General features: G+C 45.3%; 1 protein-coding gene across 1 annotated transcript; it reads left to right on the top strand.

Annotated features, from left to right (window-relative positions):
• The first annotated feature begins 46,115 nt into the window (after positions 1-46,115).
• Positions 46,116-132,414, top strand: CAMLG (calcium modulating ligand). Its single transcript, XM_040344769.1, has 4 exons — positions 46,116-46,511; positions 96,446-96,831; positions 129,227-129,292; positions 131,160-132,414. Exons 1-4 carry the CDS (start codon positions 46,319-46,321, stop codon positions 131,349-131,351), a joined length of 837 nt encoding a protein of 278 aa, XP_040200703.1. The 5' UTR covers positions 46,116-46,318; the 3' UTR covers positions 131,352-132,414.
• Positions 132,415-144,179: the final 11,765 nt, after the last annotated feature.

Genomic DNA, 144,179 nt, shown 5'->3' with positions numbered 1-144,179 from the left:
GGACACCTAACAGGTAAGTATCCCCTCTCTCTCGCTTCACCTTCTATCGCTGGCAATGATGCACCGACTGCAATTCTAACCGGGTAGTGCACGTTTAATCTGAACACCAACACGTCTGGAACATCCACCAACAAAGGTTTCAGACCAAGAAAATCTTCCCTGTACCCTGGTGTTATCACTTTCACCAGCCCCCAGCCTTCTGAATGAATTCCTAACAGTAGCCCACAAACACATTCAGGACATGACATTCCTGGCTCATGTGATGAAAAGATGAGACCTCAGAATCCTGTCACAGGATCTCCGCACCACTCACTTGTGCAACTCTGATACCCTGGCTGACGCCTTCCCCGGTACACTTTGCATCAACCCCGAGAGAAGTTTAACCACGGTTCAGTCAGTTATCATATCTGTGACTCTATTTCCTTTCTGCCTGTCTCATCAACTCATCAGAAGCCAGCACATATAACAAACCAACAAGATATGTGACAACCGCAGTGAAATACAGGATTATTAGGTCCTCACGGGATCCCCACGCAACTATGCGTTTTCCTGACGCCCCCTCCTGGTCATCCGTGCTTCACAGCACAATTATTTATTCCCCCAGGAGGAGTTTGACCACGTCAATTATTCTCATCCGTGACTATATAATCAATCCCCTTATTCCCAACAGCCGTCACAAGATCAACAAAACAAAACAGAAAACAAAATATACAGGCTGCAGATACCAGTTATGCAGGTTCTTATAAATGACTTTCAGGCAAGCTATGTTACCTGCCTTTGCTGATCGAGGGAAGCCGACATGGGAACAAGAACTAACCAACCATGGGACAGGAAAAACAGTAGACAATATTAAGTGTCTTACCGTTCACATGGAGGTGATCAGTCTCTGTGTCCTGTCTGCGTTGGTCCGTCCCGGTTCCCTCTCGATCGGCTGGCCCTTCCAATCAGGAAACCCGAAAATCCCGGACGAGCCCCCAAATGTTCTGGACCGGACCAAACTGTCCGGCTTTTGGTATCTGCTTCCTGACCAAATCTGATAAGGAGTTGGTTGTGTGCGCACACATTCAAAGTACAAAACTCACTGACAGAAACTTCAGTGTGAAATTACTTCCTCTTTTTATTTCATGCTCTTGACTTATATATGGCTGTGAAAACGAATATTCAAACATGAATATGTAATATTAATCTTGTGACGTTCTGATTTGTAAGCTTTTAACTATTTCATGTCAGGATGGTGCGAGGGGTGAAGCAACAATGAGCTATTTATACATCTAGTTCATCTGATTCAAGCAATATTGTCTTCTTCCAGACATTCGGTAGATGTGACTTGTTGGTACTGTGCTGACAGTCTGGCTTTTTTGCGGTTTCCTGAAGGGACTTTTCTTCAATCTAATTCTAGCTCGGTTGCAGACCGATGATTTCCCGTTTTTTGCAGAACATGATACATATCTGATAGTACATATATGAGCAAGGGGTTGTATATAGTAATCATGATTATGTATAATTATTCCTATAGCAATCAATAACATATATGCATATAAGATATATAGGATATATATAAGATATAGAGCACGTGTTTGCGCATTGAAATAGGCATTTCATTATCTTACTTTGACCATTTTTATCATATGCACTACAAAATAACAATTCCAAATACTCCCTGAGGGAATAGAATTATCTATTCGTTTGTTAAAAATCAATTTAAATCTAATTCTATGTTGAGGCCCTGTGGCTGCAAAGACCTCAGCCGATACAGCCACTGGGTCTCATTCTGGGAAATTGCCCTTTTGAGATCAGCGCCTCTCCAATGACAAACGACCTTATCTATCCCATAAAAGGTCAACTTCCTAGGGTCCTTATCATGAAACTGTACAAAGTGTCCTGATACACTATGGTTGGGGAAGCCTTTGATAATATTGGCCACATGCTCGTTTATCCTAACCCTCAATTCTTTTGTAGTTCGTCCCACGTACTGGAGGAAACAAGGACATTCCAGCACGTAGGTGACATACTTGGAGTAACACGTAATAAGGGGTTTGATGGTAAACTCTTGTTGGGTCATGTTGGTTTTAAATTTGCTAATTTGTGTCTAGTTGTAGTATTGCAAGACCTACAACAAGTGCAATAGTGGAACCCTGACCCATCCAAAAATGTTAAAGTTTTTCCCGGAGGGTTCGGCACATTGGGTGCAATCATGTTCCTCAGTCCCAGAGCCCTCCTATACATCAATCTGGGTTTCCCACTTAAAACTGTTGCTAAGTCTGCATCCTTAAGTAGGATGGGCCAGAATTTTTTGAAGGTTTTCTCCAGACTTTTAAATTGTCTATGAAATCCTGAGAGGAACGCCAAGTCCCCTATATGGGGAGATTTCTTTGTAGAAACCAAAAGGGACTCCCTACTCATATTGGAAACCTAATTTTCTTGTTTTAATTAACGTTTGTTGGGAATAGCCTTTTTCAATAAACCTCTCGGTTAAGATGGCAGCCTGGGTATCAAAATTGGTTATGTTATCACAATTACGCCGAATGCGCATATATTGCCCTTTTAGTATTGCCCCCAACCACTGTGGATGGTGGCAACTTGTTATAGGCATGAATGCATTCCTATCCGTTGTTTTGAAGTAGGTCTTCGTGCCAACGCGGTTATCATTCTTAACCAGGGTAAGATCAAGATAGTTAATGGAAACCAAGCTAATACAAAAAAACTCCCACTGGTAGCGCTACACCATAGAAACGGTAATCCACAGTGTTCTGTGTGATTAAAAAGTTTCACAAAAACAACACACCCGTGCAGCTGTCAACCACTAAGGAGACATGGGCAAAAGGCAAAAGAACAAAAAATACAGCGCACAGGGGTTTAGTGAATGTCACTTTATAGTCTTAAAATTCTTGTAAAAAACACATATGCATGAATAATTGAAATAGCCGTAAATAGCACACAGCAAAATAGAACATTTAAAATCTAGTAAAAATAGTCCACAATACATAAGCAGAAGTTCATGTGGTGATGGTAGAGTGGAAACACACACGCTTCGGGGAAGATGTTGAAAATGTGATCCAAATGGTGTGCATACGCTAGTATGCAGAGGTGATACGATACCTCAATAACAGCAGCCGCTTGTACGCCTCTATGCAGGGAGATGGAATCCGTCAGTGGAGAGATGACAACCACGCTGGTAGCAGATGTTGGCGCTGTTTACATATAGGGAGGATACTGCCGTTTAGACCACACTGGCTCAGGGGCTGATGGAAAAGAAGTTCCTTCCTCGCAATGGCAATGGAAACCAAGCTAAACTCTGCTGTAAATCTAAGCCCATATTGGTTGGTATTCAACCCCTGTAAAAAGGATTCTAATGATGACTGTGACCCCCTCCCACAACAGGATGACGTCATCGATATATCTTTTGTAATAGGCCAGGGACATGTTATCTTTGTATATAGTTTCACCTTCCCACTTATTGAGTAGCAGATTGGCTACACTGGGAGCATAACGCGCCCCCATGGCCCCACCCTTCACTATATTATTATAAAACTTTCCCTGGGCCCAGAAATAATTATTACCCATAGCCTGCTTGAGTCCTTCTACCAAAAAAATGATTTGGGCCTTATGTAGCTTGGATTCCTCTGTAAGTGCCATAGTGACTGCTACAATAGCATCCTCCTTAATATTTGTATAAAGCGACTCGATGTCAAATGGAGGATAGGGATTTGATGAGCTCTCTACTATCTTTTAAATAGGATCCACCCTGTATAACCAGGGGTTGGAAATAAATATCAAGATATTCCCCCACTCAGTGACAGTGACCCATTCCCACTAATAATGGGTCGGCCTGGGGGTTACTTTTATTCTTATGAATCTTGGGAACTATATATAGGACCGGGGTGCGTGGTACTCGTGGTACAAGATATTGGTATCTCCTTGGTATCTAATATGAGTTTAGCAGCCCCACCATTAACCTCCCTGGTGGTATGATTATGTCTGGAATTTTCTACCAAAATCGGTACAATTTTCTGATTGAAAATTTGGCGTTTTATATTGTAGGCCTGTAATTCTTAGGAATAACTCGCTTAAATCTGTCCAAACAAGAGTCTAGTAGACATCCCGGGTATGATAAAGTTTGAAACACAAAATTATAAATTATAATATAATAAATAACTATAAATAATTATAACAAATAATAATGTAATTATAATTAAAATTATTCAATAATGTAATCAAATCAAAAACACTGAAATTTGCTCAGTTGCAGAAATGTCACTGTCATTATTTTTATTGTTTGATGACAAATTTCCCCACAAATCGCTATCACGCAATTCTGCAAGTGATTCTAATTTATTATCACTGTTTTTTAGCTGGTCTAAAAGCACTTTTGACATAAAGGGACACTTTTTGGTTGCTATGGACAATCTACAGTTTTCAGGCAGAAAGAACAGTTTTTATTATATATAAGTGCATGCAGAACACTGGGCAGACCACTAGGGACAAAGGGGATGTCATAGCCGTCTTTACCGCAGGGCAAAAAGGGGCAGCTGCCCAGGGCCCTGTAAATCTTTAGAAGAAAAGGGACCCCACAATCAGGATAGTGTCAGTATTTGTAAGTCACCACATCCCTAAAGTTATGGAAAAAACATGGAATACCTCCTCAAGGGTGGGACTTTATAAGTGACACAAACACATGAATCAGTAGAAAAGTATATAACAAATGTATTTAAATAGTTCAAATCGGGACATCATTCAGTGTCCTAACAAGGATAAAAGGCCACGTGCAAGTGGTGTACAGATCCTATTATATAAAACAATTGAACAGACATGAGACAGAAAATAGGCCAATCCGACAGCCGTTTCGGTATCTGTGATCCTTCTTCAAGGGGTATTATGGACAATACATGTCTATTGGAAAGGAGATATATACATATATTACATAGAAAAAATTCAACTTAAACAATATTTACAACTCAAGTGACTGAAATTATTACAAATTGAGAGGGGGACAAGAAAAAGGACAGCCATGCAACTGTGTCATTTAACAAAGCAGATATATGTTACTTACAAGCAATAAGATCTGTAGATAGTATCCTGTCTCAGTATGGAAATGCGCCAAAAAAGAGAAAGCTGTATAAGGAGACCAGTGTCTCAGTGTTCACAAGGAGGATATACATATGTAGCCTACCAAAAAGGTCCACGCCTAGGGAAAAGGAGAGAAAAAAAAACGGAGGGGAAAGGGGGAAGAAACAATGTGTATCATTATTTCTTGTATTCAAAGGGCTGAATGAGCGTGCACATTTGCAGAAAAAGGGGTAATACAGCCCCATAAAGCTGGTAATCCAAAAATGAAGAGCAACTTACCAGATGGAAATCCGCATAAGGAAAAATATGCATGTGCCAAAAAGGAAACCAATTGTCCATCCACAAGGAGTAAAACTACCCAGCTGTTGCTATGATTAAGGAAGAGTGGATTGCTGGGTGGTAGCAGGCAGTAATCACTATAAAAAAGAGTTTGAAAAATATATATGTATAAAATGCATGGTTTGTATGGTGAAATGTGCATAGAAGCACAACACTAAAGACAAACAATGAGCCAAATATCAATGAAGAGTGATCATACCTGCATGTGGAAAGTCTCCATAAGTCCAGCAGACGCCATGACAGTCAGAGAAATCAGCATCTGCAATGGGCTTAAATAAAGCCTGTTAGTGACATAGGCGTAATGGCGCAATTGCGGCAATGACGCACATAACAGCGTCAACGTGATGACGCAATCACGACAGATGGGCGTGGAGCCCGCAAATGGACGCAAATACATCAGTCAGTGCGGTGACTACATATGCAACATTGGTGGTTGTCCAGATCCAAAAAAAAATTAAAGGGAGGAGAAACCACTTTAATAAGTGATATTGCCAGTGCAAGTCCAACCTTAAAGGTACTTCAGAGAGTATACACTCCGAATTTAGATGACAATGCCATCAATACGGACAAAACAAAAAAAAAAAAAGGGGGGGGAAGGGGGATGGAGAGGGCCTTTCGCACAGGGTATGCCGGATACCGCCCAAAATGGGTGACAGCCGGCATAGAGTGTGCGCTGACGCATGAAAGCCGAATCAACAGCATTGACAGGGGGCAGACCATAGGTGCGCATGAGGTACCCCCTACATGCGTCAGGTGGAGGCCAACAGATACCCAAGTTGTGAAACACTATACAACAAATGAGTATACAAAAATGGGCGTACATAGCTGAGCACGGATAGTCAAAAGATCAGACATGTCTATTCCTCCCATCCCCCGGAGGAGAAACCCTCAAGAAAAGGGCGATAACTAACTATTTCATTAAGACCTGGTTTTCTGGTGGCATCTATCATGGCTATCCATCTTGTCTCCCTCTGCAACAAAGTCCTGTTCCAGTCACCCCCTCTACTGTTGGGGTGTATTCTATCCAAAATAAGGAATTTGATTTTAGGGATTATCCCACCATGGGCATCTCGGATGTGGCGCCCCAGGGGGAGGTCCGGGTCTGCCTTACGCATACACGTAATGTGTCTGGAAGCACGTTTAAAGAAAGGTTGTTTCGTTTTTCCGATGTAAAACGCCCCGCAGTGGCATAAAAGTAAATATACCACTCCAGGTGTTTTGCAGTTCGCAAAGTGGGTAGGTCTGAAAGGTTTTCCATCAGGTAATAGAATATTGTCTCCAATATTCATGTATTGACACAAATTGCACCCTCCGCATCGGAAAGTGCCGGGTCTCTTGCATGGATCCGTGCGAAATTCACCTACGTACTCACTCTGGGTAAGACTGTCTTTAAGTGACTTGGTTTTATGGTAAGTAATCAAGGGTCTTGGTGGTACGTGGGGGGCTAGTGATGGATCTACACTTAACAGGTGCCAATATTTAGAGATAATCCTACCCACATGTTTGCTCTGCCTATTAAACCTTGTGATGATTCGAAGGGCATTTGAATTTACATCGGTCGGTGAATATTTCTAGGCGTAAATCAGCGTACACGCCCCTGGCGGCCAGCGTAAATATGCAGTTAAGATCCGACGGCGTAACAGACTTACGCCGGTCGGATCTAATAGAAATCTTTGCGTAACTGATTCTAAGAATCAGGCGCATAGATACGACCGCCCAGACTCAGAGATACTTTGAGAATCTGAGCCAATGTATCTAATGCATTAATGTCTAAAACATTATGCCATTTCAACGCTTTTTATTTTTGAGGCCATTAAATTGCCTGAATTTGCCACATTTAGGCCCCGTACAGACGACCGGATCTGTCCGCTGAGATGTATCCGCAGACTTTTTTCAGCGGATAGGAAGAATTTTCTGCTGGTCCGCTGGCTTGTACACACCAGCGGACCAAAATCCCCTCGGACCAGAACGTGGGCACGTTAACCACGTACGACATCACTATAAAGGGAAAGACCAAAGTCAACAGCGCCGCCCTCTGTTCCGCTTTTGCTAGTTCCGTGTTACCGCGTGTTAGCGAAGGTTTGGTTAGAGCCGATTCGCGCTTTTCAGTCTCTGCGCTTTAACAGGTCGTATTCTCGGGTTCAGTGCGTGTGCTTGCGGGATCGTAGTTGGCAATCAGGTACAGGCTTTCAGGTCGTTTCTGCTTTGGCAGTGGCATCCTGTCCGCTCATATTTGTTTGTCGCGCGTTCTTTGCAGGTAGTGCTGGATTTGGGAGTGCTTTCTGTTGGAGTGTGTTCTTGACTGACCAGCCGGCCGGTTTGAAGCCATGATGGAGCAGCAGCGTCGATTTTCGCGAATTGGTGCTGGTTATGGGATTGCTTCTGGATTTGCTCATCGATCCAGTAGTTTGGCCAGGAATAGGGGGAGGAGGAGTTCTTGGGCCAAGAATTGGTTGCGCCAGCGTGACCAGTTCTCTCATATGCCTCTGCTTATGGAAATCCAGGAGAATAATCCTAATGACTATAGGAATTATCTCCGTATGACGGACCCCGTTTTCCACCGTCTGCTGGATCTTCTGTCCCCCTATATCACGAGGCAGGACACTGTGATGCGCCAAGCCATCACGGCCGAGCAGAGGCTTATTGCCACGTTGCGGTACCTGGCAACTGGGAGGAGCCTGCAGGACCTCAAGTTCTCGACAGGCATCTCTCCCCAGGCGCTTGGGGTCATCATACCGGAGACGTGTTCTGCCATCATCAAAGTTCTGCAGGAGGAGTATCTTAAGGTAAGTTGCCTCATTTTAACATCACAATGTGTCTTAAAAAAATGTGTGCTAAAGTATAATATCTTATTTTTTTTCCCTAATAACCATGAGATTGTAATATGCTGTGTGTTGAATGTTCCCTTTTCTCCCCATGCATGTTGCTAACCTTTCCATGTTATTTTTTTGGCCTACGTGCATATTTTGACCTTACCCACCATAAACCTGTCCAGCATGCTATCCTAGGGCCAAACCCACCTAGCCATTTTTATTTATAATTTTTGGCTACTCCATTGTAGTTCTGCCCCCCCTCCCCACCGAAAAATGTTTATTGCCCTATCAGAGGGGTGTGGAGTCTGATAATTAAGTGGGCCTATATTTTTTTTCATAAATACTCACTCCACAATGATTGTAGGAAATGTGAATACTGTTGATGTTGCACAATGATGGTTTTTGTATTGTGTTAGCAATGTTTATGTGCCAAAGTACTAATTATTGTTATTTTGTTTGTCCCCACAGCTTCCCTCCACGCCACAGGAATGGCAGACTATGGCTTCCCAATTTGCCCAGCGGTGTGATTTTCCGAACTGCGGTGGAGCAATAGATGGGAAACACGTCCGCATAGTGCCGCCACCCCATTCGGGGTCGTAAAGGTTTTCATAGTATCGTGTTGATGGTGGTGGTGTCGGCACACTACGAATTTTTGTTTGTGGACGTGGGGAAGAACGGCCGGCTGTCTGATGGGGGAGTTTTCGCGCGGACAGAATTCTACAGGCGTCTACAAACTGGTGGTCTGGAACTGCCATCGAATGAAGACAATGTGGAAGGACTTCCGTTTTTTTTTTTAGCGGACGAAGCTTTCGGGCTTGGACCTCACCTCATGCGGCCTTTTCCCGAGAGGACCCTCACCTCAGAGAGGAGGGTGTTCAATTTTCGGTTGGCCAGGGCTCGGAGGGTAGTCGAGAATGCCTTTGGGATACTCGCCAACCGGTTTCGCCTGTTCCTGACAGCGATACACCTGGCGGAATATAAATTGAATACCGTTATTTTTGCCTGCTGCATTTTGCACAACTTTTTACGCAGGCACTCCCAGGCGTACCTACCCAACATCGGTTCTGAGGCAGGACTACCCTCAGATACCCTTCCTGGGCTGGACACTGGTCGCGCTGGCTTGGCCACCCAATCTGCTCGTGAGGTACGCGACAAATATGTTGAGTTCTTCATGGGTCGGGGGGCCATTGCTATGCCAGATCATATTTCTTTCTAATTCGGCCCCCAAAAGAAATAAATATTCACATACATAATAAATAATTTGACCATTGGACTTTATACAGTTGTTTGTCATTATTGCTTTTTCTCTTTGTATCTGTCTTCCTGGTTCTCCAAATAACTAGTGCACTTCTTTTTTTTTTTTTTTCCTTTTTTTTATTCCACCTCAGACTCAACCACAGCAAGAGACTTGCTCATGATTTTATTCATAATTCCGTCTCCACTTTTGGTTTTGCATCATTTGTGGTGTTTAAAATGTTATTTTATTTTATATATTTTTACTTTTTTTTTCATTATTATTAGTTATTTTATATAGTCTCTTTTGATTAAATGAATATAAACCTTACCCACCCTCTTCCTCCCCCCTTCCCTGATGGTTTGTCTTTTTCCTTTTCTTTTCCCTTATTTTTTCTTCCTTTCCTCCCTTTTCCCTCCTTAATCTTCTTCCTCAGCCACTGTCTGCAGTGATTTTCTCCAGATATTGCTCCATTAATTTAAACTCTTTCCATGGCTTCCATCTCTTTTTATATATATTAAGTTGGCCCTCATCACAACTACATAGATATTCCAGATTATTATAATTTTCCACCCTTTCAAACCATTCTTTTATATCTGGTTTTCTAATACTTAACCAGTTTTTTGGTATCAGTCCCTTTGCGGCATTTATCAATGGTGGGATTAATGTTTTCTTATAGCTACTGTTTGACTCTTTTGATTCATGGAACAAGCAAGCTTGTTCTTTTTCCCAGTTATCACTTCAATATACTCCAGAATTTCCTGCCAATATTCCTTTATCCTTGGACAGTCCCACCATATGTGTGTAGTTGTTCCTATCTGTCCACATTCTCTCCAACACATTGGCGTTTTATCTTTACTGAATTTATACATAATTTCAGGAGTCCTATGCCATCTCGCGATACATTTATAGTTCATTTCGATTGTGGTTATATCAGTTGCGATGTTATGTACGGATGCTATTATTCTTTCTACTTGTTTGTCTTCAAACTTCCTGTTTATTTCTTTTTCCCATTTTCCTATGAAGTATGGATTTCCTTGTGAATCTAGTTCTGTCAAGATTTGGTATACTTTTGATATCACATGCCGTATTGGGGTTTTTATGCAGCATAGTTTTTCCAAGGCTGTTAACTTTTTTTCCTCTCTTATAGGCGAGGGTATTGACTTTACCAGATGTTTTAGTTATATATTCCCATTCGCTAATATCCCATATATTCTTTTCCTTTATCTCTCGGAAAGTTTTTATTTTTCCTTGCTCCATGATGTCCTTTATTTGTGCTGCTCCCATTTTAGTCCCTTTCCCAGGGATAAAAAAATTAGTTTCCGTGAGTTAAATTAAAGGTGAATTATAAGTCCATTTATTCTGTCTATAAATTAAATCCCAAACTTTGAACACATTTTTTGTTATTCCATGTGTGTCTTCATCCAACACTCTATATTTTCGTGGTACCCATAAATTTTTGTGCAGTGTCGTTTTACTTATACTATTTTCCATTCGGATCCATTTTTTTACCTTTCTCTTTGTCTTTGTTCCCCCATTCTACCATGCGTGCAATAATCGTGGCTTTATAATATCTATTTATATCCAGTGCTGCTAATCCTCCGTGTTTTTTTTCTCTTGTTATTGTTGCAAAATTGACTCTCGGCTTTTTATTTTTCCATATATATTTTATCAACATTGTTTTAAAGGATCTCAAAAAAACTCAGCGGAATTTCTATGGGTAACATAGTTTTATTTCATTTAAGAGGGGAACATAGTATCCAAATATAGGCCCGCTATCGTAGATGTCAATTTGATCCCCAAGTAGGTCAACTCTCCTTTTACCCATGTGAATGGGTACTGCTTTTGTAACCAAAGTTCTTCTTTCTTCTCGACCCCTATGTTTAAAATTTCTGTTTTTATAGGATTTATTTTGAAGTTCGAAAGTTCTCCGTACTTTTTTATTTCTTTAGCTACATTTGGCAAGGTCACTCTTGGATTAGTTATATACATTAGGATATCATCGGCGTAGGCCGATATCTTATGTTCTTCTTCGCCTATTCTCGCCCCTTCTATATTTAGTTTTTTTTGCAAAGTAGCCAAAAAGGGTTCCAACGTTAATACATATAGAAGTGGCGAGAGCGGGCACCCTTGTCTAGTCCCATTAAACATTTCAAAAGGTACTGACATATTACCATTGACCTTAACCATTGCCATTGGTCTACTGTATAGATTTTGAATCCAATGTCTAATCTTGGGTCCCAGTCCCAGATGTTGCAGTGTACCCATCATAAACCCCCAGTCCACTCTGTCGAATGCTTTCTCAGCATCTATTGACAAGAGTAGGACTGGGGGTTTTCCATTTTTATTTTTCTGCAATAGTAGTATGGTTTTTAAACTATTGTCTCTCCCTTCTCTTCCGGGTATAAATCCCGTCTGATCCGGGTTGACTAGATCTGGCATTAAGTTCTTTAAACGGGTGGCCAAGACTTTAGCATATAGCTTCGTGTCAGCATTAAGGAGTGCTATAGGCCTATAGCTAGAACACAAAGTCTTGTCTTTTCCGGGTTTTGGTATTATAGTGATATGGGCCATTAAAGATTTGCGTCTTATTTCTTCTACTTCCCCTATTTTGTTAAAATAATCACATAGTCTCGGAATCAGTTGGCTCTGGAATTTTTTGTAATATTTAATGGTGAACCCGTCTGGTCCAGGGCTTTTCCCTGTAGGTGTTTCTTTCAATGCTCTTATAATTTCCTCCTGGGTGATTGCTGCATCCAAAGCTGTCAAGTATTCTTCATGTATTTTTGGCAATTTCGTCTTCTTTAGATATTCTTGTATTTTTTCTTTTCTCTTCTCCTGATGTATATCTTCATTTTTAATTGCATATAACGCACTGTAGTATGTTTGGAATGCCGTAGCGATTGTCTGCTGTCTTATTCACCATTTCTCCTCTTCCATTCTTTATCTTCTCTATATAATTTATTGACTTTTTACGTCCTAACATTTTTGCAAGATATTTTCCAGGCTTGTTTCCTCCTTTGTATCTATCTTTTTTGAGTCTATTGAACTCCTTTCTTGTTTCCTGTTCCATGAGATCTTTCAATAGTTCCCTTTTTAATATCAGAGCTCGTTGGATTTCTTTTTCCACATTTCTTTTATGTCTATATTCCAGATCGTAGATTTCTTTTAAGATTTTTTGCATATTAGTTTCTCTTTCTTTCTTTTTTCTAGTGCCAAGGGCAATCAATTGGCCCCTAATAACGGCCTTATGTGCTTCCCAAATTGTTGCCGAGCTTACTTCCGATGTGTCATTGGCCTGGAAATATTGGTCGATTTCCTTTATTATATTCTCTACTTCTTGGTCTTCTATTATGTCTTCATTTATTCTCCAGGCTCCTCTCCCCCGCGACTCCCTTTTTAATTTTATTTTCATTGTCACTGGAGCATGGTCTGATATTGTAGCTATTTCTATTGTTGTTTCCATCACTACATCCAGGGCTCTATGTTCGATCAATATATAATCAAGTCTGGAGTACATTTCATGTACCGTTGAATGGTATGTAAAGTCCTTTACACTAGGATGTTGAATCCTCCAGACATCTACTAGTTGGTGTTCAAATAATTTTCTTTTTATTCTTCTTAGTATTTTTTTTTCCTTATTGACAGTCCCGGAGGTGGAGTCTAGTTTGCTATCCAAGTTTAAATCTCCAGCCAAAATTAAGTAGCCTTTCTTAAATTCACTCAGTTCCTTTAAGATTCCTAGAAAATATTTTTTCGGATGTTTGTTGGGACAGTAAATATTTGCCAAGGTATATCTTGTGCCTGATATGGTTCCTCTCAGGAACAGGAATCTGCCGTCAGGGTCCACCTTTCTATCTTCTATCAAAAAGCCAACATTATTTCCAAAGCCAATCGCCACCCCTTTTGCCCTTTTTGTAGGGGAATCTCCATAATACCATGTGGGAATCTTCTTGGAATATAATTTAATATTAACGTCCAATGCTAGATGGGTTTCTTGCAGAAATATTATTTCTGCGCCCATTCTTTCTATTTCCCGTAGTACCATATGCCGCTTCTGTGGTGAGTTTAACCCTCTAACATTGTACGTTATAAATTTTGTCAGATCCATTCTGCTTTTTTCTTTTCTTCCCCTCTTCCAACCCTCTCTTTATACAGGGATGGAGAGGTCCCGGGCCCCGTTATGCACCAGGGGTCTCTCCCTCCCCTCATCTCTGAAGACAGCAACCTAAGCAGAAATTCTTTTCCCTTTTTTCTTTTCTGGACAAACCATTCAGTCCCTCCCCCCATCTCCCCCCTCCCATCCCCCCTATCCTGCCCTCCTTCCCTCTTCCCCTTCAGATGTTTCAGATGTTTTAGACCCATGGTCTGTAAGCAGGTGTCTATGGCCATTCCTGGCCTCCCTGCTATCCTACTCCGAGGTGGTGTACTGCCTGGCACTATTGCCTGCCCCCTTTGTAAATGGGGAGCTAGCTCTGGAGCCCTTCCAAGAGCTCATGCCCCTTACCTCCCCCTTTCCTCCCTTCTTCCCTTCCTCTCTCTCCTTCTTTAACGTCAACTTCCTCGACCTCCCATCTCACTCCAGAGCTCCGCCCCAGAGAAAAAGAGAGAGATAAAGAGAAAAAAAGAACCCCCCCCCAAAACCCCCATTTGCTATCCCATGTACTATTCTCATATCTATTTCTTCTTTATGTCTTTTTACTGGGTATCAGGTGCCATTCTTCCTCTTCTTGTGTTTCCTCTTCTTGTCTAATATTTCTTCCTTTTAAAGCCTCTGGGACTGGGATTCCCAGTTTTTCACAAAAGTCCTGTGTTTCCTCTACGAACCTAAGTCTTACTGTATGTCCATTTTTCCTGCCAATCAGGCACGCAGGAAACCCCCAATTATATTGGATCTCATGTTCTTGTAGCGTTTTTAGTAGGGGTTTTAGCATCCACCTTCTCCTTAGTGTGTCTTGTGATAGGTCCGGAAAAATTTGTAGTGGCTTTTCCCTATATTTTATTGAGGGCTTTCCCCTCATGTTTCTCCATATTTGATTTTTTTCCTCCAATTTCTCGAATCTTACAATTATATCTCTTGGACTTTCTGCTGGGATGCCAATAGGTCTCCTTATTCTATAGACTCCTTCGATCTTTACAGTATTTGCTTCTTGGCTTCCCAGTAATGGATTAAATATTTCCCCCATGATTTCTATCAAATCTTCCTTCTGAGGGTTTTCCGGGAGTCCTCTTATTCGCAAATTCTTTCTCTTGTTCTTATTTTCCTGATCTTCCATCCTATAGGCCTGTTCCCGCTGATCTGTTCTTATAGATCTTATCTCTCCTTTTAACTTTTTTATTGTTGTTGTATGGGAGTCCACTTTATTTTCCACCTTTTCCACTCTATTAAGTAGATGTCCCACGTCATTGTGGATTATTGCTATTTCTTTTTTCAGAGAAGATTCTATGTTCTTTAAAGACCTCTCCAGAGTTGCAAACATATTTTCCATATCGCATTTCGTTGGAAGCTGTTCCTTTCTAAACTGTTCCTCCTCCCCTTCATTCCTTGTCTCCTCTCCTATTTCAACCTCTATTTCATCGTGCAAGTCTGTATGTATGCTTATTTCTAAAACTGTTTTATTTTGGGCCTTCTCTTTCTTATCTTTTACTTCAGTTTACCACCCCTTAGTATTCTGTTTTTCTTTAGCCTGGTTATTTCTGCTTAATCCTAATGTTACATATTTAGTCATAGGTCCAGGACTCAGGCTTGAGCGGGGTGACTTTGCTACCGCCCCTCCTCTCCCAGTTCTTCCCCTCATGCTGCCTATCATCTCCCCAAAAAAAAAGGGGGGGGGGGGACTGCAGAGGGTGTGCAAAAAAAAAAAAAAGGGGGGGAAGGGAAAGGGAGATATATCCCTAATCCCCTTTTCTGCTAATCTCCCCTATTATAGAACAGTTCTCTTTTGCTCTAGTGTTTTTATTTTTCCTTTCTTTTTTTCTCCGTCCCTCTTCTGTTTCCTCCTTGCTCTTTAGAGACCACAGTAGATTCTCAATGCCGCTCAAAATACAGTACTCGCCCAATTTACAGGGCGCTTCAGGTTTCCAATCGCCAATTCGCCATTTCCATACAGTCTCTATACAGTCTCTATATCTCTATATCTTGAACTACTGCTCTTAATTTGATTCAGTTCGCTTCAGTTATATTCCACAGCACTGATGCAACTTTGAAGGTGCAGAAAAAAAAAACAGGGTTTTGGGCCAGCTTACTGGGGGAGGAACTCACCACTCTCTCCCTTCTCCCATCTCCCCTTACCTGGTTCGCTGATCTTCTACTTCAGAATGTAATGTGGATATGTTGTTTACCATTTCATGGCTCCAGTCCAGGAAGAAAAAAAAACAAGTTACTTATGACCCACTTATTTGACCATCAGTCTCCAGTCTCTGTGTGTATATCTCATAAATCTCTTATGACAGTCCGTGACCATTTACAAGTTGTACTTGAATTCAAAAAATTCCAATCATTTCAGTTTGGTTAGGTCAGTTAATTCAATAGCCAAAAAAGAACCAAAAAAAAATAAAAAAAGGAAGAGAAACACCACTGTGTTGTTATTTCCCAGATACCGTACAGTACTATATAATTCTGTATTTGACTGTTTAAACTGTGACAGTTTATAATAAGCTTTAGGTGACTTAGATATGCTCCTTAGATTCGGGGAAGAAATGGAAGGGATTGCTTTATCATAGAGTAACTTTTCAAAAAACTTCATAAACAGGTCTGACCCGCTCCCCTCTACTTCTTATCCCCCTTATATTAATACCGCAAGCTGGGTCTGGATATCGGCTTCAGATTCGGCTATCCCTGGTGACTATGGTAATATTGCACACTGGCTCCAGACGTTAATTTCAGCTGTTTCCACAGCTTCACAGAGCCTTCTCAGTGCCTTCTCAATGGGCTCGGGTGCTTTCGGGGATCCTCAGCCTCAGCCTCGGCCACGTTCGGAACACACTTGTCACAGCATTCCACCGCCCCCTCACCTTACCTCTCCGAGCCTCTCTCTGGACCTCTCAGCTGTTCTCGGCCGTTTCTCGTCTGTCTCCGGCTATCTCCGGCAATCTCCGCTCATCTCCGGCTATCTCCGGCTGTCTCACAGTGATCGCAGCGGCTCGGCTTTTTTTTTTTCCGGGGATCTCCGGCGGTCCTCGGCGGCTCCCCGCTTACGGCTTCTCCGACTTCTACGCCTCCCCACCGCTGCCCTCCGGACCTCTCCGCACGCGGATACCAGCGGACACCAGCCACGTACCTCCCCTCTCCGCAGACACCGTAGTCTCCACACGCCAACAGAAGTGCTCCAGGTGCACCAGGACCAGCAAGAACGGCAAACCCAAGGCACTAAGGTACTAAGACATAGACATAAGCAGGTACACATAGGCAGGAAACGGGGGGTTTGGACCACAAGCTCATGGCATGCTCCTACACAGCGCCATTACCAGACTCCTCCCTCTGGCAGCAGTTTTCTTGCTGCACTAGTGCACTTCTAGTGCCAAATTTAGTTTTCAGGTTTTAGTAAATAACCACAATTGCACATTATTCACTCATCTACAAACTGGGTATTGAGCATAGAAAGAATAAAGCCACTCATTTTTCAGATTTTTCAGTATCAATTTCGTTTTGCTGCTTCATTATCCTCAAATTTTCGTTTTTTTGGATCTAAACATGCCTTTTTTTTTTTTTTTAAAGAATGTAGTATTTTTTTTTGTGTAAAAAACATTTTTTGTTTTTTTTTTGTCAAAAACAATGTAGTATATTTTTTTTATAAAAAACAATGTAGTTTTAGATTTTTTTTTTCACATTTTTTTGGGTTTTATTTTTTAAAAATTTTTTTTTTTTACTATATATTTTTAACAAAATATATATCTTTTATTTCAATATTTATTTGTTAAGAAATATATATATTATTTTTAAAAAATGTGATATTTGTTAAAAATATAATATTTTTTTTACTAGATATTTTTTAACAAAATATATATCTTTTTCTACGATATTTTTTTGTAAAGAAATATAAATATATATATTTTTTTAATTAAAATTTTTAGCTTTTTTGATCTGTCTTTTTTTTTTTGGTTGTTGATTTTAACCAATTTTTTTTTTACAAATGATAAAATGTAAAAACAATTCAACTTACAAATTTGTAACTTTTCTCTATTCACAACAACAGTCATGATGTGATTTCACACCGGAACACGCCAAAATTTGAAGATGCACACATTCAGTGTAATTCGCCAAATGTCAGTTCTTCAACATAGAAACACAGACAAATGGTCACATGTGCTATCTGCCATCATGGGTGATCAATGTCTGTGTTTTGTGGGAGCAAACCCTTCCTCTCAACTACTTGAGAATCGAGGAGGGGGTTGTACCCACAAAGCACAGATAATCGATTTTCTGTGATGGCAGATAGCACATGTTGCCACAGTGTGTGTGCATCTTCAAATTTTGGCGTATTGTTGAAAAAAACGTAAAAAATGGTTGGGGGGGGGGGCGGGATGATGGGCGGGGGAGGGGGGGGGTTCAGTCTTTGACACAGCCCATCATGTCGATTATATTTTTAAAATTCTGTTCAATGACCAACATCCTTTGCCGCATATTGTCCATCTCTGTGCGGCACTCCATAATCTGCTGGATTATTATTTGTGCACTTGCACGAGAAAAATGTGGAACCCCATCTTCATCCCCTAAAAAAAAAAATTAAATAAAATTTTGCAGGCCTATCTACATCTGTTTTGCCCTATAAAGCTGGGGTGACACTGACCTGATGGTCTGCTCATTTCCACCTCAACATCTTCTCCATCTTCGATAACTCCTCCTTCTTCCACCACTTCACCCTTATCTTCAACAAATCCTCCTTCATCTACCATAACTGCTTCTTCTTCATCCAGAAATCCACCTTCTTCCATAAATCCGACTTCTGCTTCCTCAACTTCCCCTTCATCTTCCATAACTCCTACTTCCAAAATGGCTTCTTCCTCCTCTCTTCCTTCCTCCTCTCTTCCTTCCTCCTCTCCTTCCACATCCTCCTCCATATGCCGAGATGGGCGATTTTTGGCGTGTCTGGCCCTCCCTGCCTCCTCCAAATGCTGTCGTCTTCTTTCCCCTAAATAACACAAAACAAAAGGTATACTCATCAGCACACAGATATTGGAGAGCAGAAATCGCACACATTGCTTAGAAGAGGCTTTAATTTAGTATCTTTTTTTGTCTTCTTCCACCAAACCTACATTTTTAGATGACTTCTAGGCCAAGCTCTGATCCTGCCCCTTTTTAGCGAAGTGACACACATGGATGTCCCCCCTAAACTTTATTTCTCGGAGACCCTACAAATTGTTGAAATTTTTTTGGGGAGACACAGGTGCTCTGGATTCCAAATGGGAAAACAGCTTCTTATTATCACGGTTGAGAATGAATCCTGTTTGCCTTTCACATTCTATTAATTTAATTTGTCAGAAATAGCTTTTCCACAATGTTTGCAAACAATGTTTTTGGCCAGAGAGCCATGTCCAGGTGTGTTGTTCCTGGACCAACATCGGATTTCTGAGAAACGATGTGATGTTAACGATGTTTACTATTAACGATCGTTGCAAAAGATAGGTATTTTCTTTAAACACATACAATTTCAACATGTGTTCAAAAGTTCAACCAGGCCAAGGAGGCAGATGTAGAAATATACATGTCAACAAATTAATGAAGAAAATTGACCCCCCCCAAAAATAAAGGACTTACTTTTCTTGATAAGTTTCTTGATCTTCTTCAACTGATGTGGCTCCCGCAGTTTCAAGTCGGACCAACGTTTCCGGAGCCGTTCTTTGGACCTGGTGACACCAAACATCTCCTTCATTCTCCTTGCCACCTTGTCCATAATTTTGGCCTTTCTGCGGTTAGGGGTCTTGTATGGCCCATATTCCCCGTCGTAGTCCTTCCTCCGCAGTATGTCAACTAACTGCACCATTTCTTCAAAAGCCATATTAGTGGCCTTATAGCGTTTGGGCCTGGATCGGGACGTTACTGCCTCTGTCCCTTCACTTGCGGCCTGAGAGCTTCGTGCACGCTCGTGTGACATCGCCATTTTTCCTTTCCACAGTGATTAGGGGCGTGGAAAATAGGAAATGTTCCGTCATGGGCGGTGACGAGGGTGGCGTTTTATGCATACGCGGAGTGTATAGAATGAATACGATGTGATAACGTAGGTTACGCAGAGATTATTCGAGCGTTTTAGAGAAGCTACAGAGTTAACGCCATATCCTTACGTTTTACATTGATTAGGGGCATGGCAAAGGTGACGAGGGCGGCGTTTCATGCATACGCGGAGTGTATAAAAGGAAAACAACGTGATTACGTAGGTTACTCAGAGATTATTCGAGCGTGCTAAGCGAGGAGCTAGAGAGACGAAGGTAAGAAATTACAACATGGGTTCAGCAGAGGCCTAGAAACTTGAGAGCCATGGGATGGGGGTTTTGTCTGTTGTTTGCACCCTTTTAATGCTATTTATGTATCTTGTGGACGAAAATGGTATTTTGTTCTCCAAATGCTTGGACACATCACAAAATCTAGATGTGAAGAATGCTCTACCTGTTTAAATTTTTTGGCTGGTGTATTCTGATCATGCAAGTATTGTTCTGTGTTGGTTGGACAGAGCTAATTAGGAAGTGTCAGCAATGCTGAGGGACATGCTATCTACACATGAAATAGTGCCTTGATGATTGCTCTAATTATTAATAATTGTGGATGTTTCTAGATCACACGTATTTTGAAAAATGGAACCAATGGGTCTGCATGTAAAATCAGTTTTTGGTACAACAATGGGGCAGAGCTGGCCAGCATTTTAGCAACAGGAGACACTGTGTTTGTATAGTAGCTCAAAAATGTTTGGGCACATATTCTGACAATGTAAATGCTGAGCCTTTTTTAAATCTTTTTTTATTATTTTTTGTTATTCTTAATCTAGACTAAAATTTTGAACAAAAAATCAAAAGGATGGACCAAATAGTGGGACCAGACAACATCATTAGGCTCATCCATAAATACCGGGAATTGACCATACTCTGGGATTCGAAGGACCCTTCGTACTACAAAAAAAAAAACGAACGGCAGCACTTGCTCAGATAGCAACATATATGAAGACTTGGATTCCTGGCTGCACAGGCAACATGGTCAAGGATAAAATCGCCAACCTCAGGAGCGTATAAAAAAAAAAAAATATAAACAACAACAAGAAAAAAGATCAGGATCAGCAGCAAGTGAGTCAACGGAGCCCAGTCTGTGGTACTACAAGGAGCTCCAGTTTTTGGATGATCAAATGGAGGGCCGGGAATCACATTCAAGTCTTCCTTCCAGCCTTCCTTCCAGCCTTCCTTGCAGCAGAACTTCCACGGATCCCCACACCCCTGCAGAGCCCGATGAGGGGCTGGCTGACATGGACCCAGATATGCGAGTCTACACTTCTGAGGTAGAGTAGTTTCCAACATATTTCTGGGCTGGTAATTGTTTGTTTATTGAGTTGATATTGTAATCCAAAAAATAGATTTGAAAAGAAAACACAAGTCATGGGCATAAAAATAGGGGTCAGGGATGCCAAGTGCAGGGGTCAGAAGGAGAGTCTGTTCAAGTTAAAGGAATAAAAAACAAACCAGTCTAGAGCATGAAAATGTGTGTGATTTGATTGTGCTAAATATTTCAACATGTCCCTTTTTTTGACACAGGAAGAACAGACCAGCCAGGAGGTGGCAGCTCCTGATGATGAGGTCCATGTCAGCCAGGCGGAAGGGGTCAGTGGCAGCCAGGAGGAGGCTGGGCCCAGTGGAGGTCAGCATGTCCCCAGGCCCAGGCTCAGCACCATGAGCCAAGTCCCTCCCCTCCAGATGAGGGAACCAGGCCCAAGGAGGCACAGGAGGCAAGTGGAGGACGAAAGCCTGGCAATGATCCGGGAGGCTAGTGCCTTAATGAGGGCCCCCCTCAACCCCACTGAGGCATACAGCGCCTACATCGCCAACAAAATAAGCCAAGTGGGGGAGGACCAAAGAAGGATGGCCAAGGACATGATCAATCAGGTCCTTTGGTGGATGCACCGGGGCATGCTGACCAATGGCACTGAGATCAGTGACCCGGCCCATCCTGCCCAACACCTGTGACCTCCTCCTGCTACCACATCATCCCCACCTGCAAGGGTCCGTGGACGGGTCCGTGCAAGTTCCGCTGCAAGGCAGCCTGGAAGGAAGGTTTCAAGGAAGAGGACAAGGTGATTCCCGGCCTTCCAGATGATTCGCCCAAAAAAATGGAAAATTGTATCATACTTACCAGTAATTTTTCTTTCCTGGTGCCTATCCATGGCAGCATACTTGTGATAGAAAATAAAGAGGGGGGATCCGCGCTTAGGAGTGAATGATATTAAGCTGCTGCCTCCCTGACGGGCCTCAAAGAGACCTGGAAATAGCAAAAAAATGGGTTAAGGGATGGTGGCGCTGCTTATGCTTATTAATAAATGTCCACAAGATGTCCTATGTGATGTGAAATATTTGTAGGGGAGCTTCAGTTGCTAGGAGAGACCAATAGAGATGGGTCTCCTAAGCCTACACACTGTTGCGTCCAAGTGTGCAGGTGCTACCCCCTATTATTGCTTGTGATAAACACTGGTGACCCAATATTGTATTGGTTCTTCCAGTGAAAATGATATATATATATCCAGAAAGTGAGAGGACAGCTAATGAGTTGGGTTTCTGATCTAATGATATCCTGTGTAGCCTTTTCTTATTCAGATGATTGCATCAGAAAGTGTTGCAAAATAACTATGGTGAATACAATGTATAACCCCAAAGTGGTAGTGTGTACAGTGAGTGCACAAATCCAAACAATGAATGCAAAATTCTGTAGGGTCCAAAATTAATGTAGTTAAAAGAAAAAATAGTTAAAATGTATAATTGCTAAGGGATTTTTGAGTGTCTTCCAGGACACTGTGCAAGCAAGTGATGATTCAGAGTCTATTGCCCTTTAAATTTGCAAAAGAAAAAAGTGTTTTCAAAAAAATTTATATAAATAAATAAATACAAGTTGGTAGTGCGTAATCCAGGACACTGTGCAAGCTAGGAGTGAGCTGTGTCCTCCGGGCCTCTGTGTAGGTCAGCCCTGGCCAAAAACGTTTTAAAAAATATGTGTTAAAAAATAAGAAACAACAGAAGTGATTTCAACCAACAGAAAAACCTTGCCAGGTTATGATCCAAAATATGTGCAAAACAGCAAATGATTAATATAAATGTGTGCCGTCCCTTGGCATAACTCAAAGAAAAAATGTGATATTAAATGGTGGAGACCTCAATTAGAGTGAAAAAAACAGCATGAATATACCAATGATCATATACAAAATAAAATGGAGCGTCCAGGCTGGAACATGTAGTTATCAGAAATAAACTGGAAACCCTCACAGGGTGTAACCAATTATTTGCTCCAAGTTCTCTTGATTAACCACGGTCTCAGGGACCAATCAAAGGTTCAGTATGGAAACAATGTAGCACTGGTGGCAGAGTGCATACAAAAGGAAAAACAAAATAGTGACTTCGAGTGATGTTTCTTCCTGATGGATTTTATCGTGACTTTTGTGCTCCCCCTGCTGGGTCCCCACTCACCAGATGTTGGCACCCCTAGGGGCAAAAGGCAATGGGTGGTGGTACCTCGATTGATGTTGCTGTGCTGGATTTTATTTCAAATCAACAGGAGATATCTTTCTCACCTCTCCAGAGGGGGGAGGGAAGGAAATCCAATCAGCTTCCAGATGTCCAGTGGGTAACAATCAAAAAAGAAAAAAAGGAATCCACATAGTGTGACACTGTGTTTGTAAGAGAAAAGACCGACCGTCTTTATTTAAAAAATATATATATCTGCTATTAGAAGTTGTGAGACAATCCCACTATTAGTCCCAAACACACATGGGAAGAATATATATATATTTACAGGGAATGATACTATTTGTTTAAAATTAGTTTCCAGGAAACGATTAATAAAAAGGATCGTTTAAGGAGAAAAAAAAAATATAATGAATAAAATAAAATTGGGCCACTAAGGCGCAGATAGCCCTACTAGCCGTCTGTGCTCACGAGCTGATTGACGGTGCCTGTGCCTCACGATACCGCCGTGCTGTCAGCAAAGGACGTTCGTGGCTTCCCGTCCAGGCAGGAGGACAGCGCTAGAGTCAGCTGAGAGGGTGTGCGTGCGTACGTGCGTGCTTGCGTCTGGGTCACCTGACGCGTTTCGTCGTATGACGTTCTCAAAGGCGATTCAAGCATCAGACGTACGCTACTAGTTTTTATACATGGCATCGAACGTGTCCCGCCTGCAATCAAGTGTGAGATAGTTTATTAATGGCTATACGATTACTTCCAACCTGTAAGCCTCCCTCCTATTAACCCTTGGTTAAATCCAATTGTAATGAGGGGATTGACACAGCCGGCGCCAAGGATAAAAATTGCTCTCTGTATTATAACAGTGTTACAAAGGCAAACAATTAGATTGATACTAACACAATAATTAGATATATAAGGTATATATCCTATGTAGCAAATAACCATTCAAGTACAAACATATATATGTGTATACATGGGATCAAAAATTAGTTTGTTTAAAGAAAAAGGGAACTTTAAAAATAGAAATAAATGAATGTAAAAGTAATATAATTTCCCTGGACATAGGGGTTTCAAAATTGGTAAGGGGATGATACCCAACTAAAAAACATGTAAAAAGTAATCCCAATCAGGTAATGTCCCAAGAGTCAGCGTCAGAACTCCTGACCCCAATTCCATGAAAATCCAATACTATGGAAAATTGTCTGTAAAGGGGGCCATGTTGTGTTTGTGATGCATTCCCCTATGTATATGGTGGACCAGCCCTGTGGGCAAAACGTCATTTTTCCGCGGGGGAGAGGTGCCCCTGTTCGGTATTATGTTGCCATATCTAGGCAATCCACCGTATGAGAGTGATGTGTAAATTTTCCTGCCTACATTATTTATAAGGTGGGGGAAATCCCCAATCAAGACATTTCCCCCACCTTATAAATAATGTAGGCAGGAAAATTTACACATCACTCTCATACGGTGGATTGCCTAGATATGGCAACATAATACCGAACAGGGGCACCTCTCCCCCGCGGAAAAATGACGTTTTGCCCACAGGGCTGGTCCACCATATACATAGGGGAATGCATCACAAACACAACATGGCCCCCTTTACAGACAATTTTCCATAGTATTGGATTTTCATGGAATTGGGGTCAGGAGTTCTGACGCTGACTCTTGGGACATTACCTGATTGGGATTACTTTTTACATGTTTTTTAGTTGGGTATCATCCCCTTACCAATTTTGAAACCCCTATGTCCAGGGAAATTATATTACTTTTACATACATTTATTTCTATTTTTAAAGTTCCCTTTTTCTTTAAACAAACTAATTTTTGATCCCATGTACACACATATATATGTTTGTACTTGAATGGTTATTTGCTACATAGGATATATACCTTATATATCTAATTATTGTGTTAGTATCAATCTAATTGTTTGCCTTTGTAACACTGTTATAATACAGAGAGCAATTTTTATCCTTGGCGCCGGCTGTGTCAATCCCCTCATTACAATTGGATTTAACCAAGGGTTAATAGGAGGGAGGCTTACAGGTTGGAAGTAATCGTATAGCCATTAATAAACTATCTCACACTTGATTGCAGGCGGGACACGTTCGATGCCATGTATAAAAACTAGTAGCGTACGTCTGATGCTTGAATCGCCTTTGAGAACGTCATACGACGAAACGCGTCAGGTGACCCAGACGCAAGCACGCACGTACGCACGCACGCCCTCTCAGCTGACTCTAGCGCTGTCCTCCGAGCCGCGATCTGCCTGGACGGGAAGCCACGAACGTCCTTTGCTGACTGCACGGCGGTATCGTGAGGCACAGGCACCGTCAATCAGCTCGTGAGCACAGACGGCTAGTAGGGCTATCTGCGCCTTAGTGGCCCAATTTTATTTTATTCATTATATTTTTTTTTCTCCTTAAACGATCCTTTTTATTAATCGTTTCCTGGAAACTAATTTTAAACAAATAGTATCATTCCCTGTAAATATATATATTCTTCCCATGTGTGTTTGGGACTAATAGTGGGATTGTCTCACAACTTCTAATAGCAGATATATATATTTTTTAAATAAAGACGGTCAGTCTTTTCTCTTACAAACACAGTGTCACACTATGTGGATTCCTTTTTTTCTTTTTTGATTGTTACCCACTGGACATCTGGAAGCTGATTGGATTTCCTTCCCTCCCCCCTCTGGAGAGGTGAGAAAGATATCTCCTGTTGATTTGAAATAAAATCCAGCACAGCGAATCAATCAAGGTACCACCACCCATTGCCTTTTGCCCCTAGGGGTGCCAACATCTGGTGAGTGGGGACCCAGCAGGGGGAGCACAAAAGTCACGATAAAATCCATCAGGAAGAAACATCACTCGAAGTCACTATTTTGTTTTTCCTTTTGTATGCACTCTGCCACCAGTGCTACATTGTTTCCATACTGAACCTTTGATTGGTCCCTGAGACCGTGGTTAATCAAGAGAACTTGGAGCAAATAATTGGTTACACCCTGTGAGGGTTTCCAGTTTATTTCTGATAACTACATGTTCCAGCCTGGACGCTCCATTTTATTTTGTATATGATCATTGGTATATTCATGCTGTTTTTTTCACTCTAATTGAGGTCTCCACTATTTAATATCACATTTTTTCTTTGAGTTATGCCATGGGACGGCACACATTTATAATAATCATTTGCTGTTTTGCACATATTTTGGATCATAACCTGGCAAGGTTTTTCTGTTGGTTAAAATCACTTCTGTTGTTTCTTATTTTTTAACACATATTTTTTAACACGTTTTTTGGCCAGGGCTGACCTACACAGAGGCCCGGAGGACACAGCTCACTCCTAGCTTGCACAGTGTCCTGGATTACGCACTACCAACTTGTATTTATTTATATAAATTTTTTTGAAAACACTTTTTTCTTTTGCAAATTTAAAGGGCAATAGACTCTGAATCATCACTTGCTTGCACAGTGTCCTGGAAGACACTCAAATATCCCTTAGCAATTATAAATTTTAACTATTTTTTCTTTTAACTACATTAATTTTGGACCCTACAGAATTTTGCATTCATAGTTTGGATTTGTGCACTCACTGTACACACTACCACTTTGGGGTTATACATTGTATTCACCATAGTTATTTTGCAACACTTTCTGATGCAATCATCTGAATAAGAAAAGGCTACACAGGATATCATTAGATCAGAAACCCAACTCATTAGCTGTCCTCTCACTTTCTGGATATATATATATCATTTTCACTGGAAGAACCAATACAATATTGGGTCACCAGTGTTTATCACAAGCAATAATAGGGGGTAGCACCTGCACACTTGGACGCAACAGTGTGTAGGCTTAGGAGACCCATCTCTATTGGTCTCTCCTAGCAACTGAAGCTCCTCTACAAATATTTCACATCACATAGGACATCTTGTGGACATTTATTAATAAGCATAAGCAGCGCCACCATCCCTATACTTGTGATAGAGCTCCGCCTCGACTCCTCCTTCAGGACTAGTGAATAGAATAAATTAAAGGCATAGTCCCTCCCCCAACATTCTCCGTAATATAGAATACCGAGGGTGGGAGCGTATGGTGCCATGGATAGGCACCAGGAAAGGAAAATTACTGGTAAGTATGATACAATTTTCCATTTTCCTGGTGCCTCCATGGCAGCATACTTGTGATAAATAACTAGCTGACATGGGTGGGATAATGCTTAACAATAAATGTTTAATTAGAAGAGGACATAGCAGCCTGAACTGCCCTTCTTCCAAACTCAACAGTCGTGAGAGCTCCTGGACCAATATGGTAGTGTCTGAGGAACGTATGGTGAGAAGACCAGGTGGCGGCCCTGCACACCGTCTTCAACAAAACATTAGCCCTTGCTGCCCAGGAAGCTGAGACTGCCCTTGTAGAATTAGCATTTACTCAGGATGAAGAATATTCTTTACCCTGTAAGCCTTCTGGAATAACTTTATAACCCAAGATGCCAGAGTTCTGATGGAAGCTTCTTTGCCCCTGTATTTACTGAACGGTACAATGAAAAAAGTCTCTTTAGAGTTTCTGAAGGGGTCGTGGCTGCTAGGTAGGCCCTGAGCACTCTGGATACATCCAGCTCACGACAAGACTCTGAACCTGTGTCTGTAAACACTGGTAGTGCCCAGGTTCCAACAGGTGGCTTGGAGTAGCGACCTTAGGTGTGAACCCTCGAAGGGGCGAAGTTCCACCCTGTCTGGGAAGAAGGAGATGTGGCCGTCACCTATCCCTAAGGTGTGAAGTTCCGAGAGCCTTCTGCCAGATGTAATGGCTAGCAGGAAAGCCGTCTTTAGTGTCAGGTTCTATCTTGCTACTTGTTCCACTGGAGCAAAGGGATGGTCAGATAGAATTTCAAGGACCAGGGACAATCCCACTTAGGAAATGATTGTCTGACAGGTGTCGACGAATCCTCAATACTCCTCTGAGGAAAGTGACTACCAAGAGATCCTCCGCCCATCTCTTACTTGTTGCGGCAGAGATTGCTGCTACCTGCACTTTGAGGGAGCTCAGACCAAGCCCCAGATCAAGTCCTGTCTGAATGAAACCTAGAATATTGGACGTAGAGGGAAGGATTGGATCAAATCCATTTCCGGTAGCAAATGACAAGAACTTGTCCCAGATTTTTGATTATATGGCATTAGTTGCCAGCTTTCTGGCTTTTAGAAGGGTTGTTATGACTCCTGGGGAACACCCTAGGGACTCGAACCTTCGCCTCTCAACCTCCAGATTCGAAGATTCAAATTCTGAGGGTTTGGATGAACTAGACTGCCCTGCGACAGAAGTTGAGGGAAAGGAGGGATCCTGATTGGAGCGCTCACACTGAGGAACCAGGGTCTCTTCAGCCAATACGGAAGTATTGCCACCACCTGGACTGACTCCCTGAGGAGCCTCAGGAGGAATTTGAATATTAATGGCCTGGGAGGAAAGGCATATGCTGTGGTGAACCTTCAGGGGCATGACAGGGCATCCACTGCCTCGGCTTGTGGATGCTGCATTCGAAAGAAGAATCTGTCCAGCTTGGTATTCTTTGGGGAGACGAACAGGTCTACCTGAGGGGGATCCCATATGCTGGCAATCTGATGGAAGACGAGGGGGTGGAGAGCCCATTCGTTGTTGTCCAGGAAGTTTCTGGGCAACGTGTCTGCTTCAGTGTTCAACCTGCCCGGCAGATACTGTACATTGCTCTGGGGTCCAGGAGGTTCTTCTATGCCCAGAGCGTGATCAGCATCACCTCCTTGAGGAACGACCTGCTGCGAGTGCCTCCTTGCTTCTGCAGATAAGCGACAGCTGCCATGTTGTCTAGATGTAGAAGTATTCTCTGGCCTCTGATTTGGGACGCCAAAGTTAGTGCTAAGAAGGCTGCCCTCATCTCCAAGATGTTGGATACCACTCCCTGGGTAGAACATGACCATCTACCCTGTATTCTGGTTTCCCCGGAATGGGCTCCCCAGCCCTGTCCGCTTGCATCGGACATAATTGTGATCCAAGGATGGGGGACCAGGTGACAAGGTTTGGAGAGGTTTTCTGGAACTGTCCACCAGTGAAGACTCCTGTGCATTACTCCCGTCAGCAGTATCGTCTGGGATAGTCGTTGTTTCTTCCACTGCGCCAAGAAACCTGTCTGGAACTACCTCAAGGGTACCATGGGTATACAAGAAGACACTGTGCAAATGAGGCTCAGGCATTGTGAAGCTGTCAGATACGGGCTCGGGATGACCTTGATCATTCTCTGGGTGACAATCCTTGCCTTTGGCGGTGGTAATGACACTGTCCCCTCCTGAGTGTTGAACATTGCACCCAGGTAGATTATCTGCTGTGTGGGTGCTAGTTGACTCCTTTCGGAATTTATTAGCCACCCTAGCTCTTTTAGGGACTGTAGAAGAATTTCCCGGTGACATACCAACTGATCCGGATTGCTTGCTAAGAGGAGGATGTCGTCCAAGTAGTGGAATATCCTCAAGCCCCTCTCCCGCAGGGGAACCAAAGCGGATATTAGTATCTTGGTGAACACCCTGGGAGAGGTGCACAGACCGAAAGGCAGGGCTTGAAACTGTAGGTGGGTCCATCCCACTGCAAATCTCAGACATTTTTGAAATGCAGGTAGAATTAGAACGTGTAGGTACGCATCCTGCAGAAATCATCCAATCTGATGGCTGGACTGCCTGAATAATCCTCTGCAGGGACTCCATTTTGAAGCTTTTGGGGCAGATATACCGGCTGAGCCTCTGAAGGTCTGTCAGTAGACGCCTGCGAAGCGCTCTGCCAAGGGAACCAGAACAGCCGCCCCCTGAAGCTGGAGTGACGTTAGGAAGTTTTACAGAGCTTGAGCCTTTGGCGGAGAGGATGGAATCTCTGTTCCTTTGAAAGAATCCCGAGGTGGGGGATGAGAGAAATTCCAAAGGTGCCCCCATTGAATTGTTGACAGAACCCAGGGGTCCTGACAGCATGTGGCCCAGACTGGGACGAAGAACTTTAGCATGGCTCCCACCGGGAGTGCCTGGGCTACTCTGGCGTCAAAAAGACTGCTTCTGCTCCTGTGGAGCTGGAAAGATCCTTCATCTTCCTGTTCAAAAAGAATGTCTGAGTACCTTTCCAAGGTCTTTTGTTGTCTCTGGGCTGTCTTGACTGCCTAAAATCTATTGGATTTGTCTGGCGGAACCTAGAGGACCCACCTCTGAATCTTCACATCCTTCTGTCCTGGGGAAGCATACCGGACTTCCCTACTGACAGCCTGGAGATAGCTTTATCCGTTTTGTCTCTGAATAGTGCTTTCCCACTGAATGGGATTTTGCACCAATTTTGTTTGGAGAATAAGTCAGCCAGCCAATCTTTCAGCCAGAAGACCCTCTTCACCATTACTGAATGCAACATGGATCTTGCAGAGCATCTGATTGTGTAAATGGCCGCCACCCTGACAAAGTCTGCTGACAATCTAAGCTCTTCCAAGGCTTTAATTATATCCTCCTTGGGGACATCCTGACGCAAAGCCGCCTCAATATTATATTCCATGATCTTATGGCATTTGATACCGATGTGAGGGCGATAGCTGGCTTACACACTGCTCCCGCGGCTAATAGCTCCTCTTCAGCTCCAGGTTGGTTCGCCTGTCTAGAGGGTCTTTGAAGGAAGCGGAATCCTCCATTGGTAAAGCACGCTTTTTTTTTTTTTTTTTTACGAGTCGCACCACCGATGCGTCTACCACTGGCATGGATTTTAGTGACTGCCTTCCCGACTCTGTTAAGGGGTATAGTTTATTGAACCAGCCCCATGAAAGTTTTCTATCAGTTTTTGACCATTCATTCTGAATGACCTGACTAATGTCGCCCCTCAACGAGAAGAGAACCTGCCTCCCTTTGAGGATGGGAAGTAACTCGTAGACTCTTGGGGAGGCTTTTCTGCGTCTTTTCAGGTGATTGCAGTTTTGACTGCCTGGAAGAACAGCTTTACCAAGGAGAGACTGAAGCCAGAAGGTTGACTCCTCTACAGGTGGAGTCTACAGGTGGTGAATCTCTAGCTGGTCAGCCTGACAGTGGCAGAGGTGTACTGACTGCTGCAGGCCCAGGGAGATTAGGTTCTGTATCCTGAACCATCTGCTGAAGTGGTTGAGCGGGGACCAAAGTCACAAGCTCGGAGAAGGAGTCCTTCATTGTTCACTTGAGCAGGTCTACAGCGTGCTGATTTTCTAGCTCGCAGCTGGACTCATAGTCCATAAAACAGTCCTTACAGACCACTCTGTCTGGTAGTGGTGTGGCCCCACCTGTCCAGCATTTCTTCTTTGTATGGGTCCTAGGAGAGGGGGAAGGATCTTGTCCTCTGGATCTTGATCTCTCTGATCTATGACGTGAAGAATGGGACTTGGGACCGGTGGCGTGAAGAATGAGACCTGCGGTCTGAGCTGTCGTCATCACGGTGTCTTGAAGATTTTCTGGACCTCTTGGAGTGGGCAGGGCCACGGTGTAAGGAACTCACATTAGACCAGTGAGCGCACTTTTTTTTTTTTTTTTAGTACTCACATATAGTTGGTCACATACCTAATAGGAGTGCGAGGATCTTTGTTGCAAGATAAATGACTAATTGCGGAGTTAGGCAGAAGGATCAGCTGCGGAAATTTAGTAAGAAAGGGAAAAAAAACTATGGAGTTTTTTGACACTTTTTTTTTTTTTTTTAATAACATACATTTATTTTTTATTTTATTTTTTTTATCACCATTTTTTTGAGAATAAAAACAAAAAGGTACCTACCACAGAGCAGCTTCAGTGAAACCTAGCAGGGCACAGCTGAGGAGACTCTGACAGCTAACCCTGAATCTGAACTTAACTAGGCTCAGGTGGATGGGCTAATAATCCCATAAACCACCATTGCAAAGTGACTCTGGAAGAAAAGGGCAAATCTGGCCCTTCTTCCAGAATCCAAGATGGCCGCAGTGATGTCGAGTGATATACAAAACAAAACAAAAACTGTAGCCCACCGCTGATTTCGGGGGAAACAATCAACAACTGCAAGCCTGTCAGGATAAAAGGCACCTGCCCCGTCAAACTGACCGGACTTAAAGGGAGCATCACAAAATAAAACAACAAGCACACTTTTTTTTTTTTTTTTTTTAAGGAGACCTAACAGGCAAGTTAAAGGAAGGAAGGGATGGGAGAGGGGAGAGACAAAAAACAATATATGCCTAAAAATAAAATGGAAACCACCAGCCTGGAAAGATGTGAGCTGATCCTTTTGCGACTCCACTGCATTCATCATGGATGCAATAGCAGACTGCGTTCCTGTGAGGAAACTCTGCGAAAAGACCCCAACAGATCCACAGAGGGGTTCCCAGTCGTATTAGCGCTAAGAGCGGCCCAAGAACAGGGACTGCGCACAGGAACTCTTCACCATCACAAGAAGGTATGAGGAAAGAAAGGAGAATGTTGGGGGAGGGACTATGCCTTTAATTTATTCTATTCACTAGTCCTGAAGGAGGAGTCGAGGCGGAGCTCTATCACAAGTATGCTGCCATGGAGGCACCAGGAAAAAGGGTTTTTTTTGGACTATCACAGCTTGGGCTCCATTGGCTCACTTGCTGCTGCTCCTGTTTTTTTGTTTTGTGTTTTTTTATATAATGTTCGGTATGTGCTCCTGAAGGTTTCCCATTTTCTCCTTGACCATGTTGCCTGTGCAGTCTGGAACACAAGTCTGCATGTATGTTACTATCTGATCAAGTGCTGCCGTTCTAGTTAATGTAAAATTTTTGTTTTGCCTAAATAAATTGTCTTTTGCTTTATGTAAAAACATTGTCTATTGTGTTTTAATACTGTGGTGATTAGGCATCAAACATTTTAAAAAATACTATGTGTCATTTACAAAGGACACAAACTCCTTGGGGGGGGGGGGGGACATTTGGTGTACCAACTTGGTAAACCATAAAACAAAAAAAGGAAAAACCCCCGCACAAAAACAATGTTGACATAACTTGCCAAAAAAAAAAAAAAATGGGTAAAAAAAAACCAATGTTGACATAACTTGCCTAAAAAAAAAAAAAAAAATTATATAAGATCAACATTAACTAAAAAGAACATAACATAAATATATACCTGTGGAGGACCAAAAGAAAGTTACAACATCTGGCTAGATAGCATCAGCAAGAGAACAGGTTTATTCTAGCAAGAGAACGCAGAAAAAAAAAACGAGGCAATAAACGACACACTAGATATTTCAAATGACGAATGTGCCATGTCACAAACAAACGCGAGTTTTACCTGAACGAGCGCTCCCATCCCCTCATTTTGTCTGAGCATGCACAGGTTTTTTTTCCCCGGGTTTGGTGTACTAACCAGCGAATCTGTCCGGCGGACAGTTTCCAGCGGACAGATTTCTTAGCATGCTAAGAAATTTTTATCCGCTTGAAAATGGTCGGCTGGACAAATCTACGCAGAAAAATGTTCGCTAGGCCCTACACACGACCGGATCGATCTGCTGGAACTGATCCGCGAAAAAATCCCAACGGACAGATCCGGTCGTGTGTACGAGGCCTCAAGAGCACACTGTCACTGTAACTACACCAACTTTACAAATACACAAGTATTGAGCATTGAAATAAGAAGCCACACATTGTTTAGTAAAACATTTCTATTTTTCGTACATCACGGGACACAGAGCCTTTAATCATTACATAATGGGTTATATCCACCTTCAGGTGCTGGACACTGGTGTAATCAACTAGACAGGACGTTTCCTCCCTATATAACCCCTCCCATACTGGGAGCTCCTCCGTTTTTTTGCTAGTGTCTAAGGTGTTGGTCACGACTAAGGATGTGCTAAGAAGAAGCTCTACTAAAAAATCCCCCCGTTGGTCAAAGAGCTGCGCAATCAGATCCATCCAAAAACGCTTATTTTATATGCCTAAATGGATGGTACCCGGACCTCATGGAAGACTGAGTTTTTGCCTGTAATGTCTCTCCTTGGAGGACTGGGCTCTGGGATCCAGTACGTTCGCTATAAATTTTCTGGCAGAGTCTTTTACAAGGCCCAAGGAAGAGGTCTCCTTTAAGTAGGAACCCATACCCCTGAAGGTTGTGTTACGTACCTGGGTGTGAGCCTGATGCGTGGAGGGAGACCTCCCGTACAACCCTGGCTCGGAGACCACTGGAATGGAGACAGTGGTGGTAAGAGCACGGTGAGGTAAGGGTGCCTGTTCTGGTAGTTGCTGTTGGTGAGGCTGGAACCGCTGGGCAGGAAGCAGGTGATGCAGGTCAGCAAATGCAAATCAGCAGAGCGGCAGATGCAAATCAGCAGAGCAGCAGAAGCAGGTCAGCAGATGTAGATCAGCAGAGCAGGTGTTGCAGGTCAGCAGAGTAAGGCAGGCTGGGTCATACACTTCAGAGCAACAGCATAAACGGCAGGCAGGAGAGTAGTCGGAGTCCAGGCTGGGTCTAAGCAACGGGTAATCAGGCAGAGAACTGAGCAGGGTCAAACAAGCCAAAGTCAGGACTGGAGATATAAGCAAGGTAATGAGAAGCCGATTCATACACTGGAACAGAATGCTTCAAACAGGAATACAAGGGAACAGACGCAGATCAAGCTGCGAGGTGCAGCATCCCTACAGCGTCTTTTATAGGCTGCTGGGCGCCAAAGGTGCGTCTAACACGCGCGCAACGGCTGTATTGGTGCGTGCAAGGTCCGTGGTTGGCGCATGCGCGTTGGCGCGCGCAACAGCTGTATAGGTGCGTGCATGGTCCGTGGTTGGTGCATGCGCGTAGGCGCACGCCGAGGGAAGCGATCCGTACATCCCTGAGAGGTTGGCACAACATACCCGCCGTGATGGGTGAAGATTGGTACTGTCTGGTCTTCAGCAGTCCTGCGGCGGGATAAGGTAAGCTGGGAAAGATCCTAAGCAAATATCTTAAGGGCTTTTCCATTTGAGTAGGATGTCTTTCCTACATACACCACTGGAGAGAGTAAAGAGTTGATTTTCACTCGCCATGCTCCAAGAATAGTGTCAGCTCCTCCTCGGACAGCACACTTCTTCAGCTGCAAGCTCGGCCATGGCCATGGCCAGCAAGGAGGTACCTCTCACACTTGGCTCAGATGCCTGGAGCTCTCTCTGGACAGGGACACAGCGGCTTGTGGGGCACCTAAGCTTTGCTATGTGGCTGGATTCAGGCACTCCTGGACAGGTGCAGCCTTAGAATGATCTTGAGCAAATGGCTTAACCTGTGCGGCTGCCTCAGGTCTCTCATGCTAAAGCAGAGGTACAAACAATGCATATACTACTGTGCTAGTTTAGCGCTCTACCTAAAGTATGCAACTAATCAAACAGAGTAATGCTGAGTAGGTACTCAGCATTAATCTGTGTGATTAGTTGCATACTTTAGGTAGAGCGCTAAACTAGCACAGTAGTATATGCATTGTTTGTACCTCTGCTTTGGCATGAGAGACCTGAGGCAGCCGCACAGGTTAAGCCATTGGACCTGTCAGGCATTGCAGCCTCCCCCAACTCTGCAGCCACTCTGCACATGTCATTTTGGACACTTCTTTGCATTTGTTGGTCTATAAGAGAGGTTAACTGCTATAATTTACAGCCTCCTTTCAAAGAGCAGAAAGCTGGGTGTGTCCCTTCCCCTGCTCTGAATCCTCAAACAAGAGGATTAAAGTCCTGGGGCCAGATTCAGAAAGATGCGCGCATCTTTCTGCTGGCGTAACGTATCTCCGATATGTTACACCGCTGTAACTTTGGGCGCAAGTTCTGTATTCAGAAAGAACTTAAGCCCTTAGTTACGGCGGCGTAACGTATGTGTTGCAGCGTAAGGCCCCGTACACACGAGAGGATCGATCCGCTAAAAAAGATCCGCAGATCGGTTTCAGCGGATAGATCCGCTGGTGTGTACAATCCAGCGGATATTTATCCGCGGATATATTTCGGGCCGACCGATTTCCAGCGGATAAAAATTTCTTAGCATGCTAAGAAATCTATCCGCTGGAATCGGCTCCAGCGGATCGATCCGGTGGTCTGTACAGACTCACCGGATCGATCCGTCCGAACCCATCCCTCGCATGCGTCGTAATGATTCGACGCATGCGTGGAATTCCTTATATGACAGCGTCGCGCACGTCGCCGCGTCATCATCGCGGCGACGGCGCGACACGTCATCGCGATGGGAATTCGGCGCGGATTTCGATCCGATGGTGTGTACACTCCATCGGATCAAAATCCTCAGAGGATTTATCCGCGGAAACGGTCCGGAGGACAGTATCCACGGATAAATCCTATCGTGTGTACTAGGCATAAGGCCGCCTAATTTAAATGGGGATGTAGGGGGCCTGTTTTATTTAAATTGCAGTTGACCCCGCGTTTTTGACGTATTTTTTGAACGGCGCATGCGCCGTCCGTAAAATATCCCAGTGTGCATTGCTCCAAATTACGCCGCAAGGACGTATTGGATTCGACGTGAACGTAAATGACGTAAAGCCGTATTCGCAAACGACTTACGCAAACGACGTAAAAATGTCAAAACTCTGCGCGGGAACGACGGCCATACTTAACATTAGCTACGCCTCATATAGCAGGGGTAACTATACGCCGAAAAAAGCCGAACGTAAACGGCGTAAAAAAAAGCGCCGGCGGGACGTACGTTTCTGAATCGCCGTATCTACCTAATTAGCATATTCCTTGCGTAAACATACGGAAGCGCCACCTAGCGGCCAGCCTGAAATTGCAGCCTAAGATACGACGGTGTAAGACACTCTCTTTTCTGAATCTACCCCATCAGAGGACAGGGAACAGGTGCAAGCTGACGAGGCAGAGGTATCAGAAGCCCTTACAAGCTCTGAAGTTTCAGCTGCAAATCTTTTACAGCGATTCTTGCTGCATATAACTTCCCCTCAGCCCAGACGGCCAAAAGCCTCTGTCTCCTCCTGGGGGTTTAAAAAAAAAAATCCTATGGGTTGCTTGTACCTTCCCACTCCCTTACTGCAGCTGGTTGGGCACCTGCATAGGCTGTTTTCTCCTCCTAAAAATGTGGGGGTGCACAGTTGCTGGTGCGCATTGTTGCTAAAAAGCTAAATCGCATGTTTGCGGAGGGTAACTTCCTCTTTTACCAGCCTGCATGTTTTTGTGTTGATGGATTGACATGTCTTGCCTAAAAACGCATAAAGATGCTTGTTCGCACAAAGGTGCTTGGTCTCACAAAGTCCCTGGTACCTTAATCGTACATAATCGCACAAAGATGCATGTGGGTTAAAAACAAGAACATGTTTATGATTAATCAAATAAAGATACATGTTTTTTTAACTGGTATAGATATTCACAGTCACATGAGGAAGCTTGGGCACATTTAAGTGCTTAGTCACATAAAGATGTTTGACCGCATAAACATGCTTGGTCGCACAAGAGTCCTTGATTGCTCAAGGATACTTGATCACACAGAGAGGCTTGTTTGCACAGAAATGCCTAAAATCGCATAAAAAATGCTTGATTGCATAAAGATGCTGGATCCCACAGGGGCGCTTGATCACACAAGAGTCCTTAGTCACACAAGGGTTCTTGTCCGCACAGTAGTGTGTAAAATTCACATAAAAAATGCCGAATCGCATAAGGATGTGTAGCATTACCCCCAGTGGAGCTGCTGGATTTTTGGGCGGCATGTTACCTCATGGCTCCTCTGAAATTCCTAGGGGTGAATGATGCGTATTGCAAATGGTAGAAGTAAAGGAATGTCCAGACAGGTGCTCTTTGCTGTGCTCTTTATTACCCAGCCGGGTAAAAACAATAAACTTGTGGTGAGGAAAGTAAAGCTGAAGAAGATAGGAGAATAGCAGATTCAGGCGTAATGATAGAAAACAGTCCTGCTCCCAAAACGTAACACTTCTTTACACCACTCCCGCCGGAGTGGGTTTAGTGTACCCTGACAGACCTCTCTCACTGACCTGACAGCCGGAGTATCACTCGGACAATTGTAGGAATAAGTCTCTGCCACAGACCCTCCTTGGTGAACTTAAACTTGGGAGAAAGTCTCTGCCACAGACCCTTCTCAATGAGCCCCAGGAAATACCTCTGCCACAGGTCCCCTCTGGGTTGGATTCTTGGAGATATGCCTCCTTAATTGAGTTACGTCTGGATCTCCTTCAACTTGTCGCCCAGGTAGCGACCGACAGGTGATCAATCCCTCGTTGTCCAGCTACCTTGATTCCCGGTGGTTTATCCAGGCCCTTCTGGACCGCCAGCCTCTCAATGGCGCTCCCCAGACCAACTCCCCATCGAACAGCAGCACAGCCTGGGATCTTCAAATTGGGAACCCAGTCACTCACTGCTCAGATGTTCCGGGTCAGCATGGCCCCGAAACCAGGAACACCGCACGGCACGCACGCCCTGGCCAGGCAGGCCACAACGCCGGGGCTCCGTGATGTGGCCACCCCAAAGGTGGGTGCCACACTGGACGAAGAACTCAGAGCCAATGGCGTCTGCCCCATAAATACCCCTCCCCAGCATGCACAGCGAGGACAAACCCCCATGATTGGCTGCTGGGAAAGAGCACCCAAACCTTGGTTTCCCTGCTGCCACCTGCAGCACCAGGGCTGGAAGAACACCCCAGCACAGCAGAATGGGACCACAGCACAGCCAAGCTGAGACAGAGACCACATTTTGCTACCAACAATCTGGACCAGAGTTTAACTACACTCTGATTTACCCTTAAATTTTACTAGCACCAGTACTGTAAGGTACATAGGCATTGCAGATGCATGATCGCCTAAAGTTGCATGTTCCTCTAGATTTTGTATGGTTGCATAATGACACTGGAGCATTGCGCTAGCAGGACGGTAAAAAAAAGTCCTGCTATCCACATCTTTGGAGCGGTGTGTTTACCGATCCTCCACCGCTGCTGCCCATTGAAATCAATAGGACAGCGCGGGTATACCGCTCGCAATGCGCTGCTTCAGCAGCGCATTGCGAGTGGTTTTAACCCTTTCTCGACCGTTAGCAGGGGTTAGAAGCAGCCCGCTAGCGCCCGAAATGCGACGCAAATCTGCCGACGCTATGGGCGGCTCAGTGTGAAAGGGGTCTTATTTGCTCAAGATCATTCTAAGGCTGCAGCATATCTTAACCACTTCCATACCAGGCACTTACGCCCCTTCCTGCCCAAGCCAATTTTCAGCTTTCAGCACTGTCGCACTTTGAATGACAATTGCGTGGTCATGCTACACTGTACCCAAATGAAATTTTTATCATTTTGTTCCCAGAAATAGAGCTTTCTTTTGGTGGCATTTGATCACCTCTGCGATTTTTATTTTGTGCGCAACAACTAAAAAAAGACCGACATTTTTGAAAAAAATTTAGTTTTTATTTTTTTCTGTTAATTTTTTTTGTAAAAAGGTAAGTTTTCTTCTTCAATTATGGGCACTGATATGGCGGCACTGATGGGCACCAATGAGGTGGCACTGATAAGGCGGCACTGATGGGCACCGATAGGCGGCACTAATGGGCACTGATAGGCGGCGCTGTATGCTGCACTTATGGGCACTCATAGGCGGCACTGATGGGCACTCATAGGCGGCACTGATGGGCACTCATAAGCGGCACTGGGCACTCTTTGGCGGCACTTATGGGTGGGCACTGGGCATAGATGGGCACTAAGAGGTGGCACTGATGGACACTGCATGGGTGGCACTTATGGACACTGAGGGGTGGCACTGATGGCATTGCTGGGCATCATTTCAGTCAGTGCCCATGTTGTCAGTCAGTGCCCATTTGTGGGCACTGATTGGCATCGATTGTGTTCAATTAATTTTTTTTATAGTTTTTTTTCCCTATTTTTGCTCTATTGAGTACCGGGGGGCACTCTCTGGTGGTCCAGTGTTGGCATCTGAGGGGGGGCTGCGCTGATAAACAATCAGCGCGAACCCCCCCCCCCTGTCAGGAGAGCTGCCGATCAGCTCTCCTCTACTTGCGATTTTTTTTTTATTATTCTGCACTGACTGTCTTTGAATTTGCCCCAGTACCTGTTCAAATCCAATCCAGGGACAGACTTGGTCTGGGGACAGTGTCCTCAATCCGGGGACTGTCCCCGGAAAATGGGGATGTCTGGTCACCCTAGCATATCTGCACTGATTCGGCCAATTGTGCATCTGGAAGAAGAGAAAAAAGTATTAAGGGAACGATGGTCAAGTGGCTGAGCCCTTACAAAGTGAATTATGGTCACGTTATTGGTCAAATTAGGCAAATACTTACCTAGCCAGTCGATATTGTTGCTTTTAACCTGCTTGCCCTTCAGACACCTACACACCTAAACTACTAGGAATGTACACACTGCAACTACTCTGTAATCTTGGCCCTGGTGCCTGGGTTTACAAAACTCTGGGACCTAGCAACACTGCCAGCTCCTTCCACCTCTTCCTTCTCCATGCTAATGTTAAAGGCACTACATACTTTGCTAATGTGTGGAGTGGGTGTTTGGTTTGGACATCTAAACACTTGACATGTATACACATTTGAAGCCAGATTCTACAAATACTTATTTGTGCAAACAAGAGGCTCTTCCACTTGTTGGTCTCTTCCGCCCTCTGTCTGACTTGCGTCAGGGGATGTGATGTCAAGTGGAGACTCTGTGCTGGGTTCAGCTCTCATATCCTAGTCCTCCAAATTCTGGAACTGACCACACTCACGTTCCTCTAAAAATTAAGAAACAATACACCATTCATTAAGCCACCCCAAGTCACATCTGTTTCTAGCATCCCCCCATAGAGGAAAGCGGCTCTCCTGACAGGTCGGTCCCTGCACAGTGTGCAGAGACAGACCTGTCATCTGCCGCAAAGCGGAGCCCGCACACGGATCCGCCCCATGTGAAAGGGCCCTTAAACTCTACTAGCCTCATGTAACATGTTCCCAGTTTCATATTGTGTTCTGAAGTATATACCCAGCCAAAAATGTCCACACTTTCTCACCCTCATTTCCTCAATTATGTCTGCAGTTTCTGACAGACCTCTCAAACATTACATATGTTTAAAATTTTGTGTGGCCCTTTGGCGATGTCAAGGGCCACATTTAAGGACCCCTTTAGCTCATAAGTTGACAATCACTGCTGTAGATACTCCCTTTCTGACCAGTCCCCTTGAGATGATGCCACTACTCTCCTGAGAGAACCCCACAATTGGAAAGCCAATAGGAAGCAGGCCCGGACTGGTCATAGGGCACACCAGGCGTTTGCCCAGTGGGCCGTGGCCCCTGGGCTGCATATTCTAGGAAAAGCGGTCTCTTGATGACTGGGCTGCACAGCGGGAGGCAAGCGGCAACCGCAGTCTGGGCTGGGCTAGTACAGGCCACCGCTAACTTCCAGCAATACGGGCATTCCTAAAGCAGGGCCAGTGCGAGCAAACTTACGAGGTGCAGAAGAGAAGGCTCCTGTGACTTGCAGAAAGCGCTTGCAGGGGACAGACACCTTAGGGGGCCTGCCGCGCTGGTGGTATAGCTGCACGCAAGGACAACATGCTACTGATTTTCATTGACTCCGTTTGCAGCTTCCTGTTCCCTTTAACCGGTTCCCGACCAGCTCATGCAGATATACTGCAGCAGAATGTCTCTCCTGGGCGAAATCCCATACATATATGGCTTTGCCCAGGAGAGCCACCATGAGGGCACACGAGCGCCACCTCTACACAGCGGGGAGCTCAATGCGTGTGGCCGGAGGGCGCGATCGCGTGCACGAGCGGCAGCATAAACACACAAATCCCTATGCTGTCAGAGGAGAGAAGCTCTGTCCTCTCTCCTAGTTAGTCCCACCTCCCCCCACAGTTAGAACACACATATAGGGAACACAGTTAACCCCTTGATCGTCCCTAGTGTTAACCCCCTCCCTGCCAGTGACATTTACATAGTAATCAATGCATATTTATAGCACTGATCGCTCTGTAAATGTCAATGGTCCCAAAAATGTGTCAAAAGTGTCCGACCTGTCTGCCGCAATGTCGCAATACTGCTAAAAATAGCAGATCACTGTTGTTACTAGTAAAACATGAAATAAAATAAAAACGCCATATAAATGCCATGAATCTTTCCCATAGTTTGTAGACGCTATAACATTTGTGCAAACCAATCAATATATGCTTATTGCAATTTAAAAAAAAAAAAATTGGGATATTTATTATAGCAAAAAGTAAAAGATAGTGGGCCGGATTCAGAAAGATGAGCGCATCTTTCTTCCGGCGTAACGTATCTCTGATACGTTACGCCCCTGTAACTTTGGGCGCAAGTTCTGTATTCAGAAAGAACTTGCGCCCTTAGTTACGGTGGCGTAACGTATGTGTTGCGGCGTAAGGCCGCCTAATTCAAATGGGGATGTTGGGGGCGTGTTGTATTTAAATTTTAATTGACCCCGCGTTCTACGTTTTTTTTGAACGGCGCATGCGCCGTCCGTAAAATATCCAAGTGTGCATTGCGCCAAAGTACGCCGCAAGGACGTATTGGATTCGACGTGTATGTAAATGACGTACAGCCATATTCGCAAACGACTTATGCTAACGTCGTAAAATTTCAAAACTCGGCGCGGGAACGACGGCCAAACTTAACATTAGCTACACCTCATATAGCAGAGGTAACTATACGCCGGAAAAAGCCGAACGTAAACAACGTAAAAAAATGCGCCGGGGGGACGTACGTTTCTGAATCGGCGTAAATACCTAATTTGCATATTCCTCGTGGAACTATACGGAAGCGCCACCTAGCGGCCAGCGTGAATATGCAACCTAAGATACGACGGTGTAAGACACTTACACCAGTCGGATCTTAGGGATATCTATGCGCAACTGATTCTTTGATTCAGGCGAATAGATACGACCGCCCGCACTCAGAGATACAACGGCGTATCAGGAGATACGCCGTCGTATCTCGTTTCTGAATCCGGCCCATTGTGTTTTTTTTTTTTAAATTGTCGTTCTTCTTTTGTTTAAAGTGCAAAAAAATAAAAACTGCAGAGGTGATCGAATACCACCAAAAGAAAGCTCTATTTGTGGGGAAAAAAAGGACATACATTTTGTTTGGGTACAACGTCGCACGACCGCACAAGTGTCGGCTAAAGCGACGCAGTGCTGTATCACAAAAAATGACTTTGAGCAACTTACAACGCGACTTAAAGCGGGAGTTCACCCCCAAATCAACTTTCTGACATTAGTTCCAGCATACTGCTAACATCTGCAGTATGCTGGTTTTTTTTTCCGCTACTTATCGTTTTATGAGCCCTTGTTATGCGGCTCCGAGCGGGGAATCCGCGTTTTCTAAGCGAAGAGGAGTTGATTGACGGGCTGTTAAAGCGTGTCACGGCTTCCGAAAAAACCCGAAATGACACTCGGGTGTTTACGGCGCCTGCCGTATAGAGCTGACTGCGCAGGTGCCGTAAACACCCAAGTGTCATTTCGGGTATTTTCAGAAGCCGTGACGCGCTTTAGCCGACCGTCAATCAACTCCTCTTCGCTTAGGAACGCCTATACCCGGAAGCGATCCCCACTCGGAGCCGGATAACAAGGGCTCATAAAACGATAAGTAGCGGGAAAAAAAAAACAGCATACTGCAGATGTTAGCAGTATGCTGGAACTAATGTCAGAAAGTTGATTTGGGGGTGAACTCCCGCTTTAAAGTTGCCTCCAGGACAGGTGACTTTGGCTGTGGCCAATCACAGAATCTTCAGCTCTGTGGGAGGGAGGGGTTTGCCTGGGTAAACTATTTTCTTTTCCTGTAAAGTTGCTTCAGTTAAGATGGAGATCTGACTTTGGAGGCAACTTCCATTGAAATCTATGGGTACAAGTTTCCTAGAAGTAGTACAGGAAACTTTTCTGAAGTCGGAGCAACTTCAGTAGTGTACATTAACAGGGCTCGAAATTTCAAGTCCTGAGCTACTAGCCAGGCCTCAAGAGTTACTCGCCACCAGTTGCCCTACCTAATTCATACACTGCCCTGCGCCTAATTGCACCCGTAAACATGCCCTCATAGATTATCTCATGGAATGACAATGTTTTATGCAGAATCAAGTTACAAAATTAAATATTACCAACAACAACTTTAACAAAATGGGACAGGGCACTGGGGGCAGACCAGAGAGACAGGGCACTGGGGGCAGACCAGAGGGACAGGGCACTAGAACTGGGTCTCTTCCCCATTCTCTTTCTGTCTCCTCTGCAACTCCCATCCATCCTCTCTCTCCCTCCCATTCATCTCATCATCAGGAGCCTGTGTGTGCAGCTCCACGCTTGCATGTCCCCACTTCCCCCTTTTATTCAGGCTGGCAGAGAGGAGAGGAGCTGCAGCACAGCGGGAGGGAGTACAATCCAGCGCTTAGATCCACACAACTGCACAGCCATTGACACCATAGCACAGCGCACACTGACAGCGCACAGCACACATTGAGACCAGTCTGTTCACAGTGCTCAGGCTAAACTGTTGGACACTTACATAGAGCACAAGGAGAAGAAAACTGCACAAACTAGAAGGCTGCCGCTCTCATGTCAGGGCAACTTTCAGTGAGCGTTGCACCGGAGTGGTAATTTTTGCAATCCTCCACCTCACTCATTACTTTCTGCTCTCCAGCTACATTAGTCCGGGCCCGGGGGAGGGGGGCAGGCTCAGAGAGGTCATACTGTTAGGTCCCATGGCTTAATGAGAATTTCTAAGGAGAGCACCTGTGTACTGCTCTGCCTGTGTGCGGCTCAACAGACTACTTTTCCCGAGAATGCACCTTTCCTCTTCGGCCGCCAATCTCATCGGGACTCTAAGTGTAGGCACAGATTGGAGGGAGATTGGTCATGCAGCCCTGTCATCTCGCCCCCAGCTTAAATCCACTCGCCAAATGCTAGTAGGCGAGTGGAAATTTTGAGGGCTGACATTAAGACAGCTCTCATTCACTTCAATGGAATTTCTTATGTCCAACGACTTGGGGCAACTTGAGGTCTGACAAGTCGGATCCCAAGTTGCTGTAGTGTGAACCGGCACCTACTCTCTGGGCCCCGGCTACTACTGGGTGGGGCGAGGAAGAAGGTCACTCCGCCAAGGAGATAAGCAGGCAGGCGGCTGGCCGGGACTTTAGCCAAGGCAGAAGAACATGCAAGTGGAGCTGAATGGGAATGCGCCTGAAACTGAAGAAATATTCCCTCCACTCCGACCAGCACATGATCATCAGAAAGGTGCACAGATATCTGAAAAAAAAAAATATACCCCACTAAGCTAGTAGGAGCGGGGGGGGGGCTGTAATTCAGAATCTTTTTTTAATTCTGCACTGACTGTCTTTGAAATTGCCCCAGCCCCTGTTCAAATCCAATCCAGGGATACACTTGGTCCGGGGACAGTGTCCTCAATCCAGGGACTGTCCCCGGAAACAGGGGATGTCTGGTCACCCTAGGTTAAAGCGGATCTCCACTCTAAAGTGGAGTCCCGCTGATCGGAACCCTCCCCCCCTCCGGTGTCACATTTGACACCTTTCAGGGGGGAGGGGGGTGCAGATACCTGTCTACAGACAGGTATCTGCACCCACTTCCGGCCCTACGATACGGGCAAAGGACGGGTTTTTTCCTTCCTTCCCGTCCGTCCCCCGTTGTATGCTGGGAACACTCGGCTCCCAGCACACAGCGGGAGCCAATCGGCGGGCGCAGCGCGACTCGCGCATGCGCCGTAGGGAACCGGGCAGTGAAGCCGGAGTGCTTCACTTCCTGGTTCCCTCACCGAGGATGGAGGGGGGAGCAGCAGGGTGACGAGCGATCGGCTCGTCATCTGCTGCCATCGCCGCTGGACTCCAGGACAGGTAAGTGTCCTTATATTAAAAGTCAGCAGCTGCAGTATTTGTAGCTGCTGGCTTTTAATATATTTTTCCCGTGGCACATCCGCTTTAATGACTCCCAGCATTATCTAGCACACTTCTGTAAGCAGAGTCTGTCAAGGACAAACCCCCTGGGAGGGTGCCATCACATTGGCCTAGCTTTTAGTACTAATGCACAGTATGACAGTCACACTTTGAGAGACTGGTTCAGTGAAGTTTAAGAGGAGTGGAGACACCGAATAGAGGGAAGAGCGATGTTTCATTACATATGACGCAGCTAATATTTTTCTCCGGTTCCCTTCCTATACGTAATTGCCAAGCACAAGGTGGAGGCGGCAGACGGGCGCGGATAGTGATGTCATCACAGTGAGCCGTCACCAAGCTGACAGAGAAGCTCATTGTGTAGAGATGATCACCCAGGGTGGAGAGGTGGTTTTAGGCACTAGTAACGATATGGAAGGTCCAGACAGAAGCGAAGACTCGGCTTCAGAGAAGATGTCAGTGTCCCAGCGAAGGGCGGAGATCCGGCGGAGGAAGCTGATGATTAACTCTGAGGAGAGGATGAACAGGATCATGGGCATACATAAGCCGGTCAGCAGTGGTGAGTGCCACATTAGAGCCAGCATGACATTTCCTAATTCTCTCTGTAGCAGCCTCTGACTTTGGCTATAATGACATCGATATCAGACAGGGTGCTCAGTGATGGCACCAGACTCGCCTTGTGGGTGGGCCAAGGGTTGACAGTGTGTCAGGGATGGACAGACAGAAGTATGACTGAGAAGCAGGCAAGCTTAATTCCTGGCTATTTCCCACGCCTAAGGAGCACCATGCACTGCCTGCCATACAAGTGAATGGCTGTATGCTATTGTAAATGCTGATGTTTGTGTTAAACTGCACATGCATGTCTTGACTTATTTTTAGAAACATTAACATTTGGAAAACACGTTGGGCGCTCATGTGTGGTTAAATGTTGATGCAACCCACCATATGTGTACTACATACAGCAGGGGTCTAAAACTCGTGGCCCTCCAGCTGTTTGGAAACTACAAGTCCCAAGGCTGACCGTTTCAAAAATAACTCCCACAGGCAGAGGCATGATGGGACTTCTAGTTGTGCAACAGCTGGAGGGCTGCTAGATTAAAACCCCTGACATACAGTCCTTCACCTGTATGGCAGGCTGCATGCAGCTCTTTCGCCCAGAAAATCCGCCTGGCATATATATAAAAAAGCCTTTTAAATTCTCCCTTGTATATGAACCCTCATTGTCACAGCAGTATTAGAGAATACATGTGCGTCTGAAGGCCTGTTGTCATTACTTGTGTCCTGCATCGAGTGCTGTTAAAATGGTATTAAACACAAAGCCAAAAATGTAATATATTGCAGCCTACCAATCATTAGATGTGGTGGCTGCATTGGCTTTCTTTTTTTTTCACCTAATGATCTTGGCTCCGGCATGCGACTTGTGCTTTGATTTTGAGGAGGAACTCCACGCCAAATTAAAAAAAAAAAAACGGCATGGGTTCCCCCTCCAAGAGCATACCAGGCCCTTGGGTCTGGTATGGATTTTAAGGGAAACCCCCCTACGACGGAAAATCAGACCCTTATCCAAGCACGCAGCCCGTCCGGTCAGGAAAGTGGGTGGGGACGAGCGATCGCCCCCCCCCCATCCCCTCCTGAACAGTACCAGGCCGCATTCCCACGGAATTACAGCGGGATAGAGTGTTGTGTCAACATCGGAAGAAGACGGAGAAGACCGGGCCACCACTAGTAAAAAAGCTAGCAGAAGATAGCAGAGGAGCCTAGCAGAAGGCACCGGAGAGTGGGAGAAGAGGCCGGAGAGAGCGGAGAAGACGAAAGAGACCCCCGAAGTCTGAAGAAGACCCCCGGAGCTGCCCAATAAATTACTTTAACCACTTGCCGACCACCGCACGCCTATTTATGTCCACAGAATGGCACGGGCAGGCAGATTGGCGTACAGGTACGTCCATTTGAATCTGCCTCCCAGCGCGCGCCTCGAGTGCGGCCGCAGGTCCGGCGATTGCCGTCGGCAAAAGCAGAACAGGGGAATGCCTTTGTAAACAAGGCATTCCCTTATTCTGCCTAGTGACACTGTCACTGATGACCATTCCCCCGTGATCGGGAATGGTCATCAGGGGGTGTGGCTACCTGTGACACGTCACTAACAGTAAGAATCACTTCGTAGGGAACACGTAACCCCTACAGCGCCAAGTAGTGGTTAACCCCTTCACTGCCAGTGTAATTTTTACAGTAATCGGTGCATTTTCATAGCACTGATCGCTGTAAAAATGAATGGTCCCAAAATAGTGTCCACCATAATGTCGCAGTCGCAATAAAAAATGCCGATCGCCACAATAACTAGTAAAAAAAATAAAATTATTACTAAAAAATGCCATTAAACTCTCTAAATTGCAGAAGCTATAACGTTTGCGCAAACTGATCAATAAACGCTTATTGCATTTTTTTTTTTTTTTACCAAAAATATGTAGAAGAATACGTATCGGCCTAAACTAAAAATAAAAATCGCAGAGGTGATCAAATGTCACCAAAAGAAAGCTCTATTTGTGGGGGAAAAAAAGGACGTCAATTTTGTTTGGTAGCCACGTTGCACGGCCGTGCAATTGTCAGTTAAAGCGACGCAGTGCCAATTCGCAAAAAATGGTCTGGTCTTTAACCAGCAAAATGGTTCGGGGCTTAAGCGGTCAAAGACCTGTCTAGTGTGTGTGTGTTTTTTTTTTTTTAATTGACAATTCATACCAAACACAGTGCCTGGTATTGGCGGGAATCCAAGTCGGATCCCCGTTCATTGAAGTCGGATGCGTTTCTGAGAACCTACCGAAAAACTAACTAATTAGACTAATTTTATTTATTGCTAGTTTGGACTGTTTTTATCTAATTTTATGAATTTCAGGGTCTTCGTTGAGCCCTCCAGGGGTGAGACTCCCAAGAGTGAAAATCCAGTAGGCCTCTCGTTTACAGAGCCTCTGGTTTCTCCTACCCCTGTCTAAATCTGCTCCAATAGATTAAATTCCAAATACCCTCATGCCAGATGGATCGCCTTGGTGTGCTTCTTGAAAATGCCTAGGGACTGGATATTTAACTCTGGTTTTAATGTCACACTTGTGCTCACCAATACGCACTCTCATGGGGCGAGACGTGCAACCTACATAGAGACGGCCGCAAGGTCAAATGATGCCATACACGACAAAGTCCGTCCCACAATTGATAAATTGCTTACACTGGTGGACCGTACCGTCAATACCAACTACTGACTTCTTTGTATACCACATAAATATGCAAGTGCCACAATTCTTGACACTGCATTTGACACGACAGCCATTTGACACGGACTTTGGATCCGACTTTGCCCTGCGACTTAAAGTCGGAGACACAGCCGACTTCAATGAACGGGGACCTGACTGATCAAGGACAAGGGCCTCTTCCTGGCCTTCGGTTGCGGTTCGGGGTCTGCGGGCAGAGGGCTTATCGTAAATCTGGGAACCCCCTTTAATAAGGAGGCCCCCAGATCCTGGCCCACCACCCTATGTGAATGGGTATGGGGTACAATGTACCCCTACCTATTCACTTGGGGGGGAAAAAAGTGTCAAGGAAAAAAAACACACTACACAAGTTTTTAACCACTTCCATACTGGGCACTTAAACACTCTCCTGACCAGACCAATTTTCAGCTTTCAGGGCTCTCACACTTTGAATGACAATTACTCAGTCATGCAACACTGTACCCAAATGATTTTTTTTGTCCTTTTTTTCCCACAAATAGAGCTTTCTTTTGGTGGTATTTGATCACCTCTGGGTTTTTTATTTTTTGCGCTATTAATGAAAAAAGACCGAAAATTTAGAAAAAAAATGTTTTTTTCTTAGTTTCTGTGATAAAATTTTGCAAAATATTAATTTTTCTTCATAAATTTTGGCCACAATTTATACTGCTACATGTCTTTGATAAAAATAACCCAAATTTTTTGGAAATTATTTGGTCTGTGTGAAAGTTTTAGAGTCTACAAGCTATAGTGCAAATCATAATAAATTATCACATCTGATCACACCTGATGTTTTGAAGGCCTATCTCATTTCTTGAGACCCTAACAAGCCAGGAAAGTACAAATAACCCCTTTTTGGAAAGTAGACATCCCAAGGTATTTAGTAAGAGGCATGGTGAGTTATTTGAAGTTGTAATTTTTTCCCAAAACACTTTGCAAAATTAAGATTTTTATTTTTTATTTAAAAAATTTCTCAAAAGTGTCATTGTAATAGCTTATTTCTCTCACATGGCATGTGCATACCACAAATGACACCCCAAAATACATTCTGCTACTCCTTCTGAGTAAAACGATACCCCATGTGTGAGACTTTTCCACTGCCTGGCCACATACCGATGCCCAACCTGCAGGGAGCGCCATCAGGGGTTTTAGGAGCATAAATTGCACATCTAACTAGTTGACAACCTATTACAATTTAGAAGGCCCTGGAACACCAGGACAATGGAATTACCCACAAAATGACCCCATTTTGGAAAGCTAACACCCCAACGTATAATCTATGAGGCATAATGAGTCTTTTGAACGGTTCATTTTTTTCCAGAATTTTTTGGAATATGTGGAAAAAAAAATGAAATCGCATATTTTTTACACAAAGTTGTCCATTGATAAGATATTTCCAACACGTAGCATTTACATAGCAAAAATGACACCCCAAAATACATTCTGCTACTCCTCCTGAGTAAAATGATACCCCATGTGTGAGACTTCTACACAGCCTGACCACATATAGAGATCCAACATGCAAGGAACACCGTGAGGTGTTCCAGAGACACATAGCATGCACATACCAAGAATTGCATCCCAAAATACATTATGCTGAGCAAAGTGTAAAAAACAAAAGATTACCTGTGGTAATAGTAGCGCAGTTCTACACATCAGGATAGCACTGGTCCAGGCAGCAGGCAGGGACTTGGTCAGCAACGTCCAGGCAGGGATACTGCAGGTGGTCAGTTCATGCAACAGGCAGAGGCATGATGGCATAGGTCCTACAGGCAGCAGGCAGAAGGAGGGCCTCGTTCAGGACAGAATGGGGACAGGGGTAGAGGCTTCTCCCACCCAAATCTCTTTGAAGCCTCCGGGCAACCAGACCCTAATCATCCAGAAAAACTTTTCTGGCGCCCCTCACATATGTGAGACCCCTGTGTTCCCACTAGTCCAGTAGCAGGGTACAAGATCAGTCCATGAGGCAGGCAAAAACATGGTCAAACAGTCCGAGGTCAGTTCCATATCAGGCAGAGGCAGTACAGAATCGTTAGGCAGAATCGTGGTCAAAAAACAAGCCGGGGTCATTTCCAGATCGGGCAGAGGTATTACAAAATCGTTAGGCAGAATCGTGGTCGAAAAACAACCCGGGGTCAGTTACAGGGCAGGCAGTGGCATAAGGGGTGTATAGGTGAGTAAAGGCAGGAACGGAGGATTAATAATTTAGTTTGGTATGGTAACGTCGAAAACACTCAGTTATACAGAGGCCGGGTTGGGAAGGACATTCGGCACAATAGTAAGCTGAGTCTCGTCTGACTCCATCACTGGAACACACCTTGCATCTTTTTTGAGCTCGTCGGCCTGATGCTGTGGGAGGGACCTTATCTGGGAAATGTCGTTCGCAGAGTCTACTTAGTACATCTAATCGAATGTTTTGGGGCAGGTCGTTCGGGAATATCAGGGAAGTGGTAATTTCCTCCTGGTAGCCAAGGAAGGGTAGGGAGTTTTGGGTGGATTTACGATAAATGATATAAGAATTGTAGACGGCCAATTGAAAAAAATAAATGGCTACTTTCTTGTACCAATGGTACGTGCGTCTTGTGGCCAGATATGGTTCCAACATTTGGTCGTTAAAATCGACCCCCCCCATGAATAAATTGTAGTCCCGGATACATGTTGGCTTTTGGATGGTGGTGCCACGCCTTCTGCGGGTTTCTATAAAGGAATCGTTGTGGATGGAGGACAGCATGTATACGTCTCTTCTGTCCCTCCACTTCACTGCTAGAACCTCCTTGTTGCGCAGACTCGCCGATTCCCCTTTCCTCAGCTTCTTATTTACAAGGCCTTGAGGAAAGCCTTTCCGGTTCTTTCTTGCCGTGCCACAAGCCGGGGTCTGCTTCCGATGAAGGTTGTGGAACAGGGGAAGAGACGTATAAAAATTATCCACGTACAGGTGGTATCCTTTATCCAGGAGGGGGGTGATAAGTTGCCAAACCACTTTTCCACTTGTTCCCAAGTAGTCTGGGCAATCGGGGGGATTCAGCTGGGTGTCCTTCCCTTCATAGACCAAGAAGGAATACAAGTACCCTGTGGCTCGTTCACATAGCTTGTAAACCTTCACCCCATAGCGGGCTCTTTTGCTTGGAATGAACTGCTTTATTTTCAGTCGGCCACAAAATTTTACGAGGGACTCGTCTACACAAATGTGTTGTTCCGGGGTATATATTTGGGGGAATAATTCAGAAAAATAATTTAATAAGGGGCGAATTTTGAAAAGCCTGTCAAAATTTGGGTGGTTTCGGGGAAGGCACTGGGTGTTGTCGTTGAAGTGGAGGAACCGCATTATCATGAAATATCGGGTTCTGGGCATTGTTGCCGAAAAGATTGGCATATGATAAATGGGGCGTTTGGACCAAAATGAATGCTTCTCATTTTTTGGGTTGAGTCCCATACAAAAGGTGAGGCCTAAAAAAATTCTGAACTCCTCCACTGTTAGGTCTCTCCAATGGAAGGGACGGGCATAGGACGATGTGGGATTGTTGGCGATAAACTGTTGGGCATATAAGTTGCACTGGGCCACAATGCTAGAAAGCAGTTCCTCAGTTTAAAAATAAATCAAAAAAATTAATTGGGGAAAAATTTTCTGTGTCCACCTGGACTCCTGGCTGGGCAGTAAAAGGGGGAATGTTGGCTTCTCCGGAATTTGAAGGAAGCCACAGGGGGTAATGAAGGGCATAGGGAAGGCTTGCATGGGTCCTTGGCCTTTGTTGCCGAGGTACTGCGGTACTGGTGGATGGCACTTCAGTATTTGTGGATTGCACTTCGGTGCTGGTGGATGGCGCTTCTGTATTTGGGGATGGCATGACGGTGCTGGTGGATGGCATGACGGTGCTGGTGGATGGCATGATGGTGCTGGTGGATGGCATGACGGTGCTGGTGGATGGCATGACGGTGCTGGTGGATGCCACTGCCTCCTCACCAGAACGCCTTCTTTTGGCGGGCTGACCATCTTCCCCCTCTGAGCCTGTCGCTGTTCCACTGCTGTAGACTGGTTCATAGACTACGTCCGAATCGGAATCCAGCTGGGAATCGGAAGACGAGAGCTCCCCGTTGCTCTCGTCAGTTGCAGCAATAATTGTATATGCCTGCTGGAGGGAGAAGAGGCGTTTTGACATTGTTGCTGGCGACAGGTGGGCACTGATCACTGGTGGGCACAGGTGGGCACTGGTGGTACAGGTGGTACTGGTGGGCACTGATGCGCACGGATGTGCACTGAGGCGGCAGGTGGGTACTGGTGGCACAGGTGGTACTGGTGGCACAGGTGGGCACTGAGGCAGCACTGATCACAGGTGGGCACTGATCACAGGTGGGCACTGATCACAGGTGGGCACTGATCACAGGTGGGCACTGATACGCACTGATGTGCACTGAGGCGGCAGTTGGGCACTGAGGCGGCAGTTGGGCACTGAGGCGGCAGTTGGGCACTGATCACAGGTGGGCACTGATCACAGGTGGGCACTGGTGGCACAGGTGGGCACTGATGTGCGCTGAGGCGGCACTGATCACAGGTGGCCAATGATCATAGGTGGGCACTGGTGGTACAGGTGGGCACTGATATGCACTGAGGCGGCAGTGATCACAGGTGTGCACAGGTGGGCACAGATGGCACAGGTGGGCACAGATGGCACAGGTGGGCACAGATGGCACAGGTGGGCACAGATTGCACAGATGGGCACTGGTGGCACTGGTAGCACTGGTGGCACTGATAGCACTGGTGGGACTGATTGAACACTGGGCAGTGATTTGTAAAACTTTGTAACGGTTTTCTTTCACTCACAGTATCTCTCTCTCCTCACACGCGCTGTCTGTGTGAGGAGGGAGAGACGGCAATGAGAGATGATCTCATATGTTTACATTTGAGATCATCCCTCATTGGCCGGAAAGATCGCGCTGTAAATAGCCGCTCTGATTGGCTATTTACCGCGATCTGTTATTGGCTGTGTCCAAGGGACACGGCCAGAACAGAAGTTCCCCGCCGCGCGCTCGGGAGCGCGGAAATGAGCTGCCGTCAATTGACGGCGGCTCAGAGAAGTAGAACCACCCCGCGGCCGTCAATAGTCGTACGGCCGTCGGGAAGTGGTTAAAGTCATGTGTTAGGCAGCTCTGGGGGTCTTCTTCCAACATCAGGGGTCTTCTTCCGACTCTCCGCTTTCTTCTCCCGCTCTCCGATGCCTTCTGCCGGGCTCCTCCGCTATCTTCTTCCAGCTCTTTTACTAGCGTTTGCCCGGCCTTCTCAAGCGTCGTTTTCCCTCTTCTTTTCTTCCGATGTTTACACAACGCTCTCTCCCACTGTAACGCTGTGTGCGCGGTGCACAACGATTTATATAGGCATGATGTCACGCGGTGACCCCTCCCTTCGTGCCCTGGGACTGTGACGTCATGAGGGGGCAGGGTCACCGGGTGACATCACCCGGTGGCCACGCACCATGCCTATATAAATCGTTGCACACGCGGCATTACAGCAGGAGAGAGCGTTGTGCCAACATCGGAAGAAAAGACGACGACGGAGAAGACCGGCGAACGCTAGTAAAAGAGCTGGAAGAAGATGGCGGAGGAGCCCGGCAGAAGGCACCGGAGAGCGGGAGAAGAGAGCGGAGAGTCGGAAAAAGACCCCCGGAGCTGCCTAATGACTTTAAAAACCTGTGTAATGTGTTTTTTTGTTCCCCCCAAGGTGAATGGGTAGGGGTACGATGTACCCTATACTCATTCACATAGGGTGGGGTGCCGGGATTTGTGGGCCCCCTTATTAAAGGGGGTTCCCCGATTCTGTTAAGCCCCCCCCCGCCTGCCGACCCAGCAACCAATGGTCAGGGTTGTCAGGAAGAGGCCCTTGTCCAAAGCACCCCCCCCCCCATGTTGAGGGCATGCAGCCTGGTACGGTTCAGGAGGGGGCGCTCTCTCGTCCCCACCCACTTTCCTGACTGGCCGGGCTGCATGTTCGGGTAAGGGTCTGGTATGTATTTTGGGGGTACCCCCACGCTGTTTTTTCGGCGTAGGGGTTCCCTTTTAAGGGCCTGGTATGCTCTTGGAGGGGAAACCCATGCCGGGTTTTTATTTAAAATTTGGCGTGAAGTTCCCCCCTCAAGATCAGCAGAGCACAAGTTGCATGCCAAAGTCGGATCATGCAAGACGGCGTTCCGACTTCAATGATATTCAATGGGCTAAAGAAAGATCAAAGTAGTACAGGCAGCATTTTCAAAGTCGGACCGACTTTGCGGAGTGGTGTCAGGACCAGAATGCAATGCGTTTCAATGCGAGCACAGTGAGGTGATAAGGATCCCTGCGCTTATCACCTCACTGCGCTCACGTTGAAACGCGTTGCATCCTGGTCCTGACGTCACTCCGCCTTACGTTGCGTTCCAGCCCTCCTCCTGGCAGATGTAGCGATACCCGGAAGTCATCCAATTTGGAAAGAAAACCGGCCCCGCTCAGCACAGCTATTGTCTACAGCTCTTGGGATCACTTATACTGGCGGAGACTGACTGTCGATTGGACTCTCGTATGCCCTCTTACAGTAACCATTAAGTGAGTGCTTTGATGCTTTTTAACATTAAAGTGATACAGTTTTAACTAAGTGGCGCCTGTCTTTCTGCTTTTCTGTTGACTCCAGTGTAAAAAGCCAGAGGACGTCTCCTCTCGCCGCCCGTAAGAACGATCAAGCAGCGGAACAGCTGCTATGATCATTCTTATGGTGTAGGGCAGGGGTCTCCAAACTGCAGCCCGAGGGCCAGATGTGGCCCTTTTGCTAGCCTTTATTCGGCCCTTGGTGCACTATTCCTCCCACTGACACCAACAATGGGGCTCTGTTTTCCACTGATACCAACGATGGGATACTATACCTCCTACTAATACCAATAATGGGGCACTACTCCTCCTACTGACCACCAACCCCAAAGCCATATTTATTCTCACTGATGCTGGGCTCGGCAAATTTTCTACCCCTGCTGGCCACAATCCGGCCCAACTAAAGTCTGAAGAACAGTAGACTGGCCCTTTGTTTGAAAAAGTTTGGAGACCCCTGGTGTAGGGAATAGCTGGCTGAAAAAGCCGATATTTGAATGATTGACACACAGCAAGGCTTGGGAGCGAGAATGCATGAGTGGGGTTGGGGGGAGCCAGGACCACAGGTGGAGTACCTGAAAAGAGGAGGATTGCAACCAGGGTCGATTTTTATTTAAATCAAGTCCATTTAAATCACAATTTAAATCGCTAATAAAATAGCTTGATTTAAATCATAATGTTTAAAGAGCAACTGTCGTCTCTGTCCCACAGCTGCCCCTCCTCTGACCCGCTATTGGCTCCTCGACACTCCCATTCACTTTAATAGGACGGATGGTGATGCGGCAGTGACACAACAAGGTGAGGAATGTGGCGGCAGCAGGTGAGTGGATGCCTGTTAACAGGCGCTGCCATGATGGATCTAAAATGACAGGTGCTCTTTAAATGTAAGGACTTTTTTGCTGCTAGTTAGAATGTTTAATATTTGCAAACAAAATTAAGGTTTCCTATTTAGAATAAGCTGTCAGGTTAGTAAAACGGCAATTTTAGAACTGAATCAATCATACAGTTTGTAGTGTACATAGATTTGCAAAACAATGTGATAAAGGAATATTCCTGAACTTTGATTTATCTCATGGTTACTGTGAAATTGTGTGAATGCATCAATGCAGTGTATGCTATCTCGGCTTGGATTCATTGAATGAGTTTACCAAAAATGTAAATATTGCAGAATATACACCCCCATGTTACATATCTAATCATGCTGAATAAACAAAATTATTAATGTATCTTAAACAGAAAACTATCTTTAGATCAGGGCTTGACAAATTTGCTTGAAATTTAGGAGCCAGCTAAAAAAAGTTAGGAGCCAGGACGCGCCCCGTCTCGCTGAGCTTGCGTGCAGAAGCAAACGCATACGTGAGTAGCGCCGGCGTATGAAAGTGATGTTAAAACCACACATGTGAGGTATCGCCGCGATTGGTAGAGCGAGAGCAATATTTCTAGCCCTAGATCTCCTCTGTAACTCAAAACATGCAACCTGTAGTTTGTCACCATTCCACGAGCGGACGCAATTTTGAAGCGTGACATGTTTGGTATTAATTTACTCGGCGTAACATTATCTTTCACAATATAAAAAATTGGGCCAACTTTACTGTTGTCTTATTTTTTTTAATTAAAAAACTGTAAAAAGTGCGCTTGTAAGACCGCTGGGCAAATACGGTGTGACAAAGTATTGCAACGACCGCCATTTCATTCTCTAGGGTGTTAGAATAAATAATATATATAATGTTTAAGTGGGCACGGAGACAGGATACCCCAGCTGTGCCGCCTCAGGTTGCTAATTCTAGTCACAAATGCGATCTGGTGCCCGGGGTTTGTCGAACCCTGCTTTAGATAGATTTTTACTCCAAAAGCATTTTATAAAAAAAAATCGAAATAATCAATTTTAAATCAAAATCAAAAAAATCGGATTTAACCGCTTTAAGGCCGGGCCTATTTTTCAAACTTGTTTTACAAGTTAAAATTATTATTTTCTCAAATCGCCTTTCAGGACAACCTTGGAGAGCGCAGCTCCGCCTCTTCTGTAGGAAACACCCACAGGCTTTAAATCCCTCCTCTTCCACCATGGCTTCAGTTATTGTGTTTCCTCCGCCATGGTGGAAGCATCAGGTTGGAGCCAGGGAGCTGCGTTTCTCTCCAAGGCTGGAGACAGGCTTTCCCTCAGTATTTTGTTTATGTGTGTTGTACCATCCCAGCTCCCCCACTGTACCTTTAAGGGGGGATGCTCCGGAGTCCTCTGGTCTCGCCTGCTCACGGGAGCTTTGGGATCCATAGGAGATGCGGCGTCTGGTGCCCGGGGTCCGCGGGTTTTGGCCCTGGTGGTCGGGCGGGTGCCGTTTCTTGTCAAGAAACACGTCCCGCATGTCGGTCCCGGTCTGGCGGATGACGTCACTCCGGCGACGCAGAGTTTCCTGTGGAGGCGTGGCGCCTGTGGCTCCTTGCGCCTGGAACGCAGGGACTAGAGGGCGGGTTCTCTGACCGGCGCTTCCGTTTCCGGCTCCTGTTGATGACGCGGAGCCCGGGAAATTTAAAAACCCCAGCAATTTCTCTACAGCTGTCTCTCTGCGATGGAGGAAAGAGTTACAGCGATGGCGGATGCAGGCGCCGTTGGCACCGGTCAGGCCCAGGTAAGAGGGGTACAATGGTGCCTTTATTCTGATCCTTATGGGCTTATTTTGTGTAATGTTGTTTCCTCCCTATGGGAGCCTGCTCTGCTCTGATGGAAGCTTGTGCTGGGCCATCTAGCAGTAATATTGGTGGTTGCTATGTTTTTTCTCTTAAAGGGGACATTTCACTCTGGTGGTGGTATCAGCACGGTGGTGGTTTCTTCTTGCTTAGCTAATAGAGCTTTGATTAAAATCAGTTTAATTTCTCGTTTCAGGAGAAAACTGCTAGTAAAACTAAACCAGTAAATCCACCAAGCCAAAGGAAATGTCCTTCCTGTAAAAATCCTCTGAGAGACTCTTGGCAGAAAGCCATGTGTAGATCATGTATTAGGGAACTGGTTGAAGAGGAATCTTCTCAACAAATTAAAGAATTATTTTCGTCAGTCAGGGAACTTTCGGACTCACTCAGTTCAGTTAAATCTATGCTAGTACAAAGTTCGGTCCATACTGAGCCCCAGCAACCACCAGCAAGCCCACAAGCTTCCACCTCCAGGCCAGTAGTGGTGGACTCTGGGGATGAAGGGACAAGTACTCTTCCCTCTCTTAAAGACTCTGAGGAAGAGGAAGAAGAGGATGCAGGCAGAACCTCTAAATATAAATTATCCCTGGAGGACGTGGATGAACTGTTAAGTGCAATCTACACTACCCTGGATATTCAGGAGGAAAGAGTACAATTATCAGTCCATGATAAAATGTACCAGGGTATGGATGATTCCAAACACAGAGTTTTTCCAGTTCATAAAGTGTTATCAGACACAATTAAGAAAGAATGGAAAGATCCGGAAAAAGGTCCCTTCCTACCCAAATCTCTTAAGAGAAGGTTCCCCTTTGAAAATAAAGAATCTGAAGTTTGGAATAAGAAACCCAGAGTGGATGCTGCCTTTTTCACAGGTTTCTAGAAGGACAGATCTGGCCTTTGAAGACATGGGGGTCTTGAAAGATGCGATGGACAAAAGAGCAGATGCTCTCCTGAAAAAAGCTTGGGATTCTGCATCTGCCAGCCTCAAACCAGCCATGGCTTCCACGGTGGTAGCAAGAAACCTGAAATGCTGGGTAGAGAAGCTAAAGGGCCACATTGAAGCGGGTACCCATAGGAAAGACCTTTTAGAGTCTTTCCCTCTAATTCTTAATGCAATTAAGTACATGGCTGATGCATCAGCTGAATCAATTAAAATGGCAGCCAGATCCTCAGCACTCGTCAATTCAGCTAGGCGTGCAGTCTGGCTAAAGACGTGGTCAGGGGATACAGCCTCAAAGATTAAACTTTGTGGCATTCCTTTTTCAGGGGATTTTCTTTTTGGTCCAGACCTGGAAACAGTCTTGGATAGAACGGCCGATAAAAAGAAGGCTTTCCCCGCCAAGAAGAAGCAAACGTTTAAAAAGAATTTTCGTGCTGTTCAACAACCCTACAAAAATAGAGAAGATAACAACAAGAAACGCTGGGTTCCTCAAAAGGGTAGGGGAAGAGGCGGAGTTCTCTTTAGATCTCCCCCAGATCAAACCCCTAAAGACAAATGACAAAACTACTCCAGTAGGGGGAAGATTGTCATCCTTTCTCCCTCAGTGGAGTCAAATATCCACAAGTCCTTTCGTAACGAACATCATTTCACAAGGTTACAGACTGGAATTCTCGGAATGTCCGCCAAGCAGGTTTTACCTTACAGCCCTCCCAAAAGATCAGGAAAAAGCTTCTGCCATGATGAACCTTTTACAGGATCTGATTCAACAAGAAGTCATTGTCCAGGTCCCGAAACAACAGGAGGGTCGGGGGTTTTATTCCCATATATTTCTAGTGAAAAAACCTTCAGGCAAATACCGGTTGATTCTGAATCTAAAGATCCTAAACAGATCAATACGGTACAAACACTTCCGCATGGACACAATTTATTCCATCACAAAACTGTTGTCTCCAGGCTGCTTAATGGCATCCCTGGATCTAAGGGATGCCTATCTACATGTGCCGATAGCACCAGCTTCCCAAAAATTTCTTCGCCTGGCCATCAATCTGGGAACATCAGTCTGGCATCTCCAATTCAGAGCCCTACCATTCGGCCTATCATCTTCCCCCAGAATTTTCACGAAAATTATGGCGGAAGCCCTGGAACCCCTGAAACTGAGAGGGATCTCGGTCGTGCCATATCTGGACGACCTATTATTTTTTGCAGATTCCAGGGATCAGGTTGTGACGAACCTTCAAACGTCACAGACTCATCTCAAAAGTCTAGGTTGGATTTTGAATCTAGAAAAATCGCATCTAGATCCTTCTCAGGAGATGAGGTTTCTGGGTTATACCCTAAACTCGGTGGTGCAAAAAGTGTTCCTGCCTCAGGAAAAGATAGAGAAGATCGTTTCAGCAGTGGGTCAGATACATGTGAACCTTTCAGTCTCAGTCAGAACAGCTATGTCAGTTTTGGGCCTTCTCACGGCTACAATTCCAGCAGTCCAGTGGGCAAGACTACACTCCAGACCTCTCCAGAAAAACATTTTACAGGTCTGGTCACACCAGGTGCCGCTCGAAAAACATTTCAAACTATCTGCGAAAGTGAAACGAGCACTATGGTGGTGGAGGGACTCTCCCAATCTAACGAGAGGTCTCCCATGGGTCTTTCCCCTGGACAAGCATCCAACAACCGACGCAAGCTCCTGGGGTTGGGGAGCCCATCTGAAGGGTCAAACCGCACAAGGCACGTGGTTAAAGATAGAGGCAAAAAAATCATCAAACTGGCGAGAAATGAAAGCCATTCATTTGGGTCTCCTCGCTTTTCAACAAGAGGTCAAGGGACATCATGTACAGATTCTGTCAGACAATACGACAGCAGTAATCTATGTGCTCAAGCAAGGGGGAACCAGGAGCAAAGGTCTCATGGATTTAGCCAATCAACTTCTGTCATGGGCAGAAATAAATGTGGCCTCCCTATCGGCAGTCCATCTGAAGGGATCACAAAATCTGTTAGCAGATCTGCTAAGCAGAAGAAGAGTGGTGGAAGCAGAATGGAGTCTGAACCAGGAGGTGTTCGATATGATATCGGAGGAGTGGGGACATCCTCAAGTGGACCTGTTTGCAAGTCAGCAAAATACAAAGGTTCAGGAATTCTTTTCTCTTCACAGAATGGATCAGGCAGTGGGCATAGACGCCCTAGCACACCCATGGAATTACCGGCTGTGTTACGCCTTTCCCCCTTTTCCACTAATTCCTCTGGTTCTAAGGAAGTTCAGGGAGGAAAACACCAACTTGCTCCTGATCACTCCCTTTTGGCCAAAAAGGCCTTGGTTTGCAACACTTTTGAACCTGGCCACAAAACCTCCCTGGAGATTACCATACAGGAAGGATCTATTGACACAGGGCTCTGTGTGCCATCCGGAAGCAAGCAGGTTACATCTAAGTGCTTGGTTTCTGAAGAAGACCTTCTAAAATCTAAAGGACTTTCTGATAAAGTGGTTAAGACTCTACTATCAAGTAGAAAAGAGGTAACTAGATCCATCTACCTCAAAGTATGGAAGAAATTTAACTCTTGGTGTTCTTCCAAGAATTTCGAAATCAAGAGTACCATTTCAGTTCTGGAATTTCTCCATGAAGGAATGGAGAAAGGTCTAGCAGCCAGCACCCTGAAAACACAGGTAGCGGCTCTCTGTTTATCTTGAAAGATCTCTATCCAGAGAAACATTAATTTTTAGATTTTTTTTTAGGACTCTTGCTCGAAATAGGCCTATAGCCCTTAAAGTTTTCCCTTGTTGGGACTTATCTATTGTTTTGCAAGGTCTCACGGGAGCTCCGTTTGAACCATTACAGAGTACATCGTTAAAAAATTTAGTTCTCAAAACTATTTTTTTAGTTGCCATTACATCAGCAAGGAGAGTCAGTGAGCTCCAAGCTCTAGCAATTACGGAACCCTTCCTTAGAGTTTTTCCAGACCGGGTGATCCTTCAAACGGATCCAGCCTTCCTACCGAAAGTGGCCTCAACTTTCCATCGGTCGCAAGAAATAATTTTACCGACATTTTCCTCAGTTCCGGCTAATGCAGGAGAAGAAGCTTTCCATACACTGGATGTGAGGAGATGTTTGTTACAGTTCCTTTCCGTCACCAAGGAGTTCATAAAATCAAATGCTCTTTTTGTGGTATTCTCCGGTTCCCGCAAAGGGGAAAAAGCTTCTAAGAGTACGCTCGGTAGATGGCTTAGACAAGCAATTTCTGAAGCCTATCAAGCAAAGGGAGAAGTTCCTCCTTCAGGTATCGCTGCTCACTCAACAAGGTCAACCGCAGTTTCCTGGGCCGAGAGGGCCGGTGCTACGCCTGATCAGATCTGTAAGGCTGCTACTTGGTCCAGTTTTTCAACTTTTATTCGGCACTACAGGTTGGACTTGCTGTCGGCCGCAGATCAAGCCTTCGGCAGGAAGGTACTGCAGGCAGTAGTCCCACCCTAGGGTAAGTTACTTGGTTATCCTCTCCAAGGTTGTCCTGAAAGTCGATTTGAGAAAGGCCTAGTTAGACTTACCGGTGACGGTATTTCTAAGAGCCTTTCAGGACAACCGCTATTTCCCTCCCTAAATGTATATTAAAGTAATTATGTATCTATCATGGTGTTGTGGTTCTCTGTGCTTTGTTTTCCAGTGCCGGAGGCCACACAATAACTGAAGCCATGGTGGAAGAGGAGGGATTTAAAGCCTGTGGGTGTTTCCTACAGAAGAGGCGGAGCTGCGCTCTCCAAGGTTGTCCTAAAAGGCTCTTAGAAATACCGTCACCGGTAAGTCTAACTAGGCCTTTTTGCTAGAAAATGACTTGGAACCCCCAAACATTTATATTTTTTTTTTCTTAACACCATATAGAATAAAATTGTTGCAATACTTTGTCACACCATATTTGCGCAGCGGTCTTACAAGCGCACTTCTTTGGGAAAAAATACACTTTTTTTAATTAAAAAAATAAGACAACAGTAAAGTTAGCCCAATTTTTTTTTTTGTATTGTAAAAGATATTACACTGAGTAAATTGGTACCCAACATGTCACACTTCAAAATTGCGTCCGCTTATGAAATGGCGTCAAACTTTTACCATTGAAAATCTCCATAGGTGAGATTTTATTTAATTAAAAAAATTCTAAAGGGTGCATGTTCTGAGTTAGAGGAGGTCTAGGGCTAGAATTATCGCTCTTGCTCTAACGATCGTGGTGATACCTCACGTGTGGTTTAAACACCATTTTCATATGCGGGCGGTACTCGGGTATGTGTTCACTTCTGCACGTGAGCTCGGTATAAAAAATCGTATATATTTTACTTTTTTTTTTTTTCTTTATACACTGTTACTTAAAAAAAAATAAAAAAATAAAAAAAAAAAATGGTGTCGCTTTTATTCCTATTACAAGGAATGTAAACATTCCTTGTAATAGGAAAAAAAAGCATGGCAGGGCAACTTAAATATGAGATCTGGAGTCAATATATGTCTCCTTTAACCACTAGTCATCCGCCCGCCGTCAAAAGATGGCGGGAGGAAGACTCTGTTATCCTGGGTGGACGTCATATGACGTTGCGTCTTTAAAAACCACTAGGGGGACTACCGAGGACCCGGTGCGCGTGCACCCGCAATTGCTCAGGAACTGAGCAGGAAAGTGGATCTATGTGTGTAAACACACAGATCCACGTCCTGTCAAGGAGAGGGGACCGATGGTGTGTCCCTTGTATATAGGGACAACCATCGGTCACCTCCCCCAGTCCCCCCCCCCCCCCCCCCACAGTAAGAATCACTAATTGGGGAATACATTAACCCCTTCCTCGCCCCCTAGTGTTAACCCCTTCCCTGCTAGTCACATTTATACAGTAATTAATGAATTTTTATAGCAGGGATCGCTGTATAAAAGTGAATGGTCCCAAAAGTGTGTCAAGTGTCCGATGTGTCCGCCGCAATATCGCAGTCGCGATAAAAATCGCCGATCGCCGCCATTACTAGTAAAAAAAAATAATAATAAAAATGCTATCAGATTGATAGCTCCCCTATTGATTGATCCCCTATTTTGTAGACGCTATAACTTTTGCGCAAACCAATCAATATACGCTTATTGAGATTATTATTATTTTTTTTTACCAAAAATATGTAGAAGAATACGTATCGACCTAAACTGAGGAAAAAATGTGTTTTAAAAAAAAAAAAAAATGATATTTATTATAGCTAAAAATAAACAATATTGTGTTTTTTTTTCAAACTTGTCCCTCTTTTATTTATAGCGCAAGAAATAAAAAACGCAGAGGTGATCAAATAACACCAAAAGCTCTATTTGTGGGGAAAAAAAAATGATAAAAATTTCATTTGGGTAGTGTTGCATGACCGCGCAATTGTCATTCAAAGTGTGACAGCGCTAAAAGCTAAAAATTTGGTCTGGGCAGGAAGGGGGTGAAAGCGCCCTTGTAGGCAAGTGGTTAAGAGCTATGGGTGGAAGTGACATTTTGACGTCGCTTCCACCCTGCCAGTGGTATGGAGCCAGGTGGGGACCATCTTCCCTTTTACTCGGCTCCACTCACAAAAGAGGACCCGATTGCCTCCACCAGTGGTGGAGGGCACCGGAGCGAGGCGGGAAGGGGACCCCTCCCCCGCCGCTGATAAAAGTAATGTCACTGTTAATTTGCCACAGAGACTAGAGGTCGACCGATATATCAGGCCGATATTCAGTCATTTTGGAGAAATCGGCATCGGCCGATTATTATCCAAATGTGGCCGATATTTAGCAGATCTGCATCAGCAGAGTGTGGAGAAGGAAGGAGGAACATGGGGTTCCCCCTCCCTTCTCCACACTGTCTGCAGAGCAGTGCCGTGTGTGTGAAACACTAAGGAGATGGAGAATGGAGCTGTCGGACTGATGTCAGGGTGGGCGGGGCCCGGGGTGGGCGGGACTCAGCTGTCCAACACCAGCCAATGGGATGAGATCATTGGCTGAATAGCTGCCCACCCCGGGTCCCGCCCACCTCCAACATCACGATGAATCTGAGCTCCTCTCTCTCTCTCTCTGCTCTCAGTTTCACAGCACATAATGTAGCTGATAATGTGTGAAACTCTCTCTCCATACAGTTTCACATGGTGCTGCAGAGAGAGAGAGGAGCTCAGATTCATCGTGATGTTGAAGGTGGGCGGGACCCGGGGTGGGCAACACCATTGGCTGGTGTTGGACAGCTGAGTCCCGCCCAACCCGGGTCCCATCCACCTTCAACATCACAATGAATCTGAGCTCCTCTCTCTGCAGCACCATGTGAAACTGTATAGAGAGAGTTTCACACATTATCAGCTACATTATGTGCTGTGAAACCTGCCAGTGCCATCTGCTAATGCCAACCAGCCAGTGCCACCTGCCAATGCCATGCCAACTAGTGCCACCTGTCAATGCCATCCAGTGCCACCTGGCAATGCCATCCAGTGCCACCTGGCAATGCCATCCAGTGCCACCTGCCAATGCCATCCAGTGCCACCTGCCAATGCCATCCAGTGCCACCTGCCAGTGGCAACGCCATCCAGTGCCACCTGCCAATGCCATCCAGTGCCACCTGCCAATGCCATCCAGTGCCACCTGCCAATGCCATCCAGTGCCAACTAGGGCCATCCAGTGCCACCTGCCAGTGCCAACTAGTGCCATCCAGTGCCACCTGCCAAGGCCATCCAGTGCCACCTGCCAGTGCTAACTATTGCCATCCAGTGCCACCTGCCAATTGGTGCCACCTGCCACTGCAACCAGTGCCACCTGCCAGTGCTAACTATTGCCAATTAGTTCCACCTGCCAGTACCAACCAGTTTCACCTGCCAATGCCATCCAGTGCCACATGCCAATTAGTGCCACATGCCAACCAGTGCCGCCATTCAGTGCCACCTGCCAGTGCCATCTGCTATTGCCAATTGGTTCCATCCAGTGCAACCTGTTAGCGCCACCTGCCAAAAAATAAAAATCGCCCTAAAATATCGTCCGCAAAAATCATATATCGGCCATCGGCCGCCCCAAATTCTAAATATCGGCATTGGTATCGGCCAGAGAAAAACCCATATCGGTCGACCTCTAACAGAGACCACTTTTAACTGAAAGCGAACCGCCCGCAGAAGAGGAGGATACCTGGGTTATGGCAGCTAGCTGCTGTCAAAACAACGATATCCCTTTTTCAATCTGCAACTGTGTTTTTTTTTATCTAGATTTATATCCACCCTGATTGCAGCTGCTCTGTGCAAAACCACTGCACAGCCGTTTCAGACTTTCCAAACAAACTTCAAAAATCGCGTATGGAAACGGAGCAAATGATTTTTGTTTATCCCTTTCATGCCTATGCCTATGTATGACATTTGGTGTTTACAAGTTAAAATCCATATTTTTGGCTAGAAAATTACTTAGAACCCCCAAACATTATATATATATTTTTAGCAGAGAATCTAGAGAATAAAATGGCGATTGTTGCAATATTTTATGTCATACGGTATTTGTGCGGCGGTGTTTTAAACACAACTTTTTGGGAAAAATTTACTTTCATGAATTTTAAAAAAATGAAAAAGTAAAATTAGCCCAATTTTTTTGCATAATGTGAAAGATGATGTTATGCCGAGTAAATAGATACCAAGCATGACACGCTTTATAATTGCACGCACTCGTGGAATGGCGACAAACTACGGTAACTAAAAATCTCCATAGGCGACGCTTTAAACTTTTTTTACGGTTACCAGGTTAGAGTTACAGAGTAGGCCTAGTGCTATAATTATTGCTCTCGCTCTTACGATCGCGGCGATACCTCACATGTGTTATTTGAACACCGTTTTCATATGCGGGCGCGACTTCCGTATGTGCTTTCTTTGCTGCGCAAGCTCGCGGGGAGGGGGGCGCTTTAAAAAAATTTTTTTTTTGTTTTCTTATTTATTTTTTTATTTTTTCTAATATTAATTTTTATTTTATTTTTTACATTTTGATCACTTTTATTGCTGTCACAAGGAATGTAAACATCCCTTGTGACAGCAATAGGTCGTGACAGGTACTCTTTATGGAGGGATCGGGGGTCTAAAAGACCTCCGAGCCCTCCTTTGCACTTCAAAGTATTCAGATCGCCGAAAACGGCGATTCTGAATACTGTGTACTTTTTTAAATCCGGCGCCATTGGCAGCCGAGAAACCCGGAAGTGACGTCATGACGCCGCTTCCGTGGTTTCAATGCGGACAATGAATCAAAGCCGTTTACGGCTTTGTTTCAGAGCGTGCCGAGACGCTGGAGGCGCCGGATCGTGGATCGGGTCTCCCGGTGGGACGGGAGGCCCGGTCAGAGCGGCGAGAGGGGGCGGGAGGGGGGGGATGTCCCCTCCCGCTCCTCCGGCATAACAACCGAGCGGCTTTTAGCCGCATCGGTTGTTATGTTTGGAAAGCCGATCGCCCGCTCTAAACAACGGTACCGGGATGATGCCTGCGGCTGCAGGCATCATCCCGGTACAACCCCTGAAAGCCGAGGACGCATATATGCGTACGCTCGGCGTGAAAGGGTTAATGTGTACTGTTTTCATATGAGTTTCATACGAGATAAATCTGAAATGAAAGACTGCGCATTATCAGAAACGGTAAACAAACAAAAAAAGTCTTTGTTGTATGAGAATTTTCATACAATATTTCATTCCTCAGTTCTGACTTGGAATTTGTTCACAAATGCCAGGAGCCTAGTCAATAAAATGGAGGAACTGGAGCTGCTACTACACTATTGGGATGGGGACTTTATGGGAATATCAGAAAATAGAAAATGTAATACTTACCTTTCTGTAATTTTCCTTTCCTGGTGCCTATTAATGGCAGCATACACATGTTTGGTTACTCCGCCCCCAACCAACCCACAGGACCAATTTTAACTCTCTAAAGGAAAGAGTCAGCCCCCCCCCATATGCCATTCTTGTAACTAGACTCAAACATTTAAGGATTTTTGAAAGGGAGGTTGTATGCTGACATGGATGGGCACCAGGAAAGGTAAATTACGGAAAGGTAAGTATTACATTTTCAGTTCTCCTGGTGCCTCCATGACCGCATACACATGGTAAATAACTCACTCACAGGTAGGGTTGCTGCAAAAACATTTTAATTTTGATTCTAGAGCAGACATGACACAATCATGACCAAAAAAAATTAAAATAAAAAAATGTACAAAACATTGTCACTAAATTATATATTTCTCACACATGCCATGGTTATATGTGGAATTGCACCCCAAAATACATTCTGCTGCTTCTCCTGAGTACGGGGATACCACATGTGTGGGACTTTTTGGGAGCCTAGCCGCGTATGAGACCCCGAAAACCAAGCACCGCCTTCAAGATTTCTAAGGACATAAATTTTTGATTTCACTCACACAAATCTTGAAGGCAGTGCTTGGTTTTCGAGGCCCCGTACGCGGCTAGGCTCCCAAAAAGTCCCACACATGTGGTATCCCCGTACTCAGGAGAAGCAGCAGAATGTATTTTGGGTGCAATTCCACATATAACCGTGGCATGTGTGAGAAATATATCATTTAGTGACAACGTTTTGTAATTTTTTTTTTTTGGTCATTATTCAGTGACTTGGGGCAAAAAAATTAAATATTCCATGGACTCAACATCCCTCTCAGCAAATAGCTTGGGGTGTCTACTTTCCAAAATGGGGTCATTTGGGGGGGGGTTTTGTGCTGTTTTGGCATTTTATTGCCTTCGAAACTGTGATGGGTAGTGAGGAGTGAAATCAAAAATGTATGCCCTTAGAAATCTTGAAGGCGGTGCTTGGTTTTCGGGGTCCCGTATGCGGCTAGGCTCACAAAAAGTCCCACATATGTGGTATCCCCGTACTCGGGAGAAGCAGCAGAATGTATTTTGGGGTGCAATTCCACATATAACTATGGCATGTGTGAGCAATATATCATTTAGTGACAACTTTGTGCAAAAAAAAATCAGTTTGTCATATTCCCGCAACTTGTGTCAAAATATAAAATATTCCATGGACTCGACATGCCTCTCAGCAAATAGCTTAGGGTGTCTACTTTCCAAAATGGGGTCATTTTTTTTTTTTTTTGCTATTTTGGCATTTTATGGCCTTCGAAACCTTGATAGGTAGTGAGGAGTGAAATCAAAAATTTGTGCCCTTAGAAATGCTGAAGGCGGTGCTTGGGTTTTGGGGCCCCGTATGCGGCTAGGCTCCCAAAAAGTCCCACACATGTGGTATCCCCGTACTCAGGAGAAGCAGCAGAATGTATTTTGGGGTGCAATTCCACATATAACCATGGCATGTGTGAGCAATATATCATTTAGTGACAACTTTTTGTAAACATTTTTTTTTTTTTTTTCGTCATTATTCAATCACTTGGGACAAAAAAATTAAATATTCAATGGACTCAACATGCCTCTCAGCAGTTTCCTTGGGGTGTCTACTTTCCAAAATGGGGTCATTTGGGGGGGTTTTGTACTGCCCTGCCATTTTAGCACCTCAAGAAATGAGATAGACAGTCATAAAATAAAAGCTGTGTAAATTCCAGAAAATGTACCCTAGTTTGTAGACGCTATAACTTTTGCGAAAACCAATAAATATACGCTTATTGCGATTTTTTTTTTTACTAAAGACGTGGCTGAATACATTTTGGCCTAAATGTTTGACTAAAATTTAGTTTATTCGATATTTTTTACTTTTTGTTATTAGAAAAATATTTTTTTTTCAAAATTTACGGTATTTTTGCGTTTATATCGCAAAAAATAAAAATCGCAGAGGCGATCAAATACCATCAAAATAAAGCTCTATTTGTGGGAAGAAAAGGACGCAAGTTTCGTTTCGGTACAACATTGCATGACCGCGCAATTACCAGTTAAAGCAGCGCATTGCCAAATTGTAAAAACACCTTGGGTCTTTAGACAGTGTATTGGTCCGGGGTTTAAGTGGTTAAATGTACTTTTGCCATTCGGTTGGATTAAGTGTTATCTTATTTGGTTGTCATTAAATTCTCTTACTGTACCTAGTTGGTGTCTCGTTTGCCCTCTTTTAAGCTTCTCCTTACGGGCGACCATGGCACACCTCAGGTCGCCAGGGTCGGGGAGGGGTCACGTATCTATCCAGTGTGAAGGCTCCGACCACAAGTGAGAAGGCTGGCCATTGGCTAGCCTGGGTTTGTGGGAGGAGTGTGGGGCTTCTTAGTCTCCCCCTCTTCCCCCCAAGCAATCGTCGGCTTCATTTCCGGGTTCCCACCCGTTCCCCTCTTTTTACTTGTTCATACATAGGGTATGCCCTCTTTCAGGCGTACCCTCATGGTCGACCATGGCGCACCTCAGGTCGCCAGGGTCAGGGAGGGGTCACGTATCTATCCAGTGTTCAGGCTCCAACCACAATAAAAAAATTAAATAGACAATAAATGTGAAAATGGGTAAAAGAAAAAAATGTAGAAGAAAAATAATGAAAAATAAAAATGGATGTAGAAAGCAAAACCAGAACACAAAGTTGGAGAAACAGACCTATTGTTCCTTTTCAAAACCCCCCGTAGTAAATCCAGGTAAAACAGGGACACTTAAGTGGAGCCTTGGAACCTTGAATCCGTTTCAGAAGACTGCTCGTAATCCAAAGCACTCGCATATCAAAGCGAGTTTCACCATAGAATTCAATGGAAACTAAAATAATTTGTTTGGCATTGACTTCTATGGCATGCAATACAGCATGTGGTCAGAGGTGGGGGGCGCCGGAGAGCCTCGGAAATATTTGGAATGGCTCGACAGCTAGACTGAACTCGGAAAACCTTGCAAAGGCTACGGAACAAAGTATTTTCGAGTATTTCTGATCGGCTTCGTTCGGCTCCGGTTGCCCCTGCACCTCAGGCCACATGCGGTACTGCACAACGCTGTGGCTTGAATCTTGCTCGTTTTGCTAGTCAAAACACTTGCAAACGGAGTCAGGATTTTTTTAAAAAGTGCTCGTATTGCGAAACGCTCGTTAACCGCGTTACTCGCAATCCGAGGTTTCACTGTATTCTTTCCAATGACTATTCTTCCCACTGGCACCAACAATGGGGCACTATTTCTTCCACTGATACCAATGGGGGTACTATTCCTCCCACTTATACCAATGATGGGGTACTCCTCCTTCTACTGACCACCAGCCCCAAGGCCAAGTTTATTCTCGCTGATGCTGGGCCTGGGACAATTTCTACTCCCACTGGCCACATTCCACCCCCCTTTGTAAAGTCTGGTGACCCCTGATTTAGAGCCTTAAACGAGACAGACCATCGGTACATCAGGATATATATATATATATATATATATATATATATATATATATATATATATATATACATACATACATACATACATACATACATACATACATACATACATACATACATACATACATACATACATACACCAAGACCTGCAGCAGAGTACATTTTGCCCTGAATTTATGAAGCATTTTGATGTAATTTGATATGTTTTTATAACCGTTTAAAAAAAACGTCCCTTTCTCTTATCACCTTCCAGGACGGCACCCGAGAGATGATGGCTCCTCCCTGCAGGAAGCACAATCACATGACAGTTTAAAAAGCCCCACCCTTCCCCTTGCTCCCCAGTATTGATTGTGTTTCTCCGAACACAGCGACACGTTTGTTTTGTTAAAGGAAAACCTAGAGACCGGGGAGGGTCGAAGGTACCCCTGTGAGACAGGTCTTAGGGAGGCCGAGGAGGGCTGAACTAACCTGTAGACTTCGGTCCAAACTCACAGGTCGCCCCAAGTACGCACCAGTGCTCTGAGCTGCGGAGAAGTGAGCCATCACTGAGTGCTGTCGAAACCACCGCCATTCGAATCGCCGTTTCCCGGGTCTCCTAGATTCAAACGCCGCGCTCCAGGCCTCACTCTGAGAACAGGAACTGCATCACAGGAAGTGGGCGGTTCCCGGCGGCGTAACCCGGAAGTTCCTGTCGGCAACGTGGAACAGCGTTGGGCGGTGGACAGGTCGGCTTGCGGATAGCTCGTTCAGGAGTACCGGCAGCCAGGACCGAGTCACCCTCCTCATGGAAGAGGACGGAAAGACAGACACAACCGCTGGCAGATCCAGGTCGGGGGTCGGTAAGTACTAATCCCCCTGGAAAGGGAGGAGGGAAGCAGTGAGAGTTCCCAAACTTTTAGGGAACGACCAGAGCAGGATCTGGATCCCTTCTCGTCTGCTTTCTCTCCTCCCCAGTACAGCCAGCAGTCTTGGGGAAAGACAGTTTAATGTTTGTATATCTCATGTCTTTCAGAACCCCCCAGCGGAGCCCAGGAGGCCTCAGTTCAGTCTCCTGCCGCTACAGGGCATAGTTCCTCTAAAAAGTGTGGGAATTGTAAAGAGAAGCTCCCCAAATCCTACTCAAAATCCTCCTGCTATAAATGTATTAATATTCTAGCAGGAAAGGAGGCTGCGGCAATGATGAAGAGTTTTCTTACATCTATGCAAACGGAAATGTTGGCAACAGTTAAAGCTTTCCGGGAGGCAGCTGGGCAGTCAGCACAGACAAAGACGGAGGAACTAACCCCCAGGGAAGGCACTTCCTCTCAAGAAAGCCCCTTTTCTAGGGGCCCAAGTGCTTTCTTTACACCTTCACAGATTCCCCCCCTGGGAGAGGCAGAGGGTGAAGAAAGTGAGGTAGCAAGTCTACCCAGGTCTAGGCACAGCTCAGGAGAGGTAGACAGAGACTCCATTAGTCAGTCTCAGGAAGACATACGTCTAAAGAGACACCTCTTTGCTGTAGAAGATCTTGAGAGTCTCCTCCAGGCAATTTATGCCACGGAGGAGATTCCTGAGACCCCGAAAACCTACCTCAGCACAGGATAAAGTTTATAGGGGCTTGGGTGACACTCAGTCTAAGGTATTCCCTCTACACAGGTCCCTTAAGGAGTTAGTCCTTCAGGAATGGAGAGACCCTGAAAGGATAATAATCAAACAAAAAACCTGGAAAAGAAGGTTTCCCTTCTCCCAGGAGCACGAGGAAGTCTTTTTTAAGCTTCCTAGACTTGATGCGGCTCTGTCACAAGTCACTAAATTGTCTGATCTCTCCTTTTGAGGATGCGGGTAACATCAAGGATGTGATGGACCGTAGAGCAGAATCTCTCCTTAGGAAAGCTTGGGAGGCCAACTCGGCAGCACTGAGTCCAGCTTTAGCAGCAGCATGTGTAGCCAGGAATACCGATATATGGGTGGAGACACTCACCGAGCACCTGGCTCAGAATTCTGAGGCAGAGGAGGTGGTGGAGTCACAGTGATAAGGAAGGCGATTGCTTACCTGGCAGATGCAGCTACGGAATCTGCAAGAGCATCAGCCAAGACAGCAGCCCTCGTTAACTCAGCTAGGAGGGCAGTTTGGATCAAGGCTTGGGAGGGAGATACAACGTCCAAAGGTAAACTTTGTGGCATCCCCTTCCAGGGTTCCCTGTTGTTTGGCAAAGGCCTAGATGATGTCCTGGCTAGGTCATCAGAAAAAGGCAAAAAATGTCCAGTTAAACCCAAAAAAGAAGGCTTCAAAAAAACTTTTCGAGGCCCCCAGGGGCAGGGTAAACAAAAAGCCAAAAAGGAACCCTACAGGCGTTGGAACTTTGGTAAAGGGAATAAGAAGAACAACCTCCTTTTCCCTCCTCCCAAAGCCAGCGACAAACAGTCTAAGTGACGCCGAGATCAGAGTGGGGGGTCGACTGTCCCAATTCTTTGCCCAATGGGAGAAAATTTCGAACAGTCCTTACATCCGCCAAATAATTCAAAAAGGCTATCGTCTGGAATTCTTGGCAACACCCCCCTCCATGGTCACCCTTACTCACCTTCCCAGGGATGCCCTGAAGAGGTCTGCCCTCCTAGAGGGCATACAGGAGTTAGCCAAGCAATTAGTGTTAGTACCGGTACCAAAAGATCAGCGGTACCAGGGATTTTATTCCCATGTTTTCGTAGTTCGCAAACCATCCGGAAAATACCGTCTAATAGTAAATCTGAGAAACCTGAACAAGTTTCTGGAATACAAAAGATTTACCATGGAAAGTATCTATTCGGTAAGGAAGAACCTCATGAAGGAAGCCTTCATGGTGACCCTAGACCTCAAAGATGCCTATCTTCACGTGCCAATTCACGTGGATCACCAGGTGTACCTGAGGTTTGCGGTCGTAGTGGAAGGGGAAATCCTCCACTGGCAGTTCAGGGCACTACCATTTGGGCTAACCTCCAGCCCAAGGATATTTACAAAAGTCCTAGCGGAAGCGGTGGCATTCTTGCACCTCCAGGGCATATCCCTTATACCCTATTTAGATGACTTACTGATTTCAGGGCATATCCCTTATACCCTATTTAGACGACTTACTGATTTCAGGAAAGTCAGCCGTCCAAGTCACGCTGAATGCCAACAAGGCTATAGCAGTCCTGGAGAGCTTAGGGTGGATAGTCAACAAAGAAAAATCCTCCCTCAAGCCAGAACAGGTCAAGACCTTTCTGGGATACATAGTGGACACCAGGCAGCAGAGGCTCTTCTTGCCAGAAGACAAGGTTTTAAAACTAGCCTCAGCAGCAGGGAACCTAATAAGGAACCCCAGACTCTCCAGAAGAAATGTTCTGAGAGTCTTAGGCCTTATGTCAGCAAGCATTCCAGCGGTAGTCTGGGCTCAGCTTCATGCCAGGACACTGCATTTCTTCTTCCTGTCTTCGTGTGACAGAAAGAGAGTCCTTGGATCAAGAAATACTGCTCACCCCTCAGGTCCTGACCTCCCTGGAGTGGTGGATGTTTCACCAAAACCTGAAGGAAGGGCGACCATGGGCACAGTGGAACCCAGTGAAGGTTACCACGGATGCCAGTTCCTGGGGGTGAAGCGCCCACCTGGGAAAGAAAAAAGCCCAGGGGCAATGGGACAGCTCACTAGCTCGCAGGTCATCCAACTACAGGGAACTCAGAGCAGTGGGGGAAGCCCTAGTGGCCTTCCAGGAAGACATCAGGGGCAGAGAAGTCCAAGTAAGCTCCGACAACTCTACAGTGGTAGCGTACCTAGGTCACCAGAGAGGCACCAGATCCAGTCCCCTACTAGAACTATCCAAGGAGATCTTGGAATGGGCAGAAGGAAGAGTACTCTCTATCTCAGCCATACACATAAAGGGGACAAGCAATATAGAAGCAGACTTCCTCAGCCGTCACCAGTTGAGACAGGAGGAATGGGAACTGAACCCAGAGGTTTTTCAAACACTGGTCCAGTACTTTGGAAATCCGGAAATAGACTTGTTTGCCAACCGACAAAACAGGAAGGTAGAAAGGTATTTCTCGATCTCCTAGGAACTACAGTCGGAAGGTCTGGATGCACTATCCCAGACCTGGCGCTTCAGACTGGCCTATGCCTTCCCGCCGGTGGCGCTTATTCCGTGAGTTCTTCAGAAACTCAGCAGGTCTCCCGGCCAGATTCTTCTGATAGCACCATGGTGGCCAAGAAGAACATGGTTTGCAAACCTAAGATCCATGGCGATAGTGGAACCACTAAAACTCCCGTACAGGGCAGATCTCCTCAGGCAGGGCCCAGTACTTCACCCAAAGCCGGAATTCTTTCAGCTAGCGGCCTGGTTAGTGAGCGCCAGATCTTGGAACGCAAAGGCTGCTCAGAGAAGGTCATAGGGTACTCTCCTCATGAGCAGGAAACCAGTAACTCAAAAGATTTATCTAAAAGTGTGGAAGACCTTCTGTTCCTGGGGTAAGGAAAGACAGGTATCTTTAACTTCTATCCCGGTTATCCTGGACTTCCTCCAGGACAGGGTAGGCGTGGGATTAAAAGTTAGTACCCTTCGGGTTCAGATAGCGGCTCTCTGTCTATCTTGACAAAAGATTGGCTAAAGAGGACCTGATTAAGCGTTTTTTGTTAGCTAGAGAAAGAGTTTCTCCAGTCCAAAAATATAGTTGCCCACCATGGGACCTATCTAGGGTGTTAGAGGTGTTATCTATACACCCATTCGAACCTCTTGGAAGAGGTTTCCCTTCAATATCTAACTTTAAAGTTGACCTTTTTGTTAGCCATTACTTCAGCCAGGAGGGTAGGGGATTTGCAGGCGCTATCCATGAAAGAACCCTTCCTGACAGTACAAGCAGATAGGATCACTCTTAGAGCAGACCCCTTGTACCTACCTAAAGTGGCATCCTTATTTCATAGGACGCAAGACATAATATTGCCGTCCTTTTGTTCTGAACCAAAGAACGAAAGAGAAAAGAAATTTCATTTTTTAGATGCAAGAAGGTGTCTTCTCACCTATCTAGAGAGAACTAAGAGTTTTAGGAGATCCAATCACCTATTAGTTCTACATGCTGGGCCCAGGAAGGGACTGCAGGCATCAAAAGCTTCAGTCTCAAGATGGATTAGAGAAGCTATATCCAAAGCCTATGTATGCACCGGAGCGATATCTCCCATTAATATCAAGGCTCACTCTACTAGATCCTTAGCAACTTCCTGGGCTGAGAAAGCAGGGGCCTCCTGGGAACAAATCCGCAGCGCGGCTACCTGGTCCAGCCATCATACATTCCTGAAGCACTATCGGGTGAAAATGTTGTCACAGCAAGACTTTTAGCCTTTGGTCGAAAGGTTCTACAAGCTGTGGTCCCACCCTGAAGGTAGGCCTGTGTATACTTGATTATCCTCTCGGGTGCCGTCCTGGAAGGTGATAAGAGAAAACCTACGTTAGACTTACCGGTAACTGTATTTCTATGAACCTTCCAGGACGGCAGGCCTACTTCCCGCCCTATGTGGAGGGAAAAGGTAAGTACCTATAAGGACTACGTCCCTTGTGAACCAGTTCAGGATTACTCTATTACATACTTGTTAGCAAGGGGAAGGGTGGGGCTTTTTAAACTGTCATGTGATTGTGTTTCCTGCAGGGAGGAGCCATCATCTCTCGGGTGCCGTCCTGGAAGGTTCATAGAAATACCGTTACCGGTAAGTCTAACGTAGGTTTTCTCTTCCGTTCATGGACAGGAACAGCAGCATTGACCTTGGGGTTATATATCCTTCCTTTCAGGAGAGACTAGGCAGAAAAAAACAGCACTTCAAGTGTTAAAACACTTCTCTCAGTACAGCACCTCCCAGGGGGTGGGTTCCTAGGGTACATCCCACTCTCTTGCATCATGCAGCCTCAGTTTTTTTCTGCCTAGCGTTAGGAGAAGACATGGCCCTTCCTGGAGCCCATGTGCTCTGGAGATTTTTTGCGATTTTTATTTTTATTTTCGCTTTTATTTGAATTTTTCCTGCATTTTTGGATCCTGGGATCTACAATTAACTGCCGACTGGGTGACAGGCTGGATCTTGATCCTTGTAGTCCCCCCATGTTCGGCCATCGAGCGTGTGCCGGCCTTTAGCTACGCGCTGGGCCGTCCATGACATGCCCCGTTGCTCCAGGGGTGGCCGGTGAGCTATATGCTACAGGGCACACATGACCGGTCTCTATGGCTGATTCACAGTGTGCCGGGCCGACAGCCATGCCGTATCTGCTGCGGACGTTGGGTCTGTCTGGAATCCCTCCAGCTGGTGGTCGCAGGATGGGTAAGTAGTATCCCTTTGCCTTGGCAGGGTGGTTTGGCTGGTGCATTCCTGGGGAGGTCGACTGAGGGTTCGCCCTGCTCTCCTCTCTCCCTTCCTCTCCCTCTTTCCCCATTCTGGGTGGCGGCTGTGAGGTGGGGGGTCTGCCTAGGGGGGCTCCGTTACCACCGAGGGGCTGTGCTGCTGTGAGGTGCTATTTTTTTATTGCATTTATGGTGCTGTGTGTGCTGGACTGTGTTCTGCTGTGTTGTTACTGGGTTTTTAAACACGTGTTTGGCCGCCATTTTGCCGGTGACGCGGTTCTATGTATCGTCGGCCATTTTCTTGTAGCTCACATGCTGTTTTTCTGCATGTCGGCGGCCATCTTGGAAAAGTTTTTGGCCTCTAGTGCCTGAAATAACGGCGCCAAAGCCCGCAGAATACTTCCTGAGGGACGGCACAGCACGGACAGCGCTCTCAGCTCTTCAGCAGCACTACAGTCTGGTCGGGGTGGTGAGTCTCCTGGGGGTCCCCTGCTCTCTGTTGCGGCCGGGAGGGTGACCTGTGGGTCCTGCCTTGCAGTACTAGGGCGGCATATACGGTGGGTCAGCATGGAGTCTGAACCGGAGGCTTCTACCCCAACCATGCCAGAGTTAACCCTTAGTGCCCCTGCGACCTTGGTGGATGCTATGGCATTGCTAACATTGCGGCTGTCGGGGGGAGGGGGGCCTTCTGGAGGGGACCGTGTTATCTGGCCTGTGTTTTTTTTTTTTTTTCTTTTTTGTATGGGGCTTTCCTGTGAGGTAAAAAGCCCTGTGATGAGCACAGATGTTTATGATTATACTTTCGCGAGTAGTTAGATGCTGACTGATTGGTGACATCTGTAATGGTTTTGCTTTTTATGCTGTATCTGTGTCTTATCCTTGAATAAAAAAGCCTTAGGAGGCTTTTCCTGTTTAAACACAGGTCCCTGCAGATGCCGCACAGTTACCTCACGGTTCTTTTCCTCTCACATGCTGTGTGCTGAGAGCGGACAGCAGCGCTGGGCAGTCTTCTCCTGAGGTGAGTCCCCTGGTTACCCCTGGTCAGCGCAGAAAGTGGGTGAGAGGCCCTGAATAGGGCTCTAGGAGCCTTTGTTTATTTGTAAGGACAGGTGTGCATATTATAATACACACTATGTAAATATTATTTAATATTTGGAGTCAGTATCTGGGTCCTTCCCCACATGCTGGTGGTGGCAGCAGGTGTTAGCACCTGGGATTCCCACAGAGTTTTTATTGTTAGTCCTGGACATGTTTGTGCCAGGGTGGGGGTGGACTGCGGGCGGTAAAAGTGCCCCCTTCCCTGTTATCCCCTGGGGAATGCTCTGTTATGAAGCCATGGACCAGGTACCTAGTTAAAAAAAAAAAAAAAGCAGAATAAGGCATTTATAGGTGTGCTTTTTACTGCTGCAAGGGACTCTCCTAAGCTTGATAGTACAGCTGGGTTTCCGCCGAGGGCTCGGTCTTTTTTGGATCACACAAATCGGACCGCTGTGTAGGTTCTTTCCATCTGTGCCCTTTGATCATTTCTGAGATGCCGAATGAGAAAAGCGAAAAGCTACTGAGGGCTTTTGTAGTCCCTCACCGCCGGGCGGGAACCCCCGCTTGTATGGATCTGACTAATAAAAGATCCGAAGTACTGACCCGTTCCATATTTACAATGCTGGGGTCTGGCTTGCGGCCTATTGTGGCCACTACTCTGGGGTCTCAGTCAGGGCTGGCGCCATTTTTTGGGAGGTTTTTCAATTACATTGAAAACTCCCATTGGTGGCCAGTTTGTCGTAGCCGTGCTATGGCGCAGTTTACATTGTGCCGGCCATTTTCCTGTGGCCGCGTTCTGAACGCTCGGCAGCCATTTTGGAGTAGTCCTGACCCCTAGTGCTGTATACAACTCACGGAGTGAGCATTTTGCACCAGACAGTGGAGGAGCACCGACTCTCTCCTGAGGTTATTGGGCTAGAGGACCAGCTGGTCCAGGGCCTCATATAGGTCTGTGATGCTTCATTGAATGCTGCGCCCTTGTTATCCAGGGCTTCTGTTTCGGAATGGTTTTATGCACACGGTGGTGTAGTGCTTAAATCCATTACTTGGCAGCAAGAGAGTCATTGGTTCGAATCCCCACACTGACGCCAATCTGCCTGGAGCTTGCATTGTCGCTCCCGGTGTCTGCGTGGGTTTCCTCCGGGTACTCCGGTTTCCTCCAAAGGCATGTGTGCATACACCTACATAATATACATACACACTATGGGTGTGTATTATTTAGGGGCAACCCTCCCAGGCCGTCAAAGGCCCAGCTGGGGGACTAATCCGTCCCTGGGTGCGTAAGCCGATCATGCCGGCACCCAAATCCTGCCAATGTATGTAGCCTTCCCTCTCTGTCTCTAGGTGGGAAGGGCGGTTTGCAGGTTCACAATTCCGTGAAAGCTCCCTGCTCTCCGACCAGTGGGTCTGCGAGGTGGTCTCTTTGGAGTACTAGATAGGGTTTCCTCCTAGCCACAGAACAAAGTTCTTTCCTTGTGTCTTCCTCTCCCGGCCCGTCGGTCTGCCTTGGGCAGTGTGGGATTTGCTAAGTTGCGGGGTAATTTTACCTTTCCTGCAGGACGAGAGTTTTGGGGTTTTCTATGGGCCTCAGGCCCTAAATACCTTTGTGAACGTCGGGTAGTAACGCATGGAATCCATTTGTTCGGTGGTAGCTGCGCTCCATCCGGGGGATGTCCTGACGTCCTCGGACATCAGGGACGCATACATGGAGAGATTTTCACCGCTCCAGGTGAGCATTGTAGATAATCAGGGACGGACGGATTACCAAGGTGCTGGCGATGCACGTAGCAATAGCAATAAGAAAAGGAAGATGGACAGCCGCACTCCGGGAAAACTTTAAAAGAAAGTTGTCTTTATTTTCAAACTGAAACATGTACAGTCACCACAACCACAAAACAGGACAGCAGACGCCTTTTCGCACTTAACTAGTGCTTAGCCATCTTCCTTTTCTTATTGCTATAGGGACGTATACATGCATGTCCCGTTTTGCGCATGTCAGTGTTTTTTTCTGTGCTTCGTGATGAGAGAGGGTCTCTGTCAGCCTGTGGCCCTCCCTTTTGATCTGGCATCGGCACCATGGGTTTTCAGCTAGGAGCTTGCACTTATCCTAACTTTGTTGGGACAGGGAGGCTTTGCCTCTTTGGCTACTTGGATGACTTTCTTCTGAGAGCAGCTTCTGTCTCCGACCTAGTGGATGGGTTATTCCCATTCAGACCCTCCGAAGATTCGGGTGGGTGTTAAACGTTTAGGCCAGAAGGTGTAGCTCAGTGGCAGCAAGCCTGCCCTCCATGTGTGCGACCCAGGGTTCAAATCCTGGGCATGCTAGGTTCCGACTCAGCGTTGGAGTATCTAGTGTTGATCCAGACTCCTCGGTGGCAAAGGTCCTTCTTCCCCTGGAGAAATTGCAGACTCTTCAGTCTGCGGTGAAGGTATTGGCATCACGCAATCGGTCTTCTCTCCGGGCGCCTGCTGGTTCGTGGCCTGTGGGCAGCCTCCTTCAAGGCGGTACTGTATGCCCAGTTCCACACCCTGGTTTTCCAGGGGAAATACTGTCCAGGTGGTAAAAATCTCTTGTCTCTGAAATCATCAGATTCCAGTGCGCCACCTAGTCAGAGTCTCTCTGAGTTGGTGACAGAGATCCCGACTCTTCGGTCCGGGAAGTTGTTTCTTCCTTCCAGTGGTCGGTGTTTACGATGGATGCCAGCTCACGGGTTGTGAACCTGGGTGGTTCACAAAACTGGGGGGTCCAGTCAGCCCTGAGTCGCTGGACTTGCGTGGACCTACGGCCACACCTCCCTGAATGTGTCTGGTCTTGGTAGCTACCCAGGGTCGGGCCTGGCTAGTGCCTGGGTGGGAGACCGCCTGGGAATACCAGGTGCTGTCTACTGTTCATTGTCCTACTATTTTAGGCGATTAGGCTATGCTTCTCCTCGTGGTCGACCGATCTGGTTTCAGCCGGACAACGCCACGGCCGTGGCTTCGGTATACCATTAGGTATACCGGCAGGTGGACTACTGGAGTCGCCAGATGCTGGACCAGGGCGACTGGTCTTTGTGCTTGGGGTGTTTCGGCTCCCTTGCTGGAGGTAAACCTCACAGGGCATGGATCTCCTGGCCGCTCGTCTCAGCTGCAAGGGTGTCAAAGTTAGTGGCCAGGTCTAGTGATCTGGTACAGACGCGTCAGTCGCGCTGGTGGCCCTGTGGGGTCTGTATCGGCGACTTTTTGCTGTTCCTCCATGGTAGTTGCTTCCTCGGCCACTCCACAGAGTGGAGGCTGAGGAGATCCCGATGATTCTAAAAGCTCCAGATTGACCTTGGCGTCCTTGGTACGCCGATATTGGGCGCCTGGTAGCGGAGGTACCCGGGAGGTTGCCAGGGCAGGAGGTTCCTCTGTCTCGAGGTCCCATACTTCCTCCTGTTGTACAGTCACTGACTTGCTCAACATGGTTATTGGAAGCCAGACTCGGGGGTTTATCTGACTCGGTCATCTCAACAATGCTGAGGGCACCGTAGTCTTCTTCCGGAGGATCTACCGTCACACCTCTCTTGGTGCGAAGGGATGGAGTGACGTCCCTGGAGTGGTGTCCAGGGTCCTGCTGTTTTTAAAGCTTGGAGTGGATCTAAAAATAGCTTAAAGCACTGTTTGGGGGCAAATTTCAGCCTTTCTTTCAGTGGCCTTTTTGCGGCCCGTTCCCTGGTGGGTCCCCTTTTTTTGTGTGCAGGGAGTTTGTCATATACTTTCCCCTCTTGGCCCATCTCTTCCCCCACGAGTTTTGACTCTGGTGCTCTCGGTTGATCAGGAACCTTCCTTTGGAAACATCAGAGATTTTCTCTTGACACTATCTCAGAAGGTGGCACCTTTAGTGGCCTTTACCTCTGTTAAAGGGGTTTCTGAGTTGGCGGTCCTGTCTTGTAAGTCGCCATGCTTGATCCTCCATAAGGATTAGGTGATGGTGCGCCCGTGACCTTCCCTTCTTACTTTAGGCGTGGTACGCGATTTGCGGGTATACCAGCCTACTACGGCTCCAATTCGGAGCTTCTGACTCTTTTATGTCGGTGTCTGGTCCACAAAAGGGCCTGACGGTCTCGTCGACCACCATTTCTTGGTGGATCAGGCAGGCCATCATATAGACCTATGCGCCTAAGGGGCGGGCCCCCCTTTCTGGTCACTGCACTTTCGAACCAGGGCAATTGGTGCTTCCTGGGTTTTTTTCTGACATCATGTGTCGGTCTCACAGGTGTGCGAGGCGGCGACTTGCTCGTCCGTTCACGTTTTTTCCAGAATTTACATGGTTGCTGTAAGTGCATCTTATGTTTTTTTTCAGCCGCTAGTTTTTTCCGGCGGCTGTTTAAAGTTGCACCTCCTCCGTTGAGGAGCTCTGCTTGTTTTGGGGTGAAGTTAATATTGGTTTTACTGATATATTTCCCACCCCTCGTTTTTTGGACACTGCTTGGGGACGTCCCACTTGTCAAGATTTAAGGAGCTGTGTCCGTCCATGGACGATAAGAGAAAATAGGATTTTTTGTACTCACCATAAAATCCTTTTCTCTGAAGTCCATGGACGGACACAGCTCCCACCCCTCCTTTTTAGTTTTGTACTGCTTGTTATGATCTTACGGGGCTGTTCAACACTGTTAATGTAACATGTATTTAACTTTTTAACATGTTTCTGCCTAGTCCTCTCCTGTAAACAGGGAACATAACCCACTTGTCAAGATTTAAGGAGCTGTGTCCGTCCATGGACTTCAGAGAAAAGGATTTTACGGTGAGTACAAAAAATCCTATTTTTTTCCACCTTGTATTATATCCCGAAGTTGTGCATTTTCTTTTTTAATCCAATTCCCTCCTATTGAATTTTTCCCTGGTGCAAAATAATTATTTCCCTTTTGTGCCATCAGTGGTTAATTATATTTCCATTGGTTATTAATATGCACCCTATCCCACATTTTTAATACAATCTGTGTCAATGTAAGTGTTTTTTTCTCCCAATGTCCTATACTGTGGTGGTATCCATATGTCCCTTCCTAAATGCGTATTTGCCCTTATGTGCTCTATATTCACCCATCTTTTATCATTTCTGGGTTTCACCCATTCCACAACCCGTGTTAACAATACTGCCTTTAAATATTTTTAAAAATCAGGGACACTCTGTCCCCCTTGATTTTTTTACATTGAAGGTATGTGTATAGGGAGCATCTGAAACTTGTACATGATCTTTGGGAGTATTATCATTTTTATTTCCGTCCTCCTCCAAGGGAATCGGAATTCCTGTTGTAGACATTGTTCTTCACTTACTTTCATATTAATATTTAGTATCTCTGATTTACTCGGTTTAATCTTAAAATTCTCCATATTCTTTTAATGCTCTCATCAAGTTAGGTATTGTAATTCAGGGGTTCGATATGTAGAATAACACGTCATCTGCAAATGCAGCTAATTTGTGTTCCTCTTCTCCAATTCTAAAGCCCCCGATGTCCACATCTCCCTGCACCGTCGTCAGAAGTTGTTTTAGCGCAAGCACGAAAAGTAGCGGAGACAGGGGGCAACTCTGTCTTGTCCCATTTTTCATACCAAAGGGGGGTGATAATGTTCCGTTTAACTTTTATCCTAGCTGTGGGTCCTTTTTATATAGTGTTTGTATCCACTGCATCATCCTGGGGCCTATTCCCATAGTCTCTAATGTATTCATCATGAATCCCCAGTCTACCCTATCGAACGCTTTTTCGGCATCTATCGACAGGAGTAGACCGGGGACCTGATCCTCCCTAATTTTTTGGAGGAGTAGGAGTGTTCTCACTCCATTATCCCACCCTTCTCTACTTGGGACGAACCCAACCTGGTCCGGATGGACCAGTTCCATCATTATTCTTTAATCCTTGTTGCTAGTATTTTTGTGAATAATTTTGTATCCGCATTTAGCAATGATATTGGTCTATAGTTGGAACATTTTGGTATTATACTTTCCTTCTTTTGCTATAATTGTTATTTAATGCCGATAAAGCTTCCCTACTCATCTCATATCTAGTACCCAGTCCGTTCATATATTTACATAATTTTGGGTTCAGAATGTCTTTAAACCTTTTTAAGTATAGTGTCGTATATCTGTCTGGCCCTGGGCTTTTTCCCGGTGCTGATTCTTTTAATGCTCGGTTAATTTCCTCTTCTGTTATGGGCCTTTCAAGGGATATTGCTTTCTCTTCTACTATCCCCCCCACACATCCCCATCCCCACACCTTCCCTCCCGCCCCTCTCCCCCAGCCCTACTCTGGCTCCTAACTCGCCTCTGGAGACCCACTTCATTTACCCTCTGCGAGCCTCTCCTCCTGGGGTGTACCTCCAACCGTGGCGCCCGTTTCCCCTTGCCTCGCCCCCATCCCTCTTACGGGGGGGGGGTAGGGGCAGCTGGTCCACTCTCCTCCCGGCGTGACATCATCCCCTGCCCCCCCCCTCCCAAGATACCCCCTGGTTAATACTTCCTATACTGTCCAATATATCCTGCCGCCTCTTCTACTTCTGCTAAATACCCCTTCCTTTTATCCCTTAGTCAATTTTGGTATGTCCAATTTAGGAATACCAATTTCCTTGCAGAAATCTTCTAAATCTTCTGGATGTTTTAATCTAAAGAATCTTCCTTCTTTCTGGACAACTATGCGGCTGGAAACCCCCAACTATATTTAAAAGAGTTGTAAAGGAAAAAAATGTTTTGCCTAAAATTAATGTCTGCAAGGTAGACAGACAGAATAGTGTAATGATTCTGTTAAAAAACAAGTAAATACCTATTAAATTCCTTCATCTATATCCCCTCCGGCATTCTAGTTTCTGGTCTCATTCACTTCCTGGTTTGCATCGCTCGTTCTAGTAAGAACTACATTTCCCAGTATGAATTGCGTCACGCCCAGTAATTTACACCTCCTTGAAGTCTCTAACACGTAGAGAGCATCCTGCCACACAGATGTAGTTCCCAGGAGGGGGTGAGCACGTAACTGGCCAGCGCAGTAAAGCCTCCCTTCACGGTGGTCAGTAAAATCAGACAAGCAGGAAGTGAACAGAGCAGAAGAAATAGAGCAACTTCTGAGCAAAAACGAACAATGAGGAAGTGAAAAGAGGAATGTCTGCAGGTAAAGGATGCTTATTATGAAAAAAAAAATGTTTTCCTTTACAACCCCTTTAACTTGTATTTTTAGCTCTTGAATTTCCAATCCTTGCTTGTCGTTCTTTTCCTCTACCCTTTTCAGAAATTGTTCTAGATCTGCTCTAAATTTTTGCAATTTCCGTCTTTAAATGAACTTTCTAATCTGTTTTCCAATCCTTCAAACATTTCAATTATGTCTAATTTAGTTGGAATTTGAGACTGTATACTCTGCTCTCCATTCGCTGTTTCACTATCCATCTTGGTGACTGCCTTTTTATTTTTTCTTGTATGTCTCCCTTCTTTTTGGTCCCCTCTTTTTTTCTTATCTTTATTCATCTGTTGTTTTTCCGGGGTAGATGTTTTAGGGCTACCCTCTTTGATTAGGAATTTTTGAATTGTACTGATGTTTAAGCTTTCTCTTGATGTCTTAGTTTCAATTCCCTTTGTTCCTTTAGTAGCTTTTGTAGATCTCCCTGTCATTCTAGCATACACATACAGATCGGGAGATGATTAAGTAGAGGGGGTAAAAAAAATGGGGTACAAATCAGCCAGTCCCCCAAGTCTCTGCCCGGCTCTAATTCCAGAAAGCAGAGTACTAAAAAAAGTACAGAAATCAGGATATATTCCTTTTAAATTGAGTTCCCAGCAAATGCTGGTAGCGGATCAATACAGACCTTCTAAGGACCCTTATTCTTTATGGGCGTTTCGTTAACGTTTGTAATACAGGAGCCACCTCCAAATTAATCACAATTCCCATACCGATTTTCTTCATGAGTGCCCTAATTCATAGGTGCATGTGCAGTATTTTGACTTTGATCCCGCTATGCAGTCAGTCTGCCATGTATAAATTTGCTTCAATGCGAAGATCTCAGTAGGACACCTGTTTTAATTTAGTGCATTTGCCATTTATCCTTTTGCTAACTTTTCTCTTTATAGTACTTTCCTGTTAGGGGGGTCCCTCTAATGCAGATGTGCGAGTACACAGATGTAATCTCTCATCCGCCAGATGTTGCAAGCAATAAATATGTATTTTAGATTACACTGCTTAGAGTCCTCTAGTATCTAGGTCTGTGCCTATTTCAAATTGTGCCATATTCTATATCCAGCTGGGGTTAATATTGCAAAAACAAACCAGCACAGGCTAATGCAGCATGTTAAATTAGTTCAGTCTTAATATATTCACTTGCATTTAAGTTCATATACTTGCTCACCTCACCCCCTATGCTGCTCTTTCCAAGATACGGGGTCTGAGGGGGGGGATCCTCCAGGTATTCAGCCCCAAATTCTGTGTTTTGGATCACCCTCCCTCCGCCAGCATTCCACCCTCACCACGGGGTCAGTGGTAGCCGCATCCCGGATTATCCGGGGGGGGGGGGGACGGACGATCCTTTCCTTTAGGGAGAGCACGGCCTCTCACGCTGCCGCTGTCCGATCCATCCACGCCGGAGCCTCTGTCAGCCGCTCATCCAACACCACGGTCGGGCTCCTCCCCCAGCCGCGCTACGTGTGCTCATCCCTCCCCCACTAAAGGGGTCTTAATCTAAGCAAAAAAATTGTGATTCTGATTTTGGCCAGAATCGTGCAGCTCTAAGGCCCCTTTCACACGGGAGGTCCGTTCAGGTCCGCCTGTCGTTTTTTTCGGCGGACCTGAACGTTCGCTTCATGCTTGTCTATGGAGCATCCGCTAAAATCAGATGGATGGTGATGCGGATCGGGTGATATCTGATGAAAACGAACATTCTGTCCGTTTTCGTCCGATCTCTCCATAGCAAGCAGCGGTGCTCAACTAGCCCCTCCCCGCTCAGTGAGCAGAGAGGGACCTGTCATCCGCTGGCAACGGTGATCTCCCGCTGAGCTAGTGGACCGATGCAAGCGGATCCACCCCGCGTTGAGGGGGCCTAATAGGCAGCTATAGAATAGTGTATCGCAGTATTCTCAAATAATTTAATGTGAACAGTGAGTAGATAGATGATTGGTCTGTTGCTGCTTTGTCACTGTCCATATAAACGGGGAGGTATCGGCAGTGTATTCATCGATTTTATCAGAGAAAGTAGTGACATCCCCCTGGCTGTGCACTGTGGCAGAGCTGTTTAAATCTCAGGACATGTATTTCATCTGTGTATTTTTTTTTTTTTTTACAGTATAGTTACTGTGACGGTAGTGGAAATCCTCCCCGTCAAGCAGTCCCTTCTTCCCATAAAAGAAAATCACAGAATAATCCACACATTAGCCCAAGCTTAATGCTGGAACAAGACACACTTTAATGGCAGCATTCTCCTAGTTATATATACAGTTTACAAGCTAATCATCAATCAAAGAACAATGAAATCTCCACCCCCTTTTCACAAACTGGGGCTTCCATACAGATTATAGGTAGACACATTTCTTTAGATAATGACATCAGTGAAGTTAATTACTAGTTGTAACAGAATACGTTATCTAGACAGCTTGGCCCCGCATATAGAAGAGGTAATTACCACAATGAAGCAATCAGAATAATTAACATGAGCCACTTATCTAATCATTTAGCCTGACGATACAATACACATCTCTTAAGGGTAAACACAGGTCTTCTTCACACAACACACAGACCTTAAACTAGCAGGGAGAGAATTAGACTGAAGCATATAGGCAATTGCATAAAAGTCCTTCACAATGGCCCCCCTTTTTCTCCCTGCTCCGGCAACTCGGTTGGACCTTTCCTGGTCCAGTAGGGTTGACGGGTTCAGAGCTTTTAGTCCGAGGTTAACTCCGTTTGGCGTGACAATCCATCGGCATTCCTGTTTTGCTTGCCTGGGCGATAATGAATCGTAAAGTCATAGGACTGTAAGGCCAAGCTCCAGCGTAGCAAACGGGCGTTGTCCCCTGAAACCCGGTTAAGCCACACCAAGGGGTTGTGATCGGTGATGAGAGTGAAAGCCCGGCCATAAAGGTAAGGTATGAGTTTTTTGAGTGCCCATACCAAGGCCAAACACTCTTTTTCAATGGTGGCGTAACTGACCTCCCTTGGCAACAGCTTCCGACTCAGGTATGCCACCGGGTCGTCGGATCACACGCTGGTCAGTCCCCAAGTCTTTGTGCGATCTGCAGTGTCACCAGAAGTCAGGGTGAAGACGGCGAATGGGTCTGTGCGCCGCCATCTAGGTGTCCCGCTATGGGAGGGGGCAGGTTATGGCTCTGAAGTGACAATCACAGGAGATTCATAAAAAGAAAAATTGATATTTGTTGAAATGCTGTAGCACTGGTGCTCAGAGTCCAGGGGGGGGGGGGGTTGGATCAGTGCCCCATAGGGTCAGCCACCCCCTGCTCCCTCCGCAGCCGCCGGTTCTCCTCTTTGAGCTTCTCCAGCTCCATCTCCAGTTCATGGAGCCTGGGGGGGTCGGCCTGCTGTGACCTCAGGCGGTTGTTCTCCTCCTCCATGCGGCTTATGCACTTCTCCAACTCCATGTACTCACTGCTTGCTCATGTCCTGCAGTCTCTCCACGTGGTACTTCATCATCAGGAACTGGGTGGTGGTGTAAGGGGCCACCGGTGGGCCCTTGGCGAACATCTCGGCCCGCATCTGGGACGCCCGCTGCGACTTCCTCTCCTCCAGTCGCTTCTTCTCCTCCCAGGTCAGCTTGTTATACGGCTTCCAGGACCTCCTCTTCTTGGAGGGTAGCCGGCGGTGCCTCTTTCTGCCCAGCTCCCTCCAGGGCCCCTCCGGCTCATGGCTGTCGCCCACCCGGCTGTCTCTTAATCCCCGGGTGGTTTTTCCGTTACCCATGACCAGCTGACAATGGTGTTCCCTGTTGTCCGTAATAACAGATTGTACCATGAGGGCTTCGTAAGGGGTGCCCAATGGTTCTTCCCGACCCAGCTCCTGGGGATCCCAAGCTGAGTCTACACAATGGGCTGCTGCTGGTGGGCGGTACCCAGGTTGAGACCAATTTGACCTGGTGTTGTCGTTCATGGGGCAATTCTGCTTGAAGTGACCCAGCTGTTTGCACCGGAAGCAGCGTTGTTTGTTGTCCTCCTAGCGTGGATAGCGAGGGCTAGATGTCACCGATCTGTTAGGAGGTTGGTATCTAGCGGCTGGTGGGTGTGAGGGCGCCGTTGGTTGTGGAGGTTGTACCTGTGGTGTGACCTGGTTCATCTTGCGAGTATCCGCATATTCATCCGCTAACTTAGCGGCCTCTGGTAGAGTCATGGGCCTGCCATCTCTCACCCAGTCTTTGACATCCGTCTGGATGTGATTGTAAAATTGCTCCAGGAGCATTAGTTGCAAAATGTCCTCTGCGGTGGTGGCCTGGCTGCTGTTAACCCATTTAGAGGCCGACAGGGATAACTGGCATGCCCATTCCACGTAAGAGTCTTTCGTGGTTTTGCGTGAGTCCCTGAACTACTGTCGGTGGGACTCTGGGGTTACTGCATAACGAGCCAGGAGCACTTCTTTAACCCTGGCGTAGCTATGGATCTCCTGCTCTGGCACGGTCCGGAAAGCATCAGAAGCTTTGCCTGACCGTTTGCCTGACAATATTGAAACCCACTCTCCTCTAGCTATTCGGTGCAGGTTACATTGTCGCTCAAAATCTGCCAGGTAGTTATCAATTTCACAGTCTTTTTCATCAAAAGCTTTAAAAGCGTTAAACGGAATCTTCCTTGTGTCTGCTGTGCTGTACTCACTGTTCGGAGAATGTGCGGCTGCTTGTTGGACTGCTGCCAGTTTTAACTGTAGCTCTGCGTCTCTTATTTGTTTAGCCTCCTGTAGCTCTGCGTCTCTTATTTGTTTAGCCTCCTGTAGCTCTGCGTCTCTTATTTGTTTAGCCTCCTGTAGCTCTGCGTCTCTTATTTGTTTAGCCTCCTCCGCTAACGGGTCCATCACTTTCAGCACCACATCCGCCGTTGGGTTTGGACCGAACCATGCTAGCTTCTCTCTCATTAGCTTGTTGGCTGGTGATTCCTCTTCCTGAATCACTGGTGTCTCCATCTCTTGTACTGCTGGCATTGCTGCAACCAAGTTCTCCTGGTCTAGCTCCATTAATTCTGCTATGATGACCCGCTTGATTTTGTTGCTAGCAATCCTTCCACGAACTTCCAGTAGTTCTTTCAGTGTATTTCTTTTAAGCAGGGTGTACCAGCCTTCCATTCACTGTTCCCAGTGTCTGCTTGGAATCCTGGTGTAAAGGAGAGTAGAAGGGAAAATCCCGCTGCTGCTAACCAGTTGTGACGGTAGTGGAAATCATCCCCGTCAAGCAGTCCCTTCTTCCCATAAAAGAAAATCACAGAATAATCCACACATTAGCCCAAGCTTAATGCTGGAACAAGACACACTTTAATGGCAGCATTCTCCTAGTTATATATACAGTTTACAAGCTAATCATCAATCAAAGAACAATGAAATCTCCACCCCCTTTTCACAAACTGGGGCTTCCATACAGATTATAGGTAGACACATTTCTTTAGATAATGACATCAGTGAAGTTAATTACTAGTTGTAACAGAATACGTTATCTAGACAGCTTGGCCCCGCATATAGAAGAGGTAATTACCACAATGAAGCAATCAGAATAATTAACATGAGCCACTTATCTAATCATTTAGCCTGACGATACAATACACAGGTCTTCTTCACACAACACACAGACCTTAAACTAGCAGGGAGAGAATTAGACTGAAGCATATAGGCAATTGCATAAAAGTCCTTCACAGTTACCATTGTTTTTGATGATTGAGGAACTTTAAATTGCCTGAATATTTGAAATAGCTTGGGCTGGAAAAAAATAATGCATTACATGACTGTGCAGTAGCTGTGACCGTTAAGTCATACCACACCCCCCATGTGTTGCATCACAAAAAGTGACACATGTCTGTTTTTGCCTGCATTGTGTTGTGTTGGAAGCCTACTAAAAATGTATGGGCTGCCTTAACACAATGCAGAATAACATGTATTTTTTTAAAGCACAGCTGATTGGCGCTGAAATGTAAATCGGCCCTATGGATTAGGGATAGGTTGGTGGATGGAAACATTGACTTTCAAATCTTAGTGTTGTAAGTTCAAGCACCAAATTGATAAATTGTTGTGCTTTCTGTTACTAATAAGTCATTGGTAAGCCCTTTATTTATTTGCGCCAAACAGTTTGTGAGTGAAAATAAAGTCCAAAAAAATCCAATTGGACGAAACGCTACACATTTTGTGAATATTGTTTATAAGTTGGGTATATTACTTATCTGTGAAAGTGGCTACTTCACCACAGCGCAGAGATATATATTTCTCTTATCGTCCATGGATGGACACAGCTCCTTAAATCTTGACATTTGGGTTATGTTTCTGTTCATAGGAGAGGACTAGGCAGAACATGTTAGTTATCTTAAAACATGTAACTTTAACAGAGTTGAACAGCCCCGCCCAGGGGGGGTGATCCCTCCGGTCATAACCCCTCACCCTGCAGCATGCAGCTCGGTTTTTTTCTGCCTAGCAGACTAGAAGGACGTGGCTCCCTTTTGGGCCCAGAGTCCTGAAGACATTTTTTAATTTGTATTTATTTAATTTTTGTGATTCTTCTATCAACTGCCGGCTGGGTGACAGGCTGGATATTATAGATCCTTGTGGTCTCCCAGTCTGGCCATCGAGCGTGAGCAGTCCTTGGCTATGGGCTGGGTCGGCCGCGACATACCCCATGGCTCCAGGGGTGGCCGGTGAGCATATGCTTCGGGGTCCACATATGACTGGGCTGCTGTTGTCTCACTCACAGTGGACCAGACCGACAGCTACTCTGTACCATCGGTTGTGGGTCTGTCAGGGACACGCCAGCAAGTCCTCGCAAGGACAGGTAAGTACGGTTCTTCCTGCAGGATGGAACAGCTGGGCATTCCCGGGATTAAGGGGTTCTCCTGTCCTGCCTTTCCCTGCTCTCTGTCGCCCTTTTCCCTCCTGCCCTAGGGCCCGCTGCAACCGGGGTGTACCTGTGGGGGGGGCGGCTCATGGTCCCTGTGGGTCGCTGGGGTCCGCTTTCTGTGAGGGGGGTCGGTCTCCTGGGAAGTCTCTGCACGGCCTTCTCGTTCACATCCCGTGGCTTGGGCGTTATTTTTTGCAGCGCAGACGCCATTTTTAGTGTGCCTGCTTTCTCTATTGAAAATTTCCATTGGTGGCCAATTTGTCGTGCCCGTGCTGTGGCGCAGGTCGGTATTGCGGGTGGCCATTTTCTTGTGGTCCGCACCGTTTTATCTGAGGCGTCTGGTGGCCATTTTGGGGTGGCTTTTGGTCTCCATCACTGGCTTTCTGAACAGAGCACAGCCCATTAGCCTCAGTTTTTAGCCCCCCCCCCCCGGTCGGTGCAGCAAGGAGGGTGGACTTAAGTGTTTTTCACTTAGTCCTTGAGGGCGGTCAGTGGGTGATAATGGAGTCAATATCTGGCCTTTTCCCCTAAATTGCCAGAGGCAGCAAATGGTGCCTCTGCACCTGCGGTTCCCATAGATATGCTGTCGGCAGTCCTGGAATCATTTGTTACCAGGGTAGAAGCGGCATGCGGGCGTAAGGGGGGAAAAGATCCCCCAAGCCCCCCCTCCCCGCGATCTTTTGGTGAATGCTCTGACTCAGATTCGGTCCTTGCTGCGATTTCAGGACCCCGGTTCTAGCATGACAGAGGATGAGGACCAGGACCTCCCTGGTGAGGAGGATCCCTTGTCCGGGTCAGTGCAAGACAGGGCACTTTTGAGTGCACTTATTGATGCTGTGAGGGACTTGTCTCAAGCTGGAAGATGCAGCTGGGACTGCCACAGAGGGGTCTGTCATTTGGGTGACACAAATCTAACCGCTCTGTAAAAGTTTTTCCTTATGTTACTTTCTTTGATAAGATCATAGATAAGAAATGGGAACAGCCGCAGAAGTCCTTTTGTGGTCCATTATCCTTTTGAGGAGAGCCTTTTGAAAAAATGGGCCTCTCCTCCGTTCGTGGACACCCGGTTTCTTGGCTAAATAAGGTAACCACTCTCCCGGTAGAGGGGACCCCAGCCTTTAAGGATTCTACTAATAGGAGATCCGAAGCGGTGACCCGCTCCATGTTCACCATGCTGGGGTCAGCTGCGACTTTCACTGAATGGGAAAGTTTTTGCAACAGACAGTAGAGGAGCATCAGCTTCCTCCAGAATGTGTAAGGCTGGCTGACCAATTGGTACAGGGCCTTGTGTATGTCTGTGATGCCACTCTGGATGCTGCCCCCTTGATCTCCAGAGCCTCTGTATCTGCGGTGGTACTGCGCCGCCTGATTTGGCTGAAATGCTGGTCCGCTGACCAAGCATCCAAAAAAGCTCTTGCAGATTTGCCCTTCAAAGGTGGGAGGCTTTTTGGTACTTCACTGGACGACATTATTAAGGATGTCACTGGAGATAAGAGCACACTTCTTCTCCCGCAGTCCTCTAAGGGGAAGGAGCCGCGCCGTAAGCCGGGGCCCTCCTATTCCACGCAGAAGCGGCATTTTCATCAGTCAGGGTCAGCCGCCAAACTTTCCCAGACTGACAAGGCTCCAGCTGGGGGACAGAAGCGTCCCTGGGTGTGTAAGCCTAACAAGCCTGCTATCGCATGAAGTTTTAGCCCTGCCCGAACCAAGGGTGGGGGGACAGCTTTGCGAGTTTGCAGCTCGGTGGACCTCCCTGCTCTCCGACCAGTGGGTCTGCGAGGTGGTCACTTCGGGGTACAATATGGACGTATTCGGTTTCCAGGGTCCTGCTGTTTTTACAGCGTGGAGTGGATCAGAAACTTGCCTTAAGCACCATTAAGGGACAGATTTTAGCCTTGGCTGTTTTCTTTCAACCACCCTTGGCGACCCACTCGCTGGTAGGTACTTTTGTGCAGGGGGTTTGAACATGTGCTTCCCCTGATTAGACGAGCGCTTCCTCCATGGGGTTTGAATCTGGTGCTCTCAGCTCTTCAGGAGCCCCCTTTTGAGAACATCAGAGATATTCCTCTCTTGGCGTTCTCTGAGAAAGTGGCTTTTCTAGTAGCCATTACATCTGTCAGACGTGTTTCTGAGTTGGCGGCCTTGTCTTGCAAGTCTCCTTACTTGGTCCTCCACAAGGATAAAGCGGTGCTACGCCTGCAGCCTTCCTTTCTTCCGAAGGTAGTTCCAGCTTTTCACCTGAACGAGGACATTGTACTTCATTCCTTGTGTCCTCGACCCAAAGAGGCTGCGCTACATACCTTGGATTTGGTACGTGCTCTGTGGGTGTACCTGTCTGCCACGGCTTCTTTCCGGAGGTCGGACTCACTGTTTATGGTGGTGTCTGGTCCACAGAAGGGCCTGGCAGTCTCACCAACCACTATTTCTCGTGGATCAGGCAGACCGGCATCCAGGCCTACGCCCTTAAGGGGCGGGCGCCTCCTTACCCTGTCACGGCGCAATCGACCAGGGCCATTGGTGCTTCCTTGGCTTTCCGACATCAAGCGTCTGTTTCACAGGTGTGTAAAGCGGCGACTTGGTCGTCCATTCACACTTTTTCCAAATTTTACAAGGTTGATTTGAGTGCATCTTCAGATGCTTCCTTCGGCCGCAAGGTTTTTCAGGCAGCATTTTGAGTTTGCAACTCCTCCGTTGAGGAGCTCTGCTTGTTTGGGGTGAAGTTGATTTTTGATTGCTGTTCCCACCCCTCATTTTTTTGACACTGCTTGGGGATGTCCCAAATGTCAAGATTTAAGGAGCTGTGTCCGTCCATGGACGATAAGAGAAAATAAGATTTTTTTTTTGTTGTACTCAACGTAAAATCCTTTTCTCTGTCATTCATGGACGAACACAGCACCCACCCCTCCTTTTTAAGTTTGTACTGCTTTTTGACAAACTGAGCTGCATTCTGCAGGGTGAGGGGTTATGACCGGAGGGATCGCTCCCTGGCCGCTGTTCAACTCTGTTAAAGTTACATGTTTTAAGATAACTAACATGTTCTGCCTAGTCCTCTCCTATGAACAGGAACATAACCCAAATGTCAAGATTTAATGAGCTGTGTCTGTCCATGGACGATGGAGAAAAGGATTTTACGGTGAATACAAAAAAGTCAATTTTTTTTGTCTTTCCTTTATTTATTAGATTTAATTAAACAGACCTGTCGATCCGGCCAGCAGCCGGCTATTTTTGTATAGGCATGATGCTGAAAACCACAGGGTGCTTCTGGTTTACCATTGTCATGCTGTCTTGCAGGCTTCCTTAATCATTGTACTGGATGCTGTACTAACACACATTAAAATACCATTTATTTGCCTATTCTTTATGAGCATTGCGAAGAAACATTTTTTTTTGTTTTGTTTTTTTAGATGAACTTCGACTTGGAAGACTTGACAAACCAAGCTCTCTACCGTTACCGTCATCATTGCCTAAGAGAGCGATTGTAATTTCTGGTGATACTGAGCACTCTTGTGGAGAAGGCACGGCACCATTTGTAGAGGACTCTGATTTTAGAAAAGATAGCAATGGACTCCGAAACAGAGCAGATGTTACTTCAGAGTCTACGCCAAGAGGCTTGAACCAGTACTTAACAAGATTTGATGAAGCAATGAAACTTAGAAACCAGCTCAATAGTGAGAAGTCAGTTCCTGACAGTAGCAATGGAGTAGATGAAATGGACTCTTTCCGCATTTTTAGACTTGTGGGAAGTGCAATTCTTGCTGTGTTTGTAAGAATGTCTGTGTGCAAATATTTGGTAAGTTGATACTTTAACAAGTTCTGGGTTCATCCAAAGGAAATCTATAATTTGCTTGTCATTTTTTTTTCTTATGTTTCTCAGCTTTTTATTTTTAATGTTGCTTTTTCCTAATGTAGATTAATACCTAGTCAGTAAAATTTATACAAGCTTTAGCATGGTATGGTAATTCAAAAGTTCTTTCAAATCTTTTAAAATATGTATCTTATATTAAAGTGGCTGTAAACCCAACTAAAAAAATCCCTGCAGGACAAAGGCATAATGAGCTAGTATGCATAGAATACTAGCTCATTATGTATTGCCTCACATCGAAGCCCCCGCAGCGGTCCTCGTCTCCTCCTCCAGCTGCTGACATGTAGCCCGGGGTTTACTTTGTGGCTCCAGCGCTGTGATTGTCCAGAGCCGCATGCATGCGGGAGCTGCCAGTAACGGCATACAGACTGAAGCAACGGCACATAGATGCTATTGCTTCAGTTTGCCCCAGTGTGCATGTGCCGATTTACATCGGCACATGCAGGAGACAAGGGGATATCTCCTAAACCATACAGAAAAAGCGAACTGTATCGGGCCGCATTCCTTCAACATGGAGGGCCCTGTGCCCCCCCACCCCAAAGCACCTTGTCTCCATGTTGATGAGGACAAGGGCCTCTTCCCAACCAACCTTGGCCATTGATTGTCGGTCTTCCGCCTCCTATCCGCCGGGTCTGGGTGCGTGGTGTGCCACTACTTATAGTGGCATGGGGCTGGGTCACTGTGTGAAGTCTTTCGGAGGCCACGCCCCTGATGTCACACCCCATCATGTTCTCGTATGTTTACATACCCTGGCAGAATTTTATGATTTTTTTTGGCCATTTTTCAGAGAATATAAATAACACAAATACTTTTTTCTTTCACTCATGGTTCGTGTTTGGTTGAAGCCATTTTTTATCAATCAACTGTGTTTTACTCCTAAATCATAATCACAACAGAAACTACCCAAATGACCCTGATCAAAAGTTTACATACCTTGGTGATTTTGGCCTAATAACATGCACACAAGTTGACACAAAGGGGTTTGAATGGCTATTAAAGGTAACCATCATCACCTGTGATCTGTTTGATTGTAATTGGTGTGTGTGTGTATATATAAAAGGTCAATGAGTTTATAGACTCCTGACAGATCCTTGCATCTTTCATCCAGTGTTGCACTGACGTTTCTGGATTCTGAGTCATGGGAAAAGCAAAATAATTGTCAAAGGATCTGCGGGAAAGGGTAGTTGAACTGTATAAAACAGGAAAGTGATTTAAAAAGATATCCAAGGAATTGAGAATGCCAAAAATATGAAGAAAAACATCCAAGCCCAGCTAAAATTTGCAAAAATACATCTGAAGTCTCCCCAAAGCATGTGGGAATAGTCTGATGAAACCCAAGGTTGGACTTTTTGGCCATAATTCCAAAAGATATGTTTGGTGCAAAAACAACACTGCACATCACCAAAAGAACACCATATCCACAGTGAAGCATGGTGGTGGCAGCATCATGCTTTGGAGCAGTTTTTCTTTACCTGGAACAGGTGCCTTAGTCAAGGTAGAGGGAATTATGAACAGTTCCAAATACCAGTCATTATTGGCACAAAACCTTCAGGCTTCTGCTAGAAAGCTGAACATGAAGAGGAACTTCATCTTTCAGCATGGCAACGACCCAAAGCATACATCCAAATTAACAAAGAAATGGCTTCACCAGAAGAAGATTAAAGTTTTGGAATGGCTCAGCCAGAGCCCATTCATGCATCTGATTGAAAATCGATGGGGTAATCTGAAGAGGGCTGTGCACAGGAGATGCTCTTGCAACCTGACAGTTTTGGAGTATTTGTTGCAGAGAGGTCAAATATTGACACGTCAAGATGTGCCATGTAGATTTATCTTAGTTTCATTTTTTTTTTTACATCACAGAATCCTGACATTTTAACAGGCGTGTGTACACTTTTTATATCCACTGTCTGTATGTAGCCCAGCCACTTTATTAGGTACACCTTGCTAGTACCAGGTTGGGCCCCCTTTTGCCTTTAGAACTGCCTTAATTCTTCATGGTGTAGATTCAACAAGGTGTTGGAAACCTTCCTCAGAGATTTTGGTTCATATTGACATAATGGCATCACACAGTTGCTGCAGATTTGTCGGCTGCATCACATCCCAAAGGTTCTCTATTGGATTGAGATCTGGTGACTGTGGAGCCCATTGAAGTACAGTCAACTCATTGTCCTGTTCAAGAAAACCAGTTTGAGATGATTTGAGCTTTGTGACATGCTCCATTATCCTGCTGAAAGTAACCATCAGAAGATGGGTACACTGTAGTCATAAAGTGATGGACATGGTCAGCAACAATACTCAGGTAGGTTGTGATGTTTAACCACTTGTCGACCGCCTAGCGACGATATTTGTCGGCAGAATGGCAGGGCAGGCAGAGTGACGACCCACCGGTGCCTGAGGCGGTCGGCATCGTTGCAGGAGCGATCCATGCTGAGGGGGAGGCCATTGATTCATGATTCATCGCTTTTGAGGAATGAGAACCTTCCTCTGCTTCTGTAACTGTAAACAGAAGCAGAGGAAGTGATGTCACTCTCCTCGTGTCAGTCTTTTCATCCAGCGCAGAGGAGAGAAGACATCTCACAGTAAGCTGCACCAACAGACCACTGACACCAAGACACGTAGGCACACTTTTCCCCCCTGATCATCCCCTACACCCCCAGTCACAGTGTCACCGATTGCAGTGTTATTTTTTTTTTTTTTTACTGATCACTGCATTTGGTGTCATTTGTGACTGTAAAAAGTGTTAGGGCAGTTGGTGGTAGACCCCTTTAGGTCTACCTAACCCCCCCATTAAAGGTTTAACCCCTTGATTTAACCCTTTCACCCCCTGTCACTAAGCAATCTTTTTTCTGATCGCCGTATTAGTGTCACTGGTGACACTAATTAGCCAGTTAGCTATTTAGGTTCACCATCAGGTTTTTATAGCGTCAGGTACCACCATATATTACCTAATAAAGGTTTTAACCCCCTGATTGCCCCCTAGTTAACCCTTTCACCCCCTTTCACCAGTGATCACCGTATAAGTGTTACGGGTGATGTTGGTTAGTTTGTTTTTTATAGCGTCAGAGCACCCGCCGTTTATTACCCAATAAGGGTTTTATCGCCCGACGGGTAATAACGGTTAGGTTTTAGGGACTGTGTTGCCCCAGGCAGCGTCAGATTAGTGCCAGTAGCGCTAACACCCATGCACACAGTGGTATAGTATCTTAACCACTTCCATACTAGGCACTTACGCACCTTCCCGCCCAAGCCAATTTTCAGCTTTCAGCACTGTTGTACTTTGAATGACAATTGCGCGGTCATGCTACACTGTACCCAAACAAAATTGGCTTCCTTTTTTCCCACAAATAGAGCTTTCTTTTGGTGGTATTTGATCACCTCTGCGATTTATTTTTTATTTTTTGGACGTCTATTGACGTCCTGCAGGATATCATGCCGCGCGCGCCGGAGGCTCTTTACAGAGTTTGGAGATGCAGGGTGTCAGTTTGACACCCCGCATCATCGATCGCCGCGCTGCGCGCCCCCACAGGCGCGCGCGGCATGATATCCTGCAGGACGTCAATAGACGTCCAGTCAGGATTTCAGAACCCCTTCCCGGACGTCAATCTCCAATTGACTGGGCGGGAAGTGGTTAATGGATCAATAGCTGATCTGATCAGAACTATACTAGTGTCCCCAGCAGTTTAGGGTTCCCCAAAATGCACGGTTGGTGAGATCAGCCCAGATACCTGCTAGCACCTGCGTTTTGCCCCTCTGCCCAGCCCAGCCCACCCAGTATTGATCGATCACTGTCACTTACAAAGCACTAAACACATAACTGCAGCGTTTGCAGAGTCAGGCCTGATCCCTGCCATCGCTAATAGTTTTTTCTTTATCGTACACCACGGGACTCGGAGCCATTCATTACATATTGGGTGTGGCTACTGCTTCCTGGGTATTTACAAAGGTACTAGCCCCTCTGTTGGCAAATCTCAGAGCACAAGGCATAGCGATAACAGCCTATCTAGACGATATACTTGTGATAGATCAGTCAGTGGCAGGATTAGATCACACTGTGCTCACCACAATAAAATACCTGGAGCATTTAGGATAGATTGTAAACTTACAAAAATCCTCTCTACAAGCCCAAAGAAGGGTAGAGTACTTGGGCATGATCATAGACACAGCCCAAAGCCGGGTATTCCTACCAGTGGCGGCCCGTCCATAGGGGGCGCATGGGCGCCGCCCCCCCTCTCCCCAAAGCCAGTAAAAAAAAAAAAAAAAAAAAAAAATGTTTTTGGGCCCTTTAAGAAAAAAAAAAGGTCCTTTAAGACAGTGCATGTTCAGGGTGAGCGCCGGTCAAAGACTCGGAGCACTGCTATAGCATCATTGAAGCGTCATGCCAATGCAGCAGGCAAGACGCTTCATTTGCAGTTTTTTTTTAAGCTCTGTGGCTATGTGCTGTGCGCCATGAGCCAATCACTCTCCAGTGTCTCCACTCTCCTCTCTAATTGGGTCCTGCTGCTTCCTCACTGCAGAAGGAAATGGGCGGTGCTTTCCCCAGGGCAGTGTTACTTCGCTTTTGACTCCAGGAGGACTAAGGTAATTAACTTTATTAAAATACTTTATTTGTCTCATTGTCTGTCCTGTCCAGTGTCCCTGTCCACCCCATCATGTCCAGCACCTTATGCTGTATGCTCAGCCTGTACTGTGATCGGACTGAGAGAGGACAGGAGGGAGGGGGAGGGTGCCGTGCTTCACATCTCCTGTATGTGTGTGAGGGCTTAGAGTACCTGCGTCCTGCAGCTGTGCTTTACAAATCTCTCATCTCTGTCTGTCTATCTAATCTATCTGACTGTCCTGCCTGTCCCCCCTCTCTCTCTCTCTCTCTCTCTCTCTCTCTCTCTCTCTCTCTCTCTCTCTCTCTGTCTGTCTGTCTATCTGTTTAATTATCTATCTATCTATCTATAGCCATATCTATCTATCTATCTATCTATCTATCTATCTATCTATCTGTCTTTCTATAGATCTATCTATCTATCTATCTATCTATCTATCTATCTATCTATCTATCTATCTATCTATCTATCTATAGCTCTATCTATCTATAGCTCTATCTATCTATCTCTCTTTCTATAGATCTATCTATCTATCTATCTATAGCTCTATCTATAGCTCTATCTATAGCTCTATCTATCTATCTCTCGATCTATAGATCTATCTATCTATCTCTATCTATCTCTCTATCTATAGCTCTATGTCTCTATCTATCTATGTCTCTATCTATCTATCTATAGCTCTATCTCTCTCTCTCTCTATAGATCTATCTCTCTCTCTCTCTATAGATCTATCTCTCTCTCTCTCTATAGATCTATCTCTCTCTCTCTCTATAGATCTATCTCTCTCTCTCTCTATAGATCTATCTCTCTCTCTCTCTATAGATCTATCTCTCTCTCTCTCTATAGATCTATCTCTCTCTCTCTCTATAGATCTATCTCTCTCTCTCTCTATAGATCTATCTCTCTCTCTCTCTCTCTCTATCTATCTATGTCTCTATCTATCTATCTATCTCTCTATCTATAGCTCTATGTCTCTATCTATCTATGTCTCTATCTATCTATCTATAGCTCTATCTATCTATCTATAGCTCTATCTATCTCTCTCTCTCTCTCTCTCTATAGATCTATCTCTCTCTCTCTCTATAGATCTATCTCTCTCTCTCTATCTATCTATCTATCTATCTATCTATCTATCTATCTATCTATCTATTAGCTACCTCTGTCTAATTATCTATCTAATTATCTGTCTGTCTATCTATATCTATCTGTCTGTTTAATTATCTATCTATCTATCTATCTATCTATCTATCTATCTATCTATCTATCTATCTATCTATCTATAGCTATCTGCCTAATTATCTATTTATCTATCTAATTATCTATCTATATCTATCTGTCTGTCTGTTTAATTATCTATCTATCTATCTATAGCTCTATGTCTCTATCTATCTATCTATCTATCTATCTATCTATCTATCTATATCTCTATGTCTCTATCTATCTATTTGTCTGTCTATCTAATTATCTATAGCTAGCTGTCTGTCTGATTATCTATCTATCTATCTATCTATCTATCTATATCCATCTATCTATCTATATCTATATATCTGTCTGTTTAATTATCTATCTACAGCTCTATCTCTTTATCTATCTACAGCTCTATCTCTTTATCTATCTACAGCTCTATCTATCTATCTATCTATCTATCTATCTATCTATCTATCTATCGCTCTCCCTCTCTCTCTCTCTTTCTCTGTCTCTCTCTATCTGTTTAATTGTCTGTCTATCTATCTATCTATCTAATTATCTATCTATCTAATTATCTATCTATATCTGTCTGTCTGATTATCTATCTATCTATCTATCTATCTATCTATCTATCGATCTATCTAATTATCTATATCTATATGTCTGTCTAATTATCTATCTGTATGTCTAATTATCTATCTATCTAATTATCTATAGCTCTATCTCTCTCCCCCTCCCTCCATCTATCTATCTGTTTAATTATCTATTTATCTATAGCTCTATCTAGCTATGTCTCTCTATCTATCTATCTATCTGTCTGTCTGTCTATCTAATTATCTATCTAATTATATATAGCTCTATCTCTCGCTCCCTCCCCCTCCCTCTATCTATCTATCTATCTATCTATCTATCTATCTATAGCTATCTGCCTAATTATCTATTTATCTATCTAATTATCTATCTCTATCTATCTATCTATCTATCTATCTATCTATTTGTTTTATTGTCTGTCTATCTATCTATCTGTCTCTCTGTCTGTCTGCAGGTCCCATTGTCTGCGAGTGGCGGGGGGGGGGGGGGGCCTGACTGGGGTTTTGTTTGCGCCCCCCCAAAAAAATAGAGCACCAGCCGCCACTGATTCCTACCAAAGCCAAAGATCAAGTCGCTAAAGTACCTGATCCACAAGGTCAAAGAAAATACCATCTATTCGCCTTTGTATGAGGTTATTAGGGAAGATGGTAGCCTCCTTCGAGGCTGTCTCTTACACCCAGTTTAATTTGAGACTACTTCAAGGCAGTATTTTAGCCGCCTGGAACAGGAAGATCTAAGCTCTGGATTTACCCATGCGCCTATCTCCACAAGTGTGCCAAAGTTTCATTTGGTTGAAAACCAAGAGCCTGCGGAAAGGAAGATCCTTTCTCCCAGTCACCTGGAAGGTGGTGTCTACGGATGCCAGCCTAATGGGCTGGGGAGCAGTGTTAGAAGAAGCTTCAGCCCAGGGAACCTGGGTCAAAACCGAAAGGAGCCTGCCCATCAACATACTGGAAATGCGGGCAGTATACTTGGCCCTCAGAACCTGAACACACAGGTTACAGGGCCACTCAGTTCGGCTTCAATCCAACAATGCTACTGCAGTAGCTTGCATCAATCACCAAGGAGGCACCTGCAGTCAGGGTGCTCAGAAGGAGGTGAATCAGATTTTGACATGGGCAGAAGAACATTCCTTGTCTCTTTTCAATCTTCATTCCAGGGGTAGAAAACTGGCAAGCGGACGATCTGAGTCGCCAGTAACTATTACCAGGAGAGTGGTCTCTCCACCCCGGCATCTTTCAGGCCATAGGCCAGAAATGGGGGACCTCGGATGTAGATCTTCTAGCCTCCAGGCTCAACAGGAATCAATTTTTTTCTGGTCTATGCGTTTCCGATGATCGCTCTCTTACAAAGGCTACTTTGCAGGATCAAGAAGGAAGGAATTCCAGTAATCCTAGTGGCCCAGAAGGCCCTGGTACACCGAAATCATAAAGATGGCGGTAGGAAGACCTTGGAAGCTTCCACTTCGTCACAACCTGCTGTTGCATGGTCCAGTGTTCCATCCTTCCTTACCAAAGCTACATTTGACTGCTGAGACCCACATTTTGAAAAAACAAGGGATATAAGGTCCAGTTCTTTCTACACTCCTTAATTCTAGAAAGCCAGCCTCCAGGCTTATCTACTATAGAGTCTGGAAGGCATATGTTTCCTGGTGTGAAACCAAGAAATGGAATCCTCAAAGATGACATAAGTAGGATTCTTGCCTTTTGCCAGCTAGGAGTGAATATTAAATTGGCCCTTCGTACCAGTAAGGGTCAAATATCGGCTCTATCAGTCTTCTTTCAAAGACTGCTGGCATCTCATTCCGTAGTTCGGACTTTCATTCAGGGGGTACTGTGGGTCAATCCGCCAGTCAAGTCTCCCTTGTGCCCATGGGATCTGAATTTAGTATTGCAGAAGCAACCTTTTGAACCTATTCGCCAGATCCTGCTGATCCTTTTAAGCAGGAAATTGGCCTTTTTGATTGCTATCTCTTCAGCTAGAAGAGTATCTGAATTAGCAGCTCTTTTCTTGCAAAAAAAGCCTTATTTAATTTGTCACAAAGACAAAATTGTACTACGACCCCTCCTGCCTTTTTACCTAAGGTGGGTGTCGGCTTTTCATTTAAATCAGGACAAAAATTATTGCACTCTAGATCTAGTGAGAGCAGTAAAGGTGTATCTGCAGGCAGCCGCTTGGATACATACGCAAGACAGAAGTTTTTTTTGCCAGATGGTCCCCAGAGGGGACAAGCGGCATAAAAATCCACTATCTCCAGGTTGTATTTAACAAACAATTAAATAAGCCTATCGTTTAAAGAACAGAACTCCTTTTTTCTGTTAGGGCGCACTCTACCAGGGCGATAAGTGCTTCATGGGCAGTGCATCACCAGGCTTTGTTGGCCCAGATCTGTAAAGCTGCAATTTGGTCTTCAGTCCACACATTTTCCTTGTCTGTAGCGGCCTGCTTGTTCTGCGTCTCCCCACCCTTCATTGAGCATTGCTCTGGGATGTCCCATTATGTAATGAATGGCTCTGTGTCCCGTGGTGTACGATAAAGAAAACGGGATTTAAAAAAACGGCTTACCTGTAAAATCCTTTTTCTTGGAGTACACCACAGGACACAGAGGTCCCCCCCTTCTTATGGGAACCTTATTTCTTGCTACAAAACGTAGGTACTTCCCTGATGGGAGGAGTTATATGGAGAGGAACTGTCTTCAATTGTTTGTGCCAGTGTCCAATCACCGTTGGTGACCCTTAACCCATTATGTAATGAATGGCTCTGTGTCCCGTGATGTACTCCATGAAAAGGATTTCACAGGTAAGCGGTATTAAAAATCCTGTATTTTGGTAGCGCTTGATACAGTTGCTGACAGTTTAGGAGCTTTGTTTCCTGTGAATCCTACTAGTGTACCAGTAAATTTAGAGCCCAGAATGGCAAATCAAAGTTACACCAGTGAAGAGGCCTACACATTTCTGAGCATGACAGATAGTGAAGAGGAAGTCCCTCATCTGTCCGATTCGGGCTCAGAATATGATCCTGTAGTCGACAGTGGCTCCATGACAGATAGCTCTGATGACGGAGTTGTGGTCCCTGCCAAGGTCAGGCATACCCGACCCCATTCTTCTTCTGCTTTTGTTGAGGTGCAAGAACCGCAGGGCTCTCGTATAAAGCAGAGAAGTACTAGTGCCGCTCATCCTTCTGGTGAACTGGCAAGCACCAGCGGCCTAGTACACACTGGTCGTACATCCAGGCCTGCAGTATCACGTTTCGAGTCCCATAAGTGCAGTTAAAGGTGGCAAGCACAAGTAGTGTCCCGCAGCCACCAACAAGACAGACAGGCCTGTCGTGCTCATAGTGTCCATTCCTGCAAAATTTGCCAATCCTAATTGGGAGCCCACCACTTCTGCAGCACCCGTACTTCCCCCATTCACTGGCCAACCCGGAATTCAGGTGGAAATTGTTGCTTTTACGTCACTTTTTTTTAATAATCAAATTTTTTTTTTTTTATTAACTTCAACTTTCCATTCAGCATTGTACATTCTTATGTTCCATCGTTTACATAAAAGACACAAATGAACATTGCAGAAAAGAACTAGATACAAAATTGTCTTATCAAAAGAAAAATAAAAAAAAGGAGAAAAAAGAGAAAAAGGAAAGAATGAAAAAAAATAAATAAATAAGGGAACCTAAAATAAGATTAATGGCTCCCCCCCTCCCCCACACACACACACACACGCCATCCATGGCTGTGGTGGAGTATGTCTTCTCTGTCCCTACCCACTCCATTCCTTCTACTTAAATTGTGTGTTCTTCTACTGTGTCCTTCTATGCCACTTAGGCAAAGGGAAGGAGAAAAAAACCTTCCTACTTCAAAGAGGCCACTAATGCCCATGGTGTGTGTCTTTTTCTTTTTATGTGGAAAAATATATATATTTTGTAAGGGGTTAGCTTGGTAGCGGGGTGTGTGACCCCCTGGATGGGTTCACTACACACTGAATTTATACAGAAAGATGATTGAAAACAAAGATTTTGGTTTATACTTCCATCTTGCTAGAAACAAGTGCAAGCATCCAAACAGCATAAACAAAATCAAACATAAAATAAACCCTGGCCACTTGGGGCGTCTACCTTCACCACACAGGAACCTATCTATGGAGTCTGGCACAGCCTAGTGCTGGGCAGACACTGCTGGTCCTGCAGCAGAAAACAATAGTCTCTTTTTGATTTTTATCACAAAAATCAACAACACCTCACCTCTTCAGAAGTATTTCTGCTACTGCTCTCCTTCACTCAGAAAGCCTCAGGATGCAGCAATCAGTAGTAATCCTCTGGATTACTTATAGAGGCCTTAATTGCCTCATTCTGAACAGCTGAAGTTTTCCAACGCCCTTAAACCGTTCTGGCTACTTCTGCAGCCGACACCCGATAATAATTGGTGTATTGTCTAAACAAGGCAGAAATGTATCTCCCATCTGTGACAACACCCATAGATTTACCTGACTTCCTGTCACTAATATATATATATATATATATATAATACACACACACACATACACACACCCACACACACACACACACACACATATATATATATATATATATATATATATATATATATATATATATATATATATATATATATATAAAATGTGTATGTATATTTGTTCCTCGTGTTTGAATATTAATTGCCCGTAATTGTGTGTGGCAGCCCTTATGGCCTAATTCCTCAACTTGAATAACGGCAAACAAACTCAAGAAGTAGAGAAAAAAAATTATACCTTATGATAATAATATCTTCAGCTGTGTTTACATGCAAGCGGTCCTCCTAACCTACTTTTCCCCCAACTTTAAGTGACAAACCCATAATCCCCCACCCAAAAAAAAAAGAAGAAAAACCTGTAATGTCCTCTTGGTGACAGTGTACAGCCTCTATCCTAATTCTACTTTAAGTCCCTCCTCTCCTGTGTGTGCCCTACTCCTTATCCTCCACCCCCTTCCCATCCCTACCCTCTCTATTTCAACATGACTGAACTCCCTCTCTCTCTCCTAATTACTGGCAGACCTCTTACTCCACACTATCAAAGCCGTAAAAAAAAAGCTCTAAGGGAGGTCAATGAGAGAGAGGGAGGGAAAGAGAGAAAAAAGAAAAGAAAAGAAGAATTAAAGAAAAGAAACATAAATAAGTCAATCCTGGTCAAGGTTCATGGTTTGGCTCTTTATTCTTCTATAGCTAAAACCATAAGCAACTATACTGGGGTCCTTATGGGTCTGGGGTCCTTATGGGTCTGCTACGCCCCCTGCTTTCTTATTCCATGTCTCTTATCCTCAGCCCATTTCAGGTGCATACTGTATCCAGCCTGCCCATGTCTTCTCAAATTCCCCTTTTTTGTCCTTCACTACTTCAATCCACCTTTCGGCTTCCATTATCCGATTGACCGCCCTTTTCCAGTCTACTAGAGTTGGGCAGGCGATCTGTTTCCAAAATCTGGGGATTAATAATTTAGCTGCGTTCAGTAAGTGTGGTATAATACTCCTTCCTGTAGGCTTTAATGGAGCCGGGCGTTCCATGGAATAGGAAGCATAGGGGCATAAACTCCATAGGTGTAGGGGTCAACCTCTCAATTCACGGTACAATTGCTTCCCAGAATATTTTAATCCTGGGGCATTCCCACCACAAGTGGAGAAATGTACCCCTTTGCTCACACCCTCTCCAACACCGGGCATCTGCCGCTGGGTACATCTGATTTAACCTTACTTGTGTCCTATACCACCTTGTCATGAATTTATAGGCCATTACCTGAACATACGAACTTATAGATGTAAGATAAGTTGATTTAATCATTTTTTTCAATTTGTTCATCTGACAATTCCTTATTTATTTATTTCCCATTCCAAAGTATGGGGACTGTACTCTTTTGGGAGCCTAATATCAATCTGTACATCTGAGACAAAAGATGCCTAGCATCCCTCAAGCGCACACACTGGCCCTCAAACACTGTAATTGAGTTTAATGATCTCAGTAGGGGTTTCATCTTATTAGTGCAGTTTTTTAAAACAAATTTAATAAGTGCTAAAAAGAAAAGAACAACTATAAAGCTAAGTTGCAGTTTGTTCAGTTGGGAGCTGCAATTAACATGTAAACAATTGGTACAGAAAAACACATAAAAAGAAAAAAATAATCGCGCTACCCCCCTAACCATGTGATGTAAATATTATTTAAGGGAATTCAATCACCAAAATGATAAATACCAAAAACAGGCTAGTAATAAACTAATATGTGACTGATGGCGTATAGTAATATTAAAAAACGAATATGTCCAATGTTATAAAAGCATCAGTTACCATGTTTGCAAGCAGTCTCATGCCAGTTAATAAAATAAAATTATATTGGTGACCAATAAATGAAAAATGGAAAAAAACTAAATAATATAGTCCATAGGTGCTTGAATAGTTAAACGATAAATGCTGAACACCAGTGCTCTGTGCAGAAATCCAAAGGCTGACAAATTAATGTGTCCAAAAATGTGATGAATCCTCCACCAATCAGTAGAAATTGCTCCTTACCAACTTGCTATGATCCCTTATGACAGGGGATCACTGAAAGCATGTAATCAAAGTTCTCACTCCAACCACGCAGCTCAGACAAATCCAATCTTTAAGCAATAAATCTCATCCAATAATGGTCATAGGTCATCAGCATATTCACCCGACATGCAAGAGATAATGATGGCTCCACATAGCGCATTAAACGTATAAAAATATTTTTCTCTTATCGTCCATGGACGGACACCGCTCCTTAAGTCTTGACAAGTGGGTTATGTTCCCTGTTTACAGGAGAGGACTAGGCAGAAACATGTTAAATGGTTAAATACATGTTACATTAACAGAGTTGAACAGCCCCGCCCAGGGGGCGGTCCCTCCAGACATAACCCTCCTCACTGCAGCTTGCAGCCTCAGTTTCGTTCTGCCTAGCAAGGAGAAAGGACGTATGGCTCCCTTTTGGGCCCAGCGCCCTGAGGAGAAATTTTATTTTATTTTCACTTTTTCTTGAAGAATCTTCTTTCAACTGTCGGCTGAGTGACAGGCTGGATATTATAGATCCTTGTAGTCTGCTCAGTCCGACCAGCAAGCGTGGGCACACCTATGCAAAGAGGCTTGGTCTGCCACGCCGTACCCCATGACTCCTGGGGTGGCCAGTGAGCTTTGCTCCAAGGTCTACATATGACTGGGCTGTGGTGTTGCCTCACTCACAGTGGACCGTGCCGACGGCTACCTCCATTGCGGTTGTAGGTCTGTCAGGAATGCGTCAGCAAGTCCTCGCTCGGACGGGTAAGTACAGTCCCTCCCGCTTCGGTGGGTTGGTACGGCTGGGCATTCCTGGGGTTCGGGGGTCCTCCTTCTCTTCCCTTCCCCTGCTCTTTTCTCTCTGCTGCATTGCTAAAAACATTTTTTTTTTTTACATATACAACATGTATATTGTCAGGGGGGGGGGGCCTGCCGGGACTGTGTATCTGGCCTAAGTCTGTCTAAGGCTTTCCTGTGAGGGGCTTTGTCTTTTTGGAACATTTTAAGCCTTAAAAGGCTTTTGCTGTTTAAATGCAGCATTTTGCCGCCATCCTGCTGACGCTGGCGCCATTTTTTGGGTGGTTTTTCAATTGTATTGAAAACCCCATTGGCGGCCATTTTGTCGTAGCCGCACCACTGCGCAGGCTAAATTCCGGTCGGCCATTTTCCTGTGGCCGTGTTCTGAACGCTCGGCGGCCATCTTTGGATGGTCCTGGCCCCTAGTGCTGTATCCTACGGCGCACACGGGTCCCTTCGGCTGCCGCAAGTTACCTCACAGGTTCTTTTCTCCCCACACGCCGTGTGCTGCGGACGGATGGCAGCGCTGGGCAGTCCCCTCCCGAGGTGAGCCCCCTGGATAACCTGGTCAGTGCAGCAAGAGGTGAGATGCCCTGCATAGGGCCTGGGAGCGTCCGTTTTTTTGTGTATACATATACAACATGTGTATGTATTGCTAAACGTTGGAGTCTGTACCTGACTCTTCCCCAACATGCTGTCAGCAGATGCTTGGTGCCATGGGTGCTTTTTATTGTTGGTCCTGGACCTTTTGGTGCCAGGGTGGGGACTGCGGTCGGGTGGGGGTTAAGAGTGCCTCCTCCCCCCGTTAGCCCCTGGGGAATGCTCTGTCATGGAGCCTGGACCAGGTACCTGGGTCTGCAGGATAAGGCATTATTGGGTGCGCTTCTCACTGCTGCGAGGGACTCTCTTTAGCTGGATAGTGCAGCTGGGTTTCCGCTGAGGGCTCGGTCTTTTTTTTTTTTGCAAACCAGACCACTCTGTGTAGGTTTTTCCTCCTGTGCCCTCTTTTATTAATTCCTGACTGCGGAATGAGAAAAGCCGCTGAGGGCTTTTTGTAGTCCCTCACCGCCCCTTTTAGGAGAGCCCTTTCAAGAGGTGGGCCTCTTCTCCGGTGGTGGACCCTCCGGGGGTCATGTATAGGTGACCACCCCCCCATATTGCGGGAACCCCGCGTGTATGGATCTGTCTGTTAGATGATCTGAGGTACTGACCCGTTCCATGTCTACCATGCTGGGGTCTGCCTTATTGTACTATGCTGGGGTCCCAGTCGCGGAGTGAACATTTTTGCACCAGACAGTGGAGGAGCACCGACTCTCTCCTGAAGTTATTAGGCTAACTGCCCAGCTGGTCCAGTGCCTTGTTTATGTCTGGGGTTTTTCACTAGATGCCGCGCCCTTGGTATCCAGGGCTTCGGTCTTGGAGATGGTTGCCGCCTTCTCGGGTTGGAACGCTGGTCTGCTGGCTAGGCCTCTAACATACGCCCTGGCAGATTTACCCTTTATGGGTGGGAGACCCTTTGGGTCCTCGCTGGATGACATTATCAAGATGTCACTGGAGGGAAGAGCACTCGCCCTCCCTCTGACTTCCAGGGGGAAGGAGCCCCGCCGTCGGCCGGGTCCTTCCTTTTCCCACGCTAAAGTGGTATTTTTTGTCAGTCAGGGTCCGCGGGCGAACCCTCCCAGCGGAGGCTCAGCTGGGGGACTAAAACGTCCCTGGGTGCGTAAGCCGATAGCGCCGGCACCTGAACCCGCCAATGTATGTAGCTTCCCCTGCCCGTCTCTGGGGTGGAGGGTCGACTTTCTGTTCACAACTGGGTGAACCTCCCTGATCTCCGACCTGTGGGTCTGCAAAATGGTGTCTTTGGAGTTCTAGATAGGGTTCCTTCCGATCCACCAAACTGATTTCTTCCCTCGTGTCTCCCTCTCCCGGCTTGTCAGTCTGCCTTGGGGCAGTGTGGTACTTGCTAGGCTGCGGGGTAATTTTACCTTCCTGCAGGTCTAGAGGTGTGAGGGATTCTATCCATATCTGTTCCCAAAGATGGACAGGGTCTGTCCGATTTTGGGCCTCAGGGGCCTAAGATGCCTTGTGGTAGCTGCGCTCCATCTGGGGGACTTTCTGGCATCCTTGGACATCAGGATGCATACATGCATGTCCCACTTTGCGCGAGTCACGGAGGTTTCTGTGCCTCGCGATGGGGAGGCCCACTGTCTGTTGTGGCCCTTCCTTTTGATCTGGCGCCTGCACCACAGGTTTTCTCCAAGGTATCCTAACCTTGTTGGAACAGCGAGGCTTTGCCGTCATGGGCTACTTTGACAACTTTCTGACTCAGAGTTGGTGGTCGTGTCGTTAGCTTTTCAGACTCTCCGAGAAATCAGGTGGGCGTTAAACTTTTGGAGTCGGTTCTGGTTCCGACTCAGTTTTGGAGTAGGACTCCACGGTGGCGTAGGCTTTTTTCTTTCCCTGGAGAAATTGCAGACTCTTCAGTCTGCGGTGTAGGCATTGGCATCACGCAATCGGTTTTCTCTCCATTTGCATGCAGATCCTAGGTCTGTGGGTAGCCTCCTTCGAGGCGGTACCGTATGCCCAGTTCCACGCACGTGTTTTTTTCCAGGGGGAAATACTGTCCGAGTGGTACAAATCTCTTGTCTCTGAATCGTCAGGTTCAGGTGCGCCACCTAGTCCGCGTCTCCCTGAATTGGTGGCTGAGATCCCTGGTTCTTCGGTCTGGGAAATAGTCTCTTCCTTTTTGTGGACGTTGATTACGACTGACGCCAACCTTTCGTGTTGTGGGAGCCCCTGGGGGGTCCAGTCGGCCCAGAGTCGCTGGACTTGAGTGAACCTACGGCCACGCCTCCCTGTATGCGTCCGCTCTCGTCTGTCCTTAGTAACTACCCAGGGTCGGGCCTGGTTAGTACCTGGGTGGGGTTCCACCTGGGAATACCAGGTGCTGTAGACCCGGTCCTACCATTATTTGTCCTAGTACTTTAGGCAATCAGGCTATGCCTCTCCTCGTGATCAAGGAGGTTGCTAGGTCGTCCGATCTAGATTCAGCCTGACAACGCCACGGCCGTGACTTGGGTCTTCCATCAGGTATACCGACAGGCGGACTACTGGAGTCGCCTGATGCTGGCCCAGGACGACTGGTCTTGGTACTTGGAGTCAACTCCTTTGCAGGAGGTGAGTCTTGCAGGGCATAGATCTCCTAGCCGCTCGTCTCAGCCGCAAGGGTGTCAAAACTTGTGACCAGGTATGGTGGTCCTGTACAGTCGCGCCAGTCGCATTGGTGGCCCTGTGGGGTATGTATCAACGACATTGTTTTTCCTCCTTTGTAGTGGCCTCCCCGGCTGCTTCGCAGAGTGGAGGCTGGGGAATCCCAACGATTCTAACCGCTCCTGATTCGCCTTGGGGTCCTTGGTTCGCCGATATCGGGCGCCTTGTAACGGAGGTATCCTGGCGGTTGCCAGGGTGGGAGTTCCTTCTGTCCCTAGGCCACATACTTCCTCCTGTTGTACAGTCACTGACTTGCTCAACAGGGCTATTGGAAGCCAGACTTTAAGACACCGGGGTCTGTCCGACTCGGTCATCTCAATCATGCTGAGGGCACGGTGGTCTTCTTCCAGGGAATCTATCGTCGCATCTGGCGGGCTTACATCTCTTGATACGAAGAGATGGAGTGTCGTCCACGGACATACTCGGTGTCCAGGGTCCTGCTGTTTTTTACAGCCTGGAGTGGATCTAAAAATTGCTTAAAGCACTGTTTGGGGGCAGTGTTCTTCAGTGGCCTTTTTTTGCGGCCCGTTCCCTGGTGGGTACCTTTTTGTGCAGGGGGTTAGTCCTACACTTTCCCCTCTGGGCCCATCTCTTCCCCCATGAGTTTTGACTCTGGTGCTCTTGGTTCTTCAGGAACCTTTATTTTAGAAACGTCAGATTCTCTTGACAACTATCTCAGAAGGTGGCCCCTTTGGTGGCCTTTACATCTGTTAGAGGGGTTTCTTGGTTGGCGGCCTTGCCCTGCAAGCCGCCATGCTTGGCCCTCTGTAGGATTAGATGGGTGGTGCGCCCGCGACTTTCCCTTCTCCCGAAGGTGGTTTCGAACTTTCGCCAGGATAAGAACATTGTTCTTTCAATCCGTCTGTCCTCGACTGGCGCATCCTACGGAGGTTGCCTTTCATACTTTAGGCGCGGACTCACTGCGAGTGTACCAGCCTGCTACGGGTCAGCTTCGGAGATCTGACTCTTTTTTTGGGTCAGTGTCTGGTCACAAAAGGGGCCTGGTGGTCTACTCGACCACACCTCTTTTCGGTGGATCAGGCAGGCTGTCATACGGCCCTATGCTCTTAGGGGGCGGGCCCCCCTTGCCGGTCACGGCACTTTCGACCAGGGCAATGGTGCTTCCTGGGTCTTTTTTCGACTGCATGCGTCGGTATCACGGGTGTGCGAGGTGGCGACTTACTTGTCGTTCACGCTTTTCCCAGAATTACGTGGTTGCTGTGAGTACATCTTATGATGTTCCTTCGGCCGCTAGTTTTTACATGCGACTTTTTATGACTGCACCTCCTCCGTAGAGGAGCTCTGCTTGTTTTTGGGTGAAGCTAAGTGTAACGGCCAATGAAACTATTCTGCTTACAAAGGACTGCATGACTTGTTACAATTGGATTTACCACATTATATTCTGAGCTCAAAGGGGTTAATTGTAGAAGGAGCTCTTTTCACTGCTAATGCTAATTGACTCTCGGTTGTGTATTACCAGTTAACAGCCTCCTGCCAGGTGTATGCTAATGGATCATCTGTGAGTGTGTATTGTTCTAATGGTTAATTGAATTCTATTGAGAAAGGAATGTGCCCGGCCAGTCATGTTAAGTGGATCACGGTGCCGGAACGTCTAGAGACTGATTGATTCAAAGGAGATGTCATTATTTCAAAGTATCTGTGTGAAGGGGGGGGGGGCGCGATTGTCATTGGTCCTGTAACAGTTTGTAAGCACATTTAAGCTAGGTGAAAATGTCCCATTTAAAAACAGTCTTGTTTGACCCTTCAAACGCCAGCCTCGATCTCGTTCTTGAAAGGGGGACTCTCTCTCTCTCTCTCTCTCTCTGGATCTCGTGGATGGGGGATACCGCGGTACTTGCATATCCGCAGCTTGCCAGGGAAAAGGACATCTCCAACGCTGATACCCCTCTCACTACCAGTGGGTAGCCGTTACACTAAGATTGGTTTTACTGATGTATTTCCCACCCCCTCGTTTTAACACTGCTTGGGGACGTCCCACTTGTCAAGACTTAAGGAGCTGTGTCCGTCCATGGACGATAAGAGAAAATAGCCATTTTTTGTACTCACCGTAAAATCCTTTTCTCTGACGTCCATGGACGGACACAGCTCCCACCCCTCCTTTTTTAGGTTTGTACTGCTTGTTACGAACTGAGGCTGCATGCTGCAGTGAGGAGGGTTATGTCTGGAGGGGACCCGTCCCCTGGGCGGGGCTGTTTACTCTGTTAATGTAACATGTATTTAACTTTTTAACATGTTTTCTGCCTAGTCCTCTCCTGTAAACAGGGAACATAACCCCACTTGTCAAGACTAAGGAGCTGTGTCAGACAAAAGGATTTTACGGTGGATACCAAAAAATCCTATTATTAAATAAATTTGATATTGCACTTACAATGTTGCAGAAAGAAATGGGCCCTTATAATCTGGTGTGCCGGCCGGTACACAAAATCCAGACACCTGTCCTATGGCGGAATTGTATGAGCTTGAGGTGACATCAGTGCACCACTCCGCCCTCCGTCCGTTTCGTAATAACTTACTTTGTCCAGGGCACGTAACCAGGTCTGGATAGGTTGCTAGGGTTTCCCGCGGGGCGAATTTACCATATGTGCTATCTCTATCCTGAGGTACATAGCTGGGTAAAAGTATTGATTTTTCAAAATTAATTAATTTTAAAATTGGACAGATACCCATATCTGTCCATCTTCCTGCATACGAGCCTGTTAAGGATGGTCTGTGGTGTTGAAAGGTAGAATAATGTCCTCAGCATAGGCCGATACTTTGTGTTCCACATCCCCAATACATGTCCCTGATATCTCCCCATTACTTCTAATCTTACAAAGAAATGGCTCTATTATTAAAGCAAATATTAATGGTGAAATTGGGCAGCCCTGTCCTTGTTTCGTATTTTTAAGATAGTCCGATACTGTGCCATTTGCTTTAACCCTTGCTCTTGGATCTGCATAAAGGGCCATTACCCATCCCATCATGCGGTCCCCCAGGCCCACCCCCCTCCAGATTTCACTCATAAAGCCCCAATTCACCCCAAGGCTTTTTCAGCATCCATTGATAGTACGATCTTTGGGTCTTTCTTTGGCCTGTATTGCATCCAATGAAGAAGGTGAAGTGCCCGGATAGTGTTATTCCTTGCCTCATGTCCTTTCATAAAACATGTCTGGTCTGGGTGAACTAAATCCCCTATATGTTCTTTTAACGGTCACCACCGTTTACGACCTTCCATCCCATCCACGACAGCTTATCGACACTCCAACCAACAAGACCCGATCCATAAGAATTCCCCCCAGACACGAGACACAAAGCTCTGTGCTTCTGGTTTCAAATGTAATGATACTTTAATGGTTTCTTCTCAGCTTTTTATACAGTACAAGGCATTAAAGCAACAATGAGATCTCCACCCCCCTAATCACACACTAAGGCTAATTGCTAAACATTCCTTAATTAACAGCATAACAACAAAACCCCTTCACCCACTGAGTTCCCTAGGCAGACGTTTCGTCTCCGCATACAGCTCGACACCTATTCACACCTCTGAGCATCAACAGGCTGTAGACAGTGTTATCACATAAACAGTATTTAGCATGCATAATTAGAGTTCTGGGAGCAGACCTGGGTTAACACCTTTACACAAGGACAATGGAATGTCTTCCAGGAGCCCTGACTCAATTAGCATGTCACTAGTCAGGGCTAAGCATAGAATGAGTCACTATTGACTGGTTGGGCCAACATCTTGCAGTATCTCAAAATCCTGCAATACGAACTATCAGTGATGTCCTATCTCATGTAATAAAGGAATTATGATTCACTTGCCACCCCATGCCCAAAAGGCACAGGGTGGACTCAGACCCAAGAGTTATCAGTGACGCTGACACAGGAGTATCCCCCATCCTCACAAAGTAATCGCAGAGCTAGGATTTTGGCCAGTTTAGTATCCGAGTTGAGCAGAGAAATAGGACTGTAATTGGCACAGTTCTGAGAGTCTTTCCCTTATATTGGAAGTACAGTAATGTAAGCCAATGGGGCTTCTGGAGGAAACGGATTAGTTGCATTAATTGTGTTTAAAATAATTGCACATCGCTTTTATCAGCTCAGAGGAAATTTTTTTATAATAAGTATTTGTCAATCCGTCTGGACCAGGACTTTTTCCTGTCTGCTATTGCTCTGCTCAACTCCTCTACTGTAATTGGGGTGTTCCATTTCTGCTGTAATTGTCTCCATAGGGTGGGCATTAATGACTCCCTGATATAATCTTGTATCTCTTCCCTTCTTTGTCCTCCCTATCCTCTATTTGTGAAGTCTCAGATGTCTGGATATTATATAGTGTTTTATAGAATCTGTGAAATTCTGTTGCTATGGCCACTCCATTCCACTATCTTTTTGTTTCGCATTAATAGGTTAGGGCATGTCTAGACTCTTGTTGCTTTTTAAGTTGTTTAGCAGTATCCCGCCCGCATTTGCTCCCTTGCTCATAGAACCTAGGGCAAAGTATCTACATTTATTATAAAATTTCAATCTAAACATTGTGCGAGTTCTGCTTGAATGTTCAGTAATTGTTGGATATCTAAGGGATCAAGATTTTATTTATGTTTAATCTCCAGTGCTTTAATTTTCTCTAACGCTGTCATTTCTTCTTTCTTTTCTTTCTTTCTTTCTTTGGGAGCCATAAGCTATTAGTTTCTCCTCTTATGACAGTTTTATGGGCCTCCCACACTGCCTGGTCTGACACCTCACCTGGTGTATTCCTCTCAAAATAATCCCTTATTTCAACTGCCAGTTCATCGGCTATCTTTTTATTGTCTAATATTGATTCGTTCAGTCTCTAAGTCCATTCTATATAACCTGCCTGGATCGGGAGAGTGTTAACGTTATTGGAGCATGATCTGAAATAGTTATGAACTCCATAGTGCAATTTCTGACCTTTTTAAATAAAATTGATCTACCATGAATACATCAATACGTGAATACATTTTGTGTTTTAGAATAACTATAGTTCTTTACCCCATCATGCATTACCCGCCAGCTGTCGACCAAGTGTTGGGTGCATAGAAGTTGTTTTAAATGTTTTAGCGCTATAAAGGACACATAGAGACACACTGAATCCACAGGTCTCAAACCCCACAACCCCCCCCCCCGCACTGGACTGACATTCAGCAGCTAATTAGTGCGGTGGAGCAGTCCTGCCAGCAAGCGGTAGATGACTTAAGAGAAGACACACAGGTGCTGGGGCATAGGGTGGGAAGTGTGGAAGAGTCAGGAGGTAATGGTACAGGCAGTGGCAGAGGTTCAAGACTCTATTAAAGACAATAAGAATGCCCTAAACTCATATAAAGTCCAATTAGATGATTATGAGAATAGAGACAGAAGGCAGTATTTTGAACGACTTGCAGACGAGTGTTTGGTATTTTGGGGAGTCCGAGATAAAGGGCATTTGCATAGTCAAGTCTGGAGTTGATAATTATTCCCACCACGACTGCTAAGTCTTCTTTTGGGATAAAGGGAATGAGTCTGCGTAGTAGGCGCAGCAGATGGTGGGATCCGCTGACTACTGACCCTATTTGTGCATCCATTGTCATGTAGGTGTCGAAAATGACTCTGAGACTTTTGACTTTGGTGCTAGGGGTGATGGTTTTACCCAAAATGGGTGGGGGTGTCCATGTTGTTGCGGGTTGATTCTTTTGCTTGGCGTGAAACAGGAGAAGTTCTGTTTTTGAGCCGTTGAGTTTAAGAAATGAACTCTGTCAATGACGTGAGGTGGTGTGTTTTGGACCGGGTGGTCTATAGCAGAGCAGTACGTGAACGGTGTCCTGGGGATTTGTTTGCAGTTGCAGAGTGAGGGTTTCCAGGAATGGAAGTGAGTTCTGAAGGTCTGGTTTAGTGATCGAGAGGTGAGTCTTGTGGATCACCGCTAGGCCTCCGCCTCCGCCTCTTTGCCCCACTCTGTTTTCTGTTAGAATGCGATAATTCCACCAATTCTCCTAGAATGGTGTTACAGTCCGCGGTTAACCAGCTTTCTGTAATGAAGAGGCATTCTAGATCGTGTTGGAGGATGAAATCATGGATTTCATGTCGGTGTTTTACTGCCGATCTTGTGTTGACCAAAGCGCATGATATGTGCTTTGGCTGGGAAGTGCAATGTGTAATTTTTAACTGTTGATCGACGATCGATTCCTAACAGTTGCTCATTTCTTAAAGCTTTTATGGTGAAGGCTGGTAATATAAAAGGGTTACCCGAAGCAATTCAGATATCCAAACTAGTCTCAGTAGTTCAAAAAGTATTTGGTCAGATTTTGGGTGCCTCTGCACCTGAACGTATCGAGCTAGATCGGATACATCGCGTTCCCACATATACCACTCAAAATATGGAGAAACCCAGGGATGTTATATGTAGAGTACATAAAGGAAATTTCCCTTGATTGTACGAACTTATCACTGTACCCCGATTTAACCTGCAGGACCATGTAGTAACGCCGAGCGATCCGTCCTCTGTTGGAAGCCCTGCACTCTAAGGGGGTTAACTATGGCTAGGGTTTTTCGTTTAGTTTGACGGCCTCTAGGAATGGCAGAACAGCAACTTTACGTACTAAAGAAGATTTGCAGTTCTTTGTTGAAACACTGGACCTCCCATTAGTAGACTTTATCGATTAGAGGACACCTAAAGCAGGGATCTACACAGAAATCGATAAGGGAGGCATTGACCCGCATAAAAGATTAGAGGCCTAATGGACGGTTCACCGAATAAGGAAGAGGAGCTTTCTTAATTTTTATAAAAGCTCCTAAAAAGGGTGTGGGGTGTTTTTTTGTGTTTGTTTTTTTTTCTCTTCCTTAGGCCCCTTGCACACTGGGGCGTTTTTTCATGCGGTACAGCGCTAAAAATAGCGCTGCTATACCGCATGAAAAATCATGCCCTGCAGTGTTCAATGTGAAAGCCCGAAGGCTTTCACATTGAAGCGGTGCGCTAGCAGGAGCGCACCAAAAGTCCTGCTAGCCGCATCTTTACCGCGGTATAGGAGCGGTGTGTTCACCGCTCCTATACCGTGCCTTCCCATTGAAATCAATGGGAAAGCGCGGTAATACCGCCCGCAACGCGGGCGATATTAACCCCTTTTCGCCCGCTAGCGGGGGTTAAAACCTCACCGCTAGCGCCCGAATATCGCGGTAAATACGACAGTATAGCCGCGCTACAAATAGCGCGGCTATACCGTCACCGCGGCTGCACGCCTCAGTGTGAAAGCAGCCTTATTCTCTTCCTCTCCCTTGGTGTGGGGCGGTATGGGACTAAAATCTAAGTGAACAGATATAAGGGGTGAAAGGGGCCGCACTCCCTGGTATATGTTATAAGTGTTATATGGAAATATGTAGTGCTAATATATATATATATGAAAGTTCTGGAAATAACCCACATCTAAAAGATGACAAACCAAATCTACATATACAGTGCCTTGCGAAAGTATTCGGCCCCCTTGAACTTTGCGACCTTTTGCCACATTTTCAGGCTTCAAACATAAGATATAAAACTGTAATTTTTTTTGGAAGAATCAACAAGTGGGACACAATCATGAAGTGGAACGTAATTTATTGGATATTTCAAACTTTTTTAACAAATAAAAAACTGAAAAATTGGGCGTGCAAAATTATTCAGCCCCTTTACTTTCAGTGCAGCAAACTCTCTCCAGAAGTTCAGCGAGGATCTCTGAATGATCCAATGTTGACCTAAATGACTAATGATGATAAATAGAATCCACCTGTGTGTAATCAAGTCTCCGTATAAATGCACCTGCACTGTGATAGTCTCAGAGGTCTGTTTAAAGTGCAGAGAGCATCATGAAGAACAAGGAACACACCAGGCAAATCGGAGATACTGTTGTGGAAAAGTTTAAAGCCGGATTTGGATACAAAAAGATTTCCCAAGCTTTAAACATCCCAAGGAGCACTGTGCAAGCGATAATATTGAATCGGAAGGAGTATCAGACCATTGCAAATCTACGAAGACCTGGCCGTCCCTCTAAACTTTCATCTCATACAAGGAGAAGACTGATCAGAGATGCAGCCAAGAGGCCCATGATCACTCTGGATGAACTGCAGAGATCTACAGCTGAGGTGGGAGACTCTGTCCATAGGACAACAATCGGTCGTATAGTGCACAAATCTGGCCTTTATGGAAGAGTGGCAAGAAGAAAGCCATTTCTTAAAGATATCCATAAAAAGTGTCATTTAAAGTTTGCCACAAGCCACCTGGGAGACACACCAAACATGTGGAAGAAGGTTCCCTGGTCAGATGAAACCAAAATCGAACTTTTTGGCAACAATGCAAAACGTTATGTTTGGCGTAAAAGCAACACAGCTCATCACCCTGAACACACCATCCCCACTGTCAAACATGGTGGTGGCAGCATCATGGTTTGGGCCTGCTTTTCTTCAGCAGGGACAGGGAAGATGGTTAAAATTGATGGGAAGATGGATGGAGCCAAATACAGGACCATTCTGGAAGAAAACCTGATGGAGTCTGCAAAAGACCTGAGACTGGGACGGAGATTTGTCTTCCAACAACAATGATCCAAAACATAAAGCAAAATCTACAATGGAATGGTTCACAAATAAACATATCCAGGTGTTAGAATGGCCAAGTCAAAGTCCAGACCTGAATCCAATCGAGAATCTGTGGAAAGAACTGAAAACTGATGTTCACAAACACTCTCCATCCAACCTTACTGAGCTCGAGCTGTTTTGCAAGGAGGAATGGGCAAAAATTTCAGTCTCTCGATGTGCAAAAATGATAGAGACATACCCCAAGCGATAGCCCCCAAGCGACAGCTGTAATCGCAGCAAAAGGTGGCGCTACAAAGTATTAACTTAAGGGGGCTGAATAATTTTGCACGCCCAATTTTTCAGTTTTTTATTTGTTAAAGTTTGAAATATCCAATATATTTCGATCCACTTCATGATTGTGTCCCATTTGTTGATTCTTCAAAAAAAAATAGTTTTTATAGCTTTATGTTTGAAGCCTGAAATGTGGCAAAAGCTCGCAAAGTTCAAGGGGGCCGAATACTTTCGCAAGGCACTGTATTAATACATGACTAAATTTTAAAGTGTCACCACGTGACCTTACTAAACATTAGTGTGCCAACATATAGTAAAGGCTTGCAAATAATAATGAATTGTACAAGGTCGCTTCCTATTTGTTAAAGGTACAATATATAGCCAGCGATATACGTTTGCTGCAATTTATGCACCAAATATTGGGACAAGTAATTTTCTTGCTAAAATGTTGAAGATGCTGGAGAAATTTAGGGAAGGTTGTTTGATTCTGGGTGGAATTTCAATATTGTGTTGGACCCAAGTCTGGATACAACCTCAGGGAAAACATCTTTATCCTTTAGAGCTCTAAAACATTTAAAACTGCTTTTACGTCACTTTTTTTTATTTGCTGTTTTTCACAGACCATCTCTATAGATCTATTGTGGACCAAAGTAATTTGTATGCTGGCCAATTCATTTGCCATAATCCCCAGTCCTCCAATTATGGTTTCCGAATTTAAGACCTTTCTGGGCCTATGCCTCGACATGGGCATAGGCATAATCGCACTGTACAAATGCAGCTGATCGCTTTGCCTGGAGTCTTGAATTCCAGCAGAAAATAAACATGTTTTTAACTGCAGCAGAACATCCGTCCGTGTGAAAGGGGCCTTAAAATGTATTTAACCACTTGGGATCCGCCTGCCGTCAATTGACTGCTACAGCGCGGATCCCAAAAGCCAACAGGACGTCAATTGACGTCCGCCCTTGGACACAGCCAATTACAGATCTCCGCGAACAGCCAATCAGAGTGGCCGTTTGCGATGCGATCTGTGCGGCCAATGAGAGATGATCTCCTATGTAAACATATGAGATCATCTCTCATTGTCGTTTTACACAGAGACAGCGGTGCTGTCTCTGGAGAGGAGACCGATCTGTGTCTCTTGTACATAGAGACACAGATCAGTCACCCCCCCCTCCACCTACAGTTAGAACACTTTGTAGGAAACATATTTAACCCCTTCCTCACCCCCTAGTGTTAACCCCTTCAATGCCAGTCACATTTATACTGTAATTAGTGCATATTTATAGCACTGATCGCAGTATAAATGTGAATGGCGCCAAAAATGTGTCCGATGTGTCCGCCATAACGTCGCAGTCCCAATAAAAATCGCAGATCGCCGCCATTTCTAGTAAAAAAAAAAAAAAAAAATAATAATTCTGTCCCCTATTTTGTAAGCGCTATAACTTTTGCGCAAACCAGTCGCTTATTGCGTTATTTAAAAAAAAAAAAAAAAAAAATGTAGAAGAATACGTATCGGCCTAAACTGAGAAAAAAAATGTTTTGTTTTTTTTTTTTAAATTGGGATATTTATTATAGCAAGAAGTAAAAAATATTGTATTTTTTTAAAAATTTTCGCACTTTTTTGTTTATAGCGCAAAAAATAAAAACCGCACAGGCGATCAAATACCACCAAAATAAAGCTCTACTTGTGGGGAAAAAAGGACGTCAATTTTGTTTGGGAGCCACGTCGCACGACCGCGCAATTGTTAGTTAAAGCGACGCAGTGCCGAAAGCTGAAATTTCACCTGGGCAGGAGGGGGGTATATGTGCCCAGTAAGCAAGTGGTTAATAAAGATGTTGCGCAACACAACCATCCTGTGTATATCCTTTTCCCTTCTAGGACGCTGTTACATGAGAGCTTCTTAAGGATAACCTTTGGCTCTTAGGCTGTATGCAATCATTTTCTTAATTTAAAGTAGTCAACATTTCGAGATGAGATTACAATAAGGGCGCCTTTGAGAGAGGAGTGTGTTCTGTTTTGGAGGGTGATCACCTTTTTACATAAAGATTTTGGATAATTGTTCATTTTATAAACATTTTTTTTTTCACATTTGGATACTGGCGTTATTTTTTATATTTGTGCACTGCAGCAATATTTTTACATTGTTTGATTATAATTTTGGTTCATTGTTTGTTTTTTTGACGGTATATGGATGGAGGAAAGTTTAGTGATATTTTATTTATTAAAATATATATAAAAAAATCTTATTGAGATGAATTTGGTATTATATTTACTTATAATATACCTATTGTGAGGATGGGACCCTGTGTTGTGGGAGAAATGGCTGCTTTATGCCAAATTCTGGAGAGAAACACACGTTAATGGGTCAGCTGTGTTTTGGGCTTTTTAAGTCTGACCTGAACAGCATTCAGGGCTTCACCCTACAGATCGGAGGTCTGTTCCTGGGAGCCAGGTGAGCTCCCATATCTCTGAGAGAAGAGAGAGGCTGCATGAAAAACGCACCTACCATTGGAGTCTGATCCCCCAATCTTACACGATCTACATTTATAATTTGGCGAGGTGGATTAATGGGATTATATATATACATACATACATACATACATACATACGGGGGGGGCAGTTCAAGCAAGGTTCTTGCCATTGTCCAATCACCTGAAGGTGGCGGCATATAACCTATGGTCTAAGAATCAATTCCTTTACTGTACTTCAATATTTGAAGTATACAGGTACTGTACATACAAATTCATATTTTCCTTTTGATAATACAAAATCACATCCATTAATGTTTACCAATAAATTAGGACCTAGTTTGTCCTGAATAAAACAAGGTATAATTTTCCTGAATTCACTAAGTAGTTAAAAAGATATGTACCGTATTTTCCGGCGTATAAGACGACTCGGCGTATAAGACGACCCCCTAATTTTCCAGCTAAAATGTTGGTTTTGGGATATACTCACCGTATAAGACTACCCCCTTTCCTACTAGTCATGCCTCGCCTCACGGTGCCACCATTACATGCCAGACTGTGCCCCATTACATGGCCAGACTGTGCCCCATTACATGGCCAGACTGTGCCCCATTACATGGCCAGACTGTGCCCCATTACATGGCCAGACTGTGCCCCATTACATGGCCAGACTGTGCCCCATTACATGGCCAGACTGTGCCCCATTACATGACCAGACCGTGCCCCATTACATGACCAGACCGTGCCCCATTACATGACCAGACTGTGCCCCATTACATGCCAGACCTGCCCCATTACATGCCAGACCTGCCCCATTACATGACCAGACCGTGCCCCATTACATGACCAGACCGTGCCCCATTACATGACCAGACCGTGCCCTTACCTTATCCCATGCGAATCGCGGCCGTGTAACCTAACATCTTACCTTACCAGAATCGCGGCCGTACGATTTTTCATAAGCCGTGCCTCCGACGTCTTCTGTTCCGTGATTGGCGGAACATTCAGCTTCCCAGGAGGCACTGTGTTCAGTGTTCGCCTATCACGGAGGCCCTCTCGTCCGAGGACGAGAGGGCCTCCGTGATAGGTGGACACTAAACACAGGACGAGAGACCCTCCGTGATAGGCGGACACTGAACACAGTGCCTCCTGGGAAGCTGATTGTTTCCGCCTATCACGGAACAGAAGACGTCGGAGGCGCGGCTTTTGAAAAATCGTACGGCCGCGATTCTGGTAAGGTAAGATGTTAGGTTACCGTTGTATAAGACGACCCCCAACTTTTAAGAAGATTTTAAGGGGTTAGAAAGTCGTCTTATACGCCGGAAAATACGGTACAGTTTTTAACATGTCAAACTTACAAAACAGATTTGATTTGTTTTGACCTTTGTCCTTAAGGCCTGGTTCACACCTATGCATTTTATTGCTTTTTGCGGATTTGCACTACAGAAATGTTAAATGGACTGTCGTGTAAATCTGCAAAATGCAAAAAGCGCTAAAAATGCATAGGTTGTGAACCAGGCCTAATGCCGCGTACACACGATCATTTTTAAAATGTAAAAAACAAAGTTTTTTTAAAATTTTTTATTTAAAATGATCATGTGTGGGCTTCACAGCATTTTTCGGGTTCTGAAAAACGTAAAAAAAAAAAATTCGAACATGCTCTATTTTTTTAACGACGTTTTAAACTGTCGTTTTTCGGGTTGTAAAAAATGATCGTGTGTGGGCTTTAATGACGTGAAAAACCAGCGCATGCTCAGAAGCAAGTTATGAGATGGGAGCGCTCCTTCTGGTAAAACTACCGTTGGTAATGGAGTAAGCACATTCATCACGCTGTAACAGACAGAAAAGCGCCAATCGTCTTCTACAAACACAAAATCAGCAAAAGCAGCCCCAAGGGTGGCATCATCCTAATGGAACTTCCCCTTTATAGTGCCGTCGTACGTGTTGCTAGAGCAACTTCACTATCATGTGTAGGCAACATCGTTTTAATGATGAAGTTGAATTTTTTTTTTTTTCTAGAGGCCGAAAAATTATCGTGTGTATGCGGCATAAGGGATTAATCAGAATTTTTCAAAAACATTAAAACAGTGTAAACTACTTTGGTACCTTTATGCATTGTAGTAAGCCCAACATCTTGATTCCTGAAAATGATCATACACCGTGCCACCACTAACTAACCATACTAATTTAAATACATGGTTGTTAACCATCAATCAAAGGTAATAACAAGGCAAGTCGGTTCTGGGAGTTCTGTTCCACCAGTTTTGTCTTGGTTTGAACTGTTCCTATTACTTGCCTTATAATGTCTGACTTTTTGGTGTGGTGAGTGTTATTTTTTTTACTTTATTAGGATCTGCCATTCCTTTTACCTTTTGGATCATTATATGGCTTTTATTTCATAGTGTGGAATGTACATTTTATATTTACATATAACCTTTTGAAGAAGCTCATTGTGTTCCTTTATTAAAGCGGAGTTCCAACCAGAATTAGCATTTTTTAAATGCATGTCCTTTCATCCTGCGTTTTTTATAATATAAATCCGGTTACTTACTATTTTACAATCCACCGCTGATCCGCATAGATATTCAAAAAAGATAGTTTATAAAACTATGTCTACACCGTTGTCATTTTGCTTGTGGGTATTGTGAAGCCTACAAGCACTTACTTCCTGGAAGTCTTGGATGGGGAGTGATAATTGGACAGCGCACTGCATCCTGGGAAATTATGACACACATTTCCCAGGAGCATTAGAGGGAGATGATGTCAGAATCCTAGGTGGATTCAAAGGCAGATTTCGTGGGACCGCATAGCAACAGGCATTTCCAGATGAGTAAAAAAAAAAAATATTTTTATTTTTTTACTTTTTTAGGTCTAATGAGCACAATAATGAAAAAAAATTTTTGGGATGGAAACTCCACTTTAAGCGGGAAATGCCAATACCTACTATTGCAGTATATTTCACTTTACAAAATCACAGTGGTGCTTTAACCACTTAAGCCCCGGACCTTTAGGCAGCTAAATGCCCAGGCCCGGTTTTGCGATTCGGCACTGCGTCGCTTTAACAGACAATTGCGCGGTCGTGCGACGTGGCTCCCAAACAAAATTGGCATCCTTTTTTTCCCACAAATAGAGCTTTCTTTTGGTGGTATTTGATTACCTCTGCGGTTTTTATTTTTTGCGCTATAAACAAAAATAGAGCGACAATTTTGAAAAAAATGCAATATTTTTTACTTGTTGCTATAATAAATATCCCCCAAAAACATATATAAATTTTTTTTTTCCTCAGTTTAGGCCGATACGTATTCTTCTACCTATTTTTGGTAAAAAAAAATCGCAATAAGCGTTTATCGATTGGTTTGCGCAAAATTTATAGCGTTTACAAAATAGGGGATAGTTTTTATTGCATTTTTATAAATTTTTTTTTTTACTACTATTGGCGGCGATGAGCGTTTTTTTATCGTGACTGCGACATTATGGCGGACACTTCGGACAATTTTGACACATTTTTGGGACCATTGTCATTTTCACAGCAAAAAATGCATTTAAATTGCATTGTTGTGAAAATTGACAGTTGCAGTTTGGGAGTTAACCACAGGGGGCACTGTAGGAGTTAGGGTTCACCTAGTGTGTGTTTACAACTGTAGGGGGGTGTGGCTGTAGGACTGACGTCATTGATCGAGTCTCCCTTATAAAAAGGATCACTCGATCGATACGCCGCCACAGTGAAGCATGGGGAAGCCGTGTTTACATACGGCTCTCCCCGTTCTTCAGCTCCGGGGAGCGATCGTGACGGAGCGGCTATAAACGAATAGCCCCGCCGTCGTCCCGGATCGCTCCCAGAGGGAATCCGCCCGCCACACGCAGCGGAGGGGGTCCCGATCGGACCCCCCACCCGCTAGAAGGCAAGGACGTGTATATATACGTCCTTCTGCCTGTACGTGCCATTCTGTGGACGTAAATAGTCGTGCGGCGGGCGTTAAGGGGTTAATCATCTCTTTTAATTGGCTCTGACTTTTTTTTTTTTTTTTTTTTTACAGTCAATATTTGCTCCATTCCTCACATTGCAACTTGCATTCATGGGACTGTCCAAATATTTTCCAAAGGTAAGTTTCTTTTATATTGCTTTGTATTAATGTACGTGCCCTGGGAAAAGTATTCGTACCCCCTGAAATGTTCTACATTTTGTCATGTTACAACCAAAAACTAAAATGTATTTTTATTGTTATTTTTTGTGTTTGACCAACACCAAGTGGCACATAATTGTGAAGTTAAAGGAAAATGATAAATGGTTTTCAATTCTTTTTTTTTTTTACAAATATCTGAAAAGTGTGGCGTGCGTTTTATATTCAGCCCCCTTTACCCTGATACCCCTAACTAAAATCTAGTGGAACCGATTGCCTTCAGAAGTCACCTAATTAGTAAATATAGTCCACCTGTGTGTAATTTAACCACTTCCGTACCGCACATAGTCATATGACGTCCACAGAGGGGATCTCCCATCCCGGGTCGATGTAATTTGACATCCTGGATTTTGTGCGGTGATATCTGAATGATGCCTGCAGCTAGAGGTTTCACCACTTGATCGTTCTTATAGGTGGCGGGAGGGGACATCCCTCCCCCTCCCGCCACCATCTGGTGCTTCTCCGGGCTCTCTCGTGCCATCGGGGGCCCGAAGAAAGAATCGCCCAGCGCTAGATAGGAAGCGTAGAGATTACTGGTGACCAGATGGTCACCAGTCATCTCTATGACCGTCGGAGGCCCGGGCGCGATGTGATGACGTCACGCCCGGCTACCCGGAAGTAAACAAAGCTGCAATCGTTAGAGCGTGTGCAACAATTCTAGCACTAGACCACCTTTAACTCTAAACCGGTAACCTGTAAAATTTAGATGGATATTTTTAAGTAACGAAGTTTGACGCAACTTTAAAGCGTGACATGTTAGGTAGCTATTTACTCGGTGTAACAGCTTTCATATTTTACTAAAAAATTGGGCTAACTCTACTGTTTTTTTTTTTTTATTCATGAAACCATCTTTTTCCCCCGAAAAAAGGCGTTTGAAAAATTATTGCGCAAATACCATGGAAGATAAAAAGTTGCAATGACGGCAATTTTATTCCCTAGGGTGTCTGCTAAAAAAATATATATATAATGTTTGGGGTTCTGAGTAATTTTCTAGCAAAAGAATGATGATTTGTACATGTAGGAGAGAAGTGCCAGAATAGGCCCGTTTATGGAGGTGGGTATAAAAGCCCTGTATTGAAGGAGTTCATATCAGAATAAATACAGCTGTTCTGTGAAGCCCTCAAAGGTTTCTTAGTAGGGGTGCAACGGATCAAAAAACTCACGGATCAGATCGATCCTCGGATCAGGAGTCACGGATCGGATCATTTTCGGATCAGCAACATTGCCCCCACATTAGTAATACTAGCCAGTAGTTTAACATTGCCCCCACATAGTAATAATAGCCAGTAGTTTAACATTGCCCCCACATGACATTAGTAATAATAGCCAGTAGTATAACATTGCCCCCACATTAGTAATAATAAATTCAAGGTACATCTATAGCCACTCAGTAGTATAACATTGCCCCCACATATTAGTAATAATAGCCAGTAGTTTTTGCATTGCCCAACAATCATGATTCAACTCACTGTACTTGCAGTCTCGCAGATGCATTCAAAATAGATTGCGACGCACGCTCTGGTAGGAAAAGCAGAGGGGTGATGACGTCAGCGCGCACCGCCGCCGGGTGTACCAAGATGGCCGACCGCTCCAGAGCTAGGCCGAAGCCGCGGTCTTTCCTAAGGCCACGGCGGGGGTGCGCTCCGCGGATCGCAGTCTGTGCCGATCCGAACAGGTCGACCCGTTCGGATCGGTCACGATCCGTTGCACCCCTAGTAGAAAGGGATTACAGCTTCATGGTATGTCAGATGCTAATTGTAAGCATTTAATTTTTTATTTTATTTTTTAGGGGGAGAAAAAAACGAAGACCACTGTCCTCACTGCTGCACTTTTATTGTCTGGGATTCCATCTGAGGTGATCAGTCGCTCCCTGGATACATACAGCAAGATGGCAGATGTTTTTACAGACCTCTGTGTTTACTTCTTCACCTTTATTTTTTGTCATGAATTACTTTCTTTTCTTGGCTCAGAAGACCCATGACTGTTCATTGTTCCTTAGACTATGAATCTTTCTGGCCTTACTGCCTGATTGTTAGTAACTTGCCAGAAGATCTAGATCATAAGCTACATAGCTATTTTAAGTCCAAAACTAGGAGAGACGCTATGGTGCCTAAATCAATTATTTAGCCTAATGTTGGGAAATTTTCTGTTTAATATGTCTTGTAACCGTTTTTATTGGTTCGTTAATACAACAGCCATGTACTGGAAATTCTTGTTCAACATATCACTATCCTATCAAAAGGGAAATACAATAATACCCCAGCTCCTACCATACATTGATGCAATGTCCTTTATATTGTTCTATCGTCATTTTCAAGTTTGTTTATGGGATGATTTTTTTTTTTTATGTTTAATGCAGGTTCACATGAGTTTAAAACAACTTCAGCCAATATTTTTTGGGGGGATAAATTTGGGAACAGTGTAGAGACATAGTCAGGATTTTATCAGTTTGTGCATCTATTCGGGAGACTTCACTTCTTGTCAGGACACAAAACAAACATTTTAATAGCAAGGAAAGTTTACATTTGACAAATTTGTGTTACTGTCTGTGCCTTTCTGTCCCTGTGACATTGGTACATTTGACTTGTTCAGGCATCACAGGAACAGGAATTGATGGAGGATCTACCCAGGAAGCACATGAACTGCAAAAAAAGTTGAAGTCCAGCTTTAGAATGCATGAGCAGCCATGTTCACTAAAATACAATTTCCCAGAGTTTGTAGAAAAAGCTGTTTTTTTTTTTTTTTTTTTTTTTTTTTTTTTACAGCAGCATCCATGTCTAACAACTTGGTTATCCTGAATGTAAACACTTCTAAAAAAAGAAAAACAGAGAAGCAGTAGTAATTTGCTTAAGAAAATATTCCTTTAAATTATTCTACTTTTTAACGATCATGTACCTAAATTCAGCATATATGAATGTGTATGATTTGTAGAAGCAATGTTCATGAGCATGATGTTGTTATAAGTGAATGTACATGTTCTGGGTAATTATTTTTCATGAAACAAATATAATATTTAAGAAGTACCAAAGGCAACCTTTAAAACAGATGGTGTTTGCAGATATGTATTTTTTTTTCTTCAGATGTTCCATGAATATGTCTGTATTCATTTCATGTGTGTGAACATCCAGCCACGAGAGAATAGTTGATTTTTTGGAGGTGATTTTATCTCAAGTATTAGTATCAGTCATTAGTACTGACTGTTGGTGGAAATACTATGGTTTCCCATAAAAGGCATGGGTCATGCTGAGAGTAATGGCAGGTAAGAAATGTTCTTGTCCTCTAACATATTAAAGCGGGGGTTCACCCGAAAAAAAAATTTAAACATTAGATTGAGGCTAATTGTGGGAAGCACAATCGGGTGGTTTTTTTTAAATCAATGCAGTACTTACCGTTTTAGAGATAGATGTTCTCCGCCGCTTCCGGGTATGGTCTTCTGGACTGGGCGTTCCTATTTGATTGACACCCTTCCGACCGTCGCATACAGCGCGTCACGAGTTGCCGAAAGAAGCCGAACGTCGGTGCGGCTCTATACGGTGCCTGCGCACCGACTTTCGGCAACTCGTGACGCGCTGTATGCGACGGTCGGAAGGCTGTCAATCAAATAGGAACGCCCAGTCCCGCAGACCATACCCGGAAGCGGCGGAGAACATCTATCTCTAAAACGGTAAGTACTGCATTGATTTAAAAAAAAACACCCGATTGTGCTTCCCACAATTAGCCTCAATCTAATGTTAATAATGTGTTTTTCGGGTGAACCCCTGCTTTGAAGAAACCCCCACACTGAATCTTAAATTCAGGCAGTGGGATAAATGTAGTAACATTTATTGATCCTATTAATTTCTGGGGAAATGGATGACTACTGATTGAGTGATATTCCAATGCATTTGAAAACCTATATGTACAGTAAGAACTTTTGTTGGCAGAAAACATTCATTAAAAAAATGATGACCTTGCACAGCCTAAATATGTCAAGGGTTATTTAAGTGCACATTAACTATTGTAACCATCTTAACCACTTGCTGACCACTAACAGTACATTTTACTGTGGGCAGCCAGCACAGACACGTACGTGATCCAGCCTGTTCTGGGTAAGGGGCACACATCACGCTGAACCTACAGATTGCAGATCCCGGTACCTAGGATCATGTGATCACAATGTCAACAAAGCTGTCATGAATTAATTTCTTTCATAACAGTTGTGTTTCCTATTGACTGATGCTGTGATTGGCCCACAGCTATCACATGATACCTGGGCCAATAACTGCACCCTGTACCATGTGATTAGCTGTAGCCAATCACAGATCTCTAGTAATCACAGCTGTAATGAATGTAACCTATTCATGACAGTTTAAAACATTTTCCGTTACAATCATCATCATCATCAATTAAAAAAAGTTTAAGAAGTTGAATAAAAAAATTATTTATTTTGTTAACATACTGTCATCAGTCAGTATCCCTGATCATCACCATGCCAGTCAAATGACGATACTGTACTGATGACAGTTTGGTAAAAAAACGTTTCTTAATTTTCCCAAAAAATAATTTAACTTTCAAAAACTCACTATGCCTCAGACTGTCTACTTTCCACAAAGGGGTCATCAGGGGGGATTTGTATTGTCCTGGCTTTTTTAAAGGCCTCAAGAAATGAGATGGGCCATCAGTAGTTCAGAAGTGATCACTTTTCAAACATACACTGTAGAGCTGCACGATTAATCGTTAAGGATCGAGATCGCAATTCTAACCCCCCTCGCGACACAGCATTTTACCGATTTAGTGCAGAGTCGTTCTCTGCTCACAGCTTACAGCTGTAAAAAGAAAAAAAAACAGTCACAACTTTTATCACAAAATTACTTAAGTGAAGATGAAGAGAAACATTGTAACATTTTGTTCTTTAGATCAAAGGAATGAACTTCAGTCTGTAAATGAGGTCAGTTTAAGCAGGCCATTTTTTGCGCTGTGCTGTTTTAACTGACAATTGTGTTGTTGTACAACATTGTGTCCAAACAAAACACAAATAGAGCTTTCTTTTGGTGGTATTTGATCACCTCTGTAGTTTATTTTTTGCGCTATAAAAAGACTGATTGGTTTTTGCAAAAGTTATAGCGTCTACAAAACAGGGGAAAGGGGGACTTTACATATTTTTTTTTTTTTTTTTTTTTATTGTTTTTACTACGGCTGAAAAATGAATTAATACAAATCGATAATGAAAATCGTTGTTAGAATTGCGATCTCGATCCTTAACGATTAATCGTGCAGCTCTACAGTGTATGTTTGAAAAGTGATCACTTCTGAACTACTGATGGCCCATCTCATTTCTTGAGGCCTTTAAAAAAGCCAGGACAATACAAAAAAGACTAGCCAACTGCCTCCCGCCCTCTAGTACGGACCCCCTTCCCATTCAGGACCATCCCCCTCACTGTATTGTCAGTAATGAATGAGGAATTTACTTTAGTAGTTATGTTATGATGCAGTTTGAGTGTAACACTCAGTTTTTTCATTATTGTTTGAAATAAATGAAAAAATGGCATTTGTTTTAATGATTTTATCCGATTATTCGAAACAATACTTGGCCAACTAATCGATTATGAAAATAATCATTAGTTGCAGCCCTAGTTTTTACTGGTAATGGCAGGGATCAGTGATTTCTAGCAGGATTGCGGCAGACAAGTCTGACTCTAAGTGACACTCTTTGGTGACCAGTGACACCAATACAGTGATCAGTGCTATAAAAATGCACTGATCACTGTTTAGATAGCACTGGCAGGGAAGGGGTTAACACTAGGGGTGATCAAATGGTTAAGTGTTCCCTAGGGAGGTGCTTTCTAACTGTCATCGAAAACGGACTGACTGAGTAGAGAGAGATCGCTGTTCCTGACCACTGTCAGACCGCTGTTCTTTCTCTCTCTTCTTCCTTATCAGAACAGGGATCCCCCTTGTTTACATAGGCAGATCCCCATTCTGCCTCTCTTTACGAAGATTGTGGGTGGCCGGACCTGCGAGTGAGTGACTGAGCGAGCGAGAAAGCGCCCGCAATACCACATGCACAGACAGATGTACAGGTATGTCGGTTTGCATAGCCGAGCCGCCTTGCTGCAGTATATATGCGGAAGGCGGTCGGCAAGCGGTTAAAGACTAAACCTTTTCTGACCCCTGTTGCTTACAAGTTAAAATCTGTCATTTTTTATAATTTAGCAGTGAATGGTACCCTGTGTGATCGGCAAACAATCATAATATAAGTTTCCCCTTTAACAGTGAACGAATCACCAAATGCTGCAAAAATATATTAAAGGATGAGGAATAATGTCCAGTGAATCAAAATTAATACAAAATAAATAGCCATCTAAAAGTCCATAATGATGAATCCCAACACCAAGTAGTAATGCTCAAATTGGTTTTCTAGTTCTTCACTATGAGTGCTCAATAGATGGATGGCCACTCACTAGAACATTTTGACTCCTTCTTACAGGAAGGTCAAACAGCGCTTCTGGAATAACAGATTTCACGAACAGCACAGTTCCGCTCCACTGGACCCTCAAGATGAAACTATGATGGGGAAAATGACTCCACAAGAGACATACTGTAGAGAGAGGTCTTATAGTATAGTAATTTTAACGAATAAAAATATGACAACAAATGGTGATTACACTCACATGATACAGTGCTGAACCAGGCACCAGGTGTAATCGGCATATGCAAGCCGGCTAGTCCTAGAGGGATAGCGTGGAGTCCACGTCTTTCCTAAAGGCAAAGCCTAGATTGGATGTCGGATGAGGACCTGGAATGGCTGCTGCTCTGCCCCGACATATGTTTTGCTGTATTGGCATCTGCAGGAAGTAATGTCACACTGTCCCTAGCTTGCTTAATAGTGAATGGGAAGGCTGCTATTGGTGGAACTCCTCCAATATGGAGTAGGAGGACAGTTCAGCTGACCTTGGAAAGGCTCATGAACAGAGTCTTTCCGAGGTTTGCTGAGGTCAGCCGAACTGTCCTCGGGCCTTTCCGGCGTTTCCAAGGCTCTCGGGCGCCCCCCACCTCTGGCCGCATGTGGTATTGCATGCCATTAAAGTCAATGCGGAACAAATTATTTTTGTTTCCATTGACTTCAATGGGGAAACTCGCTTTTATTATGCAAGTACTTTGGATTACGAGCATTCTCCTAGAACAGATTATGCTTGTAATTCAAGGTTCCACTGTATTTACTTATTGTGGGGTGTCCCAGTGATTGTAACAATCATTCAAGCTAGCTAAAGGCTGGACACCTGTGTGCGATGACCATACGGGGGAGTTTTTGGCTAAGCTGTGGGTGTTTGCAAAGTGTACTCTGTTTTGCTTGTGTCTGGCTGTTTTTTTTACCTGTATGATGACGCACGATGATGCGCCATTTCGCCTTGGTTCACCATGGCGCATGTAAATTTGCAAGAGCGCTGCTTGACTTAACAGTTTGTCTGGCGGCCATGGCGCAAGCAGGTTCGCCGCACATACGCACTAGCCTTTATTTGGGCATACGAAGATTCGGGTTATACACAAATACAGCCACGCCCGTTTGCTGGGACTGTGTGGGCATGCACCTACAGAACGTTCCGGCGCACACCCAGTTTATTTAAGCTGTGTGTGTCAAAGCAGCTGTGGGACACAGCAGGCTCTGGACAGGCACTTGCAGCAGTTAATTTCTCCTTACTCAGGTCATGTGAGTCACCAAGTGTTGCTTGGCAAGCTAAAGGTGCTTAGCAGGGTTGTTACATAGGGGCTTGGTGAGCCCCATTACTCTCTTTTTGTGGCTAGTATATGTCTTCAAAAAAGTTGAGCGGGACTAACACTACAGGGAAGGGCACACCTATGTCGTCAGTAGTTTCTGATGAACCTAGTCGTATCCCTAGTGTTGTATCTCCTGAAGAACCTGAGGCTTCCAGCCAATCTGAGCCGCTGTGCCTATCTGGTATTGTGCCTACAGTCAATGCTGCTGCTTCACCATTTATTACTAAGGATGAACTGTCCTCGGCCCTAGCTGGGTTAGAGCACAGGGTTGGAGCAGGAATGGGTTGAGGATGGGGAAGAGCTAAAGGCTCAGGATTCTGTGGAGGGCCTGGCAGATGAGTCTGCCTCCAAGCAATCCGGACAAGAAGATATTCAGTTGATGTCTGCCTCTCAGTTGCAGGGGCTTTTGTTCCTCACTCTGACCAAAATGGTTCGTTCTGCCTTTAAGTTGCCTCTTGCAGAGGTGACTGAGCCCCCCTGGTCAAAAGAAAATATGGGGAAATAACTGAGCAAGGAATTGCTTACTCAGTATAGAGTAGGAGTATGGCATATACAACACACAAATATAAGAAAGTACAACATTTATTGATATAATAAAATTACATAGTCATAAAACCACTTAAGTCATTGCTGAATGCTGATAGCTAAGTGACTAGATGCTGAAAACCAACGTGTTTCGCAATTGTGCGTCGTCAGGGCGCCGGATCCATCTATCTTTGTATCTAATCATACAAAACAGAGTACATATCATTAGTACAAATCTGCATTCAAAATTATTGAGTTCATTATGATATTAACAATGTCAAAAATTCATGCTCATTTAGTCCATGGAGTTCTAAGGAGACCGCATATACCATACAGCAGATGCCCACAACTATGGCTAAATCCCAAGGGTTCATGCATCCGGTAGGAGTCAGACCCGCCGGATTACTTTGAGGCTATCAGGCTGTGCTGGTAATCATGAGGTTTGTGGGGTCAGAATCTATAACATTTATATAATATAGTGCAATAATTTATATAGCGCGATCAAATAGGGAACCAAAATGAAATGCAAATATTCAAAAGAAAAACTCCAAAAATGTTCCAGGATCCTGTGTCTCCGTGCGCCCCCTCCTCCCCTGCCGCGCGATCTCGGCAGGCCCGCGACAGCCGGTAATTGAGGCCGCAGCCTTGTGAAGTCCAAAGCTTCGTTCTGTGACCTGGTGCCATCTGGTGGTGGCCGTTGGCATTACAAGTAAAACAGCAGTTCTAATATGTAAGTTTTCACTTCCATCTCCTTCCCTCTAATTAGAACCAGGAGGATGATCTGCCTGAAAGTAAGACAGATATTCCTCGAGCGCTGTGTTTTGCTGTTGATTTAAAGGATTCAATACAGCAGGTTTCTCGTTTGGCTCTCTTATCTGTAAATATGCACAGATTTTTGTGGCTTAAAGCGGAGGTCCGCCGTTTTTTTTTAATACTAATACTTTTAAAATAAGGACACATGCCTGTCCAGTGCGCCCGCGCTTAGCTCTCGGATGCTGCCGCCGCCATCTTCTGTAAGGAAATCAGGAAGTGAAGCCTTGCGGCTTCACTTCCTAGTTTCCTACTGCGCATGCGCGAGTCTTGCTGTGCGATTTGAATGGTCCCTGCGGTCTTCTGGGACCTGTGTGTTTCTCAGAAGATGGGGGGACGGGGGTGCTGGACGTGGCGTAGATACCCAAAGATAATGCGGCTATCTATGCCTGGAAGTGGGTGCAAATACCTGTCCTAGACAGATATCTGCTCCCTCCTCCCCCCTGCAAGGTGCCAAATGTGGAGGGGGGGGGATCCAAACAGCGGAGGTTCCATTTTTGTGTGGACCTTCGCTTTAAGAACTGGTCAGCCGAGCTTCCTTGTATAAAGTTTGCAGGTTTCCCTTTTCATGGGGAACATTTATTTGGTGATCATTTGGACAAATATATCCAAAAGATTTCCAGAGGAAAGAGTTCTCTACTTCCTGTGAGGAAAAGCACCAGGCGTCTCTCGTTCAAAACCTCAGTCACCGCTTCCTCAGCGTCAAAGCAGTTCTGCCGCCAACAGGGCGTTAGGGCCAGGGGCACTCCGCAGGGCCAGAAAAAGTCCTGGGTCCAAAACTCTTATAAACTAGCACGAAGCCCTCCTTTTGAGGGGATGCCCCCACTCCATCGAGTGTGGGGGGAAGGCTGCTACACTTTGCGGACAGTTGGAGGACAATAATTCAGGATGAGTGGGTCACCTCAATTATGTCCTGCCGTTACAAGCAGGAGTTGCGGGGGTTTCCCCCCTCAGGTTTTTAAGATCCAGCGTTCCCTCGGATCCTCCAAAAACAAACTTATTGCCTCAGGCACTACATCATCTAGTACATCAAGGAGTTATTGCAGATGTTCCTGTATCCGAAAGGGGCACAGGGTTTTACTCACACCTGTTTGCGGTTCAAAGACCAAACAGGGACACAAGGCCCATTTTGGATCTAAGATCCCTGAGCAAGTATCTACTTATACAGTCCTTTCAGATGGAGTCCCCGCTCAGTAGTAGCCCCACTCCAGAGCCGCCCCCGCACGAAAAAAACACCTGTCCTCCCGTTAGGAGAAGGAAATTTGGATGACGGGAACCCCCAGGCAACGGCAAAGATAGCAGGCCAGGTACTACTTTTAAGTAATCTGCATATGATGGCACAAGTGGCTGCATATGATGGCACAGTGGCTGCATTTGATGTTTTTCTTTTTCAGTATTTTTCTGTTTGTTTGCTCCCCCCCCCCAAAGATTTTGAGCACCAGCCACCACTGATAAAGCAATTTATGCAACAAGCTCAATGAACAGTCCACATTCAATGAAAGGTCATGTACTGCCCCAGGGCCTGAGGCCCCATATCACAGGTTAATAAGAGTACACTCACCAAGGCCAAGATGCTGAGGGCGGCTCCCTTTGCGACCCAGCGTGGTCCGCCCCCTGGAGTGAGAACAGGGGGAAAGACGCACCAGGAGGCACCGGTACCGACAGGAAGCTGAAGGCTGGATGCGTGGAACAGGGGCTGATCAGGAAGCAGTCCACTGAAGGCAGCTGGGATGCACACCGGCATAGTCCTGGAAGTCCGGGAACTTGGAACAGGAAGCAGGCAGAAGATTAATCCGGGAGACAAGCCGTGGTCGGGGGGGCATAGAGAGCAGGATAGTCCGAGGTACAAAGCCAAAGGTCAAGGGCAGGCAAAAGCAGCAGTCCGGGGTTCAAGCCAAAGGTCAAGGGCAGGAGGAAGCAGCAATCCAGGGTTCAAAGCCAAAGGTCAGGTAATCAGGAACAAGGAAAGGGCAGGCGAAATCAGAAGTCCGGGGTTCAAGCCAAAGGTCAAGGGCAGGAGGAAGCAGCAATCTGGGGTTCAAAGCCAAAGGTCAGGTAATCAGGAACAAGGAAGTAGATTCTCAGCAGGAATGCACTCAAACGCTGTGACAAGCCAGCAACCAGACAGGAGGAAGAGGGTGGTTAAAATAGCCCGATCAGGGCTCTGATTGGCCGGTAGAGGAGCGAGCCTGTGCGTCCGCGCGCACAAACACCGCGCATGCGCGTACCAACACCGCACACACGTGCGCCTACACCACGCGTGCGCGGCGTAAACAGGCGCGATCGCGCAGCTCTATGGGACTGGGCAGAATTGGTGCCCTGATAGTGCCCCCCCTAGGGGCGGACTCCGGACGCCCAAACTGTCCATCAATTCCCGATGGTCCCGATGGAAGATTCGGATCAACCCAGGGGCATGCAGATTTCTGAAAGGTTCCCAGGAATTGTCCTCAGGAGGATATCCCTTCCACTTGATGAGATACTGGAGTTGCCTCCCCCTCTTTCGACAACCCACAATGGATTCCACCTCGAATTCCTTCTCACTCTCAATTTCCACTGGAGGAGGTGGAAGTTCTTCCCTTTCGGGGAAGGAATCTGGTATGACAGGTTTGAGCAGAGATGCGTGAAAGACAGGATGAATCCTGTAGGAATCCGGCAATGCCAACTCAAAAGCCACGGGGTTAATCTTACGCTTGATTTTGAATGGCCCAATGAACCTGGGGCCCAATTTCCGGGAATTGGCAATCTGAGGTTCGCGGCCGATAACCAGACTTTCTCCCCGACTTTGAAAGCCGGATACTCCTTCTTCCCCTTGTCGTAGAATCTTTTGTAATTCTCTTGGGCTTGCTGCATGACCTGCTGGAGTTTCTGGAAGTTCTGTCGCAGAGAGATTATGTGCTCCTGGACAGCTGGGACCGGTACTTCGGGGATAGAGTCTGGAAGGAAGGAAGGGTGGTACCTATAGTTGGCCCAAAATGGAGTTTGGTTGGTAGATGAATGAATTGAATTATTATAGGCAAATTCTGCCAATGGTAGAAAAGACAACCAGTCATCTTGGGATGATGAACAAAAGCAACGGTGATATTGCTCCAACGTTTGGTTGGTCCTCTCCGTCTGACCATTGAAATATCTGTCCAGGGGCGCTCCGGAACAGGAAGAGGTCTGAGTAAGCCCCAGAACTTGGTGTTCGGACCCTTGTAACGCTGACACCGGGTGCAAGAGGACACATAGGCCTTACAGTCCGATCTCCATTTCGGCCACCAGAAAGAACGGCTGATTAACTCCGAGGTCTTCCATGCTCCGAAGTGGCCTGCTAGCTTGTGATCATGAAAAGTGCTTAAAGCGGAGTTCCACCCAAAAATGGAACTTCCGCTTATCCCACTCCTCACCCCCTTACATGCCACATTTGGCATGTAATTTTTTTGGGGGGGGAGTGGGGGCTTCAGGAGAAGGGGACTTCCTGTCCCACTTCCTCCTTCCGCCGAGGGGCTGCAAAGGCGATTAAGCTAAATCGCCTTTTGGCAGCCCCTCCCTGTAGGCGATCGCCTAGGACACGTGAAAGGTCCTAGGCGTTCGCCTGACCAATCAAACAGCGCCGCGCGCATGCGCAGTGCCGCTCGCGCATGCGCAGTGGGTGCCCGGCCGTGAAGCCGAAAGCTGTCACGGCTGGGTGCCCACAGTGACAATGAAGATGCCGGCCCGGGAGGGGGGGAGAGGAGCGGAGCCCTGGCCGGCACGTCGCTGGAGCAGGTAAGTGTCTGTTTATTAAAAGCCAGCAGCTACACTTTTTGTAGCTGCTGACTTTTAATAAACATAAATATTGGCTGGAACTCCCCTTTAACACCAATTGTCTCGTCTCTATAGATACAAAAACTTTGCCTCGTGACCACAGCAGACCGTCTCGTTTCTCTAGAGAGAATGTGGACTGATCGGTACACTGACTGGAAGCCCTTTTAAGAGAGGTAAGTCCATCTGAGAAACTATAAAAAAGTTCTGGGAGGTTAGGATGGTAAGGGTTCTGACGGGTCGGGCGTTTCGGTGAACATTCTAGAGAGGGCGTCTGCTTTCCCATTTTTTGATTCAGGTCTGAAGGTTATGTGAAAACTGAAGTGGGCAAAGAACAGGGCCCAACGGGCTTGTCTTGGTCTTAAGCGCTTGGCAGATGGTAAATATTCTAAATTTTTATGATCTGTGAAGATCAAAATGGGATGAAGAGCACCTTCCAGGAGATATCTCCATTCTTCTAAGGCAAACTTGATGGCCAGCAGTTCCCGGTCCCTGACATCGTAGTTCTTTTCCGTGGAGCTTAGTTTCCGTGAGGCGTAAGCTACAGGGTGTAACAGGGACTTAGGTCCCTGTCTTTGTGACAGGATAGCACCAGTGGCGGTCTCCGAGGCGTCAACCTCCAGGATAAAGGGTAAACTTGGATCTGGGTGCCTAAGGACAGGTGCAAAAGAGAACAGGACCTTCAGTCTTTCAAATGCTTCCTGTGCTTCCTGAGGCCAATGGAAACGGTGCCCTTGACGGGTTAGTTCGGTAATAGGAGCCACGATGGATGAGAAGCCGACGATGAATCTTCGATAGAAATTGGCGAAGCCAATGAAGCGCTGTACCCCCTTTTTGTCAACCGGCGCTGGCCAGTTCTGGACTGCTTTGACCTTTTGCGGATCCATGGATATCCCATTGGTGGAGATGATGAACCCCAAAAACTGAACTGTAGTCTTCTCAAACTCACATTTCATCCTCTTTAAGATATAACTTGTGCTCTCTGAGAATAGCCAGGACCTTCTTAACATGGAGACGGTGCAACTCAAGCGACACTGAAAAGATGAGGATGTCATCTAAATAGACGACCAAGAAGTCAGTATTGGCGGAAGATGTCGTTCACTAAGTGCTGGAACGTGGCGGGGGCATTGCAGAGGCCGAAGGGCATCACCAAGTATTCAAAGTGCCCGAACCTTGATCTGAAAGCGATCTTCCATTAATCCCCGGGCCTGATCCGGATGAGGTTGTAGGCCCCCCGAAGATCAAGTTTGGAAAAGACCTGGGCCGAACGGAGCCGCTGAAATAGTTCCGGAATGAGGGGTAACGGATACCTGTTCTTAATGGTAATTTTATTCAACTCCTGGTAATCGATGCAAGGCCTGAGGGAGCCATCCTTCTTTTCAACAAAAAAAATCCCAGCCCCGGCTGGGGAAGAAGAAGCGGGGATGAATTTTTTTTCTAAATTCTCGTCAATATAAGCCTTGAGGGCCACTAATTCAGTCTCTGATAAAGGAAAGAACCGACCAAAAGGGATTTTAGAACCGGGCAACAGGTCAATGGTGCAATCGTATGGCCGCTGTGGAGGAAGGCGGTCAGCCTGCTGTTTGTCAAAGACGTCCCTGAATTCCGAGTACACAGATGGGACGTGTTGGAGGTCCACTGGTGCTGACATCAGAGTGTAGCAGGAGGCTTTGGTGGGCAGGAGGCAATACTGAGAGCAGTAGGAGGAAGGGAATTTGATTTCCTTCTCAAGCCAGTCTATACAAGGTTGGTGCACCTGTAGCCATGGTAGTCCCAAAATAATGGGGAACAAAGGGGACGGAATAAGGTCCAGGCACAGATACTCTTGGTGTCCGGTATCAGAGATGGCATGGATAGGCAGGGTTTCCTGGGTGACTAATCCGGAGCGGGGTAACAAACTGTCTGCCAGATGGATCTGCAAATGGAAGTCCTTAGG

The sequence above is a fragment of the Rana temporaria genome, chromosome 3, assembly GCF_905171775.1.
Source record: "Rana temporaria chromosome 3, aRanTem1.1, whole genome shotgun sequence".
Classification (NCBI taxonomy): Eukaryota; Metazoa; Chordata; class Amphibia; order Anura; family Ranidae; genus Rana; species Rana temporaria.
This window is presented reverse-complemented; position numbering and strand designations above follow the sequence as displayed.

Excerpts from the sequence above, each read along its gene's own strand:
- CAMLG (XM_040344769.1), top strand. The coding sequence starts at position 46,319 with ATGATCACCCAGGGTGGAGAGGTGGTTTTAGGCACTAGTAACGATATG. Across the intron at positions 96,832-129,226 it reads TGTCTGTGTGCAAATATTTG|TCAATATTTGCTCCATTCCT; the intron begins GTAAGTTGATAC and ends TTTTTTTTACAG. Across the intron at positions 129,293-131,159 it reads TGTCCAAATATTTTCCAAAG|GGGGAGAAAAAAACGAAGAC; the intron begins GTAAGTTTCTTT and ends TTTATTTTTTAG.